A 110,586-nucleotide genomic window follows, 5' to 3' on the forward strand; every position below is an offset into this window, starting at 1 on the left:
GTTTCATATTTGATACTGTAGTTATCCACCGAAGTTTAGCCTTTGTCAAAAGGAGGTTGCTAGGTATGTTCTTATTTCTGGTTGACTATTAATCATTTCACAATTTCTTTCTTTGTCATTATAATCCAAAAATGAAATCCACATAGGGCTAAATTTCTCACTTTACAAATGGAGTCAATACAAATTTAGCAACATTGGCTGGCATACACGCATCTTTCCACATGTTTACCAACTTCTTACTCTGTTAAATTGGTGAATTTTCTCACTGTTTTTCTGAGGTGAATGAATGGATAGAGATCCTCAGTAAGAAATTTTTATTAAAATTACTGATATAAAGTCCAAGACAAATTTTTAATTTTTTTGAAATCTTTATTTCCTTTTAATATCATTCATTTAATTCTATGACTGCCAACTTGTTATGGTATTAATTATATGTACATGTTTATATGTATGCATATAATATATGTATATGTATATGGAGAATAAAGTTAAGATTTGGTCAAACTATATTTTCCCATTCAAGTACAAAAATGTTTTCAAGGCTGCAAAAAGTGTACAGTTGTTAAACAAGTTGTAAATAAAAACTTGTATAAAAATTCAGCTGAGTTTTCTTTCTGCTCTTAAACTATGATAAACACATCCTATCTAATAATCCTATCTAATAAAAGAGAAACATGGTAATTAGCCATACCTCCGCTACCATTGGCTAATCAGGGCGATATGCAAATTAACTGCCAGCCAAGATGGCGGCCGGCAGCCAGGCAGCTGGAAGCTAACATGAGGCTTGCTTGCTTCAGTGACGGAGGACTCCAACGTTCCCCGCCTGCCGCTGCCAGCCTCTGAGCTTGCAGTTTGAAACACTGTTACAAATATAGAAGCTAAACAAAACCCCAGAAACCTGCTTTCAGCCAGCCGGGATCTCAGAGCTGGAGTTGAAACAGTGTTTTGATTATAGAACCCAAACAAACCAGATACCTGCTTTCAGCAGCTGAGGCCCAAGAGCTGGAGCCAAGCCTCAGTGCTAAAGCTGGCCCAGAATAAAAAAAGAAAAGAAAAAGAAAAAAAGCCCCTCACCCAGACTGGCCAGGCACCCCAGTGGGGACCCCCACCCTGAAGGGTATGTGACCAGCTGCAAACAGCCATCATCCCCTCATCCAGGCTGGCCAGGCACCCCAGTGGGGACCCCCACCCTGATCCGGGACACCCTTCAGGACAAACCAGCTGGCCCCCACCCGTGCACCAGGCCTCTATCCTATATAGTAAAAGGGTAATATGCCTCCCAGCACTGGGATTAGCGGAGCCGCAAGGCCTCCCGGCACTGGGATCAGCGTGACGGGGCAGTGCCCCAATGCCCTGATCGGCCCTGCTCTGTGTGTGACGGGGGCGGGGCCACAACCTCCCTATCCGCCCTGCTCTGTTCGTGACAGGGGAAGGCGCCCCAACCCCCTGATCGGCCCCACTGTGTGTGACAGTGTGTGGCGCCCCAACCCCCGCCCCACCAGCCCTGCTCTGTGGGTGATAGAGGGCGGCGGCGCCCCAACCCCCTTCACAGGCCCTGCTCTGTGTGTGACGGGGTAGAGCCATAACCTCCCCATCGGCCCTGCCCTGAGTGTGACAGGGTGTGGCGCCCCAAACCCCTGATCTGCCCTGCTCTGTGTGACAGGGGGAGCTCCCCAACCCCCTGATCAACCCTGCTCTGTGCGTGACAGGGTACAGAGCCCAACCCCCCTGATGGGCCCTGCTCTGTGAGTGACAGGGGGCAACACCTCAACCCCTTGATTGGCCCTGCTCTGTGCGTGACGGGGTGGCGCCACAACCTCCCCATCGACCCTGCCTTGAGTGTGACAGGGGCCAGTGCCCCAACCCCCCAATCGGCCCTACCCTGAGCGTGACTGAGGGTAGCATCACAACCTCCCAATCCGCCCTGCTCTATGCATGACAGGGGGCGGCGCCCCAACTCCCCAATCAGCCCTGCTCTGAGCCCGACCAGGGGCTGCACCTAGGGATTGGGCCTGCCCTCTGCCACCCGGGAGCAGGCCTAAGCCAGCAGGTCGTTATCTCCCGAGGGGTCCCAGACTGCGAGAGGGCACAGGCCGGGCTGAGGGACGCCCCCCCCCCCCCCGAGTGCACAAATTTTTGTGCACCGGGCCTCTAGTCTATATATATAAAAGGCTAATATGCTAAGTGTCCAACCATCCAGGTAATGATGTCACATAGCAACACCTGGCTTCCTCTCCATAGTGATGACTAGCCTCCTTGCAGTTTCTTCAGCCCAGGAACACGACTTGCTTTATAGCCAGGTGCAAACATTTTCACACTTTAACCAAATGTCTGTGAAGCGTTTTCCCGTGCCTCATCTCATTTGATCCTCACAGAAGTCCTGAAGTAGGTAGATAGGAGACTCAGTGGAATCCTATTTTCTTTTCATCAGCCGGAAAACAGAGATTTAGAAAGCTTAGAAACTTGACCTGACTGAAAAAAAGTAAGAAATGGTGGACCTTGAAAATGACTTCAGGTTTTCTCACTGCACAGAATATAGTTAAACACTGCTGCAGTTAAATATTTTACCCTTTGTTCTCCCTGTGTGATCTACAATAATAATCTGCTTTGTGTTGATATTTATTGCTGTGTTGCTGACAATTACCTGAAAGAGAAGTTGGGGTGCTTCACTGGGCTGGAAAAAGTTTAGCTAAATCAGAAAGCAGGTCTAATTAAGCAAGTTTATTCTCTATGTATAAAAGGCTAAGTTGACTCGCGCATGCGCCAAACATATAAAGCTCTTGCTGGCACCAATCACATGCGTGTGTTTCGATCTGTCATTGTTGGGTCGTGAATTTGGTTGACACTTCCATTATAGAGAAAGGGTGAATAGTGATACTAAAATATTTCTTCTTATTAATTTCCTTTCAGTGTGCATGAATCTGTGCACCGGGCCACTAGTATTTAATAACTGAATAATAGTTTTCACCCACTTGCATTTGGCACTTGATAGTGTCCTATCAATTTAAAGATTATGCCACCGATTTAGGGTAAATCAAAACTATGTGAGGTTATTTTTCTAGTACCAATGATAGATTTTGTTTTTATTTAGGCTGGTAAATTTTTATAAAGTGACGGTTCAGAGTTCTTAGGGGTGAAAGTTAGACATGGCCTTTCCCCTCTTAGAGTTATCATGTTAACGTGGTCAATCTTATCACAGACAGTACAGGAAGAACCAATGCTAGAATATTTACTTTGTTTAGCAATATAAAGCATTACTGTTGGCATTCTGTGTAGACAGACAATAAGTGCCCCTTTTCCTGCCTTGTAGACCCTTACAACAACTCACCTTTTTCCCACCTAACCCCAAACATTATTGAAATATGGCATCTTTCTATTATGTAAAGTAGAAGTAGTAGTGTGGAAATTAGTTATATTTACATTAAAATAATCAGCTAAGAAATTCAGAAGTGAACTTAGCACCAAGATTTTAAAAATTAATGTATACATAGCTTATTTTAATGTTGGAAAAACATATGTTTTCATACATATGTATATGTACATATATTAGAATGAAGGGAACCATATTAAATTTAGCATTTATTGAGTGTCCTGAATATTTAATATTGAAGCACATGCGAAGATAGGTTGAATCACAAAAAATGTCTGACTTCAAAGATTTGGATGAATATATGGGGCATAACACAAAAATGTTCCTAAATAGAAGTAGCCCAGCTAGAAGTTTACTAGTTTAAGAACATTTATGCTGTTGTTCTGGTTATTGCTACATCAGAAACCACTCCAAAACTTAATGGCTTTAAATGATATATTATCTCTCTCAGGTTTGGAGACGGGCTCAGTTGCTCTCAATTGGGGTCCCTCATTCTGTTGCAGTTAGATGACGTCTGAGGGTCATCTGGAGGCTATGCTCACATATTTCGTACCTTTACTGATATGGACAGAACCTGAGGGCAGATCTGGCAACTCCAGACAACCTCCTGACATGACTGGTTTGGACACTCACAAATTGAGTCCCAGGGTAGATGGACTTAGTACACGCAGCTAGCTTCACACACACACATCCTCCCGAGCAAGACTTCTCAGAGACCCAAGTGAAAGATTCAAAACTTCATAGGACCCAACCTTGGAAACTACCCAGCATCACTTCTCCTTTGTCAAAACTGTCATAGACAAGATCAGGTTCAGGGGCTGACTGCTTACACTCCAATTCTCAGGGGAGAAATGACCAAGTTACCACCCAGCTACCCTTCTGTATTCAAAGAGAAGGAAGATTTCTGCTTTGACAGACATGAACAGAGTAGGAGCCATCAGCCAGGTACAGAAGGTCACCAGGGTGGAAAGCCCCAGATGCAAGGGACAAAACTGGGAATGCAAGTAGTGTAGGGGGACTCGCCCCAGGGTGATCTTTCTTTCCCTAGCATATCACCAGTTACGTATTTTAGACACTACCCCCCCACCCCCAACTTCCATATCGCTGGTCATGTGGTTTGTACCTTTCCTCCCCTGGCATGTGACTACTCATGTGGTGGACCCCCTTAGAGAAGGAACAAGGGGGCCGGAAAATAGCCTTATCCACCTCCCATACAAGCCCTTGAACAACCACTCCCTTAAGCATGAAGCCCTCAGGACAATGAGGTTCTGACCCACATCAAATAATCTTGGCAACAAAGACTCGAGTCTGTTGACCTCAGAGACAGAGTTTCATCATACCAGAGATAACATCTAGGCCTCAGTTGTGTTTCAGCTCCTGGCCCAGAAAAGCAGCAAAACCAGTTGAAACAATGCCATGGCTGACATCTGTGCCAACTGCAATGACTAGTGCCGACCAATTAATAGAGACCATGAGCCTGAAAGGACACACCTGGAAAGCTGATGAACATTCTATTGGATCCTCTCCTGATACCGCCCCTAAAATCCCTGCCTTTGGTAAACAAATAAAAGCCCGTAGGATGAAGGACCCAGCTCCCTCTCCATCTCTCTGCCCCCTCCCCGCCCAGTCTCTCCTATGCCCCTCCCTTTTCCACCACCTTCCCTCCGCCGCTGTTGTCTCTCTCAAGCACACCTGCATCTTCCTCCTTTCTTCCCTCAAGGCTGTAGCTTTGCTTTCCAAAGTCTCCTAAGCTCCAAGGACTCTTCTTTTGCCTCTGTAACTTGTTTCCCTCTACCCTTCAGAGTTCTTGGCTGAGTCCCCTGTAATAAAAGACAGATTAACAAGAGAAAAAGAAAACAGATTTATTAACATGTATAGTTCATGGGTACCTGGGAGAGACCTAGGGGAAAATTAGTAATTCCTTGAGGTTGCTTAGAATTCAGGTTCAAATACCATCTTAATAAGAAAGGGGGAGACGGGGATGCAATGCAGGCCTCTTAGGGGCGAGTAAATGATTTTTAGGAAAGATTAGTGAGCCCTTAGAAGAATTGATAGGAGACATGATAATTTGTGACAAAGTTTGTCTGGGTGTGGTGTCCACCTCAACTGTCAAAACTCCTGGATTGGGGATTTATGACAATTGAGTTCCTTTTGGAAGATATGACTGTAGGCAGATAAAGGGGAGGTGGTGATCAGAGAAAGCTTGTCCATGCATTTGCGGTTTTTGCTAGTGCCTACAGCTCAAAATAACATGCCGAAGCAGTTTATTTTGAAGTGGCACACCCTGAACACCTACAGTCATATATATTAGGTTGTATATACTGCTACCCTTCACCAGAATGTCACAGAAACTTCATTGACTGCCATGAGCAACCCTAGCACGAGACAGGTAGTCATGTTGTTGAATAAATGTTTGCCTTTCCTGTAACTTATACACATATTACTTGTACATTAGAACTTTAATTCCTAAAGACAAAAACCGTGAATTATTTAAATTCTGTGATATAAACTCATAGCATCCAAAAGAAAGAAAAAGTGTACAAGGAACATAAAGGCCTTTAAAAGGTTAACGTGGAGGCCAGTTCCCTGGAGATGGAGGCGTTGGGGTTGGGTTGGGTTTCTAGCTGTAGGCCAGCTGCCCTCAGCCATGGCTCCTAAGACTGCAAACAAGAGAGGGAACCTAACAACACTAGCACGCCCCCCGTGGCCAACTGCAAGCACGTGGGACGGATGCACAGACGGGACGACGTACGGGAAACGCGGAGGCCTCGGGACCGGGGCGCCAGTCCCGCCCGTAGGCGAGCATCCTCCAAGGTCAGCCCGGGCTCCGGCGCCAGCCTGGGACTCTCTGGCCCGCATCTCTATGGTAGGAAGCGGGAAACCGGAAGCGGGAATCCGAAGGGGAAGAGAGCGAGGGGCGGGGCCTGGAGGGGCGGGGCCTGCGCCGCCAACTCCGCTGCGGGCCGAGGCGTGATGGCGGCGACCGAGGGGGTCGGGGAGGCTACGCAGGGCGGCGAGCCGGGTCAGCCCGAGCCGCCGCCGCCCTTACCGCACCCCCCGCCGCCCCAGCAGCAGCAAGAAGACGTGATGGCGGCTGAGGCTGGAGAAGCGGTGGCATCTCCTATGGACGACGGGTTCCTGAGCCTGGACTCACCCACCTATGTTCTGTACAGGTAACGCCCCCCGCGGGGCCGCGGTCCTTCCCCGGAGGGCGTTGGCCCCACGCGGCGGCGGGTCCGGGTCGGTTCCCGCCGCCTCCGCTGGTCGGAACAAAGTTTCCGCGGCCGCGCTGTCCGGCGGCGGGGGGGCGCGCCCGGCGGGGTCAGGCCCGCCCGCGGCCCTCGCGCTGCCCGGAGCCCTCGCCGTCGCCAGGAGACGGGGCGGCGGGATGCCCGGCCGCGCGGAGACCGCCGCGCGCGCCGGACCGCACTCCCTCTCGGGCCGTGTCGGTGCCCTGGGCCGGGAATGTAAGAAATCCCCGGCGCCGCTCCTCTCCCGCTCCCACAGAACAGCCTGGGAGCCGTCTGACTGCAGCCAGAGGAGCGGGCGCATCTTGAGACTCTGGCAGGAAATACCGTTTCCATCAGTTCAGATGTGCTCCCTTTAGAAACAGGGTAAGGACCTCGGCTGGGTCGCTCTGCGGCCATGGGGAGAGCGAGTGGGGTCCTCGGGGACTGGACGTTCCCTTCGGCGCCTGGTGGGGCTACGCGGAGGGAACGATGTTGGACACCCGTCCCCCCCGCGCCGCGCCTGCCGACGCCCGTCCCGTCCCGTCAGCTCGAGGCTTTCTGCTCACGCCTGTTCCCTGGCTCCAGTTGAACCTACAGAGGCTACTGAGAAGTCCTTAGGTCGTATTTTTCTTTTGTCTTTTTTTTTTTCCTCCTGTAGTTTTGGTAAATCCATTCGACTGCTTATTTGCCTTGTTTTTATGAATGAGTGCAAGGCGCCATCCAGCTTCTGTCCCTGTTCTGTTGTTCATGTTTTACATTGGGTGGGGTGGACCCCATGACCCTCCCACCCCGTCTGAATTGTGAAATACACAATTTGAAATACACAATAAGCTGTAGTTCAGCTTATTCGGGCGGCTGTCTGTCCTCTCCCGGGGGCTGATGACAGCCTTCCTTTCCCCATGTCTCACACCCCTGGTGGCTGCTTCCCGTGTGTCTCCCGACTGGACACAATTTCGGGATTGTCTGGCCGCCACCGAGTCTCTGCTGTCAGTAGCTGATGGGTTTAGAGAACTGAAAAACAGGTGAAAGGAAAAGAATATAAGTAAAGAGGGTTCACACTGGGCAGTTCACGCAGAAATGCCTGTGGTATCCACTGTTGCCACTGTACTGTTATTTTAGCATCGATAATGGGAGTATTCATTGAATGCACGTTTTAAGTGCTTGACATGTTATCTCACTGAATCCTCCGAACAGTCTTTTACATTTGGTTGGTGATATTATCGTCTCCATTTTATAAATGAAGGAACTGAGGCCCAGGTTAGGTCAGGTCAGGTCACACAGCTGTAAGTGGTAGAGCCAAAATTCAACTCAGCCAGTTGTACAGTAAGTTAATAGTGCTGACTCTGATTGTAAAATGTCAATTTCCCAGTAAATTGTTACTCAGTTTTTAAAAAATACTAACTTCAAAGAGTCTTATTAGACCAACGAATTAGATTTATTTCGAACTTAAAACTATTGTATACGTGCTGCCAAAACGTGTTTTTCCACTTACATAAAAATCTTAAATTTGAAAACTGTTCATTTATTTTATTTGGAAGATTATTCACATTATCTTTATTTTAAAGTTGAACATGCAAAGCAAAGTGGCAAAACTTGGTCATGAAGAATCCAACCATAGTTACATTAAGATGTTTAAAAACTACTAGTATTAATGTAAGTGTAATTGTTGCTATTTTAAAAATACCAGAGTTCTTTTTCTTACATACTTGAATATAATCACTGAAAAAATATATATGTATGTATTTCAGAGACAGAGCAGAATGGGCTGATATAGAGCCAGTGCCACAGAACGATGGCCCCAATCCAGTGGTCCAGATCATTTATAGTGAAAAATGTAAGTTTATTTTTATTAGGAAAAGGTCTGTAAGTCAAACTTAGTAGCAGAGTTGAAATTCACAACTATATGGCTAGGTAAATGATAGATTTTTGTCTGACAAAGATCTAAATGACTTATGATAAGCTAACATTGTGTTTTTTATAATTTATTTACATGACTAAGTGTTTTATTTTGTCCAAAGAGTGGACATATTCTAAGTATAAGTAATGAATATTGTTACATTATTTCTTGTGTGTTTTTTTGTTATCTTCTCCCAAAGATATTTTTTCAATTGATTTTTAGAGCGTGTGGAACGAAGTGAAGAGAAAGGGAGAGGGAGGGAGGGGGAGAGAGAGAGAGAGAGACAGAGACAGAGAGAGAGAGAAAGAAAGAAATATCAATGTGAGAGAGATACATCAGTTGATTGCCTCCTTCACAGGCCCCCACTTCGGTGGGAGATCAAACCTGCAACTCCGGTATGTGCCCTTGACCGGGAATCGAACCCACCGCCCTTGGGTGCACTGGCCGATGCTCTATCCGGCCAAGGCAGAATGTTATATTATAAGACATAATAGCTACTTTGTGATTGTATTTTTCATTTAGAGTTAATCTACAACATAAATGAGTTACTGTTTTTTTTAGAATAAACTTTGGTTGCTAAAACATGAGCATTTTGAAATATATTTTAGCAATGAGTGTTAGGCTCAATTGGAATACATTTACTGATACTAAAATGAATGGATTATTTTCTTTGACACAATATCGTTCTTTCATAGTGAATGTGAAAATGCTTTGTACATTGAAGGTCATGCAAATGTTAATTGTTAGTTGTTCTAGGGAAGTGAAAGTGAAATGAATAAAATGGAATGCTAGTTCTGTAGTTTTATATATGTATATATATATATATTTATTTTTTTTTTTTCAGTTAAGGCTTTGTTATCTAAGATCATTCCTCTGTTACAAAAGGCACTAATTGTTTGTTATTTATTTATTATGAAGTACCAAGATATGTTTGAAAAGAAGAATAATGGTGTAAGGGTTTGCCTTACCAAATATGAAAATGTATTACTAAAAATATCATGTGGAACTGGAACAGAAATAGATTAATAAGGAATCTAAAAATACATCATCAGTATAAATGAGAATTTAATATTTGCTAAAAAGGATATTTCATACCTATATGAAAAAAATAGGTTAATCAAATAATATTTTTGTAACAGTTTGCTGTGCATTTGGATATAAGCTAAATTACATCCCTATCTCATAGCTAACATGAAAATAAATTTCAGATGAATTAAAGTTCCAGAACAAAATTGTAAACATACTAGGAGCAAATATTAGAGAGTAATCTTTCATTCTTGAGTGAAGAAGGTATTAGTGAGCAAGTTATAAGACAGAATTGATTAAAGAAAAGATCAGAAGATATAACTGTATAAAAAATAAAAAACCTTCACATGGTAAGATGTTATATGTGAAGATATAATACTAGAGGAAATAGAGAATATCTACAAAGAGATGTTAACCAAACTAGTGATCAGAGAAATGAAAAACCACAATTTTTTCATATTCATAAGGTACCTATAACAAAGATGTTGGAGAAAACTGATATAATCATATATTTCTCTTATTAAAAAATAGTAAGATGTTTTCTGCAAGATAAAAAAGTAAATCAACATTTTAAATTCTTACATATATTATGATTACAAACCACAAAGGAAAATATAATGAAATATGACTTATCGATCAAAAATTTATATATGAATATATCAAAATTTAAAATGTGTATAAGAACCCTAACTGGTTTGGCTCAGTGAATAGAGCGTCAGCCTGCAGACTGAAGGATCCCAGGTTCGATTCCGGTCAAGGGCATATACCTTAGTTGTGGGCACATCCCTAGTAGGGGGTGTGCAGGAGGCAGCTGATCGATGTTTTTCTCTCATGGATGTTTCTAACTCTATCACTCTCCATTCTTCTCTGTAAAAAAATCAATAAAATATATATATTATAAATAAATAAAATGTGTATAAGAGAAGGCATGAATAAATTGAAAGGCAAACAGCATTGTGGGAGAAGATACACCATGTAGAACAGAGGATTGATAATTTAGAACTTTATAAGAAATTCCTACAAAAGGTTAAAGAAACAAACATTAAAAAATGGGCCAAGGGGACACTAGTGGGTTTGGTTCAGTGGTTAGGGCATCAGCCCAAAGAACTAGGAGACTTGGTTCGATCCCTGGTCAAAGGCGCGTACCTCGGTTGCAGGTTCACTTCCCAACCCCGGTCTGGGTGATGTCTCTCTCTTTCTCCCCTCTTACTTCCTCCCTTTCTCTCTCTTTAAAATTAATGGAAAAAATATTCTCAGGTGAGGATTTAAAAAAATGGACAAAGGGTATAAACCAGGGGTGGGCAAACTTTTTGACTCGAGGGCCACAATGGGTTCTTTTTTTTTTTTTTTTTTTAAATATATTTTATTGATTTTTTTACAGAGAGGAAGGGAGAGAGATAGAGAGTTAGAAACATCGATGAGAGAGAAACATCGATCAGCTGCCTCCTGCACATCTCCTACTGGGGATGTGCCCGCAACCAAGGTACATGCCCTTGACCGGAATCGAACCTGGGACCTTTCAGTCCGCAGGCTGACGCTCTGTCCACTGAGCCAAACCGGTTTCGGCCACAATGGGTTCTTAAACTGGACCGGAGGGCCGGAACAAAAGCATGGATGGAGTGTTTGTGTGAACTAATATAAATTCAAAGTAAACATCATTACATAAAAGGGTACAGTCTTTTTTTTTTTTTTTTTTTTAGTTTTATTCATTTCAAACGGGCCGGATCCGGCCTGCGGGCCGTAGTTTGCCCATGGCTGGTATAAACTGATAGTTCACAGAAGAGAAAATTTCCTTGTCCATTAAGTAGAGGGGAAAAATTTATTGTCATTAAGAATGAGAGAGATGCAAATTAAAATGGGAATGCTATTTCTACCCATGAATTGAATAGCAAAGATTAAACCTGTGATATCAGGTATTAGGACATATAAACAGATACATGTATTTCTGATGGTAGTTTTCATATTTAAGCCATTTTGGAAAGCAGTGTGGTATATCTAGTAAAACTGGAAAATGCCCATATCTTACAACCTTGAAGTGCTGCTTCTATAATACATTCTGGGTTTGCTCTGGCATATGGCATCAGAAGACATACTAGGAGGTTATGAATGACTATTCAGATTTTATTACTACCTGGTTCACATTCTAACTTCATTTTACTGTCACCTTGAACAAATTATTTAAATTTAACCTCTGTACCTCTATTCCCTCCTCTATATCCATGTTTTGGAGAATCCTATATAATAAAAGGCTAATATGCAAATCGCAGAATGACCGGTTGTTATGATGCACACTGCCACCAGGGGGCAGACGCTCAATGCAGGAGCTGCCTCCTGGTGGTCAGGGTGCTCCCACAGCTGGCAAGCTCAGTGGTGGTGGCGGGAGCCTCTCCTGCCTCCGCAGCAGTCAGACATCCCCTGAGGACTCCCAGACTGTGAGAGGGCACAGGCCAGGCTGAGGGACCTCTCCCCGCGCCCCCCCCCCCCCCGCCCCCGCCGCCAAGTGCACAAATTCATGCACCGGGCTTCTAGTGGGTAAATAAAATGTATTATTGTCATACAGTTCAAGGGGATCTAGATCTGTTACAACATGGACAGATCTCAAAAACAATGTTCAGTGAAAAACACACACAAGTTTTAGAAACTTTGTGTCTGTGATACTACAGTATTTTCAGGGTGGTATTCACACAATCATTTGACTTCTTTTGCTTATTGTTCTAAGTAATGCAATAAAATACCTTTCTTTGTAAGATATAACAACAGTTTATACTATAATGGTAGTTTTGAACAAGAAAGATAGTCCTAATGCAGTTTTGTACTATTTACAGTTAGAGATGTTTATGATTATTTCCGGGCTGTTCTGCAGCGTGATGAAAGAAGTGAGCGAGCTTTTAAATTAACCAGAGATGCTATAGAGTTAAATGCAGCCAATTATACAGTGTGGTAGGTAATACATTATTAATATTTCCTGTTTAAATGTCTCATGTTTTAGTTTGGATGGCTTTTCTTTTTCTTAACTGAACTTTAACTTTTGTCAAAATAATAATTCATATATGAATTTAGAAGTCAGAGACTGAATGAAAAATAGCAACCTCTGCCCCATTCCTTCTCACTACCAAAGTCCCACTCCTCAGAGGTAGCAACTTGAGCTGTTTTTTTCTTGAATTAAACTGTATATTCTAAATAATATGCTTAATTTTGTTTTCATTTATCTTTTCCTTCTGTGGAATTTACAGAATTCACTGTCCACTACACTTGTTTTATTTATAAGTAGCATTTTTGTGGTGGTTTTAAAAGTAAAATATATGATAATGTTTGTAATGGAATTAATTTATTATATAAATAATTATCTAAAGGAACTATTATATAAATAATTATCTAAATGAACAAGGTTACCATACAGGGAAAGAGATGTCTTTGATTCTTGTGTACTAGTAATACAACACAGGTAACCCCAGATTATTACCTAAAAATAATCATTAGTTGGTTGTCTTTTCTTGTATGTCACATTTTTTGCCTTTTGCTATTTTTACTTCAAAATGCTTGACTCTTATGGAGATTCTTCAGTAAATTAAAAGTAGAGCTGCCATATCATCCAGCAGTTCTACTTTTGGGCATTTATCTGAAGAAAGCAAAAACACTAATTTGAAAAGATACATGCACATCTATGTTCCTTGCAGCATCACTAGTAACAGCTGAGAAATGTAAGCAACCTAGATGTCCATCAATAGATGAATGGATAAAGATGTAGTGCACCGTATATACAGCAATGGGCAAAAGTAGACTTACAGTTGTGAGTATGCGAAAGTTTATTCTTGTATTATTATTTATTAATTATTGTATTATTTGTATTACAAATGCAAACCTACTTTTGCCACACCCTGTATACAGAGTGGAATATTGTGCAGCAATAAAAAAGAATGAAATCTTGCCCTTTGTGGCAACATGGATGGACATAGAGGGTATTATGCTAAGTGAAGTAAATCAGACAGAGAAAGATAAATGCCATATGATTTTATGTATATGTGGAATCAAAAAGAAAACAAAATGAATAAATAAAACAAAACAGAAACAGACTTGTAGTTGTAGAGCACAAACTGATAGTTGCCCAAAGGGAGGGGTTGGGAGGATGAGAAGAAAAAAATTACTTTTAAATACTTGATTCTTCCAATGACCAGATATATGTAGGAGATTAGACAAAAAAAAAAAAAAGTCTTATTCTGTTGTCTTGTAGCTTTATTTGATACTGTGGGGAGGCGATTTATGTGGAGTCTGAGACTTTGAATGCTTGATGTTTGCTATAGGCATTTCCGGAGAGTTCTCTTAAAGTCGCTTCAAAAGGATCTACATGAGGAAATGAGCTACATCACTGCAATAATTGAAGAACAGCCCAAAAACTATCAAGTTTGGTAAGATGAAAATAGGAGGGAAACATGTCACTATGCTGATAGTACCTGCCAATGGGTGATGCAAATATAGGGAATTGTTTCTTGCTTTATAATTTTAGTACTTTGCATTGGAGCTAATGTTACCTGCCTCACAGGGTTGTTAGGAGGATTAAATGAGACAATTTTTGTAGTGTTTAAAGTAGTGCCTGACCCGTGGTTAACACTAAAATGCTTGCTATTATTATTATTTAAAATATCTAGCATGTAATAGTGCTAGAGTCAGAAAAGAATTTGAGTTAAAAAATCTGAAATATTTTCTTTGTGTTAAAAAATGCCTTTTTGGTATTTGATGTTGTATTTTTTTTTATTTAAAATATTTATACTGATGTTGGACATACAAAAATGAACCAGATACAATCTAAAAGGAAAAGCAAATAATAAAACCAGTTATTTTACAGTGTAGTGTGAAAAGCATAATAATTTTTCACAGAGTATATTTGTTCTAAAAATTAAGCCCCTACATTTACACAAGAGTATAGATTAGTATTTGTGAGAGGAGCAGAATACAATGGGAAAAGAGAGGTAAATAATGGAGCAGAGGACAAAGAACGAGTTTGAACAGTACCCAGGATACAGTGAGCACTCCATGAATGAAAGCTGCTGTGGCTGCTGTGGAGGAGGAGGAGGTAGTGGAGGTCATGTTGGTGAAGGAAGAGGAGGTGGTGGTGGTGGTGGTGGTGATGGTGAGGGTGGTGAGGGTGGTGGTGGTGAGCTGGAGATGGTTGTGAAGCTAGTGAAGTAGCAGAAGCAACTGTCTCCACTTTCCGTGCCACTCACTGCCTGTTCAAAATGCAGGAGTTACACCATTTTTTTTTTTCAATATAATGATCGACACATGCCTATCTTTATGCCTGAGATTTAAGGTTGATTTCTGAGAGGAACAACTTCTCGGACAAAGAAAATATTCTGGGGAGACACATGAAAGAGCACAGTGCACTCAGGGAGTTGTATAACTCCATGTGATTAGAGTAAATGGGATAAGATCATAAAGACCCTTATGAACATTAGTAAGGAGTGTGGACTTGATCCTAGGCATTGGAGAGCTATTGCCAAATTTTAATTAAGGAAGTAATACGGTTGGTTTTGTGTCTTGGAAGTTTTACCCTGACTGTAGGGTGGAGCATAGATGGAATAGGTTCACAGCCCTGGTAGGCCATTGCACTGGTACAGGCTAAGAGAGGTGTGGAGCGGGTTTAGGGGAGGGAAGGATATATTTGAGAGAGGGTTTGCAGACAGAAGCAACAGGTTTGAAGTTTCATTTATTGGAGGAGTGATGAAGAACAATGATGTTAATATATTTGGCTTGACCACTGGGTGAATGGTGGTGCCAACCACTGGGGAATTTATAAGACAAAGCAGCACATTTCTGGGGAAGAGAGATGGAACCAGTATTGGACAAATGGCATTTGATGTGCCTATGGAAAAACCTATGTGTTGTGGTCCAGCACATGGTTGAAAAATGCTCATCTGGAGTTGAGGTCATAGCTATGGATGAGGATGCTCAGGGAGAATTAGAGGAGAAGCCTGAGGATAGAACACCAGTGAACATCATTTAAGAAGCATTCCAGGATGACTGAGCAAGGAAACCAAAAGTTAGTGTCATCACAGAAACCAAGAGAAGAGAGAGCTTTAAGAAGAAAGGAGTGGAGGACGGTTTCAATACTGCTGACAGGTCAAGGAAAGTAAGGACTAAAAGATGACCAACGGGTTTGTTAATTAGGTGGGTATGAGTTAGTGATCTTGGCATGAGAGTCCTCCCACCTGGGTGGGGTGGTGACTGGATAGGCAGGAGGGAAGTGGTAGGAAGAGAAAAGAAGGCACATAGTGGGTTGAATCATAAATGGGAGATGAGGGTTGGCTGTTGAGAAAAGAAGGGAGAGCAAGTTGCTAGTCAGGTATAGTTTTTTTTTGTTTTGTTTTTCCAACATGGAAAACTCCTCTTTTGACAGATTTGTCACTTATCATAGCTACAATTCTGCCCACAAACTAGTGAAATGAGCATTTATTTGCTTGTATGGTGACACTTTGGACTTAAGGAAAACTAGCAGTCTATTTATAACCAGAGGAGCTTCAAACTTGATAAAATATTATATATCCTATAGTCTTATGCCATTGGTCTTTGATAGAATTTTCTGGTTGTTAAAAGACTTTAAACCTCCTTTAAGCTGTAAACTATTTGATTTCATTTTATACAAAAATCACAAATCACTGTTTTATGTTTTTCAACTTAGTATTCTGAAATTTTTTCTGTTAGTGTTTCTTTTTTGTTAACTTTTCTCTCCAGCAGAGCCTTGAGAACTAGAGATGATTTCTGTTTCTTAAGTGTTCCTTCACATCACCTAGCATAGCACATGCAACTGTTACTTTGGTTCCGGAATAAATTCACACAAAACTTCTCTCCCTTTTCCACCGGCTTTAGGCATCATAGGCGAGTATTAGTGGAGTGGCTAAAAGATCCATCTCAGGAGCTTGAGTTTATTGCCGATATTCTTAATCAGGATGCAAAGAATTATCATGCCTGGCAGCATCGACAGTGGGTTATTCAGGTATTGTCTTTCTTATCACAATGTTTTCCAATTTTTTATTTTTTAACTGAATTAAATAATTAAAATTATTAAATTGTAAGTATACTTCTGAACTGAAACATACATGTAGTTTATGTATATACATATAAACACAATATGTATATCATTATTATTAAGTTAGTTATCTGACACTTTTCATGTTGGTTAACCTTTATAATTTCTTGAGATATATTCATGAGTAGCTTTATATTAAAGAAGAATAGTAACTTAATATTTAGGTTGAATATACATCACATCTTATATTTGCCAACAAATTGAATAGAAAAAGTAGTTCTAATTTTTTAATACAACTTTGTTATTTTAATTAACAAGAGCATCATACACACTAAGGTTTTTGCGTATATAAACTTAGGAATATGATTTTACAGTAACTATTATATATTTTATTTCCGCCCAATTGTTAAAATTTTATGCTAAATCTTGAATAGAAGAGAATAGTTAGGACTCCCACTCTGGGCATTTAATTTATTCTACCAAACAATTCTAGCGTTGTTTTCTGTGAAATTTTCCCCAGTAATTACTACTTTCTGCACTATTCATTATACCAAGATTATTTCATCAAATTATTTTTTATTTAAAATTTTAAACTTTTCTAAATTTGAATAAAGGGATACATTGTTTAAGGTATTTAGTATTTTTTTATGAATTTCTACCTTTTTTTCTGTTAAAACATAAGAAATACAATTCCACAAGCTTTTTCATAGTTAACATCTCTGACTGTTTTAGCATTTATAAGTTTTGATCATTCTACTTTTTTTCCAAATTATCTGTATGGGTTCTCTTCTCCATAATTTTTTTTTTGTTTCATATTATAATTTTTTCTTGATTTTAAAGAGAGAGAGGAGGTGGGGGAGAGAAACATCCATTTGTTGTTCCACTTATTTATACATTTCATCGGTTGGTTCTTATGTGCAAGACTGGAAACGAACCCACAACCTTGGCATATCAGCATGACACGCTAACCAACTGAGCTACTTGGCAAGGGCCTTTCTCCTTAATTTAAAAAATTAAAACAACTTTGCCCTGGCTGGGTGGCTCAGTTGGTTGGAGTGTTGTCCTGTACACCAAAACAGGTTGGATTCCTGACAGGGCACATACGTAGGTTATAGGTTCCATCCCCAGTCAGGGCGTGTATTGGAGGCAACTGATCAATGTTTCTCTCTCTCTCTCTCCCCCTTCCTCTTCTCTAAAAAGCAATAAAAACATATCCTTAAGTGAGGACTTTAAAAAATATATTAAAAAACAGCTTTATAATGTGAAAACTTTGTCTAAACTTAATTGTGGATCTTTCTCTACATCTATTTTAATGTAATTTTGTCATATGTGTGCATTTTGAATATTTTGTTTTATTTAATGTATTAATATCAGATTAATCACATCAAATTAATATGTTGTAGTTAATCATTTTCTTACTAAGTTTGGTGGGGTTTATTTTCCTCTAAAATTTCACTATAAACAATGCATAAGCTTTTAGTTAAATATACTTATTTTGCTTTTGATTTAGTCCTTTAGAATAATTCTGGGCTCAAATAGCGTAAACGTGCATCATGTTACCTGAATTGTTCTCAAGAAGGTGGTACTGAATTACAGGCTGCTTTGGCTGCTCTGTCTTCCTGATATTTTCATCCCTCATAACCAGTCCCTTGTCTTTGATTACTTTTCTTTCCCACTGCATTTGCTTGACCTGCAACTGTCATTCTCCTCCAACTGTGTGCTGAGTCCCACATCTTCAGTTAGACCTACTTAGCTTTGCTGAAATTTGATTAATTTTTATTGTTTATAAATAATGGGACATTTCTAATTGGACGTTTTATTATTTATTTTCTTTTAGGAATTTAAACTTTGGGATAATGAGCTGCAGTATGTAGACCAGCTTCTTAAAGAGGATGTGAGAAATAACTCTGTCTGGAACCAAAGATACTTCGTAATTTCTAACACCACTGGCTACAATGATCGGACTGTATTGGAAAGAGAAGTCCAGTTAGTAATCTCCTTCACTTGTTCACTCAGTAAAAGAATATTTGTGTGCCTACCATATGTCAGGTATTGGGGAGACAGCAAAGATCAGGACTGTCCCACTTTTACCCTCATGGACCTAATAGGACAGAATACTTAGATGAAATTGATAACAATAAATTTACAAGTATATAGTATACCTCTGCTTTGTAATGTCTTAACTTTCTTGAAATACTGTTGCTACTGTAGATTGAGAAGAAATCAGATTTCATAGTGTCTAGGAAGCTTTGTTTAAAACTGTCGTATTAAATTCTTTTGTATGTTGGATAATAGTCCCCTGATGCCATGTTATTCTAGTGCAGGGTTTTGAGCCAGATAAATCTTTGTTGTAGGGGCTGTCCTGTGCATTGTAGTATGTGGAGCATACCTGGCCTGTATACCCTGTACAGACAGTCCTCGACTTATGATGGTTCAATTTATGATTTTTTTACTTTAAGATGTTGTGAAAGGAGTTGGGGTGGAGGGTGGGCTAGAAGTGATCAGTAGAGGAAAAAGAGGAACATATGTAGTACTCTCAACAATAAAGATTTTTTTAAATATAAGATGTTGTAAGCTGTACAATTCAGTAGAAACATAGGCTAAGCTATGGTGTTCTGTATGTTGGGTGTATTAAATGCATTTTTGAGTTACAATATTTTCAATTATAATGGGTTTGTCGGGACATAACCCTGTCATAAGTCGAGGAGCGTCTGTAGATCAGTAGTAACCCTCCCTCCCCAGTTATGACAAACAGAAATGTCCCCCGACATTGCCAGATGTCCCCTCGGGAGCATAGTTGTCTGCAGTTGAAAATTACTGGTCTAGCAAGCATAAGGCTGTTATAAGAGCCAGAAATTTTTGAATTGGTATGAATATGTCTGTATATCCATAAACAATAGCCACCTCTTTTCTGCCTTTGTCTATTTTGTCTCAGTAGTCTGACTTAGATTTAAACATGTTTGTTTTTATAGTCTCATGAGACCATAATCATAATTTTAATTGTAAAAGTTAATTAACAGCTCCTGTTTTTTTTTTCTTTTATAGTTGGTATTCCGTTGTGAGGATTAGGAAAAGGATGCTCTGAAGGAAAGCAAAGCATCATCCTTCAGAAAATTCGATAGCTTCCTTGCCAAAGTTTTTCTACCTTGAAATAATCCAATTAATAATTAGGGAGTTTCAAAATAGTATATGTTCCTTATTTACTGTAGCCTACTACATTAGGTTAGACATAATAAGATATTTTAAAAATTGAATATAAAGAGTTTGGAAAATGCAGACTTCTCTCATAGCTTTAAAGGAAGATCACTGGCTTTCTAGTACCAAATAGAAATAAAAATAATCAGCCAAGAATCTAAAGAGTTTTCCATTCTTAAAGTTTATTATACCCTACAGATAGGTAAAAGAAATATTTAAGATGCTAAGAGTAGCAGTAGTTTTCTATAATTTAGTTAATTAAATTTAACTCTAAGAATACAGGTGTAGCTGATTATTTTCTGTAGTTTTTCCCTTTTATAAAAGCAATGCAGTTTACTTATGGGGAATTATACTGAATTGTATAAAATTAAACATCAGAATCTCTTATTCTCCTTCCCATATCCCATTCTTGAAAAATTGTGGGGTGTTTCCCCCTCCCCATTAATTTGAGAGAGAGTAAAGGGGAGAAAGAAAAACATCAGTTTATTGTTCCACTTATCCATGCATTCATTGGTCGATTCTTGTATGTGCCCTGATGGGGGATCAAACCACAACCTTGGCATATTGAAACTACACTCTAACCAACTGAGCTACCTGGCCAGGGCCCATATCCCATTCTAGAGGGAGCCACAAGTAGTGAATCCTTCCAAGCCTTATAAATACATTACAAACATGCACAGCAACCTAGGCAATCATATTATACACATTGCCTTTTTTTCCCCCACTAAATACATCATGGTAATATTTCTATTTGAGTACATAACCTACTAGCACTATTAATAATAGTTACTATTTATCAAGCATTTACTAAGATTATATAGTTCTCCTTTTTCAACAATTAAGGATTTGACAGCCATAAGTAGATCTTAGACTTTTCGCCCAAGATTGCTTTACAAGTAAAAGGTAAATCTTGTTTTAGCTGACATTTTTCCTTCAGAGGGAAAGCCTAAGTTAAAGGAATTCTCCTTTAATTTCTTTTCTGTTGTGAATTGAGCCTTCATATTGAGTGTCCTTCTCCAGAATTGGATACAAATATTCAATAGGGAAGAACTATGCCAAAAAGAATTGACAGTTGGAGACTGGAGAGACTTAAATATGACCTCGAGAGGTACCAAAGTCCACTCAGAGAGAAATGAAAGCACATATCTAAGCTATGCTAACGTCTTACTAAAACTGTTTCTAATGATTGCTCTGCTCTTAAAATTATACACATATTGTGCTCTTTTTCTTATAGGTACACTCTGGAAATGATCAAGCTAGTACCACATAATGAAAGTGCATGGAACTACTTGAAAGGGTAAGAGGATGTTTTTTACTTGTTTTATATAAAATACAACCTATTAATATGGTGCATTATGAACTATGTTCCATAATCAGATTCCAAAATGATACTAAAAATTTTTCTGTTTTTCTCTGAGAGCAGAAGTGTATTATGACAACACCTAAGAACAGTGTCCTCTACCCTTCCCTCCACCTCCTAAGCACATATACCAGCCCAGTTTTTAGAGTAGTCCATGAGTGAACAATAACAAATTATAACTGAAGTTATGAATCCTATAGTCTTTATGTCAAAGAATGGAATACAGCTTGCTATAGCAACAAAATCTAACCTATTCCTGTGCTCTTCTCTCTGAGACAAGCCATTATGTAGACTCAGACAGTGAGAAAAAAAGATTGGAATACACACCCTCAGTGAATGTGCAGCTCAGGAGCATACAGTAAGGCAAGGCCAACTATTTACAGTCAGACTGCACAAATGCAGGCAGCCTCTCTGATTCACTTCTAGAGATCTCCTGTTACAAGTCTCACTTGTTAAACTGACAAGGTTTCCCTTGCCTGGCCACTGACATGCCCAGGCTCCCTGCCGCACTTAGAGGTCTCCAAGAGCCAAAGTACGTGGCCTGGTCACACTGGGAGGTGTGTGCAGGGTAGGGGCCCGTGATATCTGGAGGGCTGAAAGGATAAGTTAAAACTCCTGTGTTTTCCTTCACTTTTTAATTTTAAGATTTGTTTTCTGCTTTAATTTTGTGTGAATTTCATTTAGTTTCAACTTCATTCAAAATGTCTCCTTTTCTTGCTTATGTCACAGGGGCTATTGATCTTTCTATTATTTTTGCTCTTCTCAAAAATTAGAATAATTTCTTTTTTTAGGATTTTGCAGGATCGTGGTCTTTCCAAATATCCCAATCTATTAAATCAATTGCTTGATTTGCAACCAAGTCATAGTTCCCCCTACCTAATTGCCTTTCTTGTGGACATCTATGAAGATATGCTAGAAAACCAATGTGACAACAAGGAGGACATTCTTAATAAAGCATTAGAGGTAAGCTCGTGGAACTCATCACTTCCTTTTTGCTATCTCAGAATTGGGTCTTTCCAGCACCACTAATATTCATGTCCCTTTCAGCAGTTACTCAGAATTCAAGGCAGGACTATTTCTGTTGTTTAGAGCAATACCCACGTCACTAGTGAACATAGTACGCAACTCTGGTGGTGTATCTCATTTGAACATGATTGAGTTAAACTGTATTAGCTCAACAGCATTTGCCCTAAAGATTTAATTACACTTTTTCTTTAATGAATTGTTTGTTTTTCATTTTTAGTTATGTGAAATCCTAGCTAAAGAAAAGGACACTATAAGAAAGGAGTATTGGAGATATATTGGAAGATCTCTTCAAAGCAAACACAGCACAGAAAGTGATCCACCAACAAATGTACAGCAATAACACCATCTAGAAGAACTTGATAGACTGCTTTTATTTTTTTAAGAGACTCTAATGCAGGAGTTTAAAACTACCCTGTGCCTGTGGTGTAAAACATGCATTGCACAGATACTGCTTTTTAACAAGAACTAAGTACGATGTTCCTTGGGTGCTGCTGCCATGCAGACTAGCTCTAAGTAATTCGATTATTTTATAGCAAAGTAATTGGGGGGAGGGAGAAGGAAAAAAGTCCCATATAGGAACTTTTGTGGTCTTATCAACATTTACTTTAATCCCTTAGCGTCAACTCCTCCCTGAATGGTATACGCATCAGGATTTGCAGCATAAATGATAACTTATATGTAATGGATATGAGGTAGCTTAAATTTTGGTTTAGGAAGCAAGGAATGCAATTGTTACTCAGAGCTGCTATGCCACACTCACAATATCTTGCTATTACTGTAACCAACTAATGCCAAAAGAATGGTTTTGTAATAAAATTATAGATGTATTCTAAACAATGCCATAGTAGTTTGACTTTTTTCTTTTCTTTTTTTAACTTTATTTTTATTGTTGACACTATTATGTCCCCGTTTTGTCCCCTTTTACCCATCTCCACCCAGCCCCCGCGCCCTTCCCTCTGGCCATCACCACACTGTTGTCTGTGTTTATGAGTTAAACATATACATTTTTTAGCTAATCCTTTCACCTTCTTTCATCCAATCCCCCCTCCCCTGACAGCGGTCAGAATGTTCTATGTATCCATGCCTCTGTTTCTGTTTTGTTCATCACTTTATTTTGTTCATTAGATTCACATATAAGTGAGATCATATGGTATTTTTCTTTCTCTGACTGGCTTATTTCACTTAGCATAATAATCTCTAGGTCCATCCATGCTGTTACAAAAGGTAAAAGTCCCTTTTTTACGGCCGAGTAGTATTCCAATGTGTAAGTGTACCACAGCTTTTTTAATCCACTCATCTACTGATGTGCACTTGGGCTCTTTCCAGATCTTGGCTATTGTAAGTAATGCTGCTATGAACATAGGGGTGTATATATTCTTTCGACCCAGTGTTTGGGGATTTTTAGGGTATATTCCCAGAAATAGTTTCCTTTTTTAAAATAGCATTTAACTATATATAAGGAACATTTTCCCAGCTTAGAAAAGCAATTGAGGGAGAAAATCTATATAAAAGCATAATATGGAAATCTACCTGACAGTGGAATGACCGTTTGCTATGATGCACACTGACCACCAGGGGACAGACGCTCAACGCAGGAGCTGCCCCCAGCCCTCCCCGCACCCCCCCCCCCCCATTGGGGCCTGCTGGCCAACCTCTTCGATCCACCCCCTGGCTGGCAGGCTCCAATCGCCTGATGGGGAACAGGGAACCGGGGTGGGTCCCAGCGGATGTGGGTGGTGCCAGGCCAAGGTGGATGCGAGCGAGCAGGGCCCCAATTGCTCAGCTGGTTGCCCCACACACACACAGGGCGACCAGCGGCAGGGTTTGGGGCTGGTGAGCAGGAGGAAACAGCCAGCTTCTCAGTTCTTCCCCCTGGCTGCCCGATGGGGAATGGGGAACCAGGGTGGGTGGCCGCGGACGCTGGTGGCTGCCGGCAGCCAGGGAAAATGAGCCCTCATCGCAGGCCAGGCCTAGGGACCCTACCCATGCACGAATTTCATATGCCAGTCCTCTACTGTTGACATAAAACCGTAGAAACCAGAAACATGGTTATGCTTTAGGAACTGTTATTAAAGTTTGAATTGGTCAGTTCTTGACTACATGTAACAAAATTGACTAAAGCTAGTTTAAACCCAAAGGTTTTTTTGTTTTGTTTTTTTAATATATTTTACTGATTTTTTACAGAGAGGAAGGGAGAGAGATAGAGAGTTAGAAACATCGATCAGCTGCCTCCTGCACATCTCCCACTGGGGATGTGCCCGCAACCCAGGTGCATGCCCTTGACCGGAATCGAACCTGGGACCTTTCAGTCCGCAAGCCGACGCTCTATCCACTGAGCCAAACCGGTTTCGGCCCCAAAGGTTTTATTAAGGTATATAGGTAGCTCACAGAATAATTGCCTGATCTTCCCAGAAATACATCCCAAAGCCACACTACAGAACTGGACCATCAAGGTTTTTTTTGCCTGTGCCTAGGATCAGGAACCTGCTGAATGATCCTGTCCACCTCTGCCACATTTCATGTGAGCACATCTGCTTCCCTTCCCATGTAATGCAGCTCCAAAGTAAAGGCTCACTTTAGTGCATCTAGGATGTTATTTAGGAACGAACTTTAATGACATCAAAAACTCAACTGAAAAGGAATCTGGGAAATGTAGTTCACAGCTTTCCAGCCTATGCAAGTCAGGAAGACGTTGGAGTGTTAAGCTAGTTCTCTACCTGCACATATTTACACCTTTATCAATAAAGAATTTTCAGCCCTAACCGGTTTGGCTCAGTGGATAGAGCGTCGGCCTGCAGACTGAAAGGTCCCAGGTTCGATTCCGGTCAAGGGCATGTACCTTGGTTGCAGGCACATCCCCAGTAGGGGGTGTGCAGGAGGCAGCTGATCGATGTTTCTCTGTCATCGATGTTTCTAACTCTCTATCCCTCTCCTTTCCTCTCTATAAAAAATCAATAAAATATATATATAAAAAAAGAATTTTCAATGTTCAAAGCAGTAAACTACAACTAAGGAAATTGTAAAGAGTAGAAAAATTATCTCTTCTCAAGAATTCAGAAAGACAATATTTTAATACTTTCTGGAGAAAATATATTTATGGCATTTTATTTTTAACTAGAGGCCCGATGCATGAAATTAGTGCAAGAGTAGACCTTCCTCCCCCACCCCCCCCTCCCGCTGCTGGCACCGGCTTCCCTCTGGCAACCAGGACCCAGGCTTTCCTCGCAGCCCTGGCTTTGTCTGGAAGGACATCCAGTCTAATTAGCATATCATGCTTTTATTATAGATATTTTCCATGTTTTTGTTGTTTTTAGAATCCATAATCTCTGATTTTTATTAAAATTGTCAAAGTATCATCCTATGTAGATAATTTCAAAAGTTTCATCACATACAAAAACTATGAGAAGTTTTCATAAGATAACACTTACTCTCAGAAACTATCATATTAATGTCCCCAAATTGATAGGACTCAAAGCTCATAGAGACTATTTAATAAAATGCCTAACAGCAGTTTACCAGTTTACATTGAGAACTGTAACAGAAGCAGACCAAACCGTTACATCAGCCTAAACCAGTGGTTCTCAACCTTCCTAATGCCGCGACCCTTTAATACAGTTCCTCATGTTGTGGTGACCCCCAACCATAAAATTATTTTCGTTGTTACTTCATAACTAATTTTGCTACTATTATGAATCGTAATGTAAATATCTGATATGCAGGATGTATTTTCATTGTTACAAATTGAACATAAAGCCCTGACCGGTTTGGCTCAGTGGATAGAGCATCGGCCTGCAGACCGAAGGGTCCCGGGGTTCGATTCGGTGAAGGGCGTGTACCTTGGTTGCAGGCACATCCCCAGTAGGGGGTGTGCAGGAGGTAGCTGATTGATGTTTCTAACTCTCTATCCCTCTCCCTTCCTTTCTGTAAAAACTCAATAAAAATATATTTTAAAAAAAACAAAAAACAAATTGAACATAAAGCATAGTGATTAATCACAAAAACAATATCTAATTACATACGTGTTTGCCAATGGTCTTAGGCGACCCCTGTGAAAGGGTCGTTCAACCCCCAAAGGGGTCGTGACCCACAGGTTGAGAACCGCTGGCCTAACCACTTTACATTTTCTGTCTGAAGTTTAACAAAGTGACAATTTATCAAAAAGATACTTTGTGAGCATGGAGTCAGTCAGTTTCCAAGAACTCAGATGTGGCTCTTTTCCATGTGTGTTCTCTCCAAGTGTCACAGAGTCCTTTGAGGGAGATAATTATTGTATATGGGGAATCTTTATTACTGCCCACTCACCTGCTGCATACTAACTTGGACTACCCCTCCATTTCAAACTTAAGATGTCTTCTCCCTACTCGATCTGCTCTGTTCTTCCACCTGAAACCCACTTAAAACCTTTGTTCAGTCAGTTTTTTTTTTTAAGTTTTTAATATATTTTATTGTTGTTTTTTTTACAGAGAGGAAGGGAGAGGGATAGAGAGTTAGAAACATCAATGAGAGAGAAACATCACAGTCCCAACTGGGGATGTGCCTGCAACCAAGGTAAAGGACCCTTCAGTCTGCAGGCCTACGCTCTATCCACTGAGCAAACCGGTTAGGGCTGTTCAGTCAGTTCTGCTAGAACGTGATGCTGTGTTCCTACATCACATGGCCATGCAAAATCACGAATAAAAACCAGGGGGCTTATGGTAAAAATGGGGTTAGAGATACAACGCTCAAAAATGTAATCAGTTAAAATTTAAAAAAAAAGGAAAATGGCAGTACAGTTTTTCACTTTATGGCTGTTTACCTTGGAAAACACCTGAAGCTTGCTGTGGAGGTGGGCATTGGAAGGGTTGCAGCTTGTGAGTTATTGCGAAGTGTTGGAGAATTAGCCGAAATCGATTGGAAAGTTGCAACACCAGGTGTGGATGCATGTGGCTCAAACACACGGGATGAATTGAAGACACTGTCAGAGGTGAGGGGAGTGCACGTGTGTGAGATCATTCCTGTGCAGTGAGCTCAGCTGGTGCAGTTTTCTGATTCACCTGTTGTTTCTCCAGGATGAAATCATACACACAAATGGGAAATTACACAATACTCAAATGATTTCCCAATACATCAAACATGCTGAAACATATATATACATATATATATATATATTTAAATGTATTATAGCAGAACTGACTGCATTTAACTTTATTCATTTCTTTCCTTAATTTCCTGTCTTGTCAGTTTCATCCTGATTACTTTTCTGTTCAAAGTTCTCATGTTCAAAGTTTCTCATATCTCACCCATTTTCTTTTTTTAAAAAATTATTTAATAGGCTTTTTTCCCATCCCAGGGCTCCTCCTTTGGGGCGTTTGAATGCGGGAAGGTCCGCTTTTCTGCTCCGACTTTCCCTTCCAACCTGCGGTTCTCAACCTGCAGGGCATCAGCATCGCCCAGAGGCCTGGCTGAGCAGACTGGTAGACTCCGCCCTGGGATGGCGCCGAGAATGTTGGCGTCTAATGGTTTCCCTGGAGATGGGAAGCATCAGCACTGGGTCTGAGGGCCACCCTTTGTAAACCGCTGACCGGGCCCTCTCTGCCGTACCTAGCACCGGGTTGCGCGTCTGGTCTACGACAGTGATAGGTCAACACATCCGTCCTCATAGGTTTGTGGAGAAGAAGCTAGAGGAGGAGTCTGACCCCGACAGTGCACGGGGTCTGGAAGCATCGGGCCTCCAGGTGTCCGGCGGGCGGTGGACACCAGGGGGCGCCAGGGAGCAGCCTCGGGGTCGTCCTGCCGGGCCCGTTTCCGGCTGCGCAGGCGCAGGAGGCCGCGAGCCCTGCCGGGGCCGCAGGTAGGCGCTGCGCTTGGGATCGGGATGGGGGCACTGCGGGGGGTCGTGGCTGTGCACCGGGGGGCGAGGCGAGGTGCTGCGGGGCGGCCGCGGAGCGCAGCTCGGCCTCCCGCGGGGTCTGGCCCTGGCCCGGCCCGCGTCCCCCAAGCCAAGCTCGGGCAGCCCCGCCGCGCCTTTTGGGTGGCCCGGCCCCCGTCCCCCATGCCAAGCCCGGGCAGCCCCGCCGCGCCTCTTGGGTGGCCCGCCCCGAGTCCTACCGAAGGCCACGCGGGCCCCGGGCAGCCGCGTCCACGCGCGGGCCCCTCCGCGTCCTGCCCGACGAGCGCTGGACATGAAACACCAGGCTGTACCGTTGGTCCTTCTCCCGGAGTTTATTCTGCACGCGATCATTCGTGCCAGCCGCCTCCAAGCTCTGTGTTAGGCGTAAACATATGCTGCTCTTTTTTAAAAAGCAGGATTTAGCCATTTCATTTATTGACTTACTTTTTTTTTTTTTTTTTTTTTTTTTTTTTTTTTTTTTTTTTGAAGAGAGAGAGGAAAGAAGGAGGATATAGAGAAAGAGAGAAACATGGGTCGGTTGCCTTTCCTATTCGTCCCAACCGGGATCGAACCTGCAACCTAGGTATGTGCCCGGACCAGAACCCGCATCCCTTTGGTTCAGGGGATCACGCTCCAACCAACTGGCCACCGGCCGGGGCTGGCTGTCTCATTAGTGGTCCTGTCTTCTCCACCTCTTACCTTTACTATAGAACCTTAAAGCTAACTCAGCATCCGGAATGTTTAACACAATTATTTTAATTAAGGGCTTCATTCTAAATTGTATTGAGTGACATTCATCCCTGTCTCCTCTGGTTGTATAAGATATTTATTTTGTAAATTGGTAAAAACTGATTTTGTTCCATTGCCCTCCCTCCCTCCCTCCCTCCCTTTTCTTTTTTCAGTTAAGCTGAGTGTAGAGCAGTGATTCCCAGTCTTTTCCTGGTCTGCCAGCTTTTTCCTATCAGTGTCAGGAATCCTTTGTGCCTGAACAGTGCCTGCATTCTCCTACCCAGCGGGCCCCAACCGTTATTCCTTAACTTGCTGGGTATTTTTCACTACCCGTAACATTCTATGTTTTTCTGCTTATTTCTGGACAGGGAAGTTCCTCGGCGACATGGTCTTATCCCAGGCTCGGGGCATCCTACTCCAGAAATATGACTTTAAAAGAAAAAAGCCCATCGGGTATTGAGGTGGGCTAAAGCCTTTTTTAAGAAATGGGCTCATGTGATGAAAATAAAACTCCTGTATGGGAATTAAGTGCACCAGGGATTCTTAAACTTTAGTGTGCGTCTGAGTCACCCGGAGGACTTGTCAACACAGATTTCTGGGCCCCACCTCAGAGTTTCTGATTCAGTAGGTCTGGAGCGAGGACTCAAGAACTCGAATTTCTCACAAGTTCCGAGGGGATGCTGCAGGCCCAGGGACCCAGTTTGAGAACTGCTGACCGACACCTACTTGTGGAGGGTGATTTCCTGGGAGGGAGCAGTGGAGGATTGGGCGGGGTCCACAGGGGCTTCAACTGTATATGTAATATTTTTATACCTTTAAAAAAGATCTTTAAACATGATGCAGTTACCTGACAAAGCTGAATAGATGTCCATAATCTTATTTTTTGGTTTTCTCTGTGCTTGAAACATTTCAGGAAAGAAAAATAGATCCTATTTGCTGTGTGGCGAGTGGATTGAAAAGGAGAGCGTAGGAGACCATGTAGGAAACTGTTGCAGAAGCCCAGGTAAGAGATGCCGGTGGCTTAGACCAGCCTGGGGAGCAAGAACGGGGAGAAATGGGCAGATCTGAGAGCCATTTGGGCGATAGAATTGACTGTATGTGGTGACTGGTTGGTTTAGAGCATGGGTGGGAAACCTTTTTCCTGCCAAGGGCCATTTGGATACTTATAACATTATTTGCTTAATATAATTCACTTAATATAAATTTATGTTGCTCTGAAAAAAGCTCCTAGATTTATTGAATTTAATAATCTATACTAATAAGAGGGTAATATGTTAAGTAGACCGGGAGACCTTCCAGATGTCCTTCTGGACAAAGCCATGGTGGCGGGGCCGAGGCAGAGGCGGTTAGAAGTGAACAAGCCGGTAGGGGAGGGCAGTTGGGGGCAATCAGGCCAGCAGGGGAGGGCAGTTGGGGGCAATCAGGCCAGCAGGGGAGGGCAGTTGGGGGTGATCAGGCCGGAAGGGGGGATCAGTTGGGGGCGATCAGGCTGGCAGGCAGAGTGGTTAGGGGCGATCAGGCAGGCAGGCACATGAGCGGTTAGGAGCCAGCGGTCCCAGATAGTGATCCCTGTGGGATGGGGCCTAAACCATCAGCCGGACATCCCCGGAGGGGTCCCAGATTGGAGAGGGTGCAGGCCAGGCTGAGGGACACCCCCCCCTCCCCGTGCACAAATATAGTGCACCGGGCCACTAGTAAATAATAAATGCAGTTGCCTTGGTGGGCCATACCTTCCCCACCCGTGGTTTAGAATCTCCTGTTTTGTGACTTAAGGGAACGGGTGTGTTGTGTGCCCGTCACAGAGAGGGAACCCTGGAGAGGGGACATGCTGGGGATAGAGAGACCCATCCCAGACCTTGGAGAGCCAGCTGAGTGACGCCTAGGAGGAAGATCTGGCCCACGGTAGAGACTTGGAATTGGTGTTTATGTGGCATGAAAGCCACGTTAATGGGCGAGATTACAGAGAGGGAACCATAGAATGCGAAGATGGCCTGCAGCAGACCCACAGGAGAATCCACACCTACGCTGGGCTTGGCCAACTGCTGCCCACCACCTGTTTCTGTACGACCCGCGAGCTAAGAAACGTCAAAAGAATAATCTTTTGTGACAATGAAAACTATGTGAAATGCAAATGTCATTGTCCATAAATAAAGTTTTGTTACAATAAAGCCATGCGCATTTGTATATGTCGTATTCGGGGCTGCTCTGGTGATGGGGTTGAGCAGCTGTGGCCTCTCATCCCGGGCACTGCTGCTCGGTGCACCAGGAGTCACAGTGATGTGGTTACCTCAGTGTCCGCTTCCGCCCCGCAGCTAAATATTTATTATCGGGACGTTTACAGAAAAGGTTTGCTGGTCCCTGACCTGAGGTCTAAATGAGACACTTGGTCAGCTGTCAGTGTTGCCGAGGAGAGCTGGCAGCTGTTTGACTCGTTTCTTTCCGAGCATCTTCCGAGGATCAGGACTGGTGGGAGAAGCTCCAGAGCCTGGGAGGCCCGAGTGGTAAAAGTCATCAGAGTTTCATCTGAAGCCCCTGAGGATGGCAGCATGGGCCGGAGAGAAAGATCTGGGCCTGGGATCTTGATGAGAAAGGGGAGCAAGCAACCGTCAGAACGTTGCTGGGCATAGCTGGAAGACAGGCGGTGGTGTGAGCAGATGGCATTGATTCAAGAAAAGCAGGTTGTTGCCCTGGCCGGGTGGCTCAGTTGGTTGGAGCGTCGTCCTGTATACCAAATGGTTGTGTGTTCGATTCCCCGTCAGGGCACATACCTAGGTTTTGGGTTTGGTCCCCAGTTGGGGCACATATGGGAGGTAACTGATCTCTCTCTCTCTCTCTCTCTCTCTCTTTTTCTCCTTCCCTTCTTTCCCTCCTTCCTCTCTCAAAAATCAATTAAAAATTATGTCCTTGAGTGAGGATTAAAAAGAAAAAGGAAAGGAGGTTGTTGAGCGATGCTGGAGCAGTTCAGGAGAGCCAGGGTTTACTGGGCACCTCTTACAGCAGGGATAAGCAAAGCAGCCTTTTCTTCAGATAATTAGAAAAAGCACACAGAATTGTAGAAGAACCCATTATTTCTAAAACTTCCTGCTTGGAGGACCAATGTCACTGTGCTGACCCTTGACCTGCAGCTTCCCTGGCCTGGGTGACTGGAAGAATACAATTGTCATTTATTGAGATTGTGAGCACTGAAAACAGCTATTTGGGGGGCAAGGGAGGAAGCAGGTGTCGAGTTTGGGAAGTAGGCAATTATGAATAATATGGCTATAAGCATTCATCTACAGGTGTTTATATGAATGTATGTTTTCTTGGGTATATACCGAGCAGTGGATTTACTGGGTGATATGGCAACATTTTGTTTAGCTTTAAGGACCTGCCAGACTGTTTTCCACAGTGGCTGCACCATTTTACATTCTCACCAGCAATGCATGAGGGTTCCTGTTTCTCCACATCCTTGTCTATACTTGTTATTGCCTGACTTTTTTATTACAGCATCCTAGTGGATGTGTGGAGGGATTTGCATTACCCTGATGGCTAATCAAGTTGAGCATCTTTTCATGTGCCTATTGGCCATCTATATATCTTTGGAGAAATGTCTATTCAAGTCCTTTGCCCATTTAAAAATTGAGTTATTGTATTTTTTGTTGGACACTTGGGAGCGGTCAGCAGGAGATGGAGAGTCATGACTCTGGATAGATAACCCCCTTGAGAGAGGGAGTGAAGAGGTCAAATCTGAGCCCTGGGGCACCCGGCATTTACAGACAGAGACTGGGGAGCCACCAGAGTGAAGTTTCCTGGGAACCAAGTAAAAGCGTTTGAAGAAGGAAGGAGTGATCAGCTATGCTGAGAGGTCAATACCAGGACTGAATTGACTGTTGTGTTTACCAATGTGGAGGTCACTTTGATAGGGTCAGTGCGGGTGGAGTAGCATTGAGTTCAAGAGAAATGGAGGAGAGAGATGGAGATAGTGAGTATAGATAGTTTAAAAAAAATATTTTTATTGATTTCAGAGAGGAAGGAAGAGGAGGGAGAGATAGAAACATCAATAATGAGAGAGAATCATTGATCAGCTGCCTCTTCCCTTCCCCCCACTGGGGATCGAGCCCACAACCGGGACATGTGCCCCAAGCAGGAATTGAACCGTGACCTGATTCACAGGTCGATGCCCAACCACTGACTGAGTCACACCGGACAGGCAAGTATAGATAGCTTTTTAAGGAATTTGCAAAAAGGTAAGGGAAAAATAAGGCAATAACTGAGGGGGAAGTAGAGTGAAGGAATAATGTTTGAAATGATGGGGGAAGTTAGGGCATCCTGGCCATGATGCAGGAGAAGAGGGGAGACCTGCTGGGGCAGTGCCCGTGAGCAGGCGCGAGAGAGGGACCTGTGCACAGGTGCAGAGCTGGGAACCCCCCTTTGTTCATAGTCACAGGAGAGGGGTACAGGGAGCAGGAGCCTGCGCGGTGATGTTGGCAGCTTGTGGCAGTGCTCTCTGGTGGCTTCTGTTTTCCCAGGAATATAGGTCACAGGATCATCAGGGGGGTCGAGGTGATAGTTTGAAGAGAGGGGGCGTAGGCCATGGGAACGAACCGGTCAGGTTTATTGACCCATCGACTGCGTGAGCTGCACAGTGTAGAGACCTGGTGTCTCTGTCGGCGGAAAAGGGAGTGTCACTACAGGATTTGGGGCACAGTATTATTACAGGTGGCGTTTAGGCAAAATTGACACGAAGCTTTGTTTTGATGGGCTCAGAGGCAAGCAGGGCTGTCTGTAAAGTGGTCACGTTCCGATCTGGATTGTAGAGTGGAGCCCAGGGTCTGGTTTCTGGGAGACTGCCAGGTTCACACCGATGCTCAGCGTCGCCTCCAGACAAGCGGACAGGGCCTGTGACCACAGCTGGGCTGCAGGACTTCCTGCAGCCGCTGCACCAGCCTGGGAATCAGGAGCCCGAGGGACACCCAGGCACAACGAGGGCCCCTGGGAAGATGGGCCGTTTGTACGATGGCATTGGTCTGAGTGCAGGGTTGTAATTTTCCGTAGCAGGCCTTTTGGCACGTGGTGGCAGGGTCCTTTGAAACCAGGGCCCGGGGCGCACCAGAGCACTGACTGTCCTGGTGTCCGGATGGAGACCTGAACTGGCAGAAGGAAGACGTACCTAGAAGGTAATGCTCCGTTCACAAGTGTCTCAGACCCCAGAAGTGCAGGGTCAGTCCTGTCACCGATGTGCCCCCTGCGTCCCAGAGCTGGTACTGACGCACCACATCCCTTGTCGAGGTATTGACACCGTTCATTCTCATTCAGAGTAGGGTCTGCCTCCAGCACCCTGAGTGTCCAGCACCTGATGTCCAGGGCCCTTCCCCCGCCTTCTCCCCTCCCAACCCTCCACCACCCAACAACTAAAGCTGTGATGCCCGCCCTCACCACAGCCCGCACACCGGCGCCAGGGCGTTCCTGTGGTGAGTGACCACGCCCTCAGCGGTTCCATAGTGTGAGGTCCATCTCTGCGTCACCCTCTCCATTCTCACCGCCACCATTCTAGCTACATACTCATTGGCTCTAATCCCGGCTCATTGCCCGTCCCTCGGCCTCAGTCCCTTCCACCCCAGATGCACCTTTCACGCCTGCTGAAGAGTAGCCTTTGCTGCTTAAAAGCATTAAGGAGCTTCTGAGTACCTTCCAGGGAACCTGCCAGCTCCTTTGCTGGGTTCAAGGGCATTGCAGCCCCTCCGATCACCCCAGCGAGTCCCCTACTGCTCTCCCTTGTCCAGCTTCTGTCCCAGCCCCACTGGGCGGACACCCCCAGTTTGCTGCTTTCATTTGACTAACTCGGCATTGAATATCAACTCGGTGCAAACACGGTGGGAGAGTCAGACAAAATCGGACGCACACTAACACCTCCCTTCTAATTGAATCTATAATAGAGGAGCCCAGACTGTGGTTTGTAATAAAAAATACTGACTATGAGAGCAGCTGACACTGAGCATTTAGTGTGAGCCTAGCGTTCAGTCCCTTCTTTCACCCTCACGATGACACCAAAGTGCAGGATCCTTGCGTATAAGAGGCCTAGAGGGTGTGCCACCGTCAGTCCCTCATCATCAAAACACCTTACGGAAAATGAAAGACAGCCGTTATTACTTGTTTCATCTTACGTTTCAGGAAATTACAGAGGATAACAACATGGAGATGAAGCCGCAGGATGGTAGAAGGAGTCCCCCCCACAGGGAGGTGCCCCCAGTCGTGGGGCTGCTGCTGGCCATGGCTGTCATGAACGCGCTCCTCTACCTCTGCCTCGATCACTTCTTCATCGCCCCCCGGCGTTCCGCCCTGGACCCCCGGCACTGTCCCTATGGCCACTTCAGAGTGGGGCAGATGAACAACTGCTCAGCATGGCTGTCCTGTGAGGAGCTGAGGACAGAAGTGAGGCAGCTGAAGCGTGTTGGGGAGGGAGCCGTGAAGAGAGTGAGTTCCTGATTAACCTGTGTTACCATCGCGGTGTTGATGGGTGGCCCTTTGGGAAAGCAACTTGGCATCCTGAGCCCAGTAACTGCACATCTAATAAAACAGTCTGGAGGAAGGAAAAAAGCCAAATGCTTAAAGAAGTGCTTTGCTTTGTTTTTGTGGGTTTTTATATTTTTATTGATTTCAGAGAAGAAGGGAGAGGGAACGAGATAGAAACATCAGTGATGAGAGAATCATTGATCAGCTGCCTTCTGCACAGTCCCCACTGGGGATCAAGCCTGCAGTCTGGGCATGTGCCCTGACCAGGAGTCAAACCATGACTTCCTGGTTCATAGGTCAATGCTCAACCACTGAGCCACGCCCGGCCGGGCTGCTTTGTTTTTGATAGTAATAGAAAACTAGAAATAGTAACTGCAGCAGTATGGTTAATTACGTTATGGTCCAACCACTTGATAGAATATTCTGTAACCATTAAATGTAGTTAGGAACCTGGGCAGCAACATGAAAAAAAGTTAGGATGAGAAGTAAAAAAAGCAAAATACAAAATTGTTGAATATACTGTATTCAACTGCAAAATCATGTATTTATGTAAAAAAATATAAAACTGGCCCTAACCAGTTTGGTTCAGTGGAGCTTTGGCCTGCTGACTTAAGTGTCCCAGTTTCGATTCCGGTCGGGGGCATGTACCTTGATCTGGGCACATCCCCAGTGGGGGGTGTGCGGGAGGCAGCTGATCGATTTTTCTCTCTCATTGATGTTTCTAACTCTCTATCCTCTCCCTTCCTCTCTGAGAAAATCAATAAAATATATATTTTTTAAAAATATATAAAAATGATAGAAATTGTGCTACAGTGAAGGATTGTGGGCAATATTTTCATTCTTACTATTCATACTGTATGATGGTATATTGATTTTTTTTAGGTTTTTAATTTTAATGAGAGAAGCCAAAGGGGTGAATTCAGTTCTCAGAGGCTTCAAGAGCCCTTGTCTTATCAGCAAGGAGTGTGTGCTGCATTTTGGTGGCCATCATTTCCATGGTAACCGAGGCTTACTGATAAAACAAAGAGCGACTCTGGAAGCCAGTTCAGGACTGTTGAACAAAGACAGGTCCTTTGTGAGGATGCGCTGAATGACTAGTGAAAGGGAAGGAGGGAGCAGAAAAATGCCTGAGGGGCTGCAGCTTGATAAAGTGCTGGTCTTTATTTTGGGAGATGGGGACCCCGGCTGCTGCTCCCATGAATGTGGAAAGGAGACGTCTTAAAGGAAGAAGTCAGTTAGACAGGGAGAAGGGACAGGCATTGATATAAAGTAGAACCATAAAACAAGGTAACTGGTTCTTTTAAAGATTCATTCATTCATTGTTGTGGCTGTTAGGGGTGAAACAGTGAAAGAAACAAAGATCCTTGAAGCTTGCTTTCTAGTTGGGGAGTCAGACAGTCAGGAAAATAAGGAACGGTGTGTATTGAAACATGTCCATGATGCGCTGTGAAGACAAAGCAGGGCGGGTGACAGGCTTGTTCCTCTAGGTGGCCGGAACCGCCCGAGAGTGAGCTGTGTGGATATTTGGGGAAAGGATGTTCCAGTGCAGAGGTGGGTACCAGCAGAGGGCCCAAGATAAACCCGCTTGGTTGTCTGGGGAGCAGGAAGGAGCCCGTGAGCCCAGGGGCAGGGTGAGGGGGAGAGGTAGCACACAGTCAGAGAGGGACCGGAGGTGGCCGGGCTAGGCCTGGCAGCTGAGAGATGGTCACAGCTTGACCAGCTGTTAGCAGTGGATGCAATGAGAACTATTGGATTCAGTCCTATTTTAAAGGTAGAGCCAATAGATTGGATGTGGGGTACAAGGGAAAGAGGGTGACTACCAGGCTCTTGGCCTGGGTAACAGGACAAATAGCGTCGTCATTACCTGATACGGAGAAGATGGGAAGGAGCAGACTGTGTGTGCGGGAGGCGGACATGGCGAGGCCGACTAGATGTCCACAGGAGATGTCATGCAGGCAGTTGGTTGGATGTCCGAGTCCAGCATTTGGGGGTCTTGGTTTGGGGAATGTGTATTTGGGATGGTATTGAAAGCATTCGGATGTGAAGAAATCACCACAAAAGGATTAAGTAGAGAAGAGGACATAGCAGTGAATTTGTCCCCTCCAAAGAGGTTCCCGCCAACTTGTTTTGTATTATTGGAATCACTTGGAACATTTTAAACTTTATTTTTTGGAATTGCTTTTTACCTCAGAGGGTATGTTTTTGAGTAGCTTTGATGGTGGCAAATCATTGTTGTATGAGGACAGACTTGATTTTAGGGAATTCTACACATCGTGCCCATCCAAATACGGGATTTAATAATGTGGGTACCAACCCCGAGGAATGTGTTTGTTTATTAGTGTGACTAAAGGCTGTTACATTTATTCTCTGTGTGCTTTTGGCCAAAACTTGCTCTCAGGGCAAAAGTACTCTGAGCACCGATGCTAGCGGGTTGGGGTCAGGAGCCTGTTCGTCTTGCCCCATCAGTGCCTGTGCAGGTCTGGCCCAGTGTAGACTCTCACTGCCCTCCAGAAAACCTTGAACCTCCAGCTCAGGTGTGGTTGGTCCCTGACTTTTCACGGCTCCTGCACGTCAGTTTTTCCCACTCAGAGGATCATTCCTATTGGTACACAAACACAAACTCTTTAAATAGAACTTTCATTCCCCTCTCTCTGTATTAAACCTGCCATAGCTCTGTCTCTCCTCCCTCATCTCCCCTTCCTTCCTCCTCCCTCATCTGAACAAGCCCTGAAGGAACAAGCTTCCTGCCTTTCCATACAGGTGGGCGCCCTCCTCACTGACACCCACACTGGGAGGGCACGGGTTTCTCAGTAGGAGTTTCTTTAACCAGAGTTCTTGACGCCCCACTCTCTGCCCCCCACCTCCTCCCTAGCACCCCTGCTTCAGTAATTCCTGTCTCATTTGGTCCATTGGTGTTACGTTTTCACTTTTCTTTTTTTTTTTTTTTTTTAATATATTTTATTGATTTTTTTACAGAGAGGGAGAGAGATAGAGAGTTAGAAACATTGATGAGAGAGAAACATCGATCAGCCGCCTCCTGCACATCTCCTACTGGGGATGTGCCCGCAACCCAGGTACATGCCCTTGACCGGAATCGAACCTGGGACCTTTCAGTCCGCAGGCCGACGCTCTGTCCACTGAGCCAAACCGGTTTCGGCACGTTTTCCCTTTCTGACACGCTCCTGCCTGCACTCCCTGATTTACCCAGCAGCGGAGGTCCCGTGGCCGTCATCCTCATCACCTTCCCTCACACACTTGCCACAACTCCCTTGCATCTCTCTCCATCGTGCCTTAACTGGAGAGCCCCAAACACGGCTGACCCACTACCCATCCGCACATAAGCACAGCTGTGTGGTTGAGCGCACGACCACAGATCTCATCTGTGCCCTCAGCACAGACCAGCTGGCTACTCTATTCCTTTAGTAACTTTTCCTTCCCAATCTCTGAGACAGATATTTCCTCAACACCCCAACCCCTGACTTAGCTGATGACCTTGTTACATGAGTTAGGGTGAAATAGAAGCCACCTAAAGGGAATTTCCTCATCTTCCCACCACTAGTCCTTGAACCTCCAGCTCAGGCGTGGTTGGTCCCTGACTCCTCACAACTTCCCTCGCTTCAGTCCCCCCCCCCCCCCCCCCCCCCCCCCCCCCGCATCATCAGTGTTTCCTGCTCTGAGGATCATTCCTACTGGCACACAAACATGTGCTTTGAATAAGGCCATCCTCTTCTCTTGATCCCCCTCCCTCTGTAGTAAAACTGCCACAGCTCTTCTACCTCTTCTCTCTTTCATGCTTCCGCCCTCTGTCCTGCGGCTTCCAAACTCCGCCATGGCTCTCACAGAGGCCAGTGCGCCTCGGGGTGGGCGTTCCTCCGTCTTCCTCTTGCTCCTTCTCGCAGTCCTGATCCAATTGACTCCTCTCTGCTTGCAGCCCTGGCTCTTCGCGCTGTGACGTGTTTTTCGTGTTCCTCCTCCCTCGCTGGCCACTCCTGATGACTCTCCTTTGCTGCTTCTGTTCCCCATCCTGCCTCCAAATCAGAGGGCACTTGGGGACGTTTAGCAACGAGTAGAGATACAATGAGTAGAGATACATTTGAGGTTGTCATAGTGGGGGCTATGGGGGTGCTGCTGGCATCCAGTGGGTGGAGTCCAGGGATGCTGCTAGTCATCCTCAACAAACAATATCTGGTCGAAAATGTCAGTGGTCCTGAGGCTGAGAATCCTGATTCCTTTTGGTTCCTTCCTGGACCTCTTCTTCTGTCTTCTTTAGATACACGTTTAGTTGATTTAATCTAGTGCCATTGCTTTAAATACAATTTATATGCTGGTGACTCCCAAATTTATATCTCCAGCCTGTACCCCTCCCCGGAGCCACAGATTTGTGTATCCAGCTATTTATTCCACACCTCTGCTTGGAGGGCTCTTGAGCATCGAAGTACATCCAGTTTGGCACTTGGTCATTTCCTGTTCTGAAACCTGTTCTTCCCCAGCCTTAAAATCGCAGAGAATGCCATCACCTCTCACCTAGTCGCTCGAGCCAAAACCTGGGAGTCACCTGGAGTCCTCTCACCCACATCCCAAACTTGTTTGATAACCTCCGTCCCCGGCCCATTTTAGTGAAGTCTGCATTAGCTCTTGCCTTGGAACTGGCATCCCTGCTTCCACTTTTGCCCTTCACCATGCACCAGGCAGAGCCACTTCCTAACACAATTCCGACCACGCCATTCTCTTCCTTAAAACCCCTTCAGTGGCTTCCCATTGCCCTGGGAGGGGCGGGGCGATACAAACCTCCTACCATGATCTGCTCCCTGCTACCCCCAAACTCACCCCCGACATCATCCTCACTCCCTCTACCCTGCACTTACCTACCTTTCTTTTTTTAAAATATATTTTCATTGAATTCAGAGAGGAAGGGAGAGAGAGAGAGAAATAGAAACATCAATGATGAGAGAGAATCATTGATTGGCTGCCTCTTGCAGCCCCGGGGTTCGAGCCCGCAACCCAGGCATGTGCCCTCGACTGGAATCAAACCCGGGACCCTTCAGTCCGCAGGCCGACGCTCTATCCACTGAACCAAACCAGCTGGGGCTCACCTACCTTTCTTTTGGTCCTTGATCAAACAGCCTTTCTCTCAGGGCCTTTGTAGTTGCTGTTCTCTGCCTGAAATCCTCTTCCTCCACCTCTGACATGGCTAGTTCCTGGTCATCCAGGTCTCAGCTCTGATGTCGCTTCTCTAAGCGGCTTTCCCTGACAGGTTGAGAACCGCTGGGCTACAGTGTTTGGACAGGTTCAAGCCTCGGACGAATGAGAGGGCACAGTCCTCTCATGGCCACGTGCAAGTCCCAACTTGGAGGGCAGGGCCCTCCCAGCACAATTATAGCCAACAGCTGTAGTTGTGAGCTTGAACCTATGGTCTGAACATGTGGTCCCATGTGCCTGAGTGATGTGGGCTTGATAGAGTTCAGGTGCATGTGATTGAGTAGGATCGAAACCCACAAGAATGTTGTAAACATCTTTGTCTCGTGGAATCTGGCTATAAAATAAAGACACAGCTTGTAGTCCGTGGCACTGTCTCTCTCCATCAGAGAGGACAGCGTCCCACCGAGACCCAGCTTTCATTCTCTTGTCTGTCTTTTCTCAATCCTTCACCGCCCCCACTCGGGCTCACTGAACCTGGCTGAGCTGACGCAGCACATAAGGCACCCAATGTGGGGCTGAGTATGCCATGGCCATGCCAGCCCACCACAGAAATGTAACTATAAGGCTATTTATTGTAACACTAGAGGCCCAGTGCATGAAATTCATGCACTGGTAGGGTCCCTAGTGGCTGTCGGCTGCTGGCCGGGGCCTCCCTCTCTTCCCATGGCTGCCAGCCCCGTCCCCTGGTTGAACTCTCGGACAAACTCCCAGTCTAGGGGACAATTTGCATACTATGCTTTTATTATGTAGGATTGTTGTTAAAAAGAAAAAAATGGGAAATAATTTAAATTTCCATCATGTCTTTAAAATCATGTTACAGGTCTCTGCAAAATTCTAGAGCTAGATGGGAAAGAGAACCCAATCCATTACATGGCTTTTTCTATTAGTGAATCGTCCTTCTCAGATCCAACAGAAATCTTCAGAGTCCTCTGGCCCACCTCCATTGGATATAATATTTGAGTTCTGTTAAAAAATGTCTTAAAATATGAAAGTAATATATATTCATTCTGGAAAAGATGGAAAATACCAAAAGGTGTAAAGAAAAAATATCACCCAGAATTGTACCATATGACTGCGAGCTGAAACATTAGCCTCTTTCTTTGATTTCTGTGTAATTTTATAGCCTGTTTTATTTGCAGCATACTTTTATCTGTGAAAACTCTATCAATGTATGCATTTTGTTGACCACATAATATTCTTTTAAGTGAACCTACCATAACTGAACTACTCCCTATTCTTTGATGGATGGATAGCTTCCAGTTTATGTTTTTGTAAATAATGCCAGATTTTTATTCCTACAACTTTTTATCTATTTTAAATTATTGTCTTAAATAGATATAGACTTAGATGTTAAAAGTTCTTGATAAATCATGTCCCAGATTTCTTTCTTACGTTCACAATGAAGAAGCAGAGTGCAGAGAGACACAGCCCACTGGGGGCAGTAGCAGCCTGGGGCAGGGATCAGGCCTTGGAGCTGTTCTCTCTTCTGCAGTCTTCTGCCTTTCCTTTGGGAATTTAAGGGGAAGATCAGAGGTTCTTAATTACAGCACTTCCTGCAAGCCTTGCCTACCTAATAATAATTGAGGATCTAAGGCAGTACCGAACAGTTTTCTGGAAGCTGTGAACCAGGGCAAGTCTGGTGTTTGTGGCATTTCCACTCCTACTTGTACAGCTGAAGTCACACAAACCCACAGACCATGTCAAAATGTTTACCTTACATAGAACTATTCCTATTTGTGGTTTACTGTGCTACCTTTTAAAATTAGTGCGTAATCTTGTTATGTGTGATGGGCTGGCTGGGCTCCCTGCCTGTGTAGGATTTTCCAGTCATCTCTTCTCCCCCTTTGTGCTGCAGTATTTTGGAACTGGTAGTCTGTTTGCCACTCAGTGCCTTACCGTACACACGCAGTCCCCTCTCCTGGGAATGCGTTTCCCGTGCTCACATCCACCCTGCAAGCCCTGGTCATCCTTACAGCAGGGGTGGGGAACCTTTTTTCAGCTAAGGGCCATTTGGATATTTATAACATCATTCACAGGCCATTCAAAATTATCAACTTAAAAATTAGCCAGCTATATTTGGTCAGACATTTAATTAACTCTCCCCTAATGCCTTGGCAGGGCCAGACCAAATGATTTCGCAGGCCTTATATGGCCCCAGGGCTGGACATTCCCCACCCCTGCTTTAGAGTAATTCCCAGGAGCCTTCCGGCACCCTCTCCGGATGGCCGGACGGATGGCCCCGCAGCACCCTGACCAGAGCCAGTCCTTCCACAGCCTCCCGCTAATAGGGCGCTTGCCTCGCTGGGTATCTTGTGTTTGCTCATAAGTGAGTCTTTATAACTAGACTAAGAGCAACCCTAGGGTCAGGTCTGTGTCTCATCAATTTCTGTATCCTCTGTACCACATCCAGTTCTTAAAGATATCTGTGGAGTTGTTTCCCGGCTCTCTAACCCAGGTGATGTGCTCTGGCTCTGTTTCAGGTCTTTCTGTCTGAGTGGAAGGAACGCAAAGTCGCTCTCTCACGGCTCACCAGTCTGGAGATGAAAGACGATTTCCTCCACGGACTGCAGATGCTGAAATCTCTGCAGAGCAAACATGTTGTCACGCTGCTTGGCTTCTGTGAAGATGACAACACTATTCTCACCGAGTATCACCCCTTAGGGTCCTTGAGCAGCCTGGAAGCGACGCTCAACCTTTCCAAGTACCAAGCTGTGAACACCTGGCAGCAGCGGCTGCAGCTGGCCATGGACTACGTGGGCATCATCCACTACCTGCACCACAGCCCCCTGGGCACGCGGGTCATGTGCGACTCCAACGACCTGCCCAAGACGCTGTCCCAGTACCTGCTGACCAGTAACTTCAGCATCGTGGTGAACGACCTGGACGCCCTGCCCCTGGTGAACCGCAGCGCCGGGGCGTTGGTGAAGTGCGGCCACAGGGAGCTTCACGGGGATTTCGTGGCTCCGGAGCAGCTGTGGCCCTATGGAGAGGACGTGCCTTTTCGTGACGATCTCATGCCCTCGTACGATGAGAAGATCGACATCTGGAAGATTCCCGATGTCTCCAGTTTCCTTTTGGGGCACGTCGAAGGGAGCGACATGGTCCGATTCCATTTGTTCGATATTCATAAGGCCTGTAAGAGCCAGACTCCTGCAGAGAGGCCCACCGCACAGGCCATTCTGGACACTTACCAGAAGGTTCTGAATTCACTCAGAGACACCGTGACGTCTCAGACCAGAGAAATGCTATGAAGACTAGTGCGGTCAGTGAGGGGTGCGAGTTAAGGAACAGCAGTTCTGCTCTGACAGTGAGCTTGCTGCTGTTCAGCCAGGTGGCTCCTCCTGTGTACCCACGTGCACATGTGAGCGGCTGCCTCTGCTGGCCACCGGGGCGGAAATTGCTAAGCCAGAGCAACCGACGTGATCTAAGTCTGGCTTCACTTCTAATGCTGACTGCTCCCAGGAGAAGATGCAGAGAAGCCGTGAATCTGACCTGTATCTGAAGGAAGTAACTACAGAAAGATGTAGCTTCAAAGAGCCTTTCCCTGACCGAGTAACTGAGTTTGTAAGCTTGTAAGAAAGGTAGATAGGGACGATTTTTAAATGGCAGTATATGAAAGAAGCATAGAGTAGTTCTCCAAGGAATTTTCTTTCCTCTGTTTTGGATGGTAATCAACATACCAGGTCCTGGGAGTATCCCTGGTCTGCTTCACTTTGTATGGGTGGGGCCACCCTTACTGTTTTAAGTGATTGTTCTGTGAAGCTCCAGTGCCATCCTCCTCCCTAGGAGCTTAAGGAGAACTATGATGGCATGCTCTTTGAAATTTGTTTTTTAATATATTTTTACAAGAGGCCCGGTGCACGAGTTTGTGTACAGGTGGGATCTTGCCAGCCAGCCCCAAACGGGGTGGGTGCGGCCAATTGGGGTTAGGACCAGGGGGAGGGGTCGCGGGCGGTTGGCTGGTTAACCCCACCCCCTGGTCAAACTTCTGGTTGAACGCCCATCGAGGAGACAATTTGCATATTAGCCTTTTATTATATAGGATTGATTTCAAAGAGAGAGAGAGAAACATCAGTGGTAAGAGAGTCATTGATCAGCTGCCTCCTGCACGTCCCACACTGGGGAACGAGCCAGCAACCTGGGCATATGCCCTGACCAGGAATTGAACCGTGACCTCCTGGATCATAGGTCAGTGCTCAACCACTGAGCCACGCCAGCTGGGCTGAAATTTTTAATCAATAAGGAATATTTATAACAACAACAATGAGGGAAATGACATGTGTTACTGCCTTGGATGGTAGTTGTGATATTCATGTTTACCTTCCTGCTGGGTTTTCTCTGTCGAAATTATTGTGAACATTTTACATCAACACTGTCACTCATGACTGGAAAGTGTCAAACCCTTTCACTTGAGTTGTATGATTGAAGCTTCAAAAAGCTCTTTCCTTGCTCACCATCATCATTTGCAGAGGATGATGGATTTGGTGCATATTAATCATCCCTAATAAGGTGGTTAAAGCTGACATGGAGGGGTGGGATCACTGGAATCACAGGGACCCCAGAGTCTCTGACTCAGAAGGTCTGGTGGGATAGAGTCCGAAACTTTGCATTTCTGACTGGTCCCCAGGGCAGTGACAACCACTGCCCCTAACTGTCAGACAGGGCACCACAGGCACTGATACGGAAGTAGTATCAGTCTTACCCCCTAGTCTACTGCCTGTGGTTGACTGGGTCCTCTGGTTGATCAGAGAATGTGCTTGTCCACCGTATTGTTCTAACTGCTGCTTTTTGTTATAAAAACTCTGCCACAACCCACTAGGAGGGCTGTAATCAAAAGGATGGACAATTACAAGTGTTAGTGAGGATGTGAAGAACTGAAACCCTCAGACATTGCCAGTGGGAAAGTAAAATCGTGCAGCCACTTTGGAAAACAGTCTGGCACTTTTTAGAAAGTTCAAAATAGAATTACTGTGACCCAGCAATTCCGCTCCCAAGTATTTACCCAAGTGAACTGAAAACAGATCCACACAAAGAAGACCTCACATTCAACATTTCCCAAATAACTCTTCTCTGAGCCAGATTTGCTGCTTGTTTCCTACGTCTGTAAGTGGCACACTACCCATCTGATTTTCCAAGGCAAAAACCTAGTTTATATATAATAAAATGCAACCAGTTTAAGTATGTATTTCAATGAGTTTTGATATATTTATCTACTCATGTCACCACCCCTACAGATAAAACATTCCCCTCCTAGAATTTCCCATGTGTCCCGCCCCCTCCCCCCTTCAGTCCTTTCCCAACTGCTGGCCTCAGGCAATGACTCTGCTTGCTTTTTAGAAAGATTAGAATTTTCTCCCAAATATCATAATTGGAACCATACAGTGTGGTATAAACATTTTTGTACCTTTTTTATTCATTGCAGTGGTTTTGAAATCCATCCATATTGTTTACATCAGTAATTTATATCTTTTTATTGGTAAGTAATATTCCATTATATGTATGTTCATCAGCCATCTGCTGATGGACACGGGGCTGTTTCTAGGTTGGGGCTATTATGAAATAAACTGCTGTTACCATTTAAATACAATTCTTTTGGGTAAATACCTAGGAGTATTCCTATGATCACATTTAAGTATATGTTTAACTTTATAAGAAACTTCTAAACTGTTTTTCAAAGCATCTGTACCATGTTCCAATAGCAGTGTTCAAGAGTTCCATTTGCTCCACACTCCTAGCCTACACTTGTTATTATCAGCTAATTTAATTTTAGCAATGCTAGTGGGTGTGTAGTGCCATCTCACTGTAGTTTTTATTTGCATTTTCCCAAAGATAAATGATGCTGAGAACCTTTTTATGTTTATTGGCCATTCACATCTCTGGTGAAGAGTCCAAATCTTTTGCCCATTTTAAAATAATTTGCTTATTTTTAAATTGTTAGAGTTCATTGTGTAACCTGGAATTAAGTCTGTTACTAGATATATCTTTTGCAAATCTTTTCTCACAGCCAGAGGCTTGCCTTTTCATTTTCTTAACTATGTTTTGTTTAAGTTTGTGTTTTAAAATGGTTTAGCCCTAGCCAGTTTGGCTCAATGGATAGAGCATCTGCCCATGGACCAAAGGGTCCCAGGTTCAGTTCCAGTCAAGGGCACATACTTAGGTTGCAGGCTCAATCCCCGGCCCTGGGTGGGAGCAGGAGGCAACCAATTGATGTGTCTCTCTCACATCAATGTTTCTCTTTCTCTGTCTCTCCCTCTCCCTTCCACTGTCTAAAAAATCAATGGAAAAAATATCCTTGGGTGAGGATTAACAGAAAATAAAATAGTTTATATATTATTTAAGAAAGTCATGAAGGTTTTCTCCTTTATTTTCTTCCAGGAGTTTTATAGTTTTAGCTTTTACATTGAGGTCCATATTTCATTTCTAGTTCAGTTGTGTATATGCTAGGGTTAAAGTTCACTTTTTCCTGCACGTAGCATCATTTATTGAAATGATTGTTTTAGCATCATTTATTGAAAACATTATTTCCCCCATTAAATTGCTTTGGTAACTTGGTGAAAAACCAGTACTGTGTGTTTACTTTTAGGCTCTCTCTATCTTGTTCTGTTGATCTATATTATTACCTTATGCTGATAACACACTATCTTGATTACTATAGCTTTATAGTAAATCTTGAACTCAGTGCAAGACCTACAATTCTGTTGTTCTTTTTCAAAATCATTTTACATTTCCATATAAATTTTAGAATCAGTTGTCAATTTCTACACACACACACACACACACACACACACAAACACATATACACACACAAGAAGTAACCTACTGGGATTTTTTTTTTTTTTTGATTGCACTCTATATAGATCAGTTTGGGGAAAACTGGCATTTTAACAGTAATGGTTCTTCTATGAACATGGTATATCTCTCCAACTATTTAGGTCTTCTTTAATTTCTCTCAGTCATGTTTTGTAGTTTTTAGTGTTCAGGTCTTATACCTGTTTTGTTAAAGTTATTTAAGTATTAATTTTTAAAAATTCTATTGTAAATGCTATTTTTAAAAAGTCAAGTTCCAATTTTGTTTACATCTTGATATGAAAATACAATTGATTTTTGTATATTGACTTTGAATTCTGTGACCTTGTTAAATTCACTTACAAATTCTGGTAATTTCGGTGTGTGTGTGTGGAAGATTCCTTAAGAGTTTCCACACATACATTTATTCATACCATATTTGAATAAAGCCAATTTGTATGCTTTTTTCCTTTCTTCTCCTTGCCTTCTTGCACTGACCAGGACCCCAGGGCAATGCTGAGTAGAAATGATGTGTGCGATTATCCTTGCCTTGTTCCTGATGGAAGGGGGAAACATTTAGTTTTTTAAGTGTCATGTTAGCTGTAAGTTTAGCGTTTATCTTTCCATTATGTGTCATTACACTTTTATTACATGTGCATTTATCCCTAATCAACATATAGTGTTGTTCTTGGCTTTACACTTTCCATATAAGTTACTACAAAGGCATTTCTGCAACTTGCATTTCTCCCTCTGCCTTATTTTGAGATTCATCCATTTCAATACATGTAACTCTAGGTCATTAATACTGCTGTATATATACCACAACTTATCCATTTCCTCTACTGATGAATATTTAGATTATCTACAGGTTTTTGCGATTATAACTGTGGACGAAAGGGGCCACACGCTGACCTGACAAGCTCAGGAGAGGCCTGCATGGCAGTTTTGCAGACTCGGAGACCTAAAGTAACCACAAAGGATGGTCTGAAATTAAACCTTAACTAAAAGCAGTTATGGTGGGCAGTTACGTCCTAAGCCAATATCTTCACTGATAAGGTCAACCTTTACTGTAACTGAGCCTATCTGTGTTTTTGCATCTATGATAACATACCCTTGAAATGTCTGGGTAACTTGTGATTTCCCTGTATCTGGAGCCCCTGGGGCACAACCAGGTGTGCTAAGCCCAGGACAGATGCAGCAGATTCTTTCATTTATCATGTTAATTGTTCCTGCACCCACCTAAGTATGTGTCCATCATTTTACTTTTTATCCTATCACAGAGGTTTCCCCCACTTCGCTTAATCCCACCTCCTTAAATGTGTCACCAATGAATTTCATGTATAAATACGGATGTAACCCTGCCATTCTCCGGAGCACTATCTCAATTCGTTGAGGTTCTGCTTCCCGGCATATGTCGACAGTTTGGCTCAAATAAACTCACAAAAATTCTTTACAGGTTTCAGAGGTTTTTTTACGTTAACATAACGCATTCTGCTACAAGTGTTATCGTACATGTCCCTTTATAGGTATGGTAGTTTCTCCAGTCGTATGGCTGCGAGTGCAGCTGCGGGGTCCTCGTGTCTGCTCGCCTTGAACTTTATCAGAGATTGCCAAAGAGCTCTTCAAAGGGGTGGTACAAGATGGCCTTTTAAGTCTCATCTCTCTCTGGATAGTGAATGCCTGGGGCCTGGGGCTCCGCCGGTCTGACTTACCATGCCATTTCCAGAACAGTGGCCAGAAGACACCAACACCCATTTGTGTATTGAAGAACCAGACGCAGGAATTTAACAGAATGTCTCTCAGGAGGGTGATCCGAGAAGGGCGTAGTGGCTTGTGGCCTGCGGGAGGCCTCTCTTCTGGATGTTTCTCCGGAACAAAAAGCAGTGCGCAGCCCTAACCGGTTTGGCTCAGTGGATAGAGCGACGGCCTGCGGACTGAAGGGTGCCAGGTTTGATTCCGGTCAAGGGCATGTACCTTGGATGTGGGCACGTCCCCAGTAGGAGGTGTGCAGGAGGCAGCTGATCGATGTTTCTCTCTCATCGATGTTGCTAACTCTCTATCCCTCTCCCTTCCTCTCTGTAAAAAATCAATAAAATATATTTTTTTAAAAAGCAGTGCGCAACCTGGAGACAATCCTGGTCCTTTGCTGAGGTCCTTTACAGAGTAAGCTTCCCAGAGCGCGGGCCCAGCGTGGCCCGGCCCCTCGGACCTTCCCACACCGGCCGGCCCCGCCCCGCCCCGCACGCCCCGCCCCCGGCTCCCGCACGCCCCGCCCCCCGCCCTGAACGCCCCGCCCCCGCGGGTGACTCGGCCGGCGTTGACGGCGTTCGGGAGGGAGGCGATGACGAGCGCGCGGCCGCGCGCCCCCAAGAAGCGCAGAGCTCGGGAGCGCTGCGGCGACGGCGGGGCGGCGGCCGAGGCGGCGCCCGTGCGGGAGCGGCGGCCAGCGGCGGCGGCGGGCGGCATGAGCTGGGCGCGGGCCGCGGGCCGGGTGCTGGCCGCGCTGCTGCTGGCCGCGTCCGCGCTGAGCGCCGCGCTGCTGGCCTCCGGCGACGCCCTGGAGCGCGGCACGCGAGGTGAGTGCGTGGAGGCCGTCCGGCCCGCGCGGCTCGGCGGCCCCCGCGCCCCTCCCGCCGCCGGGACCGCGGGGCGCGCGATTGCCCCCTCCGTTTGCGCGACGCGACGCCCCCTCTCGGCTCGGGCGCGCGAGCGCTCAGAAGAGCGAGCCTCCGGCACTAGAATGTTTGTTTCTACGACGCGGGGTGAACGTGCCAGCACCGGGAGGCTGGCGGTAGCACGCTGGCGGCTGTCGCGGGCACCCCCCGGGTCAGCATCGTGCAGTGGGGTGGGGGGACATCCCAACGGCACCCACCCCGGGCAAGAGTCGGGAAGAGCCGGTCGGGAGCGGGGTGCCACCTCGCCGGGAACCGCGCCCGTCCGCCCGCCCGGGGCTGCGGGCCCCCAGCGTCTCCAGGCGACTTGTGTGCGCGCCTTGGGTCCTCCCGGTGCAGAGATGGAGGAGAGGCGGCAGGCCGAGAGCCGTGCACCCGGTGCGCATCGCTCTGCCGGGCCAGTGTGCGGCGGCCCTTCCGCTGAAGGGAAGTCCCTTCCCAGAGGACAGGACCTGGCGGGTGCCCCGCGGCGGGGCGGGGAGCGGGAGCCGGGGCCACGCCTGCCCCGCGGCCGGAGTGGCGGGACGCCCGCGCCAGCCGGTCAGCCCCGGTCCCGAGCTGCACCCCGAAGGGCCCGGCCCGGCCCGGCGCTGGGATGACACTCGGGAGCGAGCGGCCAGCGGCCGGCGAGCGTGCAGTGACGCTCAGCAGGAGGCAACGTGGGGAGGGTGGTGATCGCAGAAGTTGATTAAAACTCCAAGTCCGGTCCCAAGCAAACTCCCCCCAGCCTCCCTCCGGAGACGTTTACTTGGGAGGTGACGGAGGCAGAGTCGCGGCTGTGGTTTATCGCACCCTGTGGTCTGTGGGGTGTCTCAGAGCGAGGTGTGCAGCCTGGAGGGGTCTGATGTTTTTTTTTTATTTTTGCTTTTTGCCAGGGAAGTGAGGTGGTTCTAATGTGCGGCCGGGAGGAGAGGCCCTCAGCTTATCTATTGTTTCCCCAAATCCTGGGCTCGCTCCGGCAAATGATGAAAATACAAATCCCAGGGCCTTTCTCCAGCCCCGGGGAACGAGTCCCCAAGACCCTCTCCAGATGGTGCTTTGGTCGGGGATTGCGGGATCAGCCAAGTACAGCCATCCCTCTCCATCGGTTTCTGAATCAGAACACGGGGGTTGGGGTGTCAGGGTGAAGTTCAGACTGCCTCTCCTCCCCAGTCAAAATCTTGTAGGGCGACGACAGAATACATTTTGAGGAAGCATTTTAGCTGGTTGTGTTTTGTATGCTGCCTCGCCCACCCCTGGACTCAATCGGGTCCTCTCCCCCTTCTTTTATAATTGAGGAAACAGACCAAGAGGTTGCATAATCTGCCCAGTCCCAGTTTGCCAGGGACTGAGCCCAGCAATGCTCTTGCTTTGTATTTTAGCAGCAATTCATAATAATTATTTTTTGGGGGAAAGGTAGCTTGCCAATAGTAATTGTATATAGTGAAGGAGAACAGTAGTATTCTTTTTGTTGTTGTTGTTAATCCTCACCAGAGGGTCTTCTTCCATTGATTGTGAGAGTGGAAAGGAGGGGGAGAGATGCAGCGAGAGAGAAACATTGATGTGAGAGACACATGGATTGGTTGCTTCCCGCAAGTGCCCAGAAAGAGGCTAGGGATCAATCAGCCTGAGGTACATGCCCTTGGCCAGAATCGAGCTTGTGACCCTTTAGTCCCTGGGCTGATGCTCTAACCATTGTGCAAACTGGCTGGGGTAAGAACATAGTATTCTTAAGCGATCCACCCCAGAACCTTCACCAAGCTGTGTTGAGAGGACAGCCAGAACTTCCGTGCCACCTGGAGCCCAGGTTTGGGCTGGACAACTTCCTACTAAAAACTCTATCTTCATATGATTTGAGGATTCAAGTTAACTTCAAAATAGAAAAAAGGAAAAAAAAATAAGTAGGATATGTCCTTTAAAATATGCCCACCAAAGATACTCCTGAGCAGAGAGATAGAACCAGAAGTTAAATATTTGGAAGTGGAATAAAAGTCAGATACAGCCCTGACTGGTTTGGCTCAGTGGATAGAGCGTCGGCCTGTGGACTGAAGGGTCCCAGGTTCGATTTTGGTCAAGGGCATGTACCTTGGTTGTGGGCACATCCCCAGTAGGGGGTGTACGGGAGGCAGCTGATTGATGTTTCTCTCTTATCGATGTTTCTAACTCTATCCCTCTCCCTTCCTCTCTGTAAAAAATCAATAAAATATATTTTTAAAAAGTCAGATACACAAATTACCATTACCTTAGGGCTACTGAATGGTGACTTTATTTGGTTTATTTCCTCACCTACACATTGTAGACAGGAAGAAGAGGAGGGAGTTGCTCTATTTTTAAAAATATGTTTTTATTGTTTTTAGAAAGGAAGGGAGAGGAAGAGAAACATCTATCAGCTGCCTCCTGCACAACCCCTATTGGGGATTGAGTCCGCACCCTGGGTATATGCCCTACAGGGAATCAAACCGGTGACTTTTTGATGCATGGGACAACACTCAAACCACTGGGCCACACCAGCCAGCTGGAGTTACTCTTTTGCAGATAATGCTTCTTGAGTGTTACCCTGATATTTCTAAAGCCAGCTGTGTCAGGAGTTGGCAGCTTTTCTTTAAACTGAGCGTCAGGTTCAATTTCAGTGTCATTGGATAGCTTAGGAATTGCACGCTTCGTGTGTTTGAGTGATACAGACTTGTCGAGTAAGACTCCCTTCACGTTCTGTGTGGAGTAGGGTTCGGTATCTGAAAGAGGAGCCGCACAACAAATGAGAGAAAAAGACACGAGATAATTTTGCAATATTGGGGGACCAGGCGGTAAGTCCCGAAGGACTTCCTCCATGCTCAGGCCTCACCAAGCTTTTATTGATCTGGGATGCACCCATAGCATAGCCCTTAGGCAGGTGACCCCCTAGTAACAAGCAGACTAGCCCATCAGGAAGGATTTACATAATAATAAATGGGGGAGTAGTTTCAGCTACCACTGTCTGGACAAACAGAGGTGGCGCCTAGCTCGGAGCTTTGCTAGGGCTTCAAAGGCACCCAGCCTTGGGGGGGGTAGGGGGGGTTTCCGGGAGTTCTCTGTCTGTGCTTATCAGATAGTGAAGGCAATAAACAGTTTCCCACACAGACTCATTGATTTTAAAAAAATACTTTCAAATGATTCAAAAAGTACAAAGATATCAAAATCCCCTGGCTTTGCACTCATAGTCTCTCTGATTATTGTTTTCCACCTTGGCTGCATATTAGAATTACTTGGGGCCAGGGCTTTTGTACTTACTGTTATTTTTTAAGCCTTGACGGAAGCGTTCATATTACTAAATGAAGAGGCTAGGTTATTACCTTTCTAGTTGTGTTACTAAATAGTTTCCTGTGTTTTCCCTCTGCATAAAAGCTAGAGGGTCAGTTCATTTCTTCTTTATGTAATATCTATATATATAAAAGCCAAGCTACCGGAACCACAGAACAACTGGAATGACCCATCGCTATGATGTGCAGTGCAGCAGCCAACCAGCCCAATTAGGACCCCAATCGGTACCCCCAACCTCCCACACCCCCCCTACCTGCCCTGATCAGGCCCCATGGGGCCGGCCAGACCCCACTGGTGCACGATTTCATGTACCCGGCCTCTAGTAATAGATATAAATGGCCCAGTTGGTCTCAGTGAAATGTTTGCTTTAGCTTTAGCTAGTATTAGTTCACTTCGTTTTTCCCCAAATTTGGCAAACTTAAATCCAGATTGTGCATGTCTTGGTGGACTCCTAAGAGCAGCTAAGAAAGTGGGGAGTGTTGCCCTAACCGGTTTGGCTCAGTGGATAGAGCATCGGCCTGCGGACTGAAGAGTCCCAGGTTCGATTCCGGTCAAGGGCATGTACCTTGGTTGCGGGCACATCCCCAGTAGAGGGTGTGCAGGAGGCAGCTGATCGATGTTTCTCTCTCATCGATGTTTCTAACTCTCTATCCCTCTCCCTTCCTCTCTGTAATAAAAATCAATAAAATATATTTAAAAAAAAGAAAAGAAAGTGGGGAGTGTTAAGCCCAGGGAACACTGAGCAGTTGGGTCTTTCTGCCTTTCAGACTGAGACTTATCCTCTCTCCTTACCCGCCCCAAATCTGCTGTGGAAGCTAGAAGGAGATTCAGAATTCCAAACCAAAGTGATATAAAGCAGGGTTCCTCAGACTTCAATTAAAGGGTGTGCAAAACCCGCACGAACCCTGCTGACCTGCTCATCCTGACTGTAGGTCTGGGATTCTGCAGGTCTCATGCTGCCCATACTGCACTCAGAGCTGATTAGTGTGGCCAGGAAAGCTTGGACTTTGGAATCACACAAATTGGGCAGTTCAAAACATTTCACAGAAGAACTCTGCCCGTGGGCAGTTATATAATCCTTATGAGCCATAATTTCTTCACCTGTAAAATGGAGAAAATACCTAGCTCATGAGATTGTCTTATAAAAATAGAAGATAAGTGGAAACTTCTAAATTCGGTGCCTGTCACATCTTAGCACTTGATGAATGTGAGGTCCTTACACAGTCCTTTTACACACTGGGTGTGAATGGTGTTGACTGAGGCCTCCTGTGTAGTGGAGGCACTTGTGCAAAGGGGCTCTGTGGGGGTGTGTACACGCATGCATGTCTGTGTATACACAGAGTAAGGGATCAGAGACCCTAGAATGCAGGCATTTGAGCAGCACTCCTGTGAAGCCACCGTTCACACAGGTGTACTTTGTGTCAAACACATTTTCAGGTGCTTTGTTTTTCTTTGATTTAAAAAAAATTTTTTTTCTAATTCTTACCAGGCTTAGACAAAAAAAGGCATGTAGAGCTGAAGATGGACCAGGCTTTGCTGCTCATCCATAATGAACTACTTGGGACAAACTTGACTGTCTACTGGAATTCTGAACGCTGTTATCATGTAGGTAGAGTGTTCATGCTCACAATGTTGTTTATTTTGGGGATAATTTGATATATCCTTGATGCTCATACCTGTAGCCCTTCACATGTTAACTTCAGTTTTACAGGTAAAGAAACAAACAGTCTATATAATCAGAGGAAATATAATCAGGGAGAATGCCTAGCAATGAGCAACATTTGTTTATCTTTTCCACTACCTATATATATATTTTTAAAATATATTTTATTGATTTTTTACAGAGAGGAAGGGAGAGGGATAGAGTGTTAGAAACATTGATGAGAAACATCAATCAGCTGCCTCCTGCACACCCCCTACTGGAGATATGCCCACAACCAAGGTACATGCTTTTGACCGGAATCGAACCTGGGACCCTTCAGTCTGCAGGCCGACGCTCTATCCACTGAGCCAAACCGGTTAGAGCCACTGCCTATATTTTTAAAAAACCCATTTCTCAGTGATGAGCAGAATTGCTGGAGCATGTTTTATTTTAGTCCTTTGCCTAATGCATAACCAGAGAAGGAAGTGAGGCACCTGGGTATTCTTCCAGGGACAGGGTGGTGAGGACAGTGGAGAGGCTCATGATGATAAAGAATTTATTTTAGCTGGGTATATATAACCACTGTAATTAAAATAATTGTGGTCCAGTGAAGCATTACAGGCTGATAAATTTGAAATTCAAAACTTGATTTCCTTCAAAAAAATAATATCAAGATTAATTCAAGAAATTGAAAAAATTAATAGATCAGCAGCTGATTAAGAAATCTGGAAAATTATAACAAATTTCTCTACCTAAAAATAGGTAACATTTTCTACATTTTCAAATAATAAGTAATTCTCAATCTATATAAATTAACCTACATATACCACCCCCCAAAAAATGATGGCTTGGTATCTGATTTATTCTGCTGTATAGTTACGATGTTCATCTTAAAACTCGGCAAAGAGATGACAAGAAATGCAGGCCAAACTTTTAAAATAATACGGGTTTAAAAGTCTTAAATGAAATTCTATCATGCAGAATAAGTTAGCATAGGGAGAGAGAGATAGAAACATCAGTGATGAGAGAGAATCATTGATTGGCTGCCTCCTGTGCACCTCCTACTGGGGACCGAGCCCACAACCTGGGCATGTGACTTTGGCTGGAATCGAACCTGGGACCCTTCAGTCCACAGGCCGACTCTCTATCTGCTGAGCTAACCCAGTTAGGGCATAAGTTAGCATATTTAAAGGTTTGTTTATGTTGACATTTGTATCCTTGAGGAATCTTTAGAGCTCATATGAAAAGAACATGGTGAGATTTTAATGGAAGAAAATAGAGGTTAAATGGAACAACAGCCAATGCACTCTGATATGAAGACTAAACATAGGGAAAGTGGCAGCACTTTCCAAATTCATACATTTAACACAATTGTTATTAATATATAAATGGATACTTTAGAGAATCTGCATAAATAATTCCAAAATTTATATGAAAGAGTGAGCAAGAGAATCAAAGGACAGCCCAAAAGGAGAATGGGCACCATGAAGACCAGGTCAAATCTATTGTGACCTACACTGGCTAGGTAGCCAAAAAAGAAGGGAAGCCCAGGTGGTGTTGCTCAGTGGTTGGGCATTGACCTATGAACCAGGAGGCCACAGTTCGATTCCCAGTCAGGGCACATGCCCAAATTGTGGGTTCAGTCCCCAGTGGGGGACATGCAGAAGGCAGCTGATCAATAATTCTCTCATCATTGATGTCTCTATCTCTCTCCCTTCCTCTCTGAAATCAATAAAAACAATATATATATCTCAGAAGTCAAGACCAGGAGCAAAGTAAATGTAAGAAGCAAAAGCTAATTTAACATATTACAACTAAAACCCTGGGGAAAGGCATTTAGAATTATTGTATACTATCTATCAAATGTCCCAAGTGGGTTCAAGTTTTATAAAACCTCCACAACTTAAAAAATACTAAAAAGGGCAGAGTACATTTTTAAACTAATGACGCAATAGAAGAAATGACAAGACAAATTAACACGACTGAATAAACTTTAAACATTTGTAATTAAAAACGAGGATATAACACGATGAAAAGGAAAGCCTTAGAGTGGGGAAATAGTTGATAGTTAAAAGTTTAATATTATAGTATATGAGGATGACATTTCTACTATTATGTTCAAGGGAATTTGGTGTTTAAAAGATAGCTTACACCATAGGAAACAAAATTGCAAAAGAATATTGAATTATTTAATCTGATGATTTAAAAATGCAATCTTAATGTGATATCATAAATACCTAGTACATGAACAAAAAGAAGAATGATTTTTAAATCCTGGGAAGGCTAGTGAGAAATAAATATATTGTAATTTTTCTTGAGTGCTATTTGGCACATATAACAAAAACCATTAACATGATTATTTTTTATCCAGTAATTTTATTTTTTGAGGTTTATTTTAGGGAAAGAATTTAAATGAATAAGAGCACCATGTATAGATCTTTTAAAACAGAATAACTTATATAAATTATAAATATATATAATATACTTACATTATATATTTATTTTTACAACAATATAATTCATATAAATTACATATAAAAAGATAAAACAAGCTTTGAAAGCAGCCTAAAAACACAAAATTGTAATGTTTGATGACATATAATACAATCATTAAAAGTTATACATATGCAAATTGTGTAGAATCATGGAAATTTATTTGTTAAATAATAATCAAAACAGTAGAATGCAAGATGTAATATATGCTTTGTATTTGTTAATTATGTGAAAAATCTACCTGTGAATAAAGGTTGTATAATTCCATAACAATACATACTTACATAGGCAAATTTTATCTAAATTATTGAAATTTAAAAAAAATTTTCGTAAGTATGAAAGGAAGTCATCTCAGGATCTTCAGTTGGATGTTCATGTCCTCCAAACCAGCAGACTTCCCAGCACCTCCGACGTGTGCTCATGCTTTTATTTTGTAGTGCTTGCCCCAGCTTCTGGGGAATGTTTCTGGGAGTGGAGAACCTGGGAAGCCCAGCATGGCACCTGTGGCTGTGAGCACCCAGCACACATCCATCCTGCAACTCAACGACACACTGGAAGAGAAGGAAGTCTGTAGGTTTGTACCTGCTTTGCTGTGACCTACCGCAGTCTGTTTTCTCCCTGCTTTTCTTCTTATTTGGTTTTTAGCTTTTTCTCCCTTCAAAATATTTTCCTTTATCTTTCTTGGTCTGCACCCAGGGATGCTTGTCACTCTGCTTTCATTACTTCACCAAAATCCAGCTCTTTTTCCCCTGATCTAACCATTTTTCTTAATTTTACCTAATCTTTATAGGCTGAAGTACAAATTTGGTGAATTTGGAAACTATTCTCTCTTGGTCAAGCATATCCATAATGGAGTCAACGAAACTGCTTGTGACCTAGTCGTTAATAAGAATCCAGTCGACAGTAACCTTCGTATGTATACACTCTTTGTTGACTTTTTAAACTTTGCATTTTCAAGCGTTTTAGTTTGAGTACTGTTTGCAATACTTTGCAATTTAAAACCTGGATTATAGGTTATCTGTCTCATAGTTATGGTATATTTAAAATGTACTTATTGTTCCGAAACCGGTTTGGCTCAGTGGATAGAGCGTTGGCCTGCGGACTGAAAGGTCCCAGGTTCGATTCCGGTCAAGGGTATGTACCTGGGTTGTGGGCACATCCCCAGTGGGAAGTGTGCAGGAGGCAGCTGGTCGATGTTTCTCTCTCATCGATGTTTCTAACTCTCTATCTCTCTCCTTTCCTCTCTGTAAAAACTCAATAAAGTATATAAAAAAAAAAAATAAAAATAAATAAAATGTACTTATTGTGTCATTGGTATTTAAAGTACCAAGAAGATTATGTGACATATAAAAAAATTATATGGTATATCACCATAGTCTCATAGTTTAATTATGAAGCATAAATAAGACAAAAAAGTTTGCCCTGATCGGTTTGGCAGGGTGGATAGAGCGTCGGCCTGCAGACTCAAGGGTCCCAGGTTCGATTCCGGTCAAGAGCATGTACCTTGGTTGCGGGCACATCCCCGGTGGGCAGTGTGCAGGAGGCAGCTGATCGATGTTTCTAACTCTCTATCCCTCTCCCTTCCTCTCTGTAAAAAAATCAATAAAATATATTTTTTAAAAAAAAGAAAGGGCCAATGTGGGACAATTTAAGTACTAAAAAGAATAATGAATGTAATCAATGGAAACACATTGATTATACAAAACCCAATGAGTTCACTGTGAAACTCAAAAGAGCAAGGCCCCTCTCCCCAAACTAAAACAAAACCAGGTTACAGGGCACCTGAAGGTAACTAATGTGACTTAAAATTGTCAGTTGAAAGGAAGGCTTGAAGCCTGTATCCTGTTTTTCCTGTTTCAGCTATATTTTAGGATAATTACATAGTCCTAGATCATGAGGGTAAATTCTTTAGAGAAGAGTTCCAGTTACTATAGGGCAGGATAGCAGAATATTTCGTAATCCCTAATGAAATAATTGCTTTAGGCGAAAAATCATGAGTGGGTGATACCATCCAATGAAACGGGAACTTAACCAGGGAGGGGTCAGGCTTCCACAGGCTGAACACAGCATCGGCACAGGGTCAGTCTCAGGTGTTCAGAGTACAGTGGGAAAAATACCACCTGTGAAGCATTCTTCCCCAAGACGGTGACCTTTTTAGTCAAGCCTTTACAGCTGCTTTCCTACGTACAGAACATTTGGAGGGTCGAAGCACACGTTCGGTGGCACCATGAGGAAGTGTACTGACTGACCTGGGACATGAGACATACTCACAGATGACAGCTGACCTGGTGTTTGAACCAAGTCAATGGCTGCTTATGATGAAATGAGACTTAAGAGACAACACAAGCCAATGCAAGATGTGAACCTTGTTTGAATCCAGATTTGAACCCACTAGCTACAAAAAACGGGAATTATTGCTAATTTTGCATGACACTGTGGTTATATCACAAAAGGTCCATTTTTAAGCAACTTTTAATTCTGAAATAGTTTTAGACTTCTAGAAACAGTGCAAAAAAGAGTTCCCATATACCTTGTACCCAGTTTTTCCTAAACCCCTAAAGCAGTGGTTCTCAACCTTCTGGCCCTTTAAATATAGTTCCTCATGTTGTGACCCAACCATAAAATTATTTTCGTTGCTACTTCATAACTGTAATGTTGCTACTGTTATGAATCGTAATGTAAATATTTGATATGCATGATGGTCTTAGGCGACCCCTGTGAAAGGGTCGTTCGACCGCCAAAGGGGTCGCGACCCACAGGTTGAGAACCACTGCCCTAAAGTATATCATCATAGTACAAAGATCCCATGTACGATTATTGAAACCAGGAACTTAACATTGGTACAGTGCTGCCTTCTCATCACATACTTTTCCTTTTTCTCCTGTTGTTCCTTCTAATTTTTTTTTTTTTTTTTCTGGTCCAGGATCCAATCCAGGATCCCACAGTGCATTTGAATGTGAGGCTCCTCCTGTAATCTAGGACAGTTCTTTGTCTTTCATGACCTTGACACTTTTGAAGCGGACTGGCCAGTTTGTTAATTGGTTTATTTGCTGTTCTCTCAGGATGAGGTTGTGCATTTTCAGTAGATTATTGTGGAAGTGATGTGCCCTTCTCAGTGGATCGTGTCAGAAGCTGCATGATGCTGATGCATCTTTTACGAGACCGTAGCTTTAGAGATAGAACTGCGATGGAGGGGCGTGGTGGGTGTCTGGGATTTGCTTTAAAACACTTCAGGCCAAAAAGAGAGAGGGGAGAGTGGTAATAGATAAAGCAAGAGTGACAGTATTTTGACAATTCTAGAATTTAGGTGATGGGTGTGTGTGGGTTTATTGTACAATTCTCCGTATTTTTGTGTAGTTTGGTATTTTTCATAATGAATATTAGCACTCCCCTTATGAAGTGTTCTCAGTTGTTTATAGGAAATCTAGCATAACAATATCGGCTTTTCTTTCATTTGTTGTGATTTTTATTTTTTTGCATTTTTTCATTTACAGATTAAATGTAATAACATGACCACTTTGATTCTTCTGATGACACTTTTGGTGATAACATGCTTTCTGTTATTCTTATAGCTGTGTGTATTGCCTTCCTTGTTGGTCTGGCGGTCATCATTGCTGTGTGCTTTCTAAGGTTCTTGTTGAGGTAAGCACCACTGGGGAAAGCAGTAGTATTCTTTGATGAAAGGAATGCTTACTGTGTCCACCATGCCCCTTCCAGCCCTCGGACTAGGGATTCAGTGTAGCATAAGAGATGATCCCTGACTTCAATGAAATGATAGCCTAGTTCTATTGGGTCTCGGCCTTCAGTCCTCCCAAATGGCTGAAAAAGTAGAAGCAAATGCTTGAGAAATAATTTCCTGAGTCTCACATCCTGCTTTATGATGAGTAGAGGTGGTGATGAGTGTAGGAGGTGGTTTCTACAGTGGACTTTTCTTCCTTCCCTCTGGCTCTGAGCCCTGGGGCCACCCCTCTAATCCAGTTTCCCAACTCCCGCCAGCCTGGGCATCTGGCAGCAGAGATGGAGGATGAGGTGTGGTACCTCCGGACCCCAGCAGGGACTCCTTCCCTTTGTTGGGTTAGCAGTTTGAGAGGAAATTCTTCGTCGAGTAACAGCGATTCTGGTGAGAGTGAATTAATAGACTGGAAAAGAAAAAGAAAGTAAAGTAGATCCAGGCCTGGCAAATCATCTTTCAAAGGAAAGTTCCTTGCTGGGGTCCTACCCCAGCAGGTCCAGGGGTCCCCAAACGTGTGGACAGAGTCGGCGAAGAAGGAATGACACGGAGACAGCGTTCAGTTGATCAGCAGCCTAGCCAAGATCTCTAGCCAGGATCTCCAGCCAAGTTCTGGTCTGGATCTCCAGCCAAGTTCTGTTCAGGATCTCCAGCGAAGTTCTGGTTAGGATCTCTAGCCAGGTTCTGTGTCCATGTTCTCTTGCTAGGTTCTCCAGCCAGGTTCTGTAGCCATGTTCCCTCGCTAAGTTCTCCAGCCAGGTTCTGTCCAGGTTCTCCAGCCAGGTTCAGTCACCAGGTTCTAGTCAGGTTCTCTTGCCATGTTCTATCCAGGTTCTGTCTCTAGGTTCTTCAGCCAGGTTCTCTCGCTAGGTTCTGTCTCTAGGTTCTGTGGCCAGTTTCTGTCCAGGATCTTTTGCCATGTTCTCTCCAGTGAAGTTCTTCTGTCTCTAGGTTCTGTGTAGGTTCTGTGTAGGTTCTGTGTCTAGGTTCTGTGTTCTAAGTTCTGTGTCTAGGTTCTGTGTCTGGGTTCTGTGTGTAGGTTCTGTGTCCAGGTTCTGTGTAGGTTCTGTGTCTAGGTTCTGTGTCTAGGTTCTGTGTAGGTTCTCTCTCCTGTTGTCTTGTTACATCTGTATTTATACCAGTTGATTCCAATCCTATCAATCTCTATTCCAAAGGTTAGGGCGTTTCTTATCTCCATTCCAGGGAGTAAAGATTATGTAGCTTAAGCATGATTGTTCGTAGTTAAAGTGATTAATTACCCGCCTGGCACTTAGTTAAGGGGTTTTATTCCCTCCCTAACTTCAGGGGGAAATCCCTACCTGGGGAAACAACCTTTCTCAGAGAGGTGACCTTGGTTAAAACACATAGTGCCAAGAAGGTGAGCAAACATATTAAGAACAGTATGCCATATATGCCAGGTCCCTTGAAACAGCAAGGATGGACCAGCTCCCGGCAGTTCCTGTATGTTTTAAAAGGAATAAGATAGATTTTTCATGCACTCAGCCTGTTAGGGTCTCAGGAAGGACCACAGGGTTTTATTGGTGAGCTGTATGCAAATTGGAAGGAAGAGAACCTGGCCTTTAAGGTTGCTCACTCTGGGAGCCCTGCAACTTTAGGGCTTTTATGCACTTTGACCCACTGCCTTTATGCATCCCAGAAATAACTCCTGTAGGGGAAACCTGACTGTATGTAGGGGTAACAGGATGACTTGCTGCTCAGAAGCAAGTGTGGAATCTACCTGCTTTTTAGGGACAGAGTATGATCCTAGCAGAGGCGTTTCATTTCTTTGAATTAAGGTATCATCTTGTCAATCTTTGGATATGATGCAAATACTGTTCCAGTTTGTTAGGATTTTCTTCATGTGGAGCTTTTCATGTGAATGTATCTATTGCATCACTTTCTAAAGTAATTGGTAGCTGATACCAAGCTCTGGCAGAGGGAGGAGGTACCACCTCACTCCACTGGGAATTGAAACTGCTTTGCGTGAGAGTCTGCCTTTGCAGCCTGCAGGCAGAATGCAGTGATTGGCAAAGCAAGATCCCTGTCTTTGCCCCGTTACTCCCCCGCATGCCCATGGAAGTCTGGGGAAGTTCAGGTTCGTCTGAACCAGAAAAAGTAGTAAGAATACAGCTTCTCTCTTTTCACTTGGAGAACACGCATGTACAACAATTTTTAAAAGTTCAATTTTAAAATATTTTAACTTCTCCTTTTCACCCTTCCTTAGATGCCTCTATTTTAATATTGTTCATGTAACAGTGATGTTACCAGTTCTGAGTAAACTAGAAATAGGAGTTGAGTTGTGGAGAAAACAAGAGAAGAGATTAAAAATATATTCAGCCCTAGCCAGTGTGCTCAGGGGATAGAGCACCGGCCTGCAGACCAAAGGTTCCGGGTTCGATTCCAGTCAAGGGCACATACCTTGGTTGCAGGCTCCTCCCAGGCCTGGGCCCTGGTCAGGGCTCATGCAGGAGGCAACCAATTGATGCGTTTCTCTCACATCAACGTTTCTCTCTGTCTTTCCCTCTCTCTTCCACTCTCCCTAAAAATCAATGGAAAAATATGATGAGGATTAACAACAACAACATAAATAGATTCACTGACTCTATAGATCATGCTTGATACTAATTTAAACAATTATACTGTAAGGAAAAACTTATGAGATTGAGAAATTGAACTGGCCATTTGATAATATTAAGGAATTATTGATAATATTTTAAAATGCAATAAAGGTACTACAGTTATATTTAAAAATTGAAAAGTTTTTATTGTTTGGAGATATATACTGAAGTGTTTATGGATGAAATGATATGATGTTTGGGATTCTTTTAAAATGAAAGGGGTATTGTGTGGAAGTGTGGAGGAAGTAAGACCGACATGTGTCGTTGCAGCTAGGAGGTTGGTCTATGAGACTTATTATACTAGTTCCTCTACTTCTGCATATGCCTGAAACTTTCCACAATAAAAAAAAAAGAGAGAGAGAGAAAGAAAGAAAAAGGAAAAAATCCTATGTATTGGACAATTCAACTGTACAAAGTTTATGTAAAATGAGTTTTTCTCATTTTAAAGAAAAGCCAGTTAATATATTTATCTTTTGTTAATCATGTAAATCAGTTTAATATATCTGGATGTCTTTTTGAACAAAAGTACTCTTCTAGAAAATAAGAACCCAATATACTAACTATTTGAATTACTCCAAAGTTACTTTCAAGCTTTCTCAGTGTGCAAATATGTATTTTAGTTCAGTTGTAGCTGAGTCTGTGTAATGGGTTTTTGCTTTTTGTTTTTAACAGTTTAGATTTGTATTTCTTTGAATAGACAGAGGCCACATTCTTGTTATTTTTAATAGTTGTATCTCACCCTGTTACACAGCCGTCATATACTGTGTAACAGGGTCATTTCTCTATTGAGTGTGCTTGTTTGAAATTTTTTGCTATTCTTATTTTAATGATATGTATTATTAATAAGAATTCTAGCCACAGAGAATAATAACCTCAATAAACCTTCACAACAACTCTATTCCTATTTCTGTTGATGAGAAAATTATGCTATAAGAGTCAAGCATTTAAAATACAGTTGCTATAAATTTTGATTTGCACTTTTGTTTCTTTAAAAATTTTAAATGTGTAATTCTTTGACTTGTATGGAATTTGAACTTAAAGTAATTTTCATTTTAATCAATTAATATGCTATCCAGTCATTTTGAAATTCTGCCAAAGAACACAAAAGAACTGTGCCTTCTATTTGTTTACAGTTTGGATGACTTTAATAACTGGATTTCTAAAGCAATAAATTCCCGGGAAACTGATCGTCTCATCAACTCCGTGAGTTATTAGAATGCATCATGTGTGGTGTGAGTGGTTTTGTACGTTTGGAATTTACAGTTTCCTCTTTAATCATCTGTAGTATCTGGTTTAGTTCATCTTATTTACGTTGTGGAAGGCCAGGTCATGTGTCCTGTATTCTTAATAAAGAGCAGCTTCTCTCAGCTCTGTGAAGGGCACTGTCCCCTCTGCTTCTTCCCTGAGGTTGGGCTCTGGGCTGCCTCGCGATGTTTCGCTCTGCAGGCCGTGCTGTTGAATCAGTCCAGTTACGTAGAGAGTCACTGAACACCAGAGACACCAGTGTTGACTCTGTAAATGCCAAGGCCTCCTGAGATGAGCAAGCATATTGCTGTGCTGATAAATTCATTATGGACATATGGATGCCCCCTTGCGGACATTCTTGCTTGTATGTTTGCACAGATGCACTTATGGACCAGTTCTTCATGGTCGTGTATCAGCATGGGCAGTGCAAGCTCAGCAAAAGGCACAAAACCAAATAAAGGAAAAACTAAACCTCCAGATGGGATCCTTACAAAAGCAAATTGAAGTACTGTTCAGAACAACGATCTTTATCTGTCCACGTGGTTCACTTCTCCCTAAACAATGGGAAAATGAAATTTACTCCCTAGCATTATGAATCACTTGTCCGTCTCCCCTTTTTTCTGAAGGAGCTGGGCTCTCCAAGCAGGGCAGGCCTGTTCGGTGACGATGCCCAACCGGAAGTATGGCGTCTGTCTGCGGTGCCTCCGCGCCTCCGCTGCGTGGACACGTTCCGGGGGTACGTGGCTCCCTTGTAACACTGTGGGCACAGGTAGTCTCAGGTTACATGTTTACACATAAACACACTTTTATGTTAAAAGTATTTCATATTTCTTTTTGTTTTCTAGTTTTTTTTTCTTTTTTTAATTGCTTAAAGTATTACAAAGGGTATTACATATGTTTCCTTTTTTCCCCCTCCTTGACATTCCCCCAGCCTTCCCTACCCCCCAGTGTTTTGTGTCCATTGGTTATGCTTATATGCATGCATACAAGTCCTTCGGTTGATCTCTTACCCCCTCTCCCGCCCCCCAACCCTCCCCGGCCTTCCTGCTATAGTTTGATAGTCTGTTTGAGGCTGCTCTGCCTCTGTATCTACTTTTGTTCATCAGTTTATAATGGTCTTTATTATCCATAAATGAGTGAGATCATGTGGTATTTTTCTTTCATTGACTGGCTTATTTCACTTAGCATAATTTCATATTTCTTTTACTTTCTAGGCTAGAAAGGATTTCTTGCTATAAAAGAAAAGCAGCAGCCATAGCTGGTTTGGCTCAGTGGATAGAGTGTCAACCTGCGGACTGAAGGGTCCCGGGTTCAATTCCAAGCAAGGGCACATACCTTAGTTGCAGATTCCCTGGCCCTGGTCGGGGTGTGTGCAGGAGGCAACTAGTTGATGTGTCTCTCTCACATCGATGTTTCTCTGTCTCTCCCTCTCTCTTCCACTCTCTCCAAAAGTCAATGGAAAAATGTCCTCAGGTGAAGATTAACCAAAAAAAAAAAAAAAAAGCTAGAAAAGCAGCAGCCTCTCCTTACTGGGAAGCTTTGGTCGTCAGTGTCTGTGAGCTGGCAAGGAGTAGTGGGGCAGGACCAGAGCCAGTTGCCACTGGTGTGTAGATTCTGCTGAGTTAAGGTCATTTGCATTTGGGCAAGTAGCTGTACGTGGGACCCCCACATCCACATGCACCCCCATGCCCAGTCAGTCACTTGACAGATGAGAAGACACGGTAGTTTAGAAACGAAACACCAGCACCCCAAGGAGTTGTCCTCTAGCCACCTTCACTGCTGTCCTTCACCACCACTAGCAAAACAGCTAGAATATCAGGACTTTTTTATAACAAACCCACAGCATCATATGGTAAATTGTTACCTATAATAATAAAAGTGTAATATGCTAATTATACCGAGTGTCCTTCTGGACAACCTTCCGGATGAAGCCAAAGCTGGGGCTGCAACCATGGGATGGAGGAAGCTGCCGCGACTGCGAGGGAGGGATCCAGGCAGCCACCGCGGCTGCGCCGTCCTACTCTGGCATGAATTTCATGCATCGGGCCTCTAGTTGTTTTATAGTTCTGGTAGAAGAAAACGCCAGGACCAAACTCTGAAAATAAAGTATAAAATTGTAGACCTGAAAACAAATATCTAGGTATCAGGTCTTCCATTTCTACTCACCAAGGTCTCTCACTCTCCAGTGATAACCTTAGAATCCTGTCCCAGCGTCACCAGAGCTCTGAGTGCTCCTGGTGTGTATATGTGAAGCCAGGAATAATAACAAAAATGATGATAATAGTAACAATTGCTAACAGTTTTGCGTTCTTACCAAGTGCTGAGACTGTTCTAACATGTCTTAATTTATTCCCTTTACAACCTGATGAGGCATACATGTTTAATATGCCTGTTTCACAGATGAAGAAGTTGAGCCACAGGGTTAAGTAACTTGCCCAAGGTCACTCAGAAGGACTGAGACAGCCAGGATTTGATCCTTAGCAGTTGAGCTCCAGGGTCCCCATAAATGATCACATTGACATACGAAAGTCTTTGTTGCCTGCATTCTACAGAATTCGCATCAAACAATAGCATAATCAGAATCAACGTTATTGTATTAATTTTTCTTTTTGATTCTCATCGCCACTTTTGGAGATGAAGCGTTCACGGGTAGACAGGAACTAACATTTACTAAGGGCCTAAAATTGCCCAGCACTGGTTAGGTGCTATCAGGAACATTCTTCTTAAAGAGTCCCAGCGTTTCCTATGTGGGGTAGGTTCCCTCTTACAGAGAAGCACATGGAGGTGCCTGTGAGAGTCTTGCCCAAGGTCTTTTGACCCAGAAGAGAGAAGCACCTAAGATTTGAACCTTCAGGTCTGGCAATAGTGACTGTGAACCTGAGACGCCTGAATGAGTGGCACAGCATCGAGAGATTGGGAATGTTTGGCTTTGCTTTCAGGTTACACAGTTGACTGTCAATCTGAATTTTTCTTAAGGCTTCATCTTGTTAGAAATGTTGGCAACAGAGGGACCTTGGTGGAGGGTCCTGACTGTGGTGGTTAGAAGCATTCATTCCTCTCTTGCTATGCGCCCTCTGGTGTCATGACTGCGCCTGTGTTTGTAAGTGTGTCTCTGGCCATCGGCCGTTCCTTGTCACATGTGCTGGCCCTAACTGTGTGCTCCTTCTTGCTTCACAGGCTGGCACTCATCCTCATGGTCTTCGTTAATTACGGAGGAGGAAAATACTGGTACTTCAAACATGCGAGTTGGAATGGTACGTTATTTCCTAAAGGTAGTGTCGCTTAAGTGGGGCCCCTTCAAAGAACGGTGGGCAGGAGAGCCACCAGCGTCCCCCAGGAGCCAGAGATGAGGCCCCAGCAGGCTCCTGTCCCTGTAGAATGACCTCTAGGTTATTTTGTCGTTCTGTCTTTTGTGTTCTCTGGCTCCGTGATGCCTCACTGTGATAACACGGAGACTCCACGGTCTCAGCTGTGGGACTGAGAGACTCTGCAGTTGTTAAGAACTTAGTTGTAGCCCTGGCCGGTTTGGCTCAGTGGATAGAGCATCGGCCTGAGGACTGAGAGCTCCCGCTTTCAATTCCAGTCAAAGGCACGTACCTCGGCTGCAGGTTCGATCCCCACCCTGGTCGGAGTGCATGTGAGAGGCAACCAGTCTGTGTGTGTCTCTCACATTGATGTTTCTCTCTCTGTCTCTCCCTCTCCCTTCCATTCGCTCTAAAAATCAATAGAAAAATATCCTCAGGTGAGGATTAACCAAAAAAAGAAAAAGTAACTCAGTTGTAAAGGATCCCTGTCATGTTCTAGATGTGCCTTTCAGTAGAGCCATGCACATACCTTCGGAGACGCCTGGTCCTCCGAGGGTGCCATTGACCTGCAGTTGGTCTGAGTGGTGCTGAGCGATGGCTGTGCATTGGCCTTGGCGGTTGGTTTAAGAATGGGTTTAGAGTAGCACGGCTTAAGGATAACAGACTTGTCCACACCTGCTAGTCTGGTTCTCCCGGGCCCAGACATGTTCCTAGGCAAGGCTGTAGGCCAAGGGACAGGTTGCAGGGTCCCCGGGGAGGGCTGTGTGTTCCTTCACAGTGTTTTCCTTTTAAATTTAGGACGTATTCACACTCTAGATCCCCTTTCCTTACCTCTCCGTGTTGGTGTTTCCCTGCAGGACTGACAGTGGCTGACCTTGTGTTCCCATGGTGAGTTCGTCTGCCACCAGCTCTCCCGCAGGTCATCTCCGGGTTTTCCTTTTCAGCTGATGTGGGAGCCTTTCTTGAGACCAGCCTTGAGCTCTGGGCCACAGGCCTGTGTCACTCACAGGCCTCTGCTGTGACGAGGTCCTTCCAAAAGTCGTGGTACTGGACAGTTCTTCCACTTCGCATGCGTAGTGCTCATCTAAGACGTGTGCGTGTAAAAGACGAGTGTGAGTGTGGACACAGTGTACTGTACGAGGTCCTGGAATCTTGTAGGAAATGATAAATGCCACTAATCCTGAAAATAAGTGTAAAAATCATTCCTAAAAGTAACGCTGTATATTGGTATCAGGGAACTCTGGTAAGTCTCTAACAGGGCAATGATATTCTAAAGTAAAATTTGGAATAACAATGGAGAACTAAACACTGTCTTTACTCCTCTGTGGCTGCTGACCTTCTTGGGGGACCCTGACCTCCTATACAAGGAAGAACCTATGTCTTTGCTGTGGCACCTTGAGCTCCATCATTAGGAAGTGGTCCTGCGTGTTGGTTTAAGTCTTTGGTCCCTTGTGTTTCATCACTAATATAAACTCGGGGCTTTTGGGGTAAGGAGGTTGGGGTTTTTTTTGTGTTTTGTTTTGTTTTTTTAGCCAGATTAGGAGGAACTTTTACAAGCCCACAGACCTGCTAATTATTTACGTATATTCTCTGTGAGGGTCCCTACAGAAAAGTGGCTTGCTGTGTGCAGTCAGAGCAAACTCATCTCTGTAACCCTTCTCCAAATAGAGAAATTGCTATTCTGATTTTTTTTAAAGAGGTGATTTAGTATGGTAAAAGAAAGGAAAGAAAAGAGATGCGTGGCTCAGACAAAATCAGAAAAGAAAAGAAAAACAAAGCTATCATTTTTCTTCCAGGAGCAAGAGTGAGTTAGAAATGATTGAAGTGTGTGGTTTGTTTCTCAAGGACCGGAGGGCATGCTAGTGAATTCTGAGCTGATTGGATTACAGCATCTCCATCCTTATTTCTCTCTGATGATTACATGGGACAGTTGTTCTTGGAAATTGCACTTAGTGCTGAAGAATCTCCCTGAGGACAGGACTCCAGGGCACACAAATCTGACAGCCTAGAGGGCTGCGTTCTATGTTTCCTCCGCTATTAACCCAATGTCATTCAGTAATTGGCTACTTTTAAAAAATCATATGTAGCTTCTCTTATGTAACAGGTTATAAAATATTATGATATGTTACAATTTTTTTTGTATATATAGACCAAAACATTAGAAATGGCCATCTAGTAATAGCTGGGTATTTTTTTTTTAGGTTTGTATTTATTATGGGATCTTCAATTTTTCTATCAATGACTTCCATACTGCAGCGGGGATGTTCAAAATTCAGACTGCTGGGGAAAGTTTCGTGGAGGAGTTTCCTGTTAATCTGCATAGGAATTGTCATTGTGAACCCCAATTATTGCCTTGGTCCATGTAAGTATATCCCCCCTCCCTCTGTTTGTATATATGCAGGTTGAAATATGGAAACTACACAGTATAATTCGAAAGAAGTGTAATCTCTCCATCGCAGGTACCTACAAAAAGAACAGTTATTAGAAAAGTATACATGATGCTTGTATAACTTTGGGCACTATTGCTACCCTATTGGATTCTAGACCTGGGCCACCCGAACCCAAAGAAAGTGTGAGAGATGGGAGCGCTTTCTTCAGATGATCAAAGTGCAGAGCGGGGCCAAGTGGGGCCCAGACCAGGCCCCCTGTTTGTCAGACCCTGCCCTCCTGCCACTTTGCTTTCAGTAACTTTCATAATAAGGCTGTTGTGTGGTGGTTCAAAAATTCACCTTTGTCACCTGCCACCTGTGTGCCATCTGGGTTGCTGGGAAGGCATGACACCTTCGTCATTGTCTTAGGGGTGTGAGCGAGATAGGAAAAATGAAGGAAGGATGTAGGTCCTTTGTTTGGGACCCAGTATCAGAATCGAGGAAGGTGCTGGTCATTGTCGTCCTGGGGCAGTAGCAGAAGTGGACACAAATAGCTGGACACTAGCCAGAGGAACACCCCAGGCAATGACCACTTAGACTAGGCATTAGGAGGAGGTAGAGGTCACAAGGGAAGGTGTCACAGAAAAGTTGACTCGTGGATCTCCAGAGGCGGGCCACTGCTCGCAGGGTACATTATAGGTTCATTATAGGGTTCCACTCTTCTAGTTAGACAGCCGGTGGCCTGTAGGGCAGGGAGAGTCCGTCGGTGGATTGTGAGTTGAATCCATAGTCTCATGAGAAAGGCCCAGGAGATGCACTTCAAGGCTAAGGGTAGTTCCTGCTTCATCCCCACCCCCGAGGCAGACACTTCTGTTCTCATCCCAGTCCCCCAGCGGGCCAGCTTCCTGCTGTGAGTGTGAGCATGTCTGCTGACCACATGTAGTATTCCCGTCTCCGAGAGCTTAAAGAGGATGCACTCAGGTGCAGTGTAGGTGTGTCTTCCCCCTTAGGAGAAAGTAATGCCTTGGGGTGAGATGAGAGATGCTGACTAACCTCTCCCAAACTTGGGCCTCCTGCAGTGTCGTGGGATAAGGTACGGATCCCTGGCGTGCTCCAGCGGCTGGGGGTGACCTACTTCGTGGTGGCCGTGCTAGAGCTCCTCTTTGCCAAGCCTGTGCCTGAAAACTGTGTCTCGGTGAGAAACCCTGTTTTTTAAAAGAGCGGGAAATGTCTCTGGTTTTTAGGACTTCCTTTAGTTCTGAGTGCAGTACTTCAGTAGATTCTTTGATGCTGTTAGTCAAATATGTTCTTTTTTACTTCAATTAGTTATTTTTATTTAGTTTTTATATCAGCCATTTTAAAGTTAATTTTTAAAGAGAGAGAGCAAGGTAGAGAGAGAAACATCAATTTGTTGTTCTGCTTATTTATGCATTCATTGGTTGCTTCTTTTTTTTTATATATATTTTATTGATTTTTTACAGAGAGGATGGGAGAGAGATAGAGAGTTAGAAACATCAATGAGAGAGAAACATCGATCAGCTGCCTCCTGCACATCCCCCACTGGGGAAGTGCCTGCAACCCAGGTACATGCCCCCGACCGGAATCGAACCTGGGACCTTTCAGTCCACAGGCCGACGCTCTATCCGCTGAGCCAAACCGGCTTTGGCTCATTGGTTGCTTCTTGTATGTACTCTGAATGGAGATTGAATCCATAATCTTGGCGTAATGGGACCTCGTTCTAACCAACTGAGCTATCCAGCCAGAGCTGTCAGTCAGGTTTTTTTTTTGGTGTTAAAAAACACATGAAATCTACCTTCTTTTTTTCTTTTTTTTTAAAAATATATTTTATTGATTTTTTACAGAGAGGAAAGGAGAGAGAGAGAGAGTTAGAAACATCGATGAGAGAGAAACATCGATCAGCCGCCTCCTGCACATCTCCTACTAGGGATGTGCCCGCAACCCAGGTACATGCCCTTGACCGGAATCGAACCTGGGACCTTTCAGTCCGCAGGCCGACGCTCTATCCACTGAGCCAAACCGGTTTTGGCAAGAGATCTACCTTCTTAACACATTTTTAAGTGTCCAGTAACCAAAGGTATTTGGATGGTGTTAAAATAATATCACCATTGCCGAAACCGGTTTGGCTCAGTGGATAGAGCGTCGGCCTGCGGACTGAAAGGTCCCAGGTTCGATTCCGGTCAAGGGCATGTACCTGGGTTGTGGGCACATCCCCAGTGGGAGATGTGCAGGAGGCAGCTGATCGATGTTTCTCTCTCATCGATGTTTCTAACTTTCTATCTCTCTCCCTTCCTCTCTGTGAAAAATCAATAAAATATATTTTTTTAAAAAAATAATATCACCATCACCTAGATTGCTGGCTCAATCTCTTTTAATTTCCTTGTGGTATAAGATATATATAATATACAATAGGCCCGGTGCATGGATTCGTGCATGAGTGGGGTCCCTCAGCGTGGCCTGTGGAGATCAGGCCGAAATCGGCTCTCTGACACCCCCCGAGGGATCCTGGATTGCGAGAGGGCACAGACCAGGGCCTCTAGTATGCATATAAGATCTTTGGTTAATCTCTTCCCGCCCCCCGCCCCCCCTTCCTCTCTTCACTCTTCCCTCTGGGATTCATCAGTCTGTTCCATGTTTCCATATTTGTGGTTTCCTTTCCTGCATTGAGTGTCTGCCCCGGTGGTCAGTGCTTATCATAACTACCGGCCGGCAGTTGCTTAGGCTTTTATATAGCTGGTAGCTTAGGCTTTTATATATATAGACATATAGTGTATGTATATTACATATATATATTTTAAAATATTTTATTGATTTCAGAGAGGAAGGGAGAAGGAGAGAGATAGAAACATCAATGATGAAAGAGAATCATCGATCTGCTGCCTCTTGCACGCCCCACACTGGGGATTGAGCCCACAACCCGGGCCTGTGCCCCAACTGGGAATTGAACCGTGACCTCCTGGTTCTTAGGTCAATGCTCAACCGCTGAGCCACGCTGGCTGGGCTATATTTTTTTGAGTTGTATTACATATCAGTATCTATACAAAAGGCTGCAAAGGTTCAACGTGGAGGGGAAAGTGCCAAGCTAGAGTGTGGGATAATGACAGTACGTCCTTGGCTGTTTCTTTGTTGTAAGAAGTATTTCAAGTCACTTCTTTTGTGATTACTTTCTGTCTTGCTATAAATTGCTGAGTTTACCAAGGTGACAGCTATTTCTTTTTCCCTAAGGGAGGACATATTTCACAAACCATAAAGCTCACGTGTTTGATGTATACAATGTAGTGATATTTAGTGGTATTCAGAGTTGTGCACGCATCACCACTATCTCTTTCTAGAACATTTTCACTGTCCCCCCAAAAACCCTGCACTCACTACTAGTCCCTCACAAGTCCTTAGGCAACCCCTCATCTACTTTCTGTCTCTATCGATTTGCCAGTTTGGGATGTTTCATGTCAGTGGGATTATACAGTATGTGGCTTTTTGTGTCTGGCTTTTTTCACTCGGCATAATGTCTTCAGGGTTCATCCATGCTGTGCCATGTATTAGTCCTGGATTCCTTGGTGACTAGTGTTCCATTTTGTGGTTGAACCACATTTTTGTATCATTTATCATTTGATGGATATTTGACTTGTTTCCACTTTTTGGCTATTGTGCATTTTAACGATGCTGTGTACATTTGTAGACAAGTTTTTGTGTGAACATCTGTTTCCAGTTCTCTTTGGTTACAGGATTGGAATTGTCCACTGATTTCTTTGTAACTAATGTTTTACTGTGTTACTTCATAGAGAGGAAACATCCAGGTCACACAGTACATACGAGATAAATGTGCATGTGTTTTTGCATTACTACAATGAAGGCCAAGAGAAGAATCAGAGGGAATTTCCCCAGTACACATGCTTGCATGTTACTTTCTGTTTGTGCTCCTTCCATTCAGCTTGTGTTTTTATGGCCTCACTCAGGAGAGAAGGTGCTCTTGTCTTCAGGACATCACATCCAGCTGGCCCCAGTGGCTCGTCATCTTGATGCTGGAGGGCGTTTGGCTGGCCTTGACATTCTTCTTACCTGTTCCCGGATGCCCCACGTAAGTGACCCCGTGTAGGTCATCCCTTTGTGCTTGTCATTTTCTGCCTCGTCAGTCCTTTGGGGCTCTATCTTCAGATCCCCCAAGTCCAAGGAATCCTTTTCGCTCTTTCTTCTCCGTTGAGGCCACTGTATGTTGGGAGAAGAGCTTGGTGTGTGTCCAGAGGAGTGTCCCTGGGAGGGTTTTTCAGGGTCAGTTTGAATGGAAGTTGCGGAGCCTTAACGTGGGAGGCCGTCCAATCAAAAGAGCATTGGTCAGAGGGCTGGCGCCAGAGGGGTTCCTGGCTGGTACACGTGTGCGGCTCTTTGTTGGGCTGCGTGCACAGCCAGTATGCACTCTTATCCCTCTGGAGTCTTGTTGGTAAGCATGTGTTCTCACTCCCCAGCGGCTACCTTGGGCCTGGCGGCATCGGAGATCTGGGGAAGTACCCGAACTGCACGGGAGGAGCTGCTGGCTACATTGACCGCTTGCTTCTGGGAGACGATCACATTTATCAGCATCCTTCCTCGACTGTGAGTAGCATGGGCTTGCACTTGGAACTGGACGTGTAGGCGCTCAGGAGGGAAGGAAGGTAGAAAGGGCTGGCCAACTTGCAGTTGTGTCCATTTCATAAACTAGGATGGGGACTGATTTTTATTTGAAAAGATGACCAACTTTAGGGACTTGAGTGTTCATGATGGGGCTGTAGGGAAACATTACTTTAGATTTCAAAGTGAGTCTACATCGTATCAGATGCGTAGCCTAGTGCTTTTCTGCGGGTCCCAGGTCGGATTCACGAGCAGGAAGTTTGCAGGCAGTCCCGTGGGACCCAGGCCTGCTGCGGAATGAAGGGCTGAGGGAGCAGTTGAAATGCATCCCGGTCACACGAAGGCCTTAGCTGATCTCCTGGTGGCGGGGTGGGCTGGGGTAGCCCTCAGAGGTGTTCTGAATTGAGGGGGGGATCTGGCCCTATACCCACGGTGGGATGTGCACTTCCCCCAGCAATGGGGGTCTGACTCCTGGAGAGGTGGCTCTCTTCAGTCTAGGACAGATCCAGAGAGGCACTTGGCTGAGAGCAATTGGTCACTAACACTGGAAGCAGCTGGGCAGGAAGGCTTCAGTCCTGCCAGGTGGGGGAGGGGGAATCTGGTGGCACACTGCAGCATCCGCTACACTGGGCATTTCCAAATTTCTGTCATTCCTACAACAACTTACTGTATAATAAAATAACAGATAGATATGTTAAATGTTATTTGTCTTAAAAGAAGATAGGACGCTATTGATGTTACAACAGGGTTGACCAAAAAGAATAATCTTGGAAATTGTTTGACACTGGTTAGGGGTGTGTCGTGTCGCTGAGCCACCTGAAGTTGAGGTGGTGGTGCTAGCCCATAGGTGGTCCTTGGTCTCTCAGGCCCTTCTGAAGTGTCAGTCACACGCGCTGTCTTGGCCAGAGGTGTTATTCTTACAATCCCCGCAAGTTGGCAATGCATTTCTGCATAAAAATGAAGCATATTAAATGTTGGAGTGTATTGGAGCTTATATTTAGTCTGTGAGTTGTGTGCATTTTCGTGGCCAGGGAGCGAGTGCTGCCTCCTGTTCTGTTTTGTGCAGGTGCTGTATCACACCGCGGTGGCCTACGACCCCGAAGGCATCCTAGGGACCATCAACTCCATTGTGATGGCATTTTTAGGAGTTCAGGTATGCGTCCATTTCATTAGGAAACATTTTTTCCTTACAGTTTGGGGTTACTGACTCATTACTAATTAAAAAACTGTTTTATTAAAATCATTGGAAGCACATCCTCTTCTGTGTATTACAGGTCTAAACATGTTTGCTTGTGTTTGACAAATTGTCAAAACGAGAAGCTGCTAAAATTCAGCACATTCAAATAATTGGGTATAATGTCTATATTGTCAAAAGAGGTTCTTATTATTCACACGGCTTACCTTAGAAACGGAGGCACAGCTGTTTCTGGTAGAAGATTTCCGCTGGACTGTGCAGAGAACTTGGTATTGGTGATGCGGGGACGTCACTGTGACACTTTTCACACTTCTTTGTGTACACGCTACCTGGTTTCAGGTTATGCGTATTTTATGACAAAGTCAGTACAGGGTATTCTTGGTTTGTCTCACATGTGAAAATTCTGAACAGTCCGGCCTTTTCTTCCTAAAGTGCTCCGCACTAGTATTTGAAGTTGTTATTTGAGGGGCACTAGCTGGGAGAAGAAAAATGTGCAGAGCAGCGCAAATGAAACTCCGTGTGATGATGAAAATGTTCTGTATGTGAGCTCTCCGTGTGGCTACTGAGTACTGAACTGTGGCTAGTATGACTAAGGGGCTGAGTTTTATTTTATATGTATGTTTATTTATTATTTTTACTGATTTCAGAGAGGAAGGGAGAGGGAGAGTGATAGAAACATCAATGATGAGCGAGAATCATTGATCGGCTGCCTCCTGCACACCCCCTACTGGGGATCGAACCCACAAAGCGGGCATGTGCCCTTGACTGGAATTGAACCCGGGATGCTTCAGTCCGCAGGCCGATGCTCTGTCCACTGAGCCAAACCAGCTAGGGCTGCTTATTTATTCTCTTAAATAATTTTTTAATTATTGATTTTAGAGAGCGAGAGGAAGGAAAGAGAGAAACATTGGTTTGTTGTTCCACTTATTTATGCATTCATTGGTTGATTATTGTATGTGCCCTGACCAGGCATGGAACCTGCAACTTTGGAGTATTGGAACAATGCTATAACCAACTGAGTTACCTGGCCAGGGCTAAGGGGCTGAATCTTAAACTTTATTTAATTTTTAAAGCTATTTCTATGGATTTTTTCTCTTTTTCTTTTTAGAGAGAGAAAATGAGAAGGAGAGAGAGAGAAACATTGATGGGAGAGTGAAACATCGATCGGCTCCCTCCTGCATGCTCCCTACTGGGGATAAAGCTGAAACCTGGGCATATACCCTGACCGGGAATCGAACCGGCAACCTTTTGGTGCACAGAACAATGCCCATCCAACTGACCCACACTGGCCAGGGTTAAATTTTAATTAAATTAAATTTTAAGTAGTCACCTCTGGCTCCGGGCTCCTGTATTGGACAGTGCAGGTCGAAAGCATATACAATTTGGTGGTTAAATAATTTCATATTTAGAAATGCTGCCTTTATCTCCATAGCACTTTGTAGTTTACCTTGTGCTTTCATTTAATCCCTGTGCATGCTTTCTAGCTAAGTCTGTGCCTGTGGAAGCAGCGTAGGACTTAAGAGTGCAGACCAGCCTGCCCGCGGTAGCTGGGTAGCCTCAGCACGTTATTTGACCCCTCTGTGCTTCACTAGCACCTACTTCATAAAGGTGTTGAGTGGATTAAATAACTTAATTCATGTAAAGTTCTGAAAACATAAAATTTAGATATTATTATAAATAACACTTTCTTATAGTTTGATATTTTCCGAAATTAATTCCTAATTTGAGGGGATTTTTATGCAAAGTTCAGATTTTACTGTGTTTAAAATGTTGTCTGCCTCCAGTTCCACCTTGTCCCTATCCCTCCTCCACCGCCAGACTGGGCCATCTGGCAGACCTAGGGGAGAAGGCCAGTGCCTGTCAGTGAGACCTACAAGTCCACCTGCCTATCACCTTCGTGCCCTGCGGCACCTGAGGGCTGGTGGGCTTTCTCCCCATTGTGATCTGCTTCTGGGCATGCTGTTCCAGTCGGCCTGAATGCTCTTCCTGCTTTGCACTCATAGCTTCATCTCTATGGCACTTCCTCTCTAATGTGGTCCCAGGTGCCGCTCAGTCTCCACTAGGCAAGGGCGGGGGTAACATGCCTTTCCTCTGTAATCCCAGCGCCTAGCAGCGTGCGGGCAGAGGGGTCAGTGGAGTGGTTAAGATGATGGATGGATGTGAAATCAGAATATACCTTCGGCAGTTCTCTGCGTCAGACTGTTTTCTTTTCCAGGCAGGAAAAATACTCTTGTACTACAAGGATCAGACCAAAGACATCCTGATCAGATTCACTGCCTGGTGGTGTTTTCTAGTGAGTAACGACGTTCCTCCCTAAAACTTAATTTACATATTTAAATTAAAAATGTTTAGCAACACTTGTGTATCAGCTGTCACCACATCGCAACAAGTAGCATTCTTTCTTTTTTTAAAATCCTCACTCGAGGATATGTTTTTATTGATTTAAGAGAGAGAGAGCGAGAGAGAGAGAGAGAGACATCAATGTGAGAGAAACATGAATTGGTTGCCTCCCATTCCCGTCCCCACTGGGGGCCAACCCGCAACCTTCTGGCACGTGGTTTGACGATCCAGCCAATGGAGCCACCTGGCCAGGGCAGCATTCTTCAGTTGAATAACTGAGAGGAACAAATCTTTCCACCTAAATTCTCAGGTTTATTTTTTTAAGGAAACTGTCTTTATAAAGAAGTCAGCACTGGCCATCAGCAGCCAGCCAGGAATGCATGAGGAAACAGAACCAAGGTACGGGTCTTGGTGGGAGCCGTACCAGGAAGACCAGGCACATGCTGACAGGTTTCCAGAGACCAGCTTCCAGGTTGACAGGTGACAGAGGAGTGTAAGGTCGACGGTGCATGTCACCCCTGACCTTGCCGTCATGGTTCCTCTCAGGATTCACTCCGATTTATCACTTAGTTTACCTTCAGTTCAGAGGAATGATGAAAACATATTTTTAGAGAATTTTTTTTTTTTTAAAAAGGAGACGTAGGTACTACTCTTTGTAATACTTTAAGCAATAAGACAAAATTTTAAAAAATAGAGAATATTTTTAGTTCCGCATCTTAAAAATATTTTTCCAGCTAAAAGAATAAGATATGACACAAATTCAACCCTCCCTAATTAGTTACATAAGTAAAATTCTTCAGTTTTGACACATAATTGTTTTGTGAGGTAATAGAAAAAACCTTTATCATCTCTCTCCCTCATTATAGGGGCTTATCTCTGTTGTTCTGACGAAAGTTTCTGAAAACGAAGGCTTTATTCCAGTAAACAAGAATCTCTGGTAGGTACAGAAGACAGTGTCGTGTCAGTGTTGATGACTGGCGCTGCTCATGTCGATGTGCTCTCAGGAGCCCCGAAACCCCTCGCTCACCTCCCCCCAGGTCCATCTCGTACGTCACTACGCTGAGCTCCTTTGCCTTCTTCATCCTGCTCATCCTGTACCCCATCGTGGATGTGAAGGGCCTGTGGACAGGAGCCCCATTCTATTACCCAGGTAAGTCCCCCCTGACCCCTAACAGAGTTGCTGTAGTGACCAACTGGACTGGCCCAGAGACGAGCTGAGTGTACCCACAGAGGGGCCTCAAGCCCCAGCCTGGTGGTATGTCCCCAACCTGCAGGCTGAGAGAGGAAGCAGCAGGGGCCACGCAGGCCCAGGCCACACAGGACACCCCTGGCCTGTCTCAAAGCAGTCCACCCAGTTTACCTACTTAGATCTGTTTGGCATTTCTTCAGGCAACCATCTGGGGCATATCATCTAGTTTCCAATGCTTCAGAAATGGGGCATTCTTTCTTAATGTAAACGCACTGCCTTACAGATGATACAGGAGAAATATCAAGAGAGGATACCAAGAGATAAACAGAATGGTTAAAATGCAGTTCTGCCTGGAGACCAATAGGCCCAATAACTTCAGTGACTCATTTCTTCCCTCTGATTCTAGTAATAGTTGCTTTCTTTGGACCTCCCGTTTTCTGTGAGAAAATAGTTAAAATTTTGGCTTTCCTTTCAGATTTAGTATTCAAGAATCACCCTGTTATGAAATGAAGACTTTCTAATAATTTTTTATATAATTTACACTTAAGTATCTAAGATGTGCATCACTTACTTTTGGCAGTAGCCAGTAATATCAGTGCGTGCTTTTGTTTTTTTCACTGAACTAAAATAAAATTTCACGAATTAAGTTAGATGAGCCCGGCTGGCGTGGCTCGTTGGTGGAGCATCAACCTATGAACCAGGAGGTCATGGTTCGATTCCCTGTCAGGGCACATGCCTAGGTTGTGGGCCTGATCCCCAATGGGGGGCGTGCAGGAGGCAACCTATCAATGATTCTCTCTCATCATTGATGTTTCTATCGCTCTCTCTCCCTTCCTCTCTGAAATCAATACAAATACATATTTTTTAAAGAAGAGCGTTAAATAGATGAGTGGCAGGAACACACGACCGTCTGTCTCTGTCCTTCAGGAATGAATTCCATCCTGGTGTACGTGGGCCACGAGGTGTTCAAGAACTACTTCCCCTTCCAGTGGAGGCTGCAGGACAACCAGTCGCACAAAGAGCACCTCATCCAGAACATCGTCGCCACGGCTCTCTGGGTGCTCATCGCCTACATTCTCTATAGAAAGAAGGTTTTTTGGAAAATCTGATCGTTCCACCTGATGTGTGTTGCTGGCGGACTCTATTAAAGGGAACCATGAATGATAAAATCGATAGGGTGTGTATTTCCAGATGATTGGGGACGATGCTGATGTTCTCGGGCTAGTTGACTGTGACAGGGCTCGTCAGAGCTCAGCCTGCGTATTTGCAACTTAAATGTTTGGAACGTAATTGTCTTTTTTCTCCATCTTCTCTGTACATGGATGGATTTGGAACTGTATTCCAAGGATTTCTCGGAGCGCTTTTCACAAGGGAATTACCCTGGGCATTTGCTTCCGTGACGGGTAGAACCATCTAAGGTCTGATGCTCCCTGGTCTTGTTCTGCACACTGCCTTTCCGTGTACACACATGCCCACCAGCGCCACCATTTCTGTCGGCTGACCCTATGGCTGATGGAATGTGATGTGTGGTTTTAATTGTGTGTGTGTGTGTGGAGGGTAGCGAAATAACTTTAAGAAAGGGTAATTTCCCTTTCAGGTCTGCAAGGCGTTGGTGGGTCCAAAAAATAGGCCTCCTGTCAGAAGCCATTTTCTCTTTTTCCTACTTGAAAAAAAGTTAAATGTAGGTGTGTTATTCTCAGCCACTCTCGCTTCATTATCTACTTATGTATCTATCTCCTGTCTGTCGACCACCTCTCTGCCCACCTGTGCGTGTCTCTGTGTGACCAGATGGAAGCTGGCGCCCAGGGACAAGGCTGTGGGGGAGGAGAGCACACTGTCTTACTTGTGGCTCCGGCTTTGCCATCTTTGCCACGTCAGATGCCGGGCAAGTCCCTTGGCCTGTCTGAGTCTCAGTTTCCTCATCTGTGAAATGAGGGAGATAGCGATGACCTCTCAGGTCCTCAGTGAGGTGGGGTACATCGATAGCTTTTCTGAAATCCTTAGAAAAATAACTTTACTACAGAAAACTCTTCCAAATAAGTGACAATGACAAGTTAAGAAAACTCTCATTGGAGTCAGTCTTTTCAGGACCACCCTCCACAGTGGAGGCACCTTTCCTGCGTGGAATCAAAACTGCAGATGTCGTTTCTCGGGGGCGAGGCGGAGAGGGCACACAAAGAGAAACAGCGCTGTTCCTGTGATGCATCATCATACTTAGGAATTTTCTGTGAGAATTCCACGTGTAAGGGAAATGCGACCATAGCTTGTACTCCAGAGCATCCTCTGTGGCAGGGCGGGGCCAGCTCAGCGTTGCTTCCACTGTCGCCACTGCATGGACGACTGCCCAGTCTGTGTTCCAGCTCAGACCCCTGCCCCAGCCTTGGGACTGCTCATGAGCCCCTCCACCTGCATGTCTGCCAGCATCCGGGCTCACCTCTTCCCTTCTTTCTTGTCCCAGATTCAAACCTTTTCCTCTTTGGATTTTCCGAGCTCTGTGAACGGATCGTTCTCATCTCTAGGTATAAAACTGCTGCCATCTTTCACCCCGCCCCCTCCGTTACCCCTGCTTCTTCCATATTTAGTCATTGCCAAGTCTTCCCAATTCTGTCTCCATCTTCCCCTGTGCCTTCTTCATGCTCATTGTCACTACCTATGACTCTAGTCCAGACTCTGCTTCTTTTTATACTGGCCTCCTTCCCTCAGTCCCTCCTAACAGAGAGTCATGCCCATTGTTACTAGATTAAGCTGATTGAAGCTGGGCTCGGAGCACATCACCTCCTTATAAAAGCTTCCATTGACCTTGATACAGCTTTGCCGGGCAGACATAACTGTCCTCAGTTGAGCCCAACACATCTTTCCAGCTTCCCGTCCCCACCCCCCTATGCCCACCCTACTTATTCCAACCCCACTAGACCCCTCCTGCTTCCGTTTTTGAGCATAGTCTTCCTGGATTACTTTTTCCTCTTAATTTTCTCCTATCTACATTTTTTTTTAAATTAAATTTATCGAAGTGACTAAACTGCATCCAGCACGGCCAGGGGTGAACCTGAGGAGGGGCGGTGAAGGATTAAAGAAGACAGACAAGAGAATACAGTTGGGACCAGGTGGATCACTGTGCCTGCCTGAGGAAACGGTGACACAGCCTGTAGGCCGAGTCTTTATTTTATAGTCAAATCACACAAAGCAAAACAAGGGCAAGATGTTTACAGTGTTCTTGCGAATTTCAAATCCGTTTCTTTCCTGTTGTTGCCATTCTCTGAACTCTCTCAAGCCTTGTTTTGGCAGCACTTGCTGCACCCCCATAGCCCACATCCCTTAGCTACCTAGGGTCCGACTATAAGGTCAAGCTTACAACCATAGCCTTTTGGCTGTAATTGTGCTGGGAGGGTTTTGCCCTCCAAGCTGGGACTTGTATGTGGCTTTGCCACAAGTCAGTCCGAGGCTTGATCCTGTCTGAATGCTGTAGCTGCTATCCCCAGGTGACATCGGTTAATATGATCATAGGTTTCAGGTGTGGGTTTCTATGTTATAAGATCTAGGTATTGTACTGTGTGCCCACCACCCAAAGTCAAATCGTCTTCTGTCATCATATATTAGGACTCCCTTAAACTCCCCCCTCCCCTCTGGTAACCACCACACTGCTGTCTGTGCTCATGAGTGTCCATTTTATTTGCCCTGTATGAGTGAAATCATATGGTTCTTAGCTTTTTCTGCCTGACTTGTTTCACTTAGCATAATATTCTCAAGGTCCATCCATGACCTGTCACTTTAGACTTCCTACTTCTAAGACACCTCTCCAAACTTGTATGCTCATCCAAAAGTAATATTTTATTCCTCTGGGTTCTCATAATATCTTATTGGGATCAATCTCCTGGCATCTGTCACTTTATGGTAGTTATTGGTTACATGTCTAGTTTCCCATGCTAGACTGTGAGCTCATTAAAGGCAAGAATTATGCCTTGTTCATCTGCATATCATTGGCACAAACACAGCGCCTCGTACATAGCAGGCACTAAATAAATATTTATTAAAGCAAAGCAGTGCTGGCTGTTTTTGTTTTTAATATTTAAGTGCTGATAAAATTAATGTCTGGCACGTCCCATGAAAATGTTGGTGGAGCTCATGTGTATGGGGACAGTCACCTTTGAGGGCACCTGCTGCTACCTCCTTGCAATGACTCATGACGGATGGTCACAGCTGTCATCCCAAGCCCCAGCAAGTGAAGCTGGGTTGGGCCTCTTCAGATGAATTCTCCAGCTTTTCTTAAATTGGGGAATCTGCCCGTTAGGATGTCCTGCACCCTAAGAACAGGAAATCCTGATTCAGCTGGGCTAGAAGGGAAGTTTATCTCACATGAGAAGTCGGGAGGGGCAGGCCCCTGCACATCCACTTGGCTCAGCCGGCTGCAGGGCTGTGGGAGGACCACGAGACGGCCACATCCTGGCCACGGGACACACACTCAGGAAACGGGACACTCTCTGCAAGGAGAGGGCCTCCCCTCTGTGCCTTAAGTGTATTCACCAGAAAACCCTCCCTGAAGCCTCTGGGCAGCCTTCCCCTCATGTCTCATTGGCTGCAAGTGCTTCATTGACTTAGAAAACCAGCAGTGGCGGAACTGGCTTGGACCCCGTCGTCTGTGGCTGTGTGGAGGGCAGCAGTTACCTCCTTTGGGAGGGCAAGGGGGGTAAAATTAGAAACACCTATTGCCGGTGTTTGCTTTTAGTTGTATGTATGTACAATCTCTTCACCCAGTATAGCCAGCCAAACTTTTTCTCTTGGTAATCATTAGTTCCAAAATACTGTTTTTCTTCAGGCTACATGCATTTCCAAATTCAAAGGTGATAGAACTGCTAGGTATTGTTTGTATCCTATATAATAAAGAGGTAATATGCAAATTGACTGTCACACACTCACAAGATGGCTGCCTACAACCAGGCCGTCATGGGGGGGGGGTGTTAGTGAGGGACAACCAAATGACTGAACAAGCAGGCTGTGTGGGGCAACCAGGCTGGCGGCGGGGAGGGGCATGAGGAGCGACCAGGCCAGCAGGGTGGGCAGTTGGGGCTGACCCGGGGGGGCAGTAAGGAGTGACCAGGCCGGTGGGGTGCGGGGGGCAGTTAGGAGCAACCAGGCCAGCAGGGAGGGGGGCATTTGGGAGTGACCTGGCCGGCAGCAGGGGACAGTTAGGGGTGATCAGGCTGGTGGGGGGGTGGGAGGGGGGCGCAGTTAGGGCAACCAGGCAGGCAGGCAGGTGAGCGATTAGGAGCCAGCGGTCCAGGATTGTGAGAGGGATGTACAACTGCCGGCAGTCAGACATCCCCCGAGGGGTCCCGGATTGGAGAGGGTGCAGAATTGGAGAGGGTGCAGGACCCTCCCCCCGTGCATGAATTTTGTACACGAGGCCTCTAGTTATGTCATAAAATGCCTCAAACTTGATAAACCTCTTATCGTGCATGTCAAAACAATAAGACGAGATGCCATCATCACGCTGGTTTTCCTTTGCAGAATTCCATCCAAACGCTGGCCGTAAGGAGAGCTGGCCTTGCTGCATGCAGCACAAGCACAGGGCTCCCACAGTGTCTGCTACCGTTCTGGGTTCTGGTGGCATTCTTTCCTGACTACTAGGACTTGCTCTGCAGAAACCAGTTTTTTTCCTGATTTCCCCACCTTGCATGGCTAGCTGCTTGTTCTTCCATCTTATCCTATCTGTGGCCACACCTTCCACCTCTCCTGCAGTCTGGCACACAGGAGTGGCACCACTAAATAAATGAAGATGACTGTTATCTGGTGCCAAACCATTTGGTTATTGGAATGTCTGTTTTTGCTGTATGCTACCTCCAAACACCAATATGAGGAAGGTGTTATAAAACCAAAAGGTAAGAGTTTTTTTTAAAGTAATTTATTTTTTAAAAGTATTTTTATTCATTTCAGAGAGGAAGGGAGGAGAGATAGAAACATCAATGATGAGAGAGAATCATTGATCAGCTGCCTCCTGCACACCCCCTGCTGGGGATCAAGCCCACAACCCAGGCATGTGCCCTTAACCAGAACTGAACTTGGGACCCTTCAGTTCACAGGCCAACACTCTATCCACTGAGCCAAACCAGGTAGGGTGGTAAGAGAGTGCTTAATTTGAAAGCTATTGGGGGACACACTCCATGATAAAATCAACAGGATGGTTTATATATTTATCAACTCATAGTAAGTTGATAAACACTTTAAAATGAGCTAGAGGAAACAATTTCTGAGATAAAAACCCTCTTATTGATTTTAATATAGCTATGAAAAGGGCCTCATTTAGGAAATATTTCTAAAAATTTTTATGCAAAGTAACTGAATAATTTCTTAGCTATTTCATTCTTAAAGAGCCTCTAGAAACAAATGTTTGTTTGCTGTTTACTGATATATTTCTGGAAGATCAAAATAAAAACACTAGCTAACACTGGCTGAACAATTACGATGTGTAAGGCCCTTTTCTAAGCATTTCACATGAAGTCACACTTAGTGTTTACAGCCACCTGTGAGGGAAGTGTCACTATCTGAGTTTCTCCAACAAGCTTGCGGCAGAGAAATGAACTTGTCCCTGGTAGATGGCAAGTGCAGGCTTCAGAGCCAGGGTTGGAAGCCAGCTGGCCAAGTGCCTGGGCAGACACCGGCGGGCAGGGCAGGCCGCAGGCCGGGCCAGCCTGTGGCCGGGGCGGGGAGGCGGCGCCTCCCTCCATTCCCTTTCCTGGGCAGTTTGGCAGACACTCCACCCCCAACTCTACCCCTGCCCCCAACCCCATGGCTCCTTCAGCGGAAATTCACAAGTTCATTTTGGCATACAGGTTTTTGGTATTAAAATTCCCAGAACGAAAAAGTCTAGATGTGTTGATATGAATTTTTAACCACGGCCTAAATGTGGAAAATAAAATCTTGAGATCATGGAAGGAATAATGTATGTTTGTTTTTTCAGAGAGGAAGGGAGAGGGAGAGATAGAAACATCGATGAGAGAGAATCATTGGTCAGCCGCCTTCTGCACCCCCCCCCCCCCCTCCAGCCCGGCATGGGGACAGAGCCTGCAATCCGGGCATGTGCCCTGACCATGAATCGAACTGTGAACTCCTGGTTCATAGGTTGTCACTCAACCACTGAGCCACTGTGGCTGGGCAAAGGAATAATGTTTTAAAGTAAAGTACACCACAACAAATTTCTAAAACCTCCAAATTTGGGATGATTTTTTTATTTACAAAACAGATTCTTTTGTTTTACAAAAATTACAAAAAAAAAATGACTTTTAAAAAATAGAAGTAGCTTCTCAGGCTTTCGGGAACTATTTTTAAGTAACCAGGGAGTTAGAACCTAGGTGGATTTCTTTGTTTTAAGAGGTGTAAAGCGACATTTATCAAGGCTTCACATCTCCCCCAAATTTTTGTATCGTCTCTGGCGGAAAGGGCTCCCGTCAGGTCAGAGTCTGCAGAAGCAAGATCTTCTCGTTGATGCAGAACCTGTGCAGCACCACCATCAAGTTCTCTCCACAGCGGGACACCTGGCGCTCCATGGCCAGGCGGAAGTCCTCCTTCACGCCCTTGGTGATGCCCCGAGTGACCGTGTGGTGCCTGAGGGCAGCAACAGGAAAACAGGGACACGTGGTTAGCGCTGGTTCTACAGGGCAGGCCTCTGGGGTAGGAGTAAAGCCTACCTCAAATCTAAGTATAAGTAAGACATTTTAAAAAGAAAGAAAAGCCCTAACCAAACCGCCCCCTTTGCCCATTCCTTCTCAAAGACTTGAAACTAGAGAGACACCTTTCCCACTCAAGAAAAGAAGATTTTAAAGATCTAAATGTTCGGTAAAATGCCATCTGCTTCGCTTTTGAACTCCTGTAGCTTGGACATTATGCATCCCTACGCTGACTTGTGCACAGTTCGGTCACTGTGGGCTGACTGGGTCAGTCCACACTGCAGAGGCAGCAGCAGGGAGGAGGGAAACCAAGATGAGTGCCACCAAACAGCTTAGGCACCTGGCCCCGTGGGCTGGGGCTCCGTGAAGGGCTCAGGGACTATGCTCAGCCACCGGTCACAAGCACATCTCTGTCCCCTGCTGCCAGAACAGGATGGCTCCGCTAAGTGCTGAGCCCAGCAGGTCAGGTCTGCTGGCTCCCAAGACAAGAGAGAGTCTGGCACCCGCGGGGAGGGAGCAGCACAGTCACTGAGCAATAGTCAAAGGCCAGCAAAAGCCACCTGAAGACCGGATCCAGTCCATGTGCACAGACCTGCATGCTGGTGGGAGGGCCCGTGGGAGCACAAGCAAAGATCTCCGGGGTGTGCTTCAGAGCAGCGGTCGCCAACCGGTGGTCCGCGACCACGTGGTCTGTGAGGTCCGAAAGGTTGGCGACCGCTGCTTTAGAGGGAAACCACACGAAATCCCAGAAAAGACACCACGTGAAGGAAAAGAAAAATCTAGCAAAACTCAATGGATTCAATGAAAAGGAAAGGAGTTTTGACACCAGTTCAGTAATTTGGTGGGTTTAGACAAACAGAGACCACCTCCATTCCCCACCACTACTGCCTCACTTCCCTCAGACACAGGAACAGGGATTAAAATTAGGTTTTTATGTGCTCGCTTCAGCAGCAACTATACTAAAATTAGGTATTTATGTGTTGGTCAGAACAACACCATTGAAACCACTCTAAAATGTTTGTTTTTTAAAACTTGTACTAGCATATAAAACAAGTACAACAAAGTCATAAAGTTGCAAAGCAACAGAAGGAAAGACACCCAGCCTTGTCAGGCTCGTAGTGACATTACTGGGCACGCTGCAATGCTGGGAACTACGCAGCAAAACAGCGGTGCCGCGGAGGACACACGCAGTTCTTGCGGACTTTTCTAGTGACGTCTGGCTGGTTCACTTGGCAGTTAGGACAGTGTCAGGCCGAGGCCACGAGTCCTACTGGGACAGACACCAACCTTAGGCTGTCCTGAGACACTGCATTTCTGGGAGCCAGTCTGCAACCCCAAATTGGAGCCGACTCCCTGACCAACCAAAAGTTACTGGTATTTGCAGACAGTCAAGGGCGTTGAGGGTGCAAAGCAAACTGTCTACTAGTAAATTAATACTAGTACAAATATAATGAACTGTATCCTGCTGATCATGGTTCAAAGGTACTGTTTCACATATATACAGAGCAGCACAACTCAGTCATGTGTCTGTCAGAGCCTCCATCCCTCTGGTAAATTTAGATGAAGGAATTAGCTTTTGTGGTTTAAGAACAGGATAAATCAGCTAATAACCGTGACATTCTAGCTACCCAATATTTTTAATTCAGAAAGACAAGGTCGGCGACAGGCGAGTATACTGTGCTAATGCCTGTTGAGACCGAAGTCTTAACACTGGTCACTCGTATAAACTTAGGAGTAAACATTTACTTAAAATACGCTTGAGCGCCCTCCAGTGTTTATAACGGAACGCCTTACACTTTCCCAAAAGAAGAGTTCAGTGCCTAATGTGCACTCAATCTGACAGTTTTATATAACTTTCATGTTTTCCAGCTCCATAATGATTTTTAAACCGAACACAAAAACACTGGCAACTTATGGCAAAAAAATAAGAAATGTTACAATATTACAACCAGATGGTTTGCCAAGGAATGCAGAACAAATTAAAAAATAAAGAAAGCATGGAAAAGAGCACTGAGGAACAAAGAGCTGAAGACCATGGGCAGTAAAACATGTTGACAAAACAGCACACTATATGAGCAGGTGTTTTTCCACTTGGTACCTGTCAGCAGTCTGTATGCTGGGCTGAAGCACAGGTAAGAATTCCTGCTGCAGTAACCCCATGGGAGGGCTAGTAGGCCTTTAAAAAACAGCAAACGGCAGCATTCAAACACCCACACCGACTCACCCTGCACTGCAAAAAACACTCCAGAGAGAAGGCACAGGACGGGAAGCAGACTATACAGAAACCCTCTAACCACAGGCCCCTGGCCGCGGCTCTCACTGCACCCGCTGCTGGGGCGCGGCCAGAGGCATCTTGGTTCCTGGTCCCCGCGCTCAGCCCACTTGAGATTTGGCATAAAAAGCAACCACTGAGGAAGAGGACGATGAGATGCAATTGAATGGCAGTGGGGAGAGGGGTGAACATTTGAGAAGTCGTGTTTTCAAATCCAGCCTCCTTCACTCTCCACTCTTCTCATGCTCACGCCAGACCTAGAAACAAACCTGGTGACTTTTTGTAACCATCCTTGATGGGATTGAAGCCCCAAACTGAAGAGGCCCTTCCAAGAGGACTAGAGGGGCTGGCAATGTTTTTGATAAAGAAAGGTTAGTTTGAATTTCAAAAAAGTACTGAGAAAAGGAAAAATGGGGGATGGGAGGGGAAAGAGCCTGGGACCCAGGGCTTTGCAGAATTCTGTAACAACAAAGATTTAGTACATTAGCTGGGTGTTCACCTCACAGATTATTACCCATCCTATTCAAAGCATACATAGGACACCGTTTCCTACTTCATCCAGTCTAATGCAACTAAGATACTGCAAATATCAGCACAGAAAATTTTCTCTGCTTTAAAATACATAAGAGCAAAATGTCTATGTAACAAATAAAGAGCGTATCCCTCCTGTGGGGCAGGCCCCCGGTGCCCAGTGTTCGTACTGTACCTGCTCACATCCGAGATGCCACAACTAGGACGGACTCACAACCTTACCCAAGGGGAGGGGCTGTACACTGCTCACAACATCTCTGCCACTCAGCTGCAGGGGCCAACCACAAGTCTGCAGAGAATTTGTTTGCAACCCAAAGGGAAAAGGAATATAGTTTTACTCAAGATTTCACCATACCTCAATTGGCAAGAATGCTCTGGCTTATGCCGCTTGCTTCTCCCGCTGTAGGTTAGGCATAAGTAATTGGAAATGCAGGCTTCAAATGGAATTTGAGACTCACTTAGTGACTGGGCAAATTCCTACAAGGGCAGCTCACTAAGTAGCAATCTTATTCCTGCTTTCAAACAGGTTTCCTGCGAAGTTTAGTGGTCTAGAAATTAAGGGTTATGTTGACCATAGCAGGGGCATGGAGTTACCTCCCAAAAGCCTAGAAACGCATGCTGTGTATCCTAAACAACCCTTTGCCTTATTATGTGGGTGTCCAAGCCCCTTATCTCAGGGGTTGTCTACATGTACCCATCACTGTTTAGCTCAGTAAAAACTGGCTAAAAAAGATTCAGTGTAATAAACTTTGAGATTCAACTGGCGATTTTTTGGCAATCTATTCTTTCCCACTTCCACAAACAGTTAAGCAGTATCTAAACCAGGGGTGGGGAATGTCCGGCCCATATAAGGCCTGCGAAATCATTTGGTCTGGCCCTGTCAAGACATTAGGGGTGAGTTAATTGAGTGACCAAATACAGCAGGCTAATTTTTAAGTTGATAATTTTGTATGGCCTGCGAATGATGTTATAAATATCCAAATGGTCCTGGGCAGAAAAAAGGTTCCCCACCCCTGAAGCAAAGTGAGAATCTTCTGTAAGTTTACTCCTAAGTAAATGGAGTTGGTTCTACTAAGGCTGTCTATATATTATGATAATTTGTATGATGAGTGTTAATGGGAATTAATGAAAAAGCTATGTTTGTATACCCAGCCTCAAACCTAGAAAAGAAATCACAAAATCACAACATAAAGGGGTTATGTAGGCTCCCATGTCAAAAGGAATCTTCATTTTCAAACACTGTTAAGAATTTGCAATGACCCATGCAATTATTTCCCCAGTTCATGTTCAGTCTTTGGAAAGTGAATGGGATGGGAAGATGAGCATGCCCAGTCCATCTTGCTGAAGCAACCGAATTTATAAAGGTCTCATTTTCTTTTAAAAGAGCATTTGTTCTTTTATTTTAAATGTTTAGAATATTAATAACATTTTTAAGAGGAAGGACAAGAACCCCACTGAGTCTTCCCTTTCTTTAAACTGGATTCCATAAGACCCTACTATTGACAGCATGCGTCTGCTTTGCACAAATTACTGCGGTCACAGAAATCCAGAATGAACTGCTCTTACCTCCTTCTCCTAACATTTCTAAGACTAGAGAGACAGAACAAGCTGTGGCTATTTCTCCGTCAACACCTGAATACTCGCTCAGGTCACAAGTGAGGGAGAAAGGAAGACGTTCTCAGCCTTAGGAGCATTGCCTTCTCCCTCTGGGTCAGTCTCCTGCAGTGATGCTAACGCTGACTTAAGACACGCTGACTACGCAGGACGCAAAGGAGGAAGTATGAAAATCACACTAGGTGTGGCTTTACAGCACAGAGGATATAACATCCAAACTATGATGAGGATTGGAGGAGAGAAGCAAGATTTATGAGCTATTTAAAAATCATAAATGGTCACTAACTTCCTCTAGGTGTGGGAGGGCATGCCTGAGACCAAGCACCACCATCATTTCTTGGGCCAGGTGTGAACTTGGAGGCCCTAGCCTGGGCTATTTTCCTTTGTGCTATATAAGCAGTGAGGATTGCTGAGGTGGGTCTCAGTTCAACAGTGAAATTCAAGTACAGTTTATAACCAAAGTCTATAGTTTCCCTGATGACTTATCCTAATCTGGTATTTCAATTAAGCGTGGCTTTTTTTCATTAAAAGCACTCTATGTTTAATCGGACATTTATTGACTTAGTCTGTAAATTTTAGAAAGGAAAAGATACCACGAATGAGACTTTGGTTTAGTGAAATAGTTTCAGAAGTGACAAAAACATCCTAGTTTAAATAATGTTTGGTCAAAAATGTCGTTAAGGAAACGCCAAGCCTTTCAAAAGGCACCAGAATCAAATCTGTTCTCAAAACAGAGACTAGGTTTGGATTTCTTTCTATTAAATTTGTAAAAGGTATAGAAATTTACAAACATTTCCTGTAAGCACCCAAAAGGCGAGCACTTAGCAGGGGAGAGCAAAAGACAGTCTGCTTACTTGATCAGCATTCCTTGATTGGGCAGTAATTCCAGATGGATTTTCCCACCTTCCTGAGTTCTTAGGTAGGCAAATTCCTCCAGCATGTCAATATCTGCAGGTCAGATTCAGGTTAACCACGTGTGAGAACAAGGTGCCCTGGTCTCTCGGATGAGGAAACCGCCTTGTAGCAATTGAGGAACTAACACCCCATGACAGCTGGAGAGTCAGTACTGGAACCCAGGTCCCTCTGATTCCAAAGCTAATGATTCTTACACCAACCAAACTACCTCACCAAGGTAAACCTGTTTTTCACAGAAATGGCAATATAAAATTCCCTATGATCGTAAGAGCAAAATCTTTTGTTTTCTTAATAAGAAATGAGGGGCATTGTACCCCAAAAACGGTAAGAACTATTGCTCTAGGCACTTGGACTAGGATATTAGATTTCTCGCAACTCAAAAATAATGTGCTGAGATAAGCGGTAAAGTAGAAACACCAAACTGATGCATAACCTTCCATTCAAATGTGGTCTTTCCCTAACAGAGAGCATGAACACAACACTTATCACTGAAAGCGACTGCTGGGCTGCACAGGTGGTGAGCGCTCGGCAGCGGTGAGAACTCCAACTGATCCCAGGGGACGGTTGACGCCCAGGAGGCTCTCTTGTGAAAGATGGAGGCCAGTGAGCTGTTATATACCCTATGGCCACACCAGCAACTCTGGGCCTGTTAGGAACCTGTAGGCTACTACTTTAGGCATCTGGGCACCTCCCCAGAAGTCCCTGGAAATAGAAAATGAACAGGGCTGTTGATGTTCCTGATTCCTTGCATGACCTCCTTGAAACCTTTTATTTTTTATGACTTTCACAAGACCAATGGCAAATGTCCCACTTTGGACCCCCAGTCCTTCTCTTCCCCCCCCCCCAAATAGTGAAAACCATTATTTCTACCCAGAATGGGCCATTTGTTTTTGGAACATGCATTCATAAAAAAAAAAAAAAAAATCAGAATTTCTTATGCTTAAGCAAGAAAAAGGATACTTGTAACATAATTGAAAAAATTCTCATATTGGAAATTTCCTTGTTGGCAAATCTTATTGACAGCTTTCAAGAAAAGATTCTCTCCCCGAGGCCACTCCTGCTGAAGCAATACGATCACGTGCCCCAGAGCCATGTCATCCCTGCTGTCCGTGAAAGCTCTAAGCTGCAAGACAAGGGTTGATGCAAACACAGAAGGAAAAGGAAATCATGGGGCAATCCAAAATACACCAGATATCACTTCCTTAAAAAAATGCTATTATTTGAAAATGCATTATCAAGGTCATTAGAGTAAGAAGGGGGCACAGTAGAAACAAACATGCCTTGCCAGCAGCACACAACTGCCGACGGAGGAGGGAGTCCTGACAGAGAAGCCTCAGCCCCCCTCCCCGCACTGTGCGCAAGCGGCTGGCAGGGTTTGCATGGTATCTGATGGAACCTGGGCACGCACAGTGGGCCTGAAGCTTTGAATTTGGGAGTAAGGGCTAGAGAAAGCAGAGTGGTCTATATAAGAGAGAGAAGAATTGGGGGATTTCTTTTAAGGAGCAGTTGGGAGAGGAGGGTGGGCAAGAAACCCTCTAGGAGAGAAGGGATTGAAAACATGGACTTGGGGAGAGAGAAAGGTAGTGAGCAAAAAGGAAGTAAACAGCAGTGTGAACTGGAGAAACTGGCAAAGGACTTTTTGATCTACGTGAGCAGCTAGACCTAAAATCACACTTTCAAGTGATTCTGATGATGAGTTAAGTTTGGAATAACTACTCTAAAGTGAGACCCAGTATTATCGCCCTCTTGCTCATAAAACCTGTCTACGCTAAGGCTCCACAGCGCCTGCAGCCGAGGGCCTGGCATTCTATCAAGTCCTTAACCTTCCCAGCTCTGCGGGGCCTTTGCTGGTGTTCATCCTTATGCCTGAAACGCTCCACCCACTGTATCTTTATATTACACTCACTATCCCTCTATGAACCCAACATTTACAATCCCTTCTTCTGTAACTAATATATTCTGAATTGCATAGTGATTCATAAATATATAATGAACCCTGCTATAAGCAAGGTTATTTGCATATTTGTCCCACTATTATTTGTAACCTTCTCAAGGATGGGGATCACTTCCTACTCATCTTCGCCCAGTGCAGTCAGTATTTAATAAATGTCTGTTCACTCCTAGCCCACACACTGTCCTCACTACACCACCTGCATTTGCAAAGGACTAAACTAACATTTGTTCTCAAAGTTCTGAAGTCAAGTCATTCTGAATCATCCGAACAATATTCCAAATTAAATTTCCTTCCCACAAAATGAACTTTCCCACAACGTTAAGCTTACCTTAAAACAAGCTAGCATTAAGTGCAGGCAGTACGGCATGATAGCCTTGCTGGTACAGGGCAGAAGCTTCAGGTCCGAACCTAACAAAAGTCCACAATATGCTTGTTATTATAAAACAACAACAACAAAAACAGCTTTGAAAAGCATATGTTTAAGATGCTTTCCTAAAAAAAAGGATGAACAACAGTCACATGATTTCATAAATAGTTAAACCACAATTATGTGTAGTGGAGGTGAAATTGGTTTTTGAATGGTCTCTGGATTTCATTTATCAATCTTTTTTCCTAAACTTGCTGAATCTATGGATACATTGGGGATGACTGGTACCTTAACCATACTGAGTCTTCTATCTACAAACATGATTTTTAAAAAAATGGATCTTGGAGAGGGAAAAGAAGGGAGGAAGAGAGAGGGAGAGGAAGAGGGAGAAAGAGAGACAGACAGACACAGAAACACCAACTGGTTGCCTCTTGGATGCACCCCGAAAGGGGAATTGAACCTGCAACCTGGGTAGGTGCCCTGACCGAAACCAAACCCATCACCTTTCAGTGTACAGGATGACACTCCAATGAACTGATCCATTATCAGCCAGGGCTACGAACAAGATTTTGACATATCTTTCATTAAATTTATCCCTATGTATTCTATTTGGATATTTCTTAGGCTTTTCTATGTAGCCAAATATGTAGCTGTATATAAAGGCAGTGTTTTTCAACCTTTATCTCTTCTTCTTGCCTATTATATTGGCTAGACTATTTTGAATGAAGTGGTGGGAGCAGACATCCTTCTATTGCTGCTGATCCTGGGGAGCATTCAATATTTCATAGTTAAGTATGATGTCACGGAAGTTTCCTTCTATTTTCAGTATGCTAAGATTTTTAAAATCAGGAATAATAAATGTAAACATAATTGAATTCTACCTATTAAGACAATCATGATCTTGTTTCATCTGCTAATGTGGTGGATTAGTTATTGATTTTTTAATGTTAACGACTTCTGCATTCCCTGTATACTTGGTCATTTGTATTACCTTTCTTATATATTTGCTATATTTGTCTTGCTACTATTTAGTTAAGGATTCCGGCATCTAGGTTCAGGATGAGCACTGGCCTTTAATGTTTCTTGTGATGCTCGTTTGGTTTTGCTATCAGAGTTATGTTGGTCTTAAAAACTCAACTGAAAAGTATGCCCTCTTCCTCTATTCCTCAAAGAGTGCAGGTTAGGATTGTTATTATTTCTTCCTAAATGCTTAGTAGAATTCACCAGTGAAGCCATCTGAAACTGGAGTTTTCTCTGTGGGAAATTTTTGATAACAAACTTAATTTCTTCGATAGATATAGGAACATTCAGATTTTCTAATTCGTTTTGTGTCCATTTGGATAAGTTGTGTTTTTCAAGGAATTTTTTCATTTCATCTAAATTGTTGAATTTATTGGCATAATGTTGTTCATAACTTACTTAATGTCCTTGATTTAGGAGGCTCTGTAGTGACTTTCCCCGTTTCATTCCTGATACTGGTAGTCAGTGTTCACTTTTTTCTGGATCAGTCTTGTTAGGGTTTATCAATTTTATTAGTTCTTTGCAGAAAACCAACTGTTAGCTTTATTAATTTTCTCTATTTCATTGATTTCTGCTCATATTGTTATAATTTCCTGTCTTCAACTTTCTTTGGGTTTAATGTGTTCAACTTTTTCTGACTATTAAGGTAGAAATTTAGATCAGTGATAGTGAATCTTTCTTATATAATAAGCATGACAGCTAAATTTATGTAGTTTTTAAGCAACATGCAACTTGAAGTGCAGCGCAAAAGAGCTCAAGAGGGATACGTACGATCTACACGTTTCCCTAGAATTGGTAAAGGAAGGAAAAGGAGTTCCGAATTGAAGAGATGGCACCTTAAGAAATGAAGAGAACTCTGGAAGAAAGGCAGACTTCCAGCTACTTAGGAAATCAGAGCCAAGAAAAAGCTTGGTAAGGGATTAACTTTTTATACATTTTGTCAAGCCCTGCAGATCACACAGTACTATCTTATCAGGAATTATAAAAAAATTTCCCAGCCTTGGTCCTAAAGCTGTTTTTACAAAATAAAAACAAAACTTGTCACTGTACCTTTTCTAAATTTGGGCTTTACTTTTGAAGGTTCTTCCTGTGATTTGCCTCCATCTTGAATGGGGAGCACCATGTAGCACATCAAATCCAGGACTTTTTCACATGTCATCTGAGGAAGACAAGGAGAAGGAGCTCATATGAAGTTTCTGAAACTGAAAGCAACCGACACCACACTGACTATCTGCGTACAACTGGGCAACACGTGTACACAGAGTCTGTGGCAATGTCTCCAGACCCTGTAAGTGGCCATCGCTGTTGTCAACATACAGGGAAAGTAACAGGAAGGTGAAATCCTGTACTGGACCTTTGAGGGAACAATAACTCGTTCTCTGTTGTTAAAAAAAACCAACAAAACAAAACTTACTACTTAATCAAACTACCAATGTATTAAATAGGATAGTGGCACCCAAAAGAAGTATGTCTCTGTCTTTACAACATTTACTAACTCACCAGAGAGAAAAATTAACAAAACAGAACATATAGTATGAACTGAATTAAAACATTTATTGAGTATGGAAGCTGTGCAAACTACTGCGATAGGCAGTGAGAGATCCAAGATAAAGAACACTGTCCCCACCCTGTGAAGGCGGGGCTCACAGCCAAAGCGATATCCTGAGGTTCAGATAAGCTAATGTAAGTCCTCATTCCCCACTTAGTAAAGACTCTTTCTGTTCAGTACATCAGGTCTGATTCCACTGTGAAGGGATTTCAGGCAAGGAAGGGAAGGGAAGGGAAGGGGAAGGGGAAGGGGAAGGGGAAGGGGAAGGGGAAGGGGAAGGGGAAGGGAAGGGAAGGGGAAGGGGAAGGGGAAGGGGAAGGGGAAGGGAAGGGGAAGGGGAAGGGGAAGGGAAGGGAAGGGGAAGGGGAAGGGGAAGGGGAAGGGGAAGGGGAAGGGGAAGGGAGGGAAGGGGAGGGGGAAGGGGAAGGGGAGGGAAGGGAAAGGAGGGGAAGGGGAAGAGGAAGGGAAGGGAAGGGAAGGGGAAGGGGAAGGGGAAGGGAAGGAAGGGGAAGGGAAGGGGAAGGGGAAGGGGAAGGGGAAGGGGAAGGGAAGGGGAAGGGAAGGGAAGGGGAAGGGGAAGGGAAGGGGAAGGGGAAGGGGAAGGGGAAGGGGAAGGGAAGGGGAAGGGGAAGGGGAAGGGGAAGGGGAAGGGAAGGGAAGGGGAAGGGGAAGGGAAGGGGAAGGGGAAGGGGAAGGGGAAGGGAAGGGAAGGGGAAGGGAAGGGGAAGGGAAGGGGAAGGGAAGGGAAGGAAGGGGAAGGAAAGGAGGGAGGGAGGAAGGAAATCTTCCAACAAAATGGAACAATAATAAAGCACTGAGGCCCAATTTCAGGGAAACTATAGTAGAGGGAAAATTAAGTACAAAAAATCGCCATGATTTCCCAGCAGACTGGGTAATAAATCTAGGCAGAAAGACTAAATTTCAAAGTAAACATGCACAGAATTAAAAAGCCACTCCGGGAGGAGGAAACCAGGGTAGCCGAGTGCCCCTGAGGGCCTGAGCAAGGTGTCAGTACTCACTCTGTACTCCCCTAGAGCAAAGTGGCAAGCGGCCAGCTGGAGGAGCGCCCTCTGATGCTCCAAGGTTCCCTGTCCCGTGAGCTGCGGCTGAGGAAGTGATCCCTGGAGAGCTGCTAAGTGATGCAGGCTGGCTATTGCCTTTTTATATTGACCCTTAGAAAGATAAACAGTAAGAAGGGGAAAATACTGCCATTAAAAACAAATAAACCAACCTCCTGAGTTAACTAAGCAACTAGCAAGTAACTACAAATAAGGTACCTCTGCTTGATTACCCAAGGAGGAATGAGGAGGCTTAGCAACGGCCTTTCTGGTCTTTAAGACTAAATAAAATGACGCAAGCCCTTTGATAAAGTACATTTTGAATATACCATTCCTCCATCAACATTTTACTACTAGGACCACTTCTCTTTTATGAGGGGTGAAAGCAGCAACCTGTCCATTTCAACCAAAGAGGCTGCAAGCTCTCCATCCCATTAGCGAATGGCCTGCTCTCTCCATTCCAGGCATAAGGAGCTCTGCAACAGCAGAGCAAGGCAGAAACTCTTCACCAGAGTAGAGAGGAGGAGGAGTGAGAAGTACCCATCTTTTAGTGAAAAGTAAAAATCTCATTTTTACAAAGGACTGGACTGGACATACCAGAAGTAATACAGAAGATGCAGCCGTGCTGTTTTGGAGTTACTGTGAGATGAAAGTGAACCACAATTCCTCCGTCTCTGAGACAGAACGCCTGTCTTCAGAGCAGGGACTAATAGTCCACAGAGGGACGTACACATCTTGCATGCTGATGGTTAGCAACAGTCATCCTGTACAGGCACAGGTGCTTAAAACAGACATGACTCTACCTGATAGATGATCATATCAGTGAGGAAGATTCTTAACCAAAGCCAAGTATCCGTCTTCCATGCCAAACAAATTCTTGTAAATTCTGAGCGAGAATTCAAAGAAAATTTACCAAATATATGTAACACTGAACAGAACTAAATAACCCAGTAAGAGAGAACAACAGCCAGAGAAGCACATTACCAAAAAATAGACAGTAACTGTAGAGTTTGATTTCTGACTTCTAAAACAATGGTCTAGAACAGCCGTGGGCAAACTACGGCCCGCAGGCTGGATCCAGCCCGTTTGAAATGAATAAAACTAAAAAAAAAAAAAGACCGTACCCTTTTATGTAATGATGTTTACTTTGAATTTATATTAGTTCACACAAACACTCCATCCATGCTTTTGTTCCGGCCCTCCGGTCCAGTTTAAGAACCCATTGTGGCCCTCGAGTCAAAAAGTTTGCCCACCCCTGGTCTAGAACTTCAATTAGTAAAGTTAGGACAGAATACTCAGTAATACACAAGCACATTCTTATTAGGCACCAACATTTACTGAGCACATGCGATGCGCCAAGAACGTTCCCAATGCTTTTCACATATTACCTCATTTATCTTTTCAATTACTTTGCTCCCTCTGCCCAAAAGATCTTGTTTTATTTTTACCCCGTTAAAATACTTTGCAACACTAGTGTATTTGCTTAGAAACATGCCCAAGGGCTCTGTACCGGCATGTGACAGAGCAGGACAGAGCGTGAATGTCCACTGGCTAAAAGGAAGTAATGAGCCTTGACTCCAAAGGATGGCAAAAATATGTTGGTTAGCAAAGTGCTGGTCATTTGTAAGGAATGCTGATAAATACTTAATAGTTTAATATTATTCAGATGAAACACCCTATTTTTATGTCTATACTTCAAAGGAAACAGGCTTTCTATTGCATTTGGATTTTGAGGTTTTTGGGAAGTGGAGTTAATGCAGATGGAAAACAGCATTACTTTTTGTATTCTTAGTTGCATGTGGTTAAGGAAGATACAGAGCAACAGGACAGGAAAATTAAAAGCACAAAACAAACAAACCCAGGAAAAAAGGCCAGCAATAGAAATTTTAAAAGATCCCAAACTCTCCCTCTACTTCACCCCAACCCTGATTATAATATACACTCAGAGCAGAAGCTAAGAGGTGAATGGTTATTTGAATATTAATAATTGATTAGATCTTACTTAATTTAGTCATAAGTGACTTGACATATCAAGTAATTTTTTAGCACAATGATTTTATATACAAAAATTAAACAGCACTAATAGGACAAGCATATTCTTACCCTTGTCAAGGAATTCTAGGGAATAGAGCAACTCCCAGCTCTCCCTGGCCAACTTAAAGCTTTCTAACACTTCAATTGAGTTAGCAAGTTCTGCTTTATTGATGACAATGTGACGATTCCTTCCTTTTGCTGAACAGTCCTCATCGTCTGAACTCTGCTTAGAGAATGTGAAGAACACGGATCACTCTTTGTTGTGGGGTTTCCTGTGTGTTGTAGACTTTCTGGCAGTTATCCCTGCCTCTACTCACCACATACTAATAGCAACCCTTCCCCACCCAGCTATGATATGACCATCAAAAATGTCCTCTGCCCTGGCCAGTTTGGCTCAGTGGATAGTGAGTCAGCCCGCAGACTGAAGGGTCCCGGATTCGATTCTGGTCAAGGGTACATGCCTTGGTTGCAGGCTTGATCTCCGGCCTTGGTTGGGGCGTATGCAGGAGGCAACCAATTGATGTGTCAGACACACCGATGTTTCTGTCTCTCTCCCTCCTTTCTACTCCCTCTAAAAAGCAATGGAAAAATATCCTTGAGTGAGGATTAACAACAACAACAAAGTCCTCAGATATTGTCAAGTGTCCCTAGGGGTCAAAATTACTTCTAGCTGAGAACCACTGACTTATACAGTAATTACATGTTATAACTAAAACCTAAGTTTTATCAATTTAGTTCCAAAGCCATATTCTACAAAGACTAATTTCTAAAAAAATCATAAACATATAATCTATTAATAATCACTGAAAAGGATTACCATAGGTTTTTCTCTTCCTTCTGCCAGTTTCCTCTTTTTATGTATGTGTTTATTACGATCAATTTCTATATCACCATACACATTTGATACATCCTCCAGGAGAACCAGTGGAACTTGGCTTGGGGCATTAGGACCTATGGTGGGGTAAAACACCAACAATTAAAAATGTAGCAAGAAAAAGAACACTTAATATCAGGTGGAAATTTACTCAACTTTCATGTAAAAATACAGGTCATTAAAAATTTGTACAGTGTGACCCCAATTAGGAAAACAAACAAGTGTATACGTATAGAAAAAGATTGTACAGATATACACCAATTGTTAACAGAGGTTCTCCCATCAGTAGCAGATTACAAAAAAAAAAGTTCCTTTTTTGTATTTGTTCTTACGTTTTGACAAATTTTTTACCATAATCATGAATCATAAAATTACCAAAAAAGTTAAGGCTACAAAATTACACGTACAAGATGGTTACAAATTCCAAATAAATCTAATACATGAAAAGACTATAAGGCAATACACAAAAATGGGAGCTGTGTTATACTGGAAGAATTATGGGAGATTTCACACTTGTATTTTTCATATTTTCCAGGATTTATATGAATATATATATTTTTTTCTCTGTACCATTCCAATTTTAGTCTATGTGCTGCCAAAGCGATATATATACATACATACATATATATATATATATATATATATATATAAAATTTAAAAAGTCTTTGCCTATTGCAAAGTCTTTGTGAAATCTACTTCAATACTTTGCTACATCTGCTGCTTTTTCAAAATACAGGCATTCAATGTCTGCATGTAGTTTCATATTGCCACTACATTTTTGATATAGAAACTTTTAATGAAGATGTACTTACATAAACCAACAATAACTAAATAAAGTGCTGGTATCACCCCACAATTATCTGGATCCGAGAACCATGTTAAGGTAAGGATTTTTATCTTCACCATCCCCGCTGAGGCCAGTATTTTGGGACACTCTAAAATTCTTAAACCAACCTTGGAAAAGAGATGGCTGTATGCTATTGACATACTGGAATGCATTCTTAAAGAAGACCAACATAGTGGAATAAACCACTTGGTTTTTGTATTTTGCATGAGCTTCATTATCAAAGTTGTTCATGTATCTGCAGAGATCCTTCATTCTATGCAAAATATCACCATAGCTTCTGAAAGATGAAGAATGATAAAATTTGCTTAATTACTCTGGGCTTGTCAGCAAAAGGTCGAGAGAAATGTCCCAGGAGAGGCATTACATTTACCAAATGTAACTTTAGGCATGTAAAACTAGTCTTTATTGTCCACATATGGCTGCAAATTCTCCTGAATTAGAGCAGTGATTAGACCAATATTTTATGAAACAAAAATGCCAAGTAGCTTCTCTTTCCTCTGAACATCAAGGAGTACTTCAAACTCAACATCATCTTAAGAGTTCCTATTTCTGTTGGGAATCTTTTAATAAAATGAAAAACTACCCTCTTTTGCATAAATACTGTGTGTTACAGAATTTACCCAAAGAGAGATGTACCAATATCCTATTTAATAATAGGCTAATTAGACCAAACAGCCAAATGACCTTCCGACCATCCTTCCGGACTAAGATGGGGCTGTGAGGGCTGGCCGAGGCAGCGAGGGCTGAGCCCTTGCACAAATTTCGTGCATCAGGACTCTAATATTAATATATTAGTTGCTTTAAAAAGTGTTTTTGTTTCCTAGGATCCTGAGATTATGCTATCAAAGATTTGTTAGGTAATTCTAGAAACGAACAATTTTTTACCGTCTTCCTTTATCCATCTGCCATTCACATCTCATTCCAACAACATTCAAAATCTTAAACAACCTCTCCCAAGGGTCCACAATCTGGGATGATTTTTCAGTCAATCCTTCTATTATGTACTTCTGAGAGCTACGTTTGCTAGGTGACATTAAATCAGATGTTTCTTGCACACCTGAGACGTAAGAAAAAAATAGCCTGCAATTAACATTACTACTTAACTATTTATATCAGTGGTTCTCAACCTTCTGGCCCTTTAAATACAGTTCCTCATGTTGTGACCCAGCCATAAAATTATTTTCGTTGCTACTTCATAACTGTCATGTTGCTACTGTTATGAATCGTATTGTAAATATCTGGTATGCAGGATGGTCTTAGGCGACCCCTATGAAAGGGTCGTTCGACCGCCAAAGGGGTCGCGACCCACAGGTTGAGAACCGCTGGTTTATCTGGTACTTGATAGAGGGAAAAAATCTCACTCCCCATTCAAAAAGCGAGAGCACAGAATCTCAACATGTTGTGTCTTGCTCAAGGACCTACACTGGCCATTGGTAATGTAGGGAGTGACTCTGAGCTGTGGCACATGTACAAAGCTCAGTGTATAAATAGAGTTCAACAAGTTAACTGTGGCAATTTAGGGGTAAAATTGGGTCCAGAAAAGTCTCATCTCTTAACTGCAGTATTTCTTTTCTAGAAACCGTCTTTTAGAAACATTATCAAACTGGTATGTATCCAGAGGGAATAATCAGAATGCTGAGGGATTTCTGACTCTGCAATTTTACTAAAGTCTGTCTAAACAAGATTGTAGAACATTCCTACTTACCTTGATGCTGATTCTCTACCTGAGTAGACCTGGTGACATAATTGATATAAAATTCAGCTGCTTTGTTCAAGTACTTGTATAATAAATTGGCAGGCAACCGAACATCATGGTTGTTAATTATTAGAGGAAGGACATCACAAACTGTTGAGGAGGAAAAATAAGAAAAAAATGGTTCCATTGTCTATCGTAGGGTTCTGACAAAAACAAAATTTATTTTCGAGTTCACTTAATGTAGTACCTAAAATGTACAGGAGGGGCAAACCCTTATGGCACATTTATTTGAAAATTGCAGTGCAGAGGCACACCAGTGGGTGAAGTCAGCGAGAAAACACGGGCAGATTCTATATTGTGGGTAAGATGTTTGTTTATTATTACACTGCATACTTAAATATACAGTCACACATAATATTCTTTGGGAGATACCAAATATGACATTACAAAAACTTTGAAATTGTTTAAAATGCTTTCTGGACTGAAAAAATAAACAATGATTTAAGTGCCGAAATATGAAAAGTTCCTTTGCTTTCTACCAATGGCCTGATCCCTGAAATGATACTTACCCCTGCATATTCTACATAGCATAAGGACTTAATATAAAATACAATTTTTCTTACCAAATAATTTTCTAAAGCAGTTAACAGGAGATTCTTGTTCTTCAATGGTTTCAGCCTCTAGCAGTGCCTCCCCAAGGCCAACCTGTTTCAAAATACATTTAATCATTTAAATGTGTTACAGTTTAACATGTCAGAATTACACGAAGAAACATGTGATTTTTTGTTTTTAATCCTCGTTCGAGGATATTTTTCCCCCAATGATTTTTAGAGAGTGGAAGGGAAGGGGAGAGCCAGAGAGAGACATCGATGTGAGACACATCGGTTGGTTGCCTCCTCCATGTGCCCCGACCGTGGCCAGGGGCCGAGCCTGCAACTGAGGTACGCACCCCTGACAGGAATCGAACCCGAGACCCTTCAGTCCAAGACCCAACACTCTAACCACTAAGCCAAATAAGTTAGGGCAATAAGGTATTTTTTTAATTTACCACATAGTTTGTATATTCAAGCTTCCCGAGAAACAAATATTTTCATATTGAAGACTAGAAAACAAAAAAACATCAGCAACACAGCTCAGAAGGGAATCCCTAATTCACCTGACCACAGATCACTTTGTCTTGGTTATTTTCCTCTGAAATGGTAATATTAAAACCCTAACAAAATGTGTAAGAAACTTAAAGAATGCCCTGGAACTAGAGTTAGAATGATAATAGAGCTGTAGAGATTTTCTAAGGAATGTGGAAAAAACTTTACTATCTACCTCAAGATGTGTCATGTAGATGAAACATCACTTTCAAAAGTTGTCTGGAGTAGCCAATCGTACAGCCTGCACTCGGCTGGACAGACTAGGAGTTTTAAGCCACCTTTCCATTACTGATGCCCTAGTATAGCAGAAAGTTGGCTTATCAAATCCACCAAGATGTCAGCATTATCTTCCTTGCAACTAACTATTTGGCATGCACAAGGTTGGGGTGGGACAATGGGAACGATTACACAGCACAGAATGTTTAAAGTAAGAGTAATGAACACGGACTATACTGGGTTGAATAGTGTCCCCTCCAAAATTCATGTCCACCCAGAACCTCAGAATGTGACCTTACACAGATTTTACCTTACAAAATGTGAGCTCTTTGTAGACACAATTAGGTAAGATGAGGTCATACTGGATTAGGGTGGGACCTAACTCAATGACCTTATATAAGAAGGTCATGTAAAGACACAGACACACAAGGAAGCAGGCCATGTGACAATGGAGGCAGAAACTGGAATGATGTCGCTGCAAACCGAGGAATGACAGACTGCTGGTGACACCAAAAGCTAGGGAACGGTAGGAAGATTAAGGATTTGAGTCCTGACTCTCCCATTTACGGAAAGTTACTAACATTTAAGATTCAGTCCCCTCATCTGTAAAGTGGATATTATGTACACCTCAAGGGGTCTGTGGAGAATAGAAGGAAATTCCTAACATTTCCCAATGCCTGCCAATAGCATTCAATTATTACGGATATAAGAAAAGGGCATGAGTAGAGAGAAAACAATGTTCATAGGGCAAAAGCATGTGAAAAACATGTCTATTAGGAATATAAACTACGGCTCATTAAAATTCAAACACATTTTTGAAAACACTGGAATAAGATTATTTTAAAAAACTTTACTCAGAGCTCAGTGACTGTTTCCTTACACTGATAAAACAACTTCTACCGGAAATTAATAGTTTGGTAACAGTGACATCCTTCTAGCTTTACTGACAAAGATTTAAGTCAACCTTATCTAATGTTCTTCAGAACGTCTGCTTTACAATATCCACTATAGCTCCTAGGCATCCTGATGAATTTGTCGCTGACTTTTATTTTCTCTGAAGGAAAAGGAAAGGACCAATCTCACCCCATGCTGCACCACTGTTTCCGGGAAGCGTCTCAGAAGGAGAAGCAGCATTTCTGATCGCTCCAAGGTGTTGAAGCATTGTTCCGTGACCTTGAGTAACATTTCACACTGGACCCGACCAGGAAGAGTTTCAAATAAACCTGTACACAGCACATCATGTTTTTAGAAGTTCCTTTCAGAAAGAATACTGAAGCAAAAGTGGAAGTAAGGCATTTTTATATACAGAACAGTAAATACTATGTGAAGAATCACTGTTCTCGGGTTTCACCTGCAACCTAGAACAGCCGTGGGCAAACTACGGCCTGCGGCTGGATCCGGCCGTTTGAAATGAATAAAACTAAAAAAAAAAAAAAAAAAGACCGTATCCTTTTATGTAATGATGTTTACTTTGAATTTATATTAGTTCACACAAACACTCCAACCACGCTTCCGGTCCAGTTTAAGAACCCATTGTGGCCCTCGAGTCAAAAAGTTTGCCCACCCCTGACCTAGAAGGCTTCTGGGTCAGACAGTATTGGGCACAAGATGTTTGTTGAATGACCATAAAAACTTTTTGGGATCCAGAAGACAAGAATGATATATGTGAAGGTCACACCAGTGCTTGTTGCTGGCTGAGACAGAGGACACACACTTGTTTAAGGTGAAGGACCTACACTGTTTACTTTTTTATCCAGAATTTGAAATATTTGATTGGCTATAGCAACCAACACAGAGTAAAGGTTTAAAGAAAGGTCATAAATCATTAAAGTTTCTCTCCTGTTTTGTGAAGATCTGCCTAATGTACAGATGCTTTCCGACTGCTGTAAAACCTGTTAAAAATATATTCAGTTCCCTGGACTAACTGATAAGTCCACATCCCTTAAGGAAGCGTAAGGAGTCTAAGCAAATGCTTCAGGGACCAAGTGACACCATTTGTCCAGACTTCCGCTGCCAAGAATAAAACATACATATGGGTACCAATATTACAGATGTCATTTTTTGGCGAAATTACTATATTTAACTTGGTATTCCAGAAACAGTAACTTATACATTGTTAAGAAATTACTCCATTCTTACTTCTTAAAAATTGGGTTTGTTTATCCTGTGAATCGTTCCTTAATGCTGATGTGATAATGCTGATTTCTCTCCATACCACCGGCTGATCTGGGAAATTCACAAACCTAGTTTTAAAATGAATGCATTAAATTAAAATGTCAGATTCTATATAAAATCCAACAAAGAACATTAATATTTGAATAAAAACACATTTTTCATTATTCCAAGTGAATATGAAGATGTACCGAAACACACCAAAATAAAGATATAAAAATAAAAACTAATTTTAAAAAAATGAGGGTATCAGCCTTGGCTAGTGTGGCTCAGATGGTTGAACTTCTTCCCATACACCAAAAAGTTGTGGGTTCGGTCCCTGGACAGGGTGCATACTGGAGGCAACCAATTGATGTTTCTCTCTCATATTGATGTTTCTCTCTTTCTCTCCCTTCCTCTCTAAAAATCAATAAAAATGTATTTTAAAAAATGAGGGTACCCACAAGAATTTTGAGATTTTTGCAAGTGAAAAGATAATATTTCATACGTGTAAAGTACTTCTAAATATCAACAAGAAAAAAAAAGGTACCCAAAGAAAAAGTGGACAAAGGCAAATCACAGAAAAAACACAAGTAGCCAAAGAGAACATTTGAAAAGATTAGGAATATAATGGAGACAACTATTTAAAAATAGCAAAATACCATTTTCTATCACTTTGGCAAACATTTAAATCTGAAAGTCTGATAATATCCACTGTTGGCAAAGGTATGGAAAAATGGACACGCATACACCGTTAGTGAAAATGTAAATTGGAATGGTATTTTGGGGAGAGCACTTTGACAGTGCATCAACACTTAAAATGTGCAAACGTTCACTAGGGAAATCCATGTAGAATCTATTCTACAGAAAACATCAAAATATGGGTACAATATTGCCTATGGACACTGTAATTTCAAATTTGGAAACTACCAATAAAAGAGTGGTTATGAAATGCTATGCAGACATGAAGAAGAACGAAGTAGATCTCTACCTACAAACAGAAAAAGGGGTCCTTTACTTACAGGAAAAGGGGGCGAAGAAAGCCAGCTGCAGAATAATCAGTATGATCTCACTTTTGTAATCCACCCCCCAAACGTGTTATATGCATCGTGTGTATGTGTATCTGTATCTCTGTATCTCTGTATCTCTCTCTCTCTCTCTCTCTCTCTCTCTCACACACACACACACACACACACACACACACACACACCTTAACTCTGGCTGAATTTAGGAGGCGGGAGGGGGGAGGCTTTCACTTTTTATTCTGCATGCTTCATTATTGTTTTAACTTTTATATAGAGCAGCGGTTCTCAACCTGTGGGTCGCGACCCCTTTGGGGGTCGAACAACCCTTTCGCAGGGGTCGCCTAAGACCATCGGAAAACACATATATAATTACATACTGTTTTTGTGATTAATCACTATGCTTTAATTATGTCCAATCTGTAACAATGAAAATGCATCCTGCATATCAGATATTTCCATTACGATTCATAACAGTAGCAAAATGACAGTGATGAAGTAGCAACGAAAATAATGTTATGGTTGGGGGTCACCACAACATGAGGAACTGTACTGAAGGGTCGTGGCATTAGGAAGGTTGAGAACCACTGATCTAGAGCATCATGTATTATTTCCAAAATAAAGGAAATTCTCGGACAGCAGAGTTTTAACAAGAAACATAAGACTTCTCTGCAGAGGGCATGCCAGCAACGAACGGAAGGACTCGAGACATAGCGAAGGTGGGATGTGGATGAAGGGGAATCTTCCTGCCATGCCCCCTCCACGGAGCAAAACCGCAGGAGGCCCGCGCCCGCTCACTCACATGTCGTACAGCAGCCTCCCCGCCGTGGCGGTGCGCTCCGCGTTCCGCTCGATGGTGTACATCTCGTACTGCAACACAGACCAGACCGTCAGGCCCCCGCCCCCGCCGGGGCCGCGGGGCCGGGTTCCCGGGGTCAGTGCAATAATGTCTTAAAAGTAGAAGGCGCTGCACAGACGGCTGCCATCATGATTCAGGACCGATCGGAGCCTGTCCTAGAGGCGTTGGTGTGCGGTCGGGGCCACACAGCCGTCAACGCGCGCCACACCTCCCACCAGACCCGAGCTCCAGGGCGTTCGCGGGGTCTGCAGGCGCTGGCGTCCGGGGAGAAGGCTTGGGAAGGCGTGGGAGGACAGGGCGGGAGGAGGTGGAGAGAAGGGGGAAAGGGAGGGGAGGCGGGCGGGCAGGAGCGGCCCATCCCGGGCAGCCGGGCGCCGCAGCGGCTCACACCTCCCCGAGGCGGAGCGCGCAGGGCCCGACCTCACCTGGATGTTGAAGTCGGCGGGGTAGAGGCTGCGGGCCGTGATCAGCCACGCCTTGGCCGCCCACAGGTCCTGCTGCACCAACTCGCGGGCTCGCTGCACCAGGAACTCGCAGTCGCCCTGGGCCGACATGGCCCAGGAGGGGTCGGGCCGCCGGCCTGAAGCAGCCGAACCTTCCGGCTGCGGGGACGCGGCCAACGCCGTGGCCGCCGCCGCCGCCGCTGCCGCCGGGAAGGTTACTGCGCATGTCCGGTCGCAGGGACGCCGGCAGTGGATCGGGAAGAGTTTTCCGGGTTTTGTGGGCAGCCTCTTCCGGTCGGCTCTCAGTTACAGCCAGGCCCCTTCCTCCTCCGCGGAGCTAGTGTTTTGTAAGTCTTCTGGGTCACCTCCAAAATCCGGAGAAGTGGATTTTCACTCCGACGGGCTTCACCGAGACCATGGTCAAGCCAGAGAGCATGCGCGGGAAGCGGCGGGCGCTA

The 110,586-nt window shown here is 43.9% G+C and overlaps 4 protein-coding genes across 27 annotated transcripts; 3 read left to right on the forward strand and 1 right to left on the reverse strand.

Annotated features, from left to right (window-relative positions):
- The first annotated feature begins 6,296 nt into the window (after positions 1-6,296).
- Positions 6,297-22,965, forward strand: FNTA (farnesyltransferase, CAAX box, alpha). Its single transcript, XM_036298603.1, has 9 exons — positions 6,297-6,543; positions 8,349-8,434; positions 12,349-12,463; positions 13,825-13,929; positions 16,388-16,514; positions 18,385-18,533; positions 20,977-21,039; positions 21,894-22,065; positions 22,346-22,965. The coding sequence occupies exons 1-9, from the start codon at positions 6,344-6,346 to the stop codon at positions 22,466-22,468; spliced, it is 1,140 nt and encodes a 379-aa protein (XP_036154496.1). The 5' UTR covers positions 6,297-6,343; the 3' UTR covers positions 22,469-22,965.
- Positions 22,966-27,299: 4,334 nt separating this feature from the next.
- POMK (protein O-mannose kinase) lies at positions 27,300-44,480 on the forward strand. 13 transcript variants are annotated; one of them, XM_036301167.1, is made up of 5 exons: positions 27,300-27,958; positions 29,095-29,187; positions 29,640-29,729; positions 34,877-35,179; positions 42,898-44,480. In XM_036301167.1, the coding sequence occupies exons 4-5, from the start codon at positions 34,898-34,900 to the stop codon at positions 43,666-43,668; spliced, it is 1,053 nt and encodes a 350-aa protein (XP_036157060.1). In that variant the 5' UTR covers positions 27,300-27,958; positions 29,095-29,187; positions 29,640-29,729; positions 34,877-34,897; the 3' UTR covers positions 43,669-44,480. The 13 variants fall into 13 exon arrangements, 5 of the variants coding, with proteins under 5 accessions (XP_036157060.1, XP_036157059.1, XP_036157063.1 ...); XM_036301169.1 differs by lacking the exon at positions 27,300-27,958 and adding an exon at positions 28,491-28,580; XM_036301166.1 differs by lacking the exon at positions 29,095-29,187.
- A 5,028-nt stretch (positions 44,481-49,508) lies between these two features.
- Positions 49,509-83,937, forward strand: HGSNAT (heparan-alpha-glucosaminide N-acetyltransferase). Of its 2 annotated transcripts, none has more exons than XM_036300032.1 (18): positions 49,509-49,779; positions 54,641-54,756; positions 57,724-57,860; positions 58,077-58,198; positions 60,859-60,928; positions 64,768-64,837; positions 65,506-65,615; positions 68,057-68,133; positions 69,042-69,072; positions 70,386-70,546; positions 71,633-71,748; positions 74,528-74,649; positions 75,035-75,161; positions 76,243-76,329; positions 78,557-78,664; positions 79,578-79,648; positions 79,749-79,861; positions 80,828-83,937. In XM_036300032.1, exons 1-18 carry the CDS (start codon positions 49,545-49,547, stop codon positions 81,007-81,009), a joined length of 2,055 nt encoding a protein of 684 aa, XP_036155925.1. In that variant the 5' UTR covers positions 49,509-49,544; the 3' UTR covers positions 81,010-83,937. The 2 variants fall into 2 exon arrangements, with proteins under 2 accessions (XP_036155925.1, XP_036155926.1); XM_036300033.1 differs by having other exon boundaries at positions 78,587-78,664.
- Positions 83,938-87,090: 3,153 nt separating this feature from the next.
- On the reverse strand, positions 87,091-110,346 carry INTS10 (integrator complex subunit 10). Of its 11 annotated transcripts, none has more exons than XM_036300023.1 (18): positions 110,111-110,346; positions 109,629-109,696; positions 107,793-107,896; positions 106,737-106,876; positions 104,916-104,997; positions 104,302-104,442; positions 103,482-103,653; positions 102,704-102,873; positions 101,693-101,826; positions 100,945-101,101; positions 99,645-99,727; positions 98,803-98,955; positions 97,285-97,393; positions 95,176-95,255; positions 93,854-94,016; positions 92,833-92,926; positions 89,660-89,737; positions 87,091-87,499 (listed from the first exon to the last, which is right to left on the reverse strand). In XM_036300023.1, exons 1-18 carry the CDS (start codon positions 110,237-110,239, stop codon positions 87,343-87,345), a joined length of 2,214 nt encoding a protein of 737 aa, XP_036155916.1. In that variant the 5' UTR covers positions 110,240-110,346; the 3' UTR covers positions 87,091-87,342. The 11 variants fall into 11 exon arrangements, 9 of the variants coding, with proteins under 9 accessions (XP_036155916.1, XP_036155917.1, XP_036155919.1 ...); XM_036300024.1 differs by having other exon boundaries at positions 100,945-101,098; positions 110,111-110,345; XR_004966124.1 differs by lacking the exon at positions 89,660-89,737 and adding an exon at positions 90,720-91,524 and having other exon boundaries at positions 87,371-87,499.
- Between the last annotated feature and the right edge of the window lie 240 nt (positions 110,347-110,586).

Source organism: Myotis myotis, unplaced genomic scaffold (genome assembly GCF_014108235.1).
Source record: "Myotis myotis isolate mMyoMyo1 unplaced genomic scaffold, mMyoMyo1.p scaffold_m19_p_3, whole genome shotgun sequence".
Lineage (NCBI taxonomy): Eukaryota > Metazoa > Chordata > Mammalia > Chiroptera > Vespertilionidae > Myotis > Myotis myotis.

Coding starts and splice junctions, on each gene's coding strand:
- FNTA (XM_036298603.1), top strand. CDS start 6,344: ATGGCGGCGACCGAGGGGGTCGGGGAGGCTACGCAGGGCGGCGAGCCG. Junction 16,515..18,384: donor ATCGACAGTGGGTTATTCAG/GTATTGTCTTTC, acceptor ATTTTCTTTTAG/GAATTTAAACTTTGGGATAA. Junction 22,066..22,345: donor TTCTTAATAAAGCATTAGAG/GTAAGCTCGTGG, acceptor TTTCATTTTTAG/TTATGTGAAATCCTAGCTAA.
- POMK (XM_036301167.1), top strand. CDS start 34,898: ATGGAGATGAAGCCGCAGGATGGTAGAAGGAGTCCCCCCCACAGGGAG. Junction 35,180..42,897: donor GGGAGGGAGCCGTGAAGAGA/GTGAGTTCCTGA, acceptor GCTCTGTTTCAG/GTCTTTCTGTCTGAGTGGAA.
- HGSNAT (XM_036300032.1), top strand. CDS start 49,545: ATGACGAGCGCGCGGCCGCGCGCCCCCAAGAAGCGCAGAGCTCGGGAG. Junction 58,199..60,858: donor TCCAGTCGACAGTAACCTTC/GTATGTATACAC, acceptor TTATTCTTATAG/CTGTGTGTATTGCCTTCCTT. Junction 79,862..80,827: donor AGCCCCATTCTATTACCCAG/GTAAGTCCCCCC, acceptor TCTGTCCTTCAG/GAATGAATTCCATCCTGGTG.
- INTS10 (XM_036300023.1), bottom strand. CDS start 110,239: ATGTCGGCCCAGGGCGACTGCGAGTTCCTGGTGCAGCGAGCCCGCGAG. Junction 103,654..104,301: donor GGTAGAGAATCAGCATCAAG/GTAAGTAGGAAT, acceptor CTTACGTCTCAG/GTGTGCAAGAAACATCTGAT. Junction 97,394..98,802: donor TTGCTCTAGGGGAGTACAGA/GTGAGTACTGAC, acceptor TGTCTTCCTCAG/ATGACATGTGAAAAAGTCCT.